Source organism: Anarhichas minor, unplaced genomic scaffold (assembly GCF_050575085.1).
Source record: "Anarhichas minor isolate MPS153535 unplaced genomic scaffold, ASM5057508v1 ptg000087l, whole genome shotgun sequence".
In the NCBI taxonomy this organism is placed as follows: domain Eukaryota; kingdom Metazoa; phylum Chordata; class Actinopteri; order Perciformes; family Anarhichadidae; genus Anarhichas; species Anarhichas minor.
In genome coordinates, this window is record NW_027466533.1 from 644,779 (window position 1) to 788,957 (window position 144,179).

A 144,179-nucleotide genomic window follows, 5' to 3' on the forward strand; every position below is an offset into this window, starting at 1 on the left:
AATAAACTGTTCTGAGTTACTTTCTTGAAGAAAATCTTTGAAACTATGTTTTTTCACAAAATCAACTTTTGGCCTCCTCTCTGCCTGAAACGTCTTTTCAGAGCATAAAAAGTGAAAATGCATCTGTAGCCAGTAGAGTGCTGAAAGCTGCAGATATTCATGAAAATTACATCAGACTGTGAAATCAACTGTCCTGAGTCACTTCTTTGAAGAAAATCTTTGAAACCATGTTTACTTTCACAAAATCAACTTTTGGCCTCCTCTCTGCCTGAAACGTCTTTTCAGAGCATAAAAAGTGAAAATGCATCTGTAGCCAGTAGAGTGCTGAAAGCTGCAGATATTCATGAAAATGACATCAGACTGTGAAATCAACCGTCCTGAGAACCTTTTCTTGAAGAAAATCTTTGAAACTATGTTTACTTTCATAAAATCAACTTTTGGCCTCCTCTCTGCCTGAAACGTCTTTTCAGAGCATAAACAATTGTAAATGCATCTCTAGCCAGTAAAGTGCTGAAAGCTGTAGATATTCATGAAAATGACATCAGACTGTGAAATCAACTGTCCTGAGTCACTTCTTTGAAGAAAATCTTTGAAACCATGTTTACTTTCACAAAATCAACTTTTGGCCTCCTCTGTGCCTGAAACGTCTTTTCAGAGCATAAAAAGAGAAAATGCATCTCTAGGCAGTAAAGTGTTGAAAGCTGCAGATATTCATGAAAATGACATCAGACTGTGAAATCAACTGTCCTGAGTTACTTTCTTGAAGAAAATCTTTGAAACTATGTTTTTTCACAAAATCAACTTTTGGCCTCCTCTCTGCCTGAAACGTCTTTTCAGAGCATAAAAAGTGAAAATGCATCTGTAGCCAGTAGAGTGCTGAAAGCTGCAGATATTCATGAAAATGACATCAGACTGTGAAATCAACTGTCCTGAGTTACTTTCTTGAAGAAAATCTTTGAAACTATGTTTTTTCACCAAATCAACCTTTGGCCTCCTCTCTGCCTGAAACGTCTTTTCAGAGCATAAAAAGAGAAAATGCATCTCTAGGCAGTAAAGTGTTGAAAGCTGCAGATATTCATGAAAATGACATCAGACTGTGAAATAAACTGTTCTGAGTTACTTTCTTGAAGAAAATCTTTGAAACTATGTTTTTTCACAAAATCAACTTTTGGCCTCCTCTCTGCCTGAAACGTCTTTTCAGAGCATAAAAAGTGAAAATGCATCTGTAGCCAGTAGAGTGCTGAAAGCTGCAGATATTCATGAAAATTACATCAGACTGTGAAATCAACTGTCCTGAGTCACTTCTTTGAAGAAAATCTTTGAAACCATGTTTACTTTCACAAAATCAACTTTTGGCCTCCTCTCTGCCTGAAACGTCTTTTCAGAGCATAAAAAGTGAAAATGCATCTGTAGCCAGTAGAGTGCTGAAAGCTGCAGATATTCATGAAAATGACATCAGACTGTGAAATCAACCGTCCTGAGAACCTTTTCTTGAAGAAAATCTTTGAAACTATGTTTACTTTCATAAAATCAACTTTTGGCCTCCTCTCTGCCTGAAACGTCTTTTCAGAGCATAAACAATTGTAAATGCATCTCTAGCCAGTAAAGTGCTGAAAGCTGTAGATATTCATGAAAATGACATCAGACTGTGAAATCAACTGTCCTGAGTCACTTCTTTGAAGAAAATCTTTGAAACCATGTTTACTTTCACAAAATCAACTTTTGGCCTCCTCTGTGCCTGAAACGTCTTTTCAGAGCATAAAAAGAGAAAATGCATCTCTAGGCAGTAAAGTGTTGAAAGCTGCAGATATTCATGAAAATGACATCAGACTGTGAAATCAACTGTCCTGAGTTACTTTCTTGAAGAAAATCTTTGAAACTATGTTTTTTCACAAAATCAACTTTTGGCCTCCTCTCTGCCTGAAACGTCTTTTCAGAGCATAAAAAATTGTAAATGCATCTCTAGGCAGTAAAGTGTTGAAAGCTGCAGATATTCATGAAAATGACATCAGACTGTGAAATCAACTGTCCTGAGTTACTTTCTTGAAGAAAATCTTTGAAACTATGTTTTTTCACAAAATCAACTTTTGGCCTCCTCTCTGCCTGAAACGTCTTTTCAGAGCATAAACAATTGTAAATGCATCTCTAGCCAGTAAAGTGCTGAAAGCTGTAGATATTCATGAAAATGACATCAGACTGTGAAATCAACTGTCCTGAGTCACTTCTTTGAAGAAAATCTTTGAAACCATGTTTACTTTCACAAAATCAACTTTTGGCCTCCTCTGTGCCTGAAACGTCTTTTCAGAGCATAAAAAGTGAAAATGCATCTGTAGCCAGTAGAGTGCTGAAAGCTGCAGATATTCATGAAAATGACATCAGACTGTGAAATCAACTGTCCTGAGTTACTTTCTTGAAGAAAATCTTTGAAACTATGTTTTTTCACAAAATCAACTTTTGGCCTCCTCTCTGACTGAAACGTCTTTTCAGAGCATAAAAAATTGTAAATGCATCTCTAGGCAGTAAAGTGCTGAAAGCTGCAGATATTCATGAAAATGACATCAGACTGTGAAATCAACTGTCCTGAGAACCTTTTCTTGAAGAAAATCTTTGAAACCATGTTTTTTCACCAAATCAACCTTTGGCCTCCTCTCTGCCTGAAACGTCTTTTCAGAGCATAAAAAGAGAAAATGCATCTCTAGGCAGTAAAGTGTTGAAAGCTGCAGATATTCATGAAAATGACATCAGACTGTGAAATAAACTGTCCTGAGTTACTTTCTTGAAGAAAATCTTTGAAACTATGTTTTTTCACAAAATCAACTTTTGGCCTCCTCTCTGCCTGAAACGTCTTTTCAGAGCATAAAAAGTGAAAATGCATCTGTAGCCAGTAGAGTGCTGAAAGCTGCAGATATTCATGAAAATTACATCAGACTGTGAAATCAACTGTCCTGAGTCACTTCTTTGAAGAAAATCTTTGAAACCATGTTTACTTTCACAAAATCAACTTTTGGCCTCCTCTCTGCCTGAAACGTCTTTTCAGAGCATAAAAAGTGAAAATGCATCTGTAGCCAGTAGAGTGCTGAAAGCTGCAGATATTCATGAAAATGACATCAGACTGTGAAATCAACTGTCCTGAGAACCTTTTCTTGAAGAAAATATTTGAAACTATGTTTTTTCACAAAATCAACCTTTGGCCTCCTCTCTACCTGAAACGTCTTTTCAGAGCATAAAAAGTGAAAATGCATCTGTAGCCAGTAGAGTGCTGAAAGCTGCAGATATTCATGAAAATTACATCAGACTGTGAAATCAACTGTCCTGAGAACCTTTTCTTGAAGAAAATCTTTGAAACCATGTTTACTTTCACAAAATCAACTTTTGGCCTCCTCTCTGCCTGAAACGTCTTTTCAGAGCATAAAAAATTGTAAATGCATCTCTAGGCAGTAAAGTGTTGAAAGCTGCAGATATTCATGAAAATGACATCAGACTGTGAAATCAACTGTCCTGAGTTACTTTCTTGAAGAAAATCTTTGAAACTATGTTTTTTCACAAAATCAACTTTTGGCCTCCTCTCTGCCTGAAACGTATTTTCAGAGCATAAAAAGTGAAAATGCATCTGTAGCCAGTAGAGTGCTGAAAGCTGCAGATATTCATGAAAATTACATCAGACTGTGAAATCAACTGTCCTGAGAAACTTTTCTTGAAGAAAATCTTTGAAACTATGTATTTTCACAAAATCAACTTTTGGCCTCCTCTCTGCCTGAAACGTCTTTTCAGAGCATAAAAAGAGAAAATGCATCTGTAGCCAGTAGAGTGCTGAAAGCTGCAGATATTCATGAAAATGACATCAGATTGTGAAATCAACTGTCCTGAGTTACTTTCTTGAAGAAAATCTTTGAAACTATGTTTTTTCACAAAATCAACTTTTGGCCTCCTCTCTGCCTGAAACGTCTTTTCAGAGCATAAAAAATTGTAAATGCATCTCTAGGCAGTAAAGTGTTGAAAGCTGCAGATATTCATGAAAATGACATCAGACTGTGAAATCAACTGTCCTGAGTTACTTTCTTGAAGAAAATCTTTGAAACTATGTTTTTTCACAAAATCAACTTTTGGCCTCCTCTCTGCCTGAAACGTCTTTTCAGAGCATAAAAAGTGAAAATGCATCTGTAGCCAGTAGAGTGCTGAAAGCTGCAGATATTCATGAAAATGACATCAGACTGTGAAATCAACTGTCCTGAGTTACTTTCTTGAAGAAAATCTTTGAAACTATGTTTTTTCACAAAATCAACTTTTGGCCTCCTCTCTGCCTGAAACGTCTTTTCAGAGCATAACAAATTGTAAATGCATCTCTAGGCAGTAAAGTGTTGAAAGCTGCAGATATTCATGAAAATGACATCAGACTGTGAAATCAACTGTCCTGAGTTACTTTCTTGAAGAAAATCTTTGAAACTATGTTTTTTCACAAAATCAACTTTTGGCCTCCTCTCTGCCTGAAACGTCTTTTCAGAGCATAAAAAGTGAAAATGCATCTGTAGCCAGTAGAGTGCTGAAAGCTGCAGATATTCATGAAAATGACATCAGACTGTGAAATCAACTGTCCTGAGTTACTTTCTTGAAGAAAATCTTTGAAACTATGTTTTTTCACAAAATCAACTTTTGGCCTCCTCTCTGCCTGAAACGTCTTTTCAGAGCATAAAAAATTGTAAATGCATCTCTAGGCAGTAAAGTGTTGAAAGCTGCAGATATTCATGAAAATGACATCAGACTGTGAAATCAACTGTCCTGAGTTACTTTCTTGAAGAAAATCTTTGAAACTATGTTTTTTCACAAAATCAACTTTTGGCCTCCTCTCTGCCTGAAACGTATTTTCAGAGCATAAAAAGTGAAAATGCATCTGTAGCCAGTAGAGTGCTGAAAGCTGCAGATATTCATGAAAATTACATCAGACTGTGAAATCAACTGTCCTGAGTCACTTCTTTGAAGAAAATCTTTGAAACTATATTTACTTTCACAAAATCAACTTTTGGCCTCCTCTGTGCCTGAAACGTCTTTTCAGAGCATACAAATTAAAATGCATCTCTAGCCAGTAGAGTGCTGAAAGCTGCAGATATTCATGAAAATGACATCAGACTGTGAAATCAACTGTCCTGAGTTACTTTCTTGAAGAAAATCTTTGAAACTATGTTTTTTCACAAAATCAACTTTTGGCCTCCTCTCTGCCTGAAACGTCTTTTCAGAGCATAACAAATTGTAAATGCATCTCTAGGCAGTAAAGTGTTGAAAGCTGCAGATATTCATGAAAATGACATCAGACTGTGAAATCAACTGTCCTGAGTTACTTTCTTGAAGAAAATCTTTGAAACTATGTTTTTTCACAAAATCAACTTTTGGCCTCCTCTCTGCCTGAAACGTCTTTTCAGAGCATAAAAAGTGAAAATGCATCTGTAGCCAGTAGAGTGCTGAAAGCTGCAGATATTCATGAAAATGACATCAGACTGTGAAATCAACTGTCCTGAGTCACTTCTTTGAAGAAAATCTTTGAAACCATGTTTACTTTCACAAAATCAACTTTTGGCCTCCTCTGTGCCTGAAACGTCTTTTCAGAGCATAAAAAGAGAAAATGCATCTCTAGGCAGTAAAGTGTTGAAAGCTGCAGATATTCATGAAAATGACATCAGACTGTGAAATCAACTGTCCTGAGTTACTTTCTTGAAGAAAATCTTTGAAACTATGTTTTTTCACAAAATCAACTTTTGGCCTCCTCTCTGCCTGAAACGTCTTTTCAGAGCATAAAAAATTGTAAATGCATCTCTAGGCAGTAAAGTGTTGAAAGCTGCAGATATTCATGAAAATGACATCAGACTGTGAAATCAACTGTCCTGAGTTACTTTCTTGAAGAAAATCTTTGAAACTATGTTTTTTCACAAAATCAACTTTTGGCCTCCTCTCTGCCTGAAACGTATTTTCAGAGCATAAAAAGTGAAAATGCATCTGTAGCCAGTAGAGTGCTGAAAGCTGCAGATATTCATGAAAATTACATCAGACTGTGAAATCAACTGTCCTGAGTCACTTCTTTGAAGAAAATCTTTGAAACTATATTTACTTTCACAAAATCAACTTTTGGCCTCCTCTGTGCCTGAAACGTCTTTTCAGAGCATACAAATTAAAATGCATCTCTAGCCAGTAAAGTGCTGAAAGCTGTAGATATTCATGAAAATGACATCAGACTGTGAAATCAACTGTCCTGAGAAACTTTTCTTGAAGAAAATCTTTGAAACTATGTATTTTCACAAAATCAACTTTTGGCCTCCTCTCTGCCTGAAACGTCTTTTCAGAGCATAAAAAGAGAAAATGCATCTGTAGCCAGTAGAGTGCTGAAAGCTGCAGATATTCATGAAAATGACATCAGACTGTGAAATCAACTGTCCTGAGTTACTTTCTTGAAGAAAATCTTTGAAACTATGTTTTTTCACAAAATCAACTTTTGGCCTCCTCTCTGCCTGAAACGTCTTTTCAGAGCATAAAAAATTGTAAATGCATCTCTAGGCAGTAAAGTGTTGAAAGCTGCAGATATTCATGAAAATGACATCAGACTGTGAAATCAACTGTCCTGAGTTACTTTCTTGAAGAAAATCTTTGAAACTATGTTTTTTCACAAAATCAACTTTTGGCCTCCTCTCTGCCTGAAACGTCTTTTCAGAGCATAAAAAGTGAAAATGCATCTGTAGCCAGTAGAGTGCTGAAAGCTGCAGATATTCATGAAAATGACATCAGACTGTGAAATCAACTGTCCTGAGTTACTTTCTTGAAGAAAATCTTTGAAACTATGTTTTTTCACAAAATCAACTTTTGGCCTCCTCTCTGCCTGAAACGTCTTTTCAGAGCATAAAAAATTGTAAATGCATCTCTAGGCAGTAAAGTGTTGAAAGCTGCAGATATTCATGAAAATGACATCAGACTGTGAAATCAACTGTCCTGAGTTACTTTCTTGAAGAAAATCTTTGAAACTATGTTTTTTCACAAAATCAACTTTTGGCCTCCTCTCTGCCTGAAACGTATTTTCAGAGCATAAAAAGTGAAAATGCATCTGTAGCCAGTAGAGTGCTGAAAGCTGCAGATATTCATGAAAATTACATCAGACTGTGAAATCAACTGTCCTGAGTCACTTCTTTGAAGAAAATCTTTGAAACTATATTTACTTTCACAAAATCAACTTTTGGCCTCCTCTGTGCCTGAAACGTCTTTTCAGAGCATACAAATTAAAATGCATCTCTAGCCAGTAGAGTGCTGAAAGCTGCAGATATTCATGAAAATGACATCAGACTGTGAAATCAACTGTCCTGAGTTACTTTCTTGAAGAAAATCTTTGAAACTATGTTTTTTCACAAAATCAACTTTTGGCCTCCTCTCTGCCTGAAACGTCTTTTCAGAGCATAACAAATTGTAAATGCATCTCTAGGCAGTAAAGTGTTGAAAGCTGCAGATATTCATGAAAATGACATCAGACTGTGAAATCAACTGTCCTGAGTTACTTTCTTGAAGAAAATCTTTGAAACTATGTTTTTTCACAAAATCAACTTTTGGCCTCCTCTCTGCCTGAAACGTCTTTTCAGAGCATAAAAAGTGAAAATGCATCTGTAGCCAGTAGAGTGCTGAAAGCTGCAGATATTCATGAAAATGACATCAGACTGTGAAATCAACTGTCCTGAGTCACTTCTTTGAAGAAAATCTTTGAAACCATGTTTACTTTCACAAAATCAACTTTTGGCCTCCTCTGTGCCTGAAACGTCTTTTCAGAGCATAAAAAGAGAAAATGCATCTCTAGGCAGTAAAGTGTTGAAAGCTGCAGATATTCATGAAAATGACATCAGACTGTGAAATCAACTGTCCTGAGTTACTTTCTTGAAGAAAATCTTTGAAACTATGTTTTTTCACAAAATCAACTTTTGGCCTCCTCTCTGCCTGAAACGTCTTTTCAGAGCATAAAAAATTGTAAATGCATCTCTAGGCAGTAAAGTGTTGAAAGCTGCAGATATTCATGAAAATGACATCAGACTGTGAAATCAACTGTCCTGAGTTACTTTCTTGAAGAAAATCTTTGAAACTATGTTTTTTCACAAAATCAACTTTTGGCCTCCTCTCTGCCTGAAACGTATTTTCAGAGCATAAAAAGTGAAAATGCATCTGTAGCCAGTAGAGTGCTGAAAGCTGCAGATATTCATGAAAATTACATCAGACTGTGAAATCAACTGTCCTGAGTCACTTCTTTGAAGAAAATCTTTGAAACTATATTTACTTTCACAAAATCAACTTTTGGCCTCCTCTGTGCCTGAAACGTCTTTTCAGAGCATACAAATTAAAATGCATCTCTAGCCAGTAAAGTGCTGAAAGCTGTAGATATTCATGAAAATGACATCAGACTGTGAAATCAACTGTCCTGAGAAACTTTTCTTGAAGAAAATCTTTGAAACTATGTATTTTCACAAAATCAACTTTTGGCCTCCTCTCTGCCTGAAACGTCTTTTCAGAGCATAAAAAGAGAAAATGCATCTGTAGCCAGTAGAGTGCTGAAAGCTGCAGATATTCATGAAAATGACATCAGACTGTGAAATCAACTGTCCTGAGTTACTTTCTTGAAGAAAATCTTTGAAACTATGTTTTTTCACAAAATCAACTTTTGGCCTCCTCTCTGCCTGAAACGTCTTTTCAGAGCATAAAAAATTGTAAATGCATCTCTAGGCAGTAAAGTGTTGAAAGCTGCAGATATTCATGAAAATGACATCAGACTGTGAAATCAACTGTCCTGAGTTACTTTCTTGAAGAAAATCTTTGCAACTATGTTTTTTCACAAAATCAACTTTTGGCCTCCTCTCTGCCTGAAACGTCTTTTCAGAGCATAAAAAGTGAAAATGCATCTGTAGCCAGTAGAGTGCTGAAAGCTGCAGATATTCATGAAAATGACATCAGACTGTGAAATCAACTGTCCTGAGTTACTTTCTTGAAGAAAATCTTTGAAACTATGTTTTTTCACAAAATCAACTTTTGGCCTCCTCTCTGCCTGAAACGTCTTTTCAGAGCATAAAAAGTGAAAATGCATCTGTAGCCAGTAGAGTGCTGAAAGCTGCAGATATTCATGAAAATGACATCAGACTGTGAAATCAACTGTCCTGAGTCACTTCTTTGAAGAAAATCTTTGAAACCATGTTTACTTTCACAAAATCAACTTTTGGCCTCCTCTGTGCCTGAAACGTCTTTTCAGAGCATAAAAAGAGAAAATGCATCTCTAGGCAGTAAAGTGTTGAAAGCTGCAGATATTCATGAAAATGACATCAGACTGTGAAATCAACTGTCCTGAGTTACTTTCTTGAAGAAAATCTTTGAAACTATGTTTTTTCACAAAATCAACTTTTGGCCTCCTCTCTGCCTGAAACGTCTTTTCAGAGCATAAAAAATTGTAAATGCATCTCTAGGCAGTAAAGTGTTGAAAGCTGCAGATATTCATGAAAATGACATCAGACTGTGAAATCAACTGTCCTGAGTTACTTTCTTGAAGAAAATCTTTGAAACTATGTTTTTTCACAAAATCAACTTTTGGCCTCCTCTCTGCCTGAAACGTATTTTCAGAGCATAAAAAGTGAAAATGCATCTGTAGCCAGTAGAGTGCTGAAAGCTGCAGATATTCATGAAAATTACATCAGACTGTGAAATCAACTGTCCTGAGTCACTTCTTTGAAGAAAATCTTTGAAACTATATTTACTTTCACAAAATCAACTTTTGGCCTCCTCTGTGCCTGAAACGTCTTTTCAGAGCATACAAATTAAAATGCATCTCTAGCCAGTAAAGTGCTGAAAGCTGTAGATATTCATGAAAATGACATCAGACTGTGAAATCACCTGTCCTGAGAAACTTTTCTTGAAGAAAATCTTTGAAATTATGTATTTTCACAAAATCAACTTTTGGCCTCCTCTCTGCCTGAAACGTCTTTTCAGAGCATAAAAAGAGAAAATGCATCTGTAGCCAGTAGAGTGCTGAAAGCTGCAGATATTCATGAAAATGACATCAGACTGTGAAATCAACTGTCCTGAGTTACTTTCTTGAAGAAAATCTTTGCAACTATGTTTTTTCACAAAATCAACTTTTGGCCTCCTCTCTGCCTGAAACGTCTTTTCAGAGCATAAAAAGTGAAAATGCATCTGTAGCCAGTAGAGTGCTGAAAGCTGCAGATATTCATGAAAATGACATCAGACTGTGAAATCAACTGTCCTGAGTTACTTTCTTGAAGAAAATCTTTGAAACTATGTTTTTTCACAAAATCAACTTTTGGCCTCCTCTCTGCCTGAAACGTCTTTTCAGAGCATAACAAATTGTAAATGCATCTCTAGGCAGTAAAGTGTTGAAAGCTGCAGATATTCATGAAAATGACATCAGACTGTGAAATCAACTGTCCTGAGTTACTTTCTTGAAGAAAATCTTTGAAACTATGTTTTTTCACAAAATCAACTTTTGGCCTCCTCTCTGCCTGAAACGTCTTTTCAGAGCATAAAAAGTGAAAATGCATCTGTAGCCAGTAGAGTGCTGAAAGCTGCAGATATTCATGAAAATGACATCAGACTGTGAAATCAACTGTCCTGAGTTACTTTCTTGAAGAAAATCTTTGAAACTATGTTTTTTCACAAAATCAACTTTTGGCCTCCTCTCTGCCTGAAACGTATTTTCAGAGCATAAAAAGTGAAAATGCATCTGTAGCCAGTAGAGTGCTGAAAGCTGCAGATATTCATGAAAATTACATCAGACTGTGAAATCAACTGTCCTGAGTCACTTCTTTGAAGAAAATCTTTGAAACTATATTTACTTTCACAAAATCAACTTTTGGCCTCCTCTGTGCCTGAAACGTCTTTTCAGAGCATACAAATTAAAATGCATCTCTAGCCAGTAAAGTGCTGAAAGCTGTAGATATTCATGAAAATGACATCAGACTGTGAAATCAACTGTCCTGAGAAACTTTTCTTGAAGAAAATCTTTGAAACTATGTATTTTCACAAAATCAACTTTTGGCCTCCTCTCTGCCTGAAACGTCTTTTCAGAGCATAAAAAGTGAAAATGCATCTGTAGCCAGTAGAGTGCTGAAAGCTGCAGATATTCATGAAAATGACATCAGACTGTGAAATCAACTGTCCTGAGTTACTTTCTTGAAGAAAATCTTTGAAACTATGTTTTTTCACAAAATCAACTTTTGGCCTCCTCTCTGCCTGAAACGTCTTTTCAGAGCATAAAAAGTGAAAATGCATCTGTAGCCAGTAGAGTGCTGAAAGCTGCAGATATTCATGAAAATGACATCAGACTGTGAAATCAACTGTCCTGAGTTACTTTCTTGAAGAAAATCTTTGAAACTATGTTTTTTCACAAAATCAACTTTTGGCCTCCTCTCTGCCTGAAACGTCTTTTCAGAGCATAAAAAATTGTAAATGCATCTCTAGGCAGTAAAGTGTTGAAAGCTGCAGATATTCATGAAAATGACATCAGACTGTGAAATCAACTGTCCTGAGTTACTTTCTTGAAGAAAATCTTTGAAACTATGTTTTTTCACAAAATCAACTTTTGACCTCCTCTGTGCCTAAAACGTCTTTTCAGAGCATACAAATTAATATGCATCTCTAGCCAGTAAAGTGCTGAAAGCTGTAGATATTCATGAAAATGACATCAGACTGTGAAATCAACTGTCCTGAGAAACTTTTCTTGAAGAAAATCTTTGAAACTATGTATTTTCACAAAATCAACTTTTGGCCTCCTCTCTGCCTGAAACGTCTTTTCAGAGCATAAAAAGAGAAAATGCATCTGTAGCCAGTAGAGTGCTGAAAGCTGCAGATATTCATGAAAATGACATCAGACTGTGAAATCAACTGTCCTGAGTTACTTTCTTGAAGAAAATCTTTGAAACTATGTTTTTTCACAAAATCAACTTTTGGCCTCCTCTCTGCCTGAAACGTCTTTTCAGAGCATAAAAAATTGTAAATGCATCTCTAGCCAGTAAAGTGCTGAAAGCTGTAGATATTCATGAAAATGACATCAGACTGTGAAATCAACTGTCCTGAGAACCTTTTCTTGAAGAAAATATTTGAAACTATGTTTTTTCACAAAATCAACCTTTGGCCTCCTCTCTGCCTGAAACGTCTTTTAAGAGCATAAAAAGTGAAAATGCATCTGTAGCCAGTAGAGTGCTGAAAGCTGCAGATATTCATGAAAATTACATCAGACTGTGAAATCAACCGTCCTGAGAACCTTTTCTTGAAGAAAATCTTTGAAACCATGTTTACTTTCACAAAATCAACTTTTGGCCTCCTCTCTGCCTGAAACGTCTTTTCAGAGCATAAAAAGTGAAAATGCATCTGTAGCCAGTAGAGTGCTGAAAGCTGCAGATATTCATGAAAATGACATCAGACTGTGAAATCAACTGTCCTGAGTTACTATCTTGAAGAAAATCTTTGAAACTATGTTTTTTCACAAAATCAACTTTTGGCCTCCTCTCTGCCTGAAACGTCTTTTCAGAGCATAAAAAATTGTAAATGCATCTCTAGGCAGTAAAGTGCTGAAAGCTGTAGATATTCATGAAAATGACATCAGACTGTGAAATCAATTGTCCTGAGAAACTTTTCTTGAAGAAAATCTTTGAAACTATGTATTTTCACAAAATCAACTTTTGGCCTCCTCTCTGCCTGAAACGTCTTTTCAGAGCATAAAAAGAGAAAATGCATCTGTAGCCAGTAGAGTGCTGAAAGCTGCAGATATTCATGAAAATGACATCAGACTGTGAAATCAACTGTCCTGAGTTACTTTCTTGAAGAAAATCTTTGAAACTATGTTTTTTCACAAAATCAACTTTTGGCCTCCTCTCTGCCTGAAACGTCTTTTCAGAGCATAAAAAATTGTAAATGCATCTCTAGGCAGTAAAGTGTTGAAAGCTGCAGATATTCATGAAAATGACATCAGACTGTGAAATCAACTGTCCTGAGTTACTTTCTTGAAGAAAATCTTTGAAACTATGTTTTTTCACAAAATCAACTTTTGGCCTCCTCTCTGCCTGAAACGTCTTTTCAGAGCATAAAAAAATTGTAAATGCATCTCTAGGCAGTAAAGTGTTGAAAGCTGCAGATATTCATGAAAATGACATCAGACTGTGAAATCAACTGTCCTGAGTTACTTTCTTGAAGAAAATCTTTGAAACTATGTTTTTTCACAAAATCAACTTTTGGCCTCCTCTCTGCCTGAAACGTCTTTTCAGAGCATAAAAAGTGAAAATGCATCTGTAGCCAGTAGAGTGCTGAAAGCTGCAGATATTCATGAAAATTACATCAGACTGTGAAATCAACTGTCCTGAGTCACTTCTTTGAAGAAAATCTTTGAAACTATATTTACTTTCACAAAATCAACTTTTGGCCTCCTCTGTGCCTGAAACGTCTTTTCAGAGCATACAAATTAAAATGCATCTCTAGCCAGTAAAGTGCTGAAAGCTGTAGATATTCATGAAAATGACATCAGACTGTGAAATCAACTGTCCTGAGAAACTTTTCTTGAAGAAAATCTTTGAAACTATGTATTTTCACAAAATCAACTTTTGGCCTCCTCTCTGCCTGAAACGTCTTTTCAGAGCATAAAAAGAGAAAATGCATCTGTAGCCAGTAGAGTGCTGAAAGCTGCAGATATTCATGAAAATGACATCAGACTGTGAAATCAACTGTCCTGAGTTACTTTCTTGAAGAAAATCTTTGAAACTATGTTTTTTCACAAAATCAACTTTTGGCCTCCTCTCTGCCTGAAACGTCTTTTCAGAGCATAAAAAATTGTAAATGCATCTCTAGCCAGTAAAGTGCTGAAAGCTGTAGATATTCATGAAAATGACATCAGACTGTGAAATCAACTGTCCTGAGAACCTGTTCTTGAAGAAAATATTTGAAACTATGTTTTTTCACAAAATCAACCTTTGGCCTCCTCTCTGCCTGAAACGTCTTTTAAGAGCATAAAAAGTGAAAATGCATCTGTAGCCAGTAGAGTGCTGAAAGCTGCAGATATTCATGAAAATGACATCAGACTGTGAAATCAACCGTCCTGAGAACCTTTTCTTGAAGAAAATCTTTGAAACCATGTTTACTTTCACAAAATCAACTTTTGGCCTCCTCTCTGCCTGAAACGTCTTTTCAGAGCATAAAAAGTGAAAATGCATCTGTAGCCAGTAGAGTGCTGAAAGCTGTAGATATTCATGAAAATGACATCAGACTGTGAAATCAACTGTCCTGAGTTACTATCTTGAAGAAAATCTTTGAAACTATGTTTTTTCACAAAATCAACTTTTGGCCTCCTCTCTGCCTGAAACGTCTTTTCAGAGCATAAAAAATTGTAAATGCATCTCTAGCCAGTAAAGTGCTGAAAGCTGTAGATATTCATGAAAATGACATCAGACTGTGAAATCAACTGTCCTGAGAACCTTTTCTTGAAGAAAATATTTGAAACTATGTTTTTTCACAAAATCAACCTTTGGCCTCCTCTCTGCCTGAAACGTATTTTAAGAGCATACAAATTAAAATGCATCTCTAGCCAGTAAAGTGCTGAAAGCTGTAGATATTCATGAAAATGACATCAGACTGTGAAATCAACTGTCCTGAGAAACTTTTCTTGAAGAAAATCTTTGAAACTATGTATTTTCACAAAATCAACTTTTGGCCTCCTCTCTGCCTGAAACGTCTTTTCAGAGCATAAAAAGAGAAAATGCATCTCTAGGCAGTAAAGTGTTGAAAGCTGCAGATATTCATGAAAATGACATCAGACTGTGAAATCAACTGTCCTGAGTTACTTTCTTGAAGAAAATCTTTGAAACTATGTTTTTTCACAAAATCAACTTTTGGCCTCCTCTCTGCCTGAAACGTCTTTTCAGAGCATAAAAAGTGAAAATGCATCTGTAGCCAGTAGAGTGCTGAAAGCTGCAGATATTCATGAAAATGACATCAGACTGTGAAATCAACTGTCCTGAGTTACTTTCTTGAAGAAAATATTTGAAACTATGTTTTTTCACAAAATCAACCTTTGGCCTCCTCTCTGCCTGAAACGTCTTTTAAGAGCATAAAAAGTGAAAATGCATCTGTAGCCAGTAGAGTGCTGAAAGCTGCAGATATTCATGAAAATGACATCAGACTGTGAAATCAACTGTCCTGAGTCACTTCTTTGAAGAAAATCTTTGAAACTATGTTTTTTCACAAAATCAACCTTTGGCCTCCTCTCTGCCTGAAACGTCTTTTCAGAGCATAAAAAGAGAAAATGCATCTCTAGGCAGTAAAGTGCTGAAAGCTGCAGATATTCATGAAAATGACATCAGACTGTGAAATCAACTGTCCTGAGTCACTTCTTTGAAGAAAATCTTTGAAACTATGTTTTTTCACAAAATCAACCTTTGGCCTCCTCTCTGCCTGAAACGTCTTTTAAGAGCATACAAAATTGTAAATGCATCTCTAGCCAGTAAAGTGCTGAAAGCTGTAGATATTCATGAAAATGACATCAGACTGTGAAATCAACTGTCCTGAGAACCTTTTCTTGAAGAAAATCTTTGAAACTATGTACTTTCACAAAATCAACTTTTGGCCTCCTCTCTGCCTGAAACGTCTTTTCAGAGCATAAAAAATTGTAAATGCATCTCTAGGCAGTAAAGTGCTGAAAGCTGCAGATATTCATGAAAATGACATCAGACTGTGAAATCAACTGTCCTGAGTCACTTCTTTGAAGAAAATCTTTGAAACTATGTTTTTTCACAAAATCAACCTTTGGCCTCCTCTCTGCCTGAAACGTCTTTTCAGAGCATAAAAAGAGAAAATGCATCTCTAGGCAGTAAAGTGCTGAAAGCTGCAGATATTCATGAAAATGACATCAGACTGTGAAATCAACTGTCCTGAGTCACTTCTTTGAAGAAAATCTTTGAAACTATGTTTTTTCACAAAATCAACCTTTGGCCTCTTCTCTGCCTGAAACGTCTTTTCAGAGCATAAAAAGAGAAAATGCATCTCTAGGCAGTAAAGTGTTGAAAGCTGCAGATATTCATGAAAATGACATCAGACTGTGAAATCAACTGTCCTGAGTTACTTTCTTGAAGAAAATCTTTGAAACTATGTTTTTTCACAAAATCAACTTTTGGCCTCCTCTCTGCCTGAAACGTCTTTTCAGAGCATAAAAAATTGTAACTGCATCTCTAGCCAGTAAAGTGCTGAAAGCTGTAGATATTCATGAAAATGACATCAGACTGTGAAATCAACTGTCCTGAGAACCTTTTCTTGAAGAAAATATTTGAAACTATGTTTTTTCACAAAATCAACCTTTGGCCTCCTCTCTGCCTGAAACGTCTTTTAAGAGCATAAAAAGTGAAAATGCATCTGTAGCCAGTAGAGTGCTGAAAGCTGCAGATATTCATGAAAATTACATCAGACTGTGAAATCAACCGTCCTGAGAACCATTTCTTGAAGAAAATCTTTGAAACTATGTTTACTTTCACAAAATCAACTTTTGGCCTCCTCTCTGCCTGAAACGTCTTTTCAGAGCATAAAAAGTGAAAATGCATCTGTAGCCAGTAGAGTGCTGAAAGCTGCAGATATTCATGAAAATTACATCAGACTGTGAAATCAACTGTCCTGAGAAACTTTTCTTGAAGAAAATCTTTGAAACTATGTATTTTCACAAAATCAACTTTTGGCCTCCTCTCTGCCTGAAACGTCTTTTCAGAGCATAAAAAGAGAAAATGCATCTCTAGGCAGTAAAGTGTTGAAAGCTGCAGATATTCATGAAAATGACATCAGACTGTGAAATCAACTGTCCTGAGAACCTTTTCTTGAAGAAAATATTTGAAACTATGTTTTTTCACAAAATCAACCTTTGGCCTCCTCTCTGCCTGAAACGTCTTTTAAGAGCATAAAAAGTGAAAATGCATCTGTAGCCAGTAGAGTGCTGAAAGCTGTAGATATTCATGAAAATTACATCAGACTGTGAAATCAACTGTCCTGAGTCACTTCTTTGAAGAAAATCTTTGAAACCATGTTTACTTTCACAAAATCAACTTTTGGCCTCCTCTGTGCCTGAAACGTCTTTTCAGAGCATAAAAAGAGAAAATGCATCTCTAGGCAGTAAAGTGTTGAAAGCTGCAGATATTCATGAAAATGACATCAGACTGTGAAATCAACTGTCCTGAGTCACTTCTGTGAAGAAAATCTTTGAAACTATGTTTTTTCACAAAATCAACCTTTGGCCTCCTCTCTGCCTGAAACGTCTTTTAAGAGCATAAAAAGTGAAAATGCATCTGTAGCCAGTAGAGTGCTGAAAGCTGCAGATATTCATGAAAATTACATCAGACTGTGAAATCAACTGTCCTGAGTCACTTCTTTGAAGAAAATCTTTGAAACCATGTTTACTTTCACAAAATCAACTTTTGGCCTCCTCTCTGCCTGAAAAGTCTTTTCAGAGCATAAAAAGAGAAAATGCATCTCTAGGCAGTAAAGTGCTGAAAGCTGCAGATATTCATGAAAATGACATCAGACTGTGAAATCAACTGTTCTGAGAACCTTTTCTTGAAGAAAATCTTTGAAACCATGTTTACTTTCACAAAATCAACTTTTGGCCTCCTCTCTGCCTGAAACGTCTTTTCAGAGCATAAAAAGAGAAAATGCATCTCGAGGCAGTAAAGTGTTGAAAGCTGCAGATATTCATGAAAATGACATCAGACTGTGAAATCAACTGTCCTGAGTCACTTCTTTGAAGAAAATCTTTGAAACTATGTTTTTTCACAAAATCAACCTTTGGCCTCCTCTCTGCCTGAAACGTCTTTTAAGAGCATACAAAATTGTAAATGCATCTCTAGCCAGTAAAGTGCTGAAAGCTGTAGATATTCATGAAAATGACATCAGACTGTGAAATCAACTGTTCTGAGAACCTTTTCTTGAAGAAAATCTTTGAAACCATGTTTACTTTCACAAAATCAACTTTTGGCCTCCTCTCTGCCTGAAACGTCTTTTCAGAGAATAAAAAGAGAAAATGCATCTCTAGGCAGTAAAGTGCTGAAAGCTGCAGATATTCATGAAAATGACATCAGACTGTGAAATCAACTGTCCTGACAACCTTGTCTTGAAGAAAATCTTTGAAACTATGTACTTTCACAAAATCAACTTTTGGCCTCCTCTCTGCCTGAAACGTCTTTTCAGAGTATAACAAATTGTAAATGCATCTCTAGGCAGTAAAGTGCTGAAAGCTGCAGATATTCATGAAAATGACATCAGACTGTGAAATCAACTGTCCTGACAACCTTGTCTTGAAGAAAATCTTTGAAACTATGTTTACTTTCACAAAATCAACTTTTGGCCTCCTCTCTGCCTGAAACGTCTTTTCAGAGCATAAAAAGAGAAAATGCATCTCTAGGCAATAAAGTGTTGAAAGCTGCAGATATTCATGAAAATGACATCAGACTGTGAAATCAACTGTCCTGAGAACCTTTTCTTGAAGAAAATCTTTGAAACTATGTTTTTTCACAAAATCAACCTTTGGCCTCCTCTCTGCCTGAAACGTCTTTTAAGAGCATAAAAAGTGAAAATGCATCTGTAGCCAGTAGAGTGCTGAAAGCTGCAGATATTCATGAAAATTACATCAGACTGTGAAATCAACTGTCCTGAGTCACTTCTTTGAAGAAAATCTTTGAAACCATGTTTACTTTCACAAAATCAACTTTTGGCCTCCTCTCTGCCTGAAACGTCTTTTCAGAGCATAAAAAGAGAAAATGCATCTCTAGGCAGTAAAGTGCTGAAAGCTGCAGATATTCATGAAAATGACATCAGACTGTGAAATCAACTGTCCTGAGTCACTTCTTTGAAGAAAATCTTTGAAACTATGTACTTTCACAAAATCAACTTTTGGCCTCCTCTCTGCCTGAAACGTCTTTTCAGAGCATAACAAATTGTAAATGCATCTCTAGGCAGTAAAGTGCTGAAAGCTGCAGATATTCATGAAAATGACATCAGACTGTGAAATCAACTGTCCTGACAACCTTGTCTTGAAGAAAATCTTTGAAACTATGTTTACTTTCACAAAATCAACTTTTGGCCTCCTCTCTGCCTGAAACGTCTTTTCAGAGCATAAAAAGAGAAAATGCATCTCTAGGCAATAAAGTGTTGAAAGCTGCAGATATTCATGAAAATGACATCAGACTGTGAAATCAACTGTCCTGAGAACCTTTTCTTGAAGAAAATCTTTGAAACTATGTTTTTTCACAAAATCAACCTTTGGCCTCCTCTCTGCCTGAAACGTCTTTTAAGAGCATAAAAAGTGAAAATGCATCTGTAGCCAGTAGAGTGCTGAAAGCTGCAGATATTCATGAAAATTACATCAGACTGTGAAATCAACTGTCCTGAGTCACTTCTTTGAAGAAAATCTTTGAAACCATGTTTACTTTCACAAAATCAACTTTTGGCCTCCTCTCTGCCTGAAACGTCTTTTCAGAGCATAAAAAGAGAAAATGCATCTCTAGGCAGTAAAGTGCTGAAAGCTGCAGATATTCATGAAAATGACATCAGACTGTGAAATCAACTGTCCTGAGTCACTTCTTTGAAGAAAATCTTTGAAACCATGTTTACTTTCACAAAATCAACCTTTGGCCTCCTCTCTGCCTGAAACGTCTTTTAAGAGCATAGAAAATTGTAAATGCATCTCTAGGCAGTAAAGTGCTGAAAGCTGCAGATATTCATGAAAATGACATCAGACTGTGAAATCAACTGTCCTGAGTCACTTCTTTGAAGAAAATCTTTGAAACCATGTTTACTTTCACAAAATCAACTTTTGGCCTCCTCTCTGCCTGAAACGTCTTTTCAGAGCATAAAAAATTGTAAATGCATCTCTAGGCAGTAAAGTGCTGAAAGCTGCAGATATTCATGAAAATGACATCAGACTGTGAAATCAACTGTCCTGACAACCTTGTCTTGAAGAAAATCTTTGAAACTATGTTTACTTTCACAAAATCAACTTTTGGCCTCCTCTCTGCCTGAAACGTCTTTTCAGAGCATAAAAAGAGAAAATGCATCTCTAGGCAGTAAAGTGCTGAAAGCTGCAGATATTCATGAAAATGACATCAGACTGTGAAATCAACTGTCCTGAGTCACTTCTTTGAAGAAAATCTTTGAAACCATGTTTACTTTCACAAAATCAACCTTTGGCCTCCTCTCTGCCTGAAACGTCTTTTAAGAGCATAGAAAATTGTAAATGCATCTCTAGGCAGTAAAGTGCTGAAAGCTGCAGATATTCATGAAAATGACATCAGACTGTGAAATCAACTGTCCTGAGTCACTTCTTTGAAGAAAATCTTTGAAACCATGTTTACTTTCACAAAATCAACTTTTGGCCTCCTCTCTGCCTGAAACGTCTTTTCAGAGCATAAAAAATTGTAAATGCATCTCTAGGCAGTAAAGTGCTGAAAGCTGCAGATATTCATGAAAATGACATCAGACTGTGAAATCAACTGTCCTGAGAACCTTTTCTTGAAGAAAATCTTTGAAACCATGTTTACTTTCACAAAATCAACTTTTGGCCTCCTCTCTGCCTGAAACGTCTTTTCAGAGCATAAAAAGAGAAAATGCATCTCTAGGCAGTAAAGTGCTGAAAGCTGCAGATATTCATGAAAATGACATCAGACTGTGAAATCAACTGTCCTGAGTCACTTCTTTGAAGAAAATCTTTGAAACCATGTTTACTTTCACAAAATCAACTTTTGGCCTCCTCTCTGCCTGAAACGTCTTTTCAGAGAATAAAAAGAGAAAATGCATCTCTAGCCAGTAAAGTGCTGAAAGCTGCAGATATTCATGAAAATGACATCAGACTGTGAAATCAACTGTCCTGACAACCTTGTCTTGAAGAAAATCTTTGAAACTATGTTTACTTTCACAAAATCAACTTTTGGCCTCCTCTCTGCCTGAAACGTCTTTTCAGAGCATAAAAAATTGTAAATGCATCTCTAGGCAGTAAAGTGCTGAAAGCTGCAGATATTCATGAAAATGACATCAGACTGTGAAATCAACTGTCCTGAGTCACTTCTTTGAAGAAAATCTTTGAAACTATGTTTTTTCACAAAATCAACCTTTGGCCTCCTCTCTGCCTGAAACGTCTTTTCAGAGCATAAAAAGAGAAAATGCATCTCTAGGCAGTAAAGTGCTGAAAGCTGCAGATATTCATGAAAATGACATCAGACTGTGAAATCAACTGTCCTGAGTCACTTCTTTGAAGAAAATCTTTGAAACTATGTTTTTTCACAAAATCAACCTTTGGCCTCCTCTCTGCCTGAAACGTCTTTTCAGAGCATAAAAAGAGAAAATGCATCTCTAGGCAGTAAAGTGCTGAAAGCTGCAGATATTCATGAAAATGACATCAGACTGTGAAATCAACTGTCCTGAGTCACTTCTTTGAAGAAATTCTTTGAAACTATGTTTTTTCACAAAATCAACCTTTGGCCTCCTCTCTGCCTGAAACGTCTTTTCAGAGCATAAAAAGAGAAAATGCATCTCTAGGCAGTAAAGTGCTGAAAGCTGCAGATATTCATGAAATGACATCAGACTGTGAAATCAACTGTCCTGAGTCACTTCTTTGAAGAAAATCTTTGAAACTATGTTTTTTCACAAAATCAACCTTTGGCCTCCTCTCTGCCTGAAACGTCTTTTCAGAGCATAAAAAGAGAAAATGCATCTCTAGGCAGTAAAGTGCTGAAAGCTGCAGATATTCATGAAAATGACATCAGACTGTGAAATCAACTGTCCTGAGTCACTTCTTTGAAGAAAATCTTTGAAACTATGTTTTTTCACAAAATCAACCTTTGGCCTCCTCTCTGCCTGAAACGTCTTTTCAGAGCATAAAAAGAGAAAATGCATCTCTAGGCAGTAAAGTGCTGAAAGCTGCAGATATTCATGAAAATGACATCAGACTGTGAAATCAACTGTCCTGAGTCACTTCTTTGAAGAAATTCTTTGAAACTATGTTTTTTCACAAAATCAACCTTTGGCCTCCTCTCTGCCTGAAACGTCTTTTCAGAGCATAAAAAGAGAAAATGCATCTCTAGGCAGTAAAGTGCTGAAAGCTGCAGATATTCATGAAATGACATCAGACTGTGAAATCAACTGTCCTGAGTCACTTCTTTGAAGAAAATCTTTGAAACTATGTTTTTTCACAAAATCAACCTTTGGCCTCCTCTCTGCCTGAAACGTCTTTTCAGAGCATAAAAAGAGAAAATGCATCTCTAGGCAGTAAAGTGCTGAAAGCTGCAGATATTCATGAAAATGACATCAGACTGTGAAATCAACTGTCCTGAGTCACTTCTTTGAAGAAAATCTTTGAAACTATGTTTTTTCACAAAATCAACCTTTGGCCTCCTCTCTGCCTGAAACGTCTTTTCAGAGCATAAAAAATTGTAAATGCATCTCTAGGCAGTCTTTTAAGAGCATAAAAAGAGAAAGGACACATCGACATGCGACTTGCAGAGCCAGAGCCGGGGTTTGAACCACCGACCCTCTGATTGAAAGACGGCCCTGCTATCCACTTAGCTACAGTCGTCCACAAAAGTAAATGGAAAATCCTGCACTGCTCTCCTTGATAGTAGATCACAAGTGACAATAATCTTTGACAGCTGGTTTTCTAAGCACCTGTCACAGACCCTTACATCCAGTCAGCGGTTTGGACGTTTGGGGTCTTAGTGAATCAGAGAGCAGCTATCCCTACAGAGGAATACCTCCATGTGGAATTAGAGCTCCCCGAAAAGACACCCGGCAAAACCAAATCAGTCCCTGTTCTTGCCTTGGTGTGCCCAGATCCCCGTTGTTCAGACAACATTCCTATCCTGGTTGGCACCAATGTTCACAAGGTCAGAACTTTCACGTCAAGCGAGAAAGTGACAGAGCCAGGTATTATCCGGTCAGCGAGAGTTTGTGTTTGTGTTTGTGGTGTATGCTCTGGTAGAGCATACACCATTAATTGGAGCCAAACCTGATTATATAGCTGTCTGTAAAGTCAAAGAGAAACGAGAAATGAGTCATTAAAGGCCACCTCCATTCCTCAGGATACAGTGATTGCACACCTGTATGTAGCTGATATGGTGAGATCCTATGGTGAGATCCCAAGTCCAACGTCAGACACGCCCCCGAAGATTGATGCTTCACTGTTTGATTTTGGAGATTCTCCCATTCCAAAGGAGTGGGAAGACCGACTAAGACAGAAACTCTCTGAGAGGTCCAATGTGTTCTCCACTGACGAATGGGACATTGGAGAAGCTAAGGGAGTGGAACACCATATACAGCCGTATATGGTGTTCCACTCCCTTAGCTTAAATGATGATACCCCATTCAGAGAAAGGTCTATCGCTTGCTGATTTGAACGACCTTCGATGCCACCTTCAAGGACTTCTGGCAGCAGGGATAATAAAGGAATCGAGAAGCCCCTATGCTTAAAACCTACTCAAAAGAATAGGAAAGTGGCCAAGGTACCAGATAAGACATACTACAAAGCGAGGGAACCCTTTGGGGACAGGTGGGATCAGTCATGCACAGAGGCCGTCAAGAAGATCATTTACTGCCTCACCAACGCACCTGTCCTAGCTTTCGCTGACCCAGCAAAGCCCTATGTGTTACACATAGATGCCAGTTTTAAAGGTTTAGGGGCTGTGCTAAACCAAGAACACCCAGAAGGATTGAGACCAGTCGCTTTTGCTAGCAGAAAGCTGAGTTCCTCGGAGAAGAACTATCCAGTGCATCAGCTTGAATTCCTGGAACTTAAATGGGCTGTGGTAGATACATTTCATGACTGGAAGCAAGTCATGCACTTTGTGCACAAGTATGGAGCAAGTTTTACTGTGAGGACAGATAACCCTGAACGTATATCCTCACGACAGGCAAACTAAATGCAACCGGTCATCGTTGGCTTGCTGCGCTCTCGACATACAACTTCACCCTCCAGTACCGACCAGGAAGTAGCAACATTGACGCTGACGCATTGTCGCGCAATCCCTTTCCAAACAATGATGTTGAGTGGCAAAACATCCTACCTGAAAGTGTCAAAGCTCTCTGTAAACAGATCAGATGTGGGAAACCAGCTGGAGAGTCCGTCAACTGTGCAGAGCCATTAGGGGTTTCCCCTGATGCCGTATTATGTGTTTCCTACACGTTTGGATGTTGGTTGCCTGACTCGGATAAGTCGGGAAAACCTTATTGAAGCCAAAGATATTGACTCCGTAAACTCTCCGGTGAAGAAAGCAGTGATAGTAGGGCACTCATTCCACTCAGTTAAGGGCGAGGATCCCAGAGTCACGTTGTTGCAAAGAGAGGCAAACAAGTTGCTGGTAGCTGATGACCTGCTTTACAGAGTAACTGAGAGACCCCTTGGTACAGAAGTACACCAGCTTGTCCTCCCCAATGGTTTCCATGGTACTCAGATCCCTCCACGATGAGTCTGGGCATCTTGGAGTGGAAAAGACAGTTCAACTCATTAGAGACCGGTTTTACTGGCCTAAGATGGGAGTAGAGGTGGAGCATTATGTCACAAATTGTGGCAGATGTGTTGCACGAAAGACACTCCCTCAGAGAGCTGCACATTTAAACCAGATTACCAGTAAAGGCCCACTCGATCTGGTGTGTATTGATTTTTTGTCACTTGAGATTCCCAGGGAGTTGCAAATGTCCTTGTTGTGACCGATCATTTTAACAGATACGCCCAAGCTTTCCCTGCAAAAGACCAAAAAGCGGCAACAGTAGCAAAGATTCTCTGTGAGCGGTACTTTGTGCACTATGGACTCCCTGCACGGATACATTCGGATCAGGGATTATTTTGAAAGTAAACTAATCCGAGATCTCCTGAAAATGTTGGGACCCCGTAAATCCAGAACATCACCGTACCATCCTCAGGGGGATCCACAACCTGAAAGGCTCAACCACGCCCTTCTATCCATGCTCGGAACTCTGGATCCAAAGCAAAAGCAGAAGTGGAGTCAGCACATAAGTCATTTGGTGCATGCCTACAACCCAGAAACGAGGCAACTGGTTACTCACCTTATCTGCTGATGTTCGGAAGAGAAGCCCACCTACCTGTGGATATATGTTTTGGAGTGTTGAGGAGAGTGAAAGAGTGTAACGTACCAGCAGTATATTACTAAGCTGAAAACAGATCTCCACAAAGCCTACCAACTCGCCACAGAAGCTGCTGACAAGAATCACAAGAGGAACAAGAGAGCACGTGATAAGCTGGTAAAAGAACAAGTCTTGGAAGAGGGAGACCGTGTGCTGCTGAGAAACTTTGGTGTCACTGGAAAGCACAAGCTGAAGGATAAGTGGAGGTCAGGGCCCTACATCGTTGTTGGAAAGATGCCAAACCTTCCAGTCTACCAAGTGAAACCAGAAAGGGGAACAGGAGTTGTAAAAACATTGCACCGCAATCATCTGTTACCCATTGGCTATTTAGTGAGACTGCCTGCACAGAGTGATGAGCCAGAGCTGCCACCGAGGCCTGTGACAAGGACACAGCAGAGACGAGCTCAAAGCTCAACACAGATTGTCCATGACGAAGATGTGTTGCACGAATGGTGAGGATGGGGACCCACTAATACCACTAGCAGTGGAGTGGAGAGATTTTTTGTCACAGCCAGAGTTTTTCACAAGACTGCAAGGTCAAGTCACGGATGAAGTCCAAGTTGTTTCACCAGTCAGAAACCTGGCAGCAGACAACATAAATGAAGAGACTTTTACTGTTCCAGATGTTGATCTGCCTCCCACCACTGACGCAGAAGCAGACAGAGATCTAGAAGGGGGAGCAGATGTAAATGAGGATGAAGTAACTGAAGAAGATAAGCTTCCAGTTGAACGCTCGAAGAGGATAAAGAAACCAGTGGTTAGACTGAGTTATGATGAGTTGGGAAAACCCTCCAACCAGCCTTTACCTGTCCTAAGCCATGGTGTGCTTGTTGGAAGCGGAACCTTCAGAGCTTCAAGACGCTTCCCATGCCAAACAGCCTGTCACCATTTGTTAGATACTTAGTTATCCGATTCTGGAGTTGGACACAACAGTACAGTTTTTGGTGAAACTATGGTGACTATGGCATTGTGTCCAGAGTGTTTTAGTTTCAATCCCTGTAGTCCGTACAAACAGATTATGTTTCTCTAAACCTTGTAGTTTCATGAGGACATCAAATATTTTAGAAGAGGGAGAGTGTAGCCCTGGGGTTAATAAGTTAGGTTTTGAAGAAAACAACTTAAAACAATATTAACGGCAAACCATGGGTTAAACCAGAGTTAAAAAGGAAAAACCCACTGATAGTGTTTTCAGTTTGAGCAATGTGTTTTGATTGGTTGCTCTGGGTGTCATTCAGCCCCACCTACGTTAATTGATCGTAGGTGAAAGAGAGGGCGGGGTTAAAGAGAAAGAACGGAAAAGAAGCGGGAAGAAAGGGGAACCGCGAAGAAGGGATGAGAGAGAAGAGGGGATATATAAAGAATGCCAGAGAAATGTGAGGGTCGATAGTTTTGTTTTAAATGTTTAGGTTACAGAATAAAACTGTTTAGCTGTTAGACAGCACGGTACATTTGTTTGTTAGTCTCAATAGACTGTTCGGAGAGTTTTTGTACAAGTTTTGCTGGATAAACTACAAGTTGCTGAGTCACTGGACGGGAGGACGCGATCGTGGACCGAGACAGACTGTTGGTGTGTTCCTGGTGAGGATTTCACCGCTGTGGCCGTCACCTCCGCTGTCGGCGTGGGTTTGTTTTTGGACGATACTGTTTTTTTCTCAAGGACTGACATTGAAAGGTGGAGTTTTTGGATTTTGCTGTGTAATTGGTTGAGGACGAGGATTCGGGAGGCAGCACCGCACCCGATCTACACAGGCCTGCAACGGTTTCTTAGTTTAATGTGAGTGTGTGGGCCCATGAGTGTTTTAAATTCAATTTGAGTATTCTGTCAGTATGCTGTAAGGTGTTATTGTTGTTTTGTTTTCTTGTCCCTCAAAAGGGTAATTATTATTTAAACATTCTCAAAAGCTGTCAGTAAACTTTTCTTTTTTCTTTTCATCCGAGTCTGTGGTCAGCTATTTAATTATTGCTAAGTTTAACAGTTTCTTTATTATTCGGAGGGTAATATAAATTCACCAAAAACAGGTAAACCTTCTTGGTAAGAACCTTAAGAGTTCAGAACCCAAACACCCCATCATTCCAGTGTAGGTCTACTCTCTAGCTGGTCAGGATCAGTGTGGTTGGTCGGGTGCCATCCACTGTACCCTTAGAGCAGGGGTGGGTAACTTTTTGGCTCGGGGGCCACATTGAGTTTTAAAATTTGACAGACGGGCCGGGCCAGTAGCAGATGAATGGAGAGTGTTTGTGTGAACAAATATAAATTACAAGTAAAAGCCATGACCTAAAAAGTAAAGAAAACTTACATTTAATTTCAGTGGGAACAGCGTTGTTGGTCACCCTTTTTAGCCAGTGCATCAACTTTTTGTGTCAGATTGGTTGTGGCAATTCTCAGAACAGATCTGAGGTGTTGATCAGTTAACTGGGATCTTACACGGCATATTTTTTATCACATTAATGCATATTTTATCATGCACTTACTTGTTCGTTCGCAGCAGACATTTGACGTGATTTACAGCGCATTGGTCGGTGTTTTTCCTGCACCGCTGAACAAGTGCCGTACATGCTGGAAAGGAGCGCGAATAACTCCGCTGCATAAAGCAAAGGCCCGCGACCAACTGAAAACGGGTCCGCGACGAACCACCAGTTGAGAATCACTGGTCTACAGGATCGTGACGAGCGGTGAACAGCTGTTTGTGTGGCGTGTCTTCCGTCTCTTCCTGTTTCCATCACCTACATTCCCCTGGGTCCTAAGCCCCTCCAAGTACAGCTTATTATCACCCTCTATGTACCAACGTACATTTATAACAAATACCACACATATTACACGGTAATCAGCGTTGCATATGTGTCAAACTCTATCTGTGCATCGCCGGTCTGTCTTTGTTCATCCTGCATCGCTCTGTTCTGTTCTTTAATCTTAAACCCGACGCCCCCAAATTTGGGGGCACTCGGGCTCAGAACCCCTCAAACTCAAATGCGGAAAATAGCATGATTATTAGCCAGTAGTGTGGACGTGGCTACTTTTTTTTTTGGATGAAACAGCAACGTATGGGCAACAACATCATATAAGTCACTTCTTACACACTCCAAAGACAACTATAGGCTACTCATATAAGCATAAAAAAATCGTGGCATAAAAGCACCAAATCCTGGCCAGAAATCGGCATTATGAGTACCGCAAATCAATGTTTGTACCCTAATGCTAACGGCTACCAAGTCATGCAATGCATTTAATAGCATTAGCACACGTGGCCAAACACGTAACTAACTTCTGTTTTCTGATCCGTATAAACACTGGACAGTTGTGAGTGGTCAAACGTACCTTCGTGCTGCCCTCCGCCGAAAAAAATCGTAGGTATGCGCCCAAGTTTTATGAAAAATATGGATAATAACGTCACAGAATTTCCGTTCCAAAGCTGTAGTCATTGTTGCCAACTGCATACTGTTGACTTCCGACTTGTTTTCAGAATAAGAGCGGTCAAGCAGGCTTGGGCGAGTGGTCAGACTGCCTGCGACCAGAAATTTACGCCGGGGTACACGCGTCACTTCTGGCAACTTTATTGCTTGAAACTTTTGCCGATCACCACCAAATTCGACACAGGTCTTCCTGAGACTCTGACGCGTCGAAGGAGGGGTTATTTTTTGAAATCGACGAGGATAGGCTGAGATCCAGCCACATACACACACATGAACTGAGAAAATCCTACAGATGACAGCCAAAACTGGCTCTGATGATGTTATGAATATGAATATGATTCCTATTATCTGTATTTGGATGTATTGAATCATATGAGTGATGAAGAAAGTGAAATATATAGTTATATAGTGTATAAAAGTACAATGTAAGAGCTGCAACAGCTGGTTCGAAAATGATGACCTCGCTTGACCGCTTTGTACTAAAGCCTCTTATTCTTCATTTTATTCCACTTTATTCCACTTTAACCTTTATTTAATAACTACTGATCAGTTATGCTATGACTTGGGAAAGTTTTAGGGAGCTAGCTGCATTATTTCAATAACCTTTTATCAATGAAAGTGCATTTTTTCCAGGCGAACCTGAATATTTTCAATTTGAGCTGTGTAATGTCTTATTTTACTATATTAACCAGCAACATATACACAATATTATCTATCGATACTATCTCACAGGTGTTGTGATCTGATTATATCAACAAAAATTATTAAAATCGACCTTGTAGTTACAGAACTATGGTCAGTTTTGTAGGGCTATGCCATTTTCGAGCAGAGACCTACAAATTAATCCGAGATTATTAAGAGGTTTTAATGTAACGTTACTGGAGCGACGGAGCCTCTCCAAGCTGTTAGCAGACTGTTGTGCTAGCAAGCAGGCTCGCTCGCGAGCTGTACCCAGCATGCAGTTCGGCGGTGAAATTTTATAAATGTACAATTATTAGTGTTACAAATTGTTTATGTGTCACAGACTGTTGTGTCGTGGCGTTTTGCTCTGTTAAAGAGCGTTAGTTGTGGGTTGTTAATTGTTGTGGTATAAAGTTATGACCATGACTAGGGGTCTCTCTCAATACATATAAGAGAAGTAGCTCCGACTGTAGCCCTCATAGCGGCAAAAGAAACATTCACATGCCCATGCCTGCCTTAGAGTCAAGTAGAGCACGGAGCCTGTGAGTTGGAACAAAGGTTTTGATATTGCAACCCTAGTTACTCTCTAGTCATTGGGGCCTGGTGCGTCTACACTGCACACTGAAGAGGGTGTAAAATAGATACTTTCTATCCTTTCTCAGATTATTGAGAGTATTTTTGAAGGATTTATTGCATTGAATTTGTATTTAAAATGTGTAATTGTTTTTAAACAGCACACAACTTTAATAAAAATGGATTAAAGGATGATAATATCTCTAAAACTAAGTATAAACCAGCACTTTGATTTTTCGCACCAAAAACATCTTCAATTAGTAATTATATTATTGTAGATATCTATGTTTACACTATACATCTATGAATGGTTTTCATCAGTGGTGTAGGTTTTGGCTAAACCCTGTAAACTCAAACTATTGTGCCATCTGGCTGAAGTTGCCCTTCTCTTGTTTCAGCTCTGTATGCGATAGAGGTTGGTCTTTGAGAGAGATGGCTGCCAGGTAAACATTGCTCCACTGAATTGGTTGAGAGAGGCTCATGTCAGACCCATTCAAAAGCAGGATGTGACCAGGGGGGTGTTTGTTTATGAGAGCATTAGATGAAGGGATGAAACTGTATTACTCTCTCCACTGCACGAGCAGAAGTTGAATAGTGTGGTGCTAGATTATGCCATTTGGTGTTTGAAGTGAAAACAGAGAGGATGTGCTGGACATTTGTTCACCTGCTGATCCTGACAACACTCAGCTGTCTGTCTTCCGCTGAGGTTAAGACAAAGGGTCCAGTTTCCTGCCCAGACTACCAGAGGGCCTTTGGAGGCGCCTGCTACGAGTTTGTGGATCTCCAGCACAGTTTTATCAGTGCACAGGCTTGGTGCGAGCAGCGCGGTGGACACCTTGCATTTATCCCAGATGAAGAAACACAATATTTCCTTCAGAGACTCTCGGACCCTGAGAAGGATTTGTGGCTTGGACTGGCACCCTCTGCCACTCCAAACCTGCAATATTCTGCGACCCTTGAAGGTAAGAATATGGAATGTCGCTGTGCTAAATTATAAAATGTGAAAATCTGCTCTCATGCAGCCAAGAGAGAGCATCTTTACCTTTGACGGATGAGTTTAGTTCTGCTTGTAACAAAACGGTCATGAGCAAATTACTGGCAGAGTCTAGTCGATTTTAAGTTTTTTTTTGTTGGTGATTTATGGCAAAAATCTTGTAAATTATGGTACATTTGGTACAATTGTCTCCAACTTCTTCTCTGTTTGGACTGTGTCTGATAACAACTATTCTATTGAGATGACATTCTCACTTTCCTCTGTACAATAATTACATAATTTGAACATAATTTATTTTCAACTTAATTTCTGTCCTCTTAGCGGGATATGAACATGACTTAACACAGATATTTTTGCCAGAAGTGAAAAACAAACATTTCCACAAAAGAAAAGCTTCTATTTACAACAGAGGTGTTCGCTCTGTGCATATGTTGTCATCCAAAAATTAAGCAAACAATTAACAAAGTCATGGACCGATAAAAAGAGGTCAAATAACTAAACCCAAGTCATGCTAACTTGACATGAACTGTGCATTGTTGTGGAATATTTCTTATGACTAGTCGGGAGAAGAAAGTGAAGGTTTTCAATCAATATAAAGTAAACAGAGTTTTGATGAACGATCAAGGTTTGTAAAGTCAATTTATTTGCTTGCAAGCAAAGAGAACAGTCTCACAGACACATTGCAGTGATCTGGAAGAGTGCTCTACCTAACAGTCACAATGCATGGACATTTATGCTCAGACAGCTTCCTGTTATCTGCTTAGCTAACAAGAATACACAAAGAACACAATAAAAGGCAGGTCATCCTTCGAGCCTTAGTATACTTCATTTAAGACAGTCAGGAAGATGCTTTATCTCGTGTTTGCAAATCCCTTTGTTCACAGTTTGCCTTACAATAAACAGTTTAAACTCACAGCAGATGCTTCCTTTGAAGCCACTGTGACACTGTTAAAATGACCATTGCAGAGACAGAATAGACATTCTTTACCCTCACACATCATATGTGCATGCAAAGGTTGACGCCTTTACAACTTCAGATAACGCGTCAGCAAAGGAAGTTAAAGGTATTTCAAACAGAGGATCTCTGTTAGTCAAGGCCTCTCTGTGTCTCTGTCTTACGAAGAAGAAAGAAACAGTGCACAATGATAACAGATAACAAGACACCTGGATACTAAACGAATTAAAGTCATCTACTGAAACTACAGTTTGGTGTCTGCACTTTTAGGACTTACATTCGTTAAACCTTCACATGAGACTATGACATATTTTCCCATTACAGCATTTATATATATAAATGCACTGTATATATACTGTATATATTCAGCAGTGGTTTGTTCTATCCTCAGATGCTCTCTATTGGCTGGATGGTTCACATATCACCTATTCAAACTGGGTGAGCAGCCCACAGCCAGGAGCAGCTTGTGGACACACACTAAGAGACTCAGGCTTCCAATGGGAAGCCACAAGAGACTGCAACAAAAAACTGCACTTTATCTGTCAGTTTGGTATGTATTTTGACTCACACTTTAAAAAAACAACAACAACAGCATACTGAAAAAACTTGATGAATTACCACTTGGCATTGCTTTTGTACCTTTCCCAGAGTCTGGGAGATCCATTTTGTGTTTAGGTCGAAACACCTCTCTGCAGTGCGGTTCTGGTCAAGTCTTAATGATAGATGGTGGCTTATATGGTCGTAAGAACATTCATTACTGTCGATCCACGCTCGCCCCACCAACAACACCCACAGGACACCAGTGCGGCTGGGTGGATGTTGTAGAATCATTAACAGGTAAAACATCAAATTTAGAATTATTTCCATATCATGTAGTTGTTAATTGTGTTTTCATAATTGATGCATGATAGCTATTCCAGACATGTTAAAGGATCTGATCTACACAATAACCACTATCAGCTTCATAATAGTTCCTCTCATTTTATCTGCTGAGCTCAATAGGAAAAAGAAATCTGAATAGGAAAACAAACACTCATGCCTTATGAAAAGGTTCTGCTTGGATGAAAACTGTGATGAAACTCAATCCACGTTTGAGGGAAGTGATTGCCAGATGTCACAAAGTACATATTGTCGCATTGTACAGACCGGTATTTGCCAAGAATGATTGCCCATTAGGAAATATGGAAGAAAAAAACCCCACATAACAATAGCTTAAAAGCCATAACGATATATCAATGATATCCATCCAGTAAATATTGACTCATGCATTTAACTGACGGCAGAAGCAGTCTTTCCATCCATTCATTGTCCAAACTAGCTCATTCTGTTCAGGTTATTGGGGCACGGCAGCCTTTCCAATCATGCATCGGGTCAGAGGGAGTGTACATGCTCAGAACTCTATTTGAATTTTGAATTCACCTGACTTTCCTGTACTTGAACAAGCAGGAACCAAGTTCAGACTTGCACATTTAATTACAATGGTCACATGTGCTAAACATTTGTATGACAATAAAACAACACTGTTCATAGCATTGGCTGGCGCTAACGCAACTTACTTCAGTTTTACTTTTGCTCTCAGTATCGTTTCACACTCCAGTCCAGTTGGTTTGCCAAGAAGAAGAAGAAGATGAAGATAACATAAAGAGATAAAGAAGAAACGCATTCTTACTCCAAACTCGTCAAATACTGCCGATTGGTCAGTGCCCCTTGGCATCGACACACTAGGTAGCTTTCTAGCATTAGTTTTCAACGTGTGGCGTGTTTCCTGCTCCATACATGCATGTCCTTTCAAAAAAAATGTCCTTCTTCACAGGAAGTTAGGTAGGCAACAAAACCACTTAGTTGCATTTAGGAAAAGAACGCGTGCAAAGTTAACTTTACTTTCTAGCAACTCAAGTCACTACCGAGTGACTGACGACTCATGTCCCTCATTACTGAGTGGATACAAAATGTCAACTTTTACTTTTAGTTTCCCACGGGACACAAACACCAGTCTCCTAGACGAAAGTCATGCGTTTGTTTGGGATCCAATGGCAGAATTTGAATGTAGTATTTGTATGTTTTATGTATTCTATAACGACCTGAAACTAAGAATCATCGTTTTTTCGTAGAATGAGCCGTTCATATCTACAAAGGGAGCAGGTCCTCTTCACTGAGTCCGCCCTGTTGCACGGCCATGTTTCTACAGTATAGCCCAGAAAGGACAAACCAAGCACTGGCTCTAGAGAGGGTCTTTTTTTTGCGTTTTTACGTTATCTAAAACGGCCACCGTAGTTCTCCAACACGCTTGGGAGGGCTGAGCTGAGGGGATTTCAGTTGGATTCAATCTGCAACCTCACTAAATCCTACACACTGCTCATTTAAATGCAGGCCAGTGCACAGACACACAACCACTGCAGACAATTGCTGAGGACCAGCCTTTGATCAGCACCATGGAAAGAGATCGTTAGTTGAGGAACTCATATTGTTGTTAGAGTTCTCACAGCACCACTAAAACTGCTTAATATCAAGTAGTTATTTGTAAGACTTTCCATGATGCTATCATCATTGCTGTGTGTTAACAGTAGCTGATAATGCTCTCTGTTTTTACCCAGCCCACTGCCACGGCCGTCAGGTGTGCCAGATTGCTGAAGTTGTGGGCTCCTTTGGTGAACCCTGTCCTCAGCTGGGGAGCTACCTGTCTGTGGACCACCACTGCAAAGATGGTAAGTGACAGTAATTTTAAGCAATTATAAATGTTCCAAAGGGGAATCACACATTCCATATCTATTAGAAACAGATCTGATTGTTTCCCATCTCACCCTTAATTCACTTTTTTCCAAGTGGACAAAAGCTGAAATCAATAAATGAACCAACAAAGAGGTACACCTATATATTCCAAAAACCGCCTATGGCTTCAGAGAGATCTTTACAATATGTGGCAACCTCTCTCTAAAAACATACCAAAAGACAGCATGAGACCATGATGTCTAGCCATGCTAGCTAACGTCACCTTTAACACATGGTTGAGTTTAAAAGATATTAAGGCTAAATATATACGTTTTGGACCTTGTTTATTTGTTTGACTGGAGTCTGGCTCACCACGCTCAGCCATGGGGAGAGCTATCTTGAGTCACTCCACAGACCCAGAGGAAAAATCACAGGTGTAAATAAGTTATTGAATGCTGGCTGAATTCCATTTCAGTTTCAGGGTCCTGGTATTGTGCATGCTGGTTTACTGTCACACTGTCTTGTCTTATTGGGAAACTTTAATAGCACAGTACCATTGTTAATGTAACCCCTGTGCTAGTCAAAATGTTTGCGGTGAAAAAGGCTGATTTTGCCTAAAAAAATAGGCAAGAGGGAACAAACTTATGAAGCAGCACTGAGAAGGAGAAAAACATTTAGGAACTTTGATGGTCTCTGATGTTGCCTTGTTGCTGCTGTATAAATATTACATATTTGTAAAAATGGTTGGTTACAGGGACTTTGCTATACATTTCTGGACATTATCTCCTTCCAGGGCTCACACTGTCAGTGAGCACTGCGGCTGCTGTTTTCGATGATGTCACCATCAGCGTGAAGTGGCTCTTACGTGATCCACATGGAAACCCTAGCTGCAAGATGAGTACAGGAGACGGCCATGTTATTTACCTGCATAGTCCAGAGGGGTGAGTAGTAACATCTATTGAGTGACTGACTACGACTAAGACTCAGCCCGTGAAAACAGTTGTATAATATCTGGCCCCATATGGATGCTTTAGGACAGTGGTTCTCAAACTTTTTCTGTTTGGAGGAAGAAAAAAATGTTCATGCCCCACCGTCCCAACAAAATTGTAACAAAATGGTCCATGTTGAATTTTTATTGAAATAACATATTGTGACTCCTCCGTCTGTGCTTTTTCAAATAATAGAATAAAGAAAATTGCAATCACTTTTAAGTAAACCAGATTGCTCCATTAGACAAAAACAAATAAAATGTGCAATCACTTTGTTAGAACAATGCAAATAAAGCAAAAAATAGCTTATTGCAATTGGCTGCAATTAACCTGTTTTGCACTAAACATAACACATAACAATAAAGTGCAACCTGTGAAAAACTAAACAAAACAAGTTCAAATATTTGGCTATAAAGAGTTTTATACTGCATATGTTTTCAACAATAACGTCCAACCTGTGCATATCTCATAAAAATTAGATAGTATCTCATAATAATGAGATACTATCTCATAATAATGAGATACATATCTCATAATTATGAGATAGTAAGTCATAATTATGAGATGCTAAGTCATGCTATGTCATTATTTTGAGATAGTATCTCATTATAATGACTTACAGGATCTGTAATTTTTCCTCACAGTGGCGGAAACGGGCTTCCATACATTTCGCCATGTATTTATTAATTACTTAAAAAAAAAAAAAAAGAAAAAAAAAAAAAGAAGATTTTCTGCATTTCCCCCTGCGCCCCACCTGTAATACCACCGCGCCCCACTAGAGGGGCGCGCCCCACAGTTTGAGAACCACTGCTTTAGGAGATGGACATATTTACACAAACAGTCCATAAAGAACTTGAAAAGAAAAGGAAACTTAACCCTTCTCAAATGTTGCCTCAAAGCTTTACGTTATATTACAAGTTTTGTCAACCTTCTCCACGATACTTCCTGTATAAGTCCATCATATCCTTACTTACTTAGTTACTTACATTAATAAGGTTAAAATGTAGGCATTTACATCAACAGTGTCATGATGTAGAACTGCAAATGTATGCAGATGATACTGTTGTATATACACATGCAAAAACAGCTGAGTTAGCAGCTGCCAAGCTAACAATTGCGTTGGAAAGGATCACACACTGGCTCGATCAATCATGTCTGACTCTAAATGTAAATAAGACAAAAGGGATGTTTTTTTCTAAAACCATCAGTCAACCTCCTGATGCGAACATTCTTATCAACGGAGAAAGGCTAGAAATAGTCACTGATTTAAAATATCTTGGTGTGATACTCGATCAAAATTTGACATTGAAGAAACGTAAAAAAAATGGTTAAAACTATAAAATACATGCAAAATTTTAGACACATCAGAAACTGTCTCTCCAAATGCAGCAAAGATATTTATGCATGCCATGATCCTTTCACATATGCTGCATTACATGTTGGGGGCAGGCTGGTGAAACAGCCATAAGACCTCTCGAGTCTTTATATAAGCAAACAATAAAAATTCTGGACAAAAGGCCGTTGCACTTTCACCATTGGAGAAGCATAATCTACTGAGTTTTAACAATTTTAGATTGTTCTCAAATTTGTGCCTTTTAAATGGTTTGGCCCCTCCTCCACTCCGTGACTTTGTATATACTCGCTCAGCAACTTCTATCAGATCAGCGAGAATATCCTCTACACGAGACTGTACAATACCATTTCGCCGCACTACTTTTGGTCAATCAGCCTTCTCTGTAAAAGCAACACACCAGTGGAACGCCCTGCCTGAAGTTGTGAGGAGCTGCCAACTTAAAAAGTCTTTTAAAAACTGCACAACACTGCCCACACTGACCTCAATTCTTGTGGTCTTTTCTGACTTGATTTTATTGACACACATACATTTTTGATGTGCTATTTGTGTGTAGCGTTGTATTGGGTGTCTTGTATGTTTTTTGTGGTATATCTCTGTATTAAGTATTTTCCTTTTACTGTGTTATTGTCTTGTCCTTGTTTGACCTGCCAAGGGACTGCAGATGCAAATTAGCTTAAGCTACAATCTGGTACAGTGCATAGAATGGAGACATTTATGTTTAAACTGTACATGGTCCCTTTTAAATAAATTAAATAAATAAATAAATTACAGCCCTAGCCAGAGGTCTTGTGAACTGCAAATTCACACATGCGTTTGTGCCTATTAATTACATAGAAAAGTCCAAATATGCCAAGCAAACTGTAAAGTACTAAAGCCTAACAGATGTGCTCTAAATAAGTTGAATTCTTTTTTATTTTCAGCACTTGGTCATAGTGTTACCAGATTGCACATTGGTTTTGTTTTTTCATGCAGTTCTGCTGAACAATCTAATACATCTCCTCGCAGCTTTCATTAAAGGAATACTTCACCCACAGAATGACCATTTGTATATGAAATACTCAACCTGTGGGCTGCACGGTGATGTAGTGGCTAGCACTGTCACCTCACAGCAAGAGAGGCCCGGGTTCGATCCCCGATCCGGGTGGTCCTTCTGTGTGGAGTTTGCATGTTCTCCCCGTAGCAGCGTGGGTTCCCTCTGGGATCTCTGGCTTCCTCCCACAGTCCAAAGACATGCAGCTTAGGTTATTTGGAGACACAAAATTGCCCATAGGTGTGAATGTGAGCGTGAATGTTTGTCTGTTGGTGTACCCTGCCTTCGGTCAGCTGGGATCGGCTACAGCGCCCCGCGACCCTGAATAGGATAATCGGTTTGGAGAATGGATACTCACCCTGTATAAGGGATTCTTGAAGAAAACTTGAGTTTAGTCTCCACAAGGAAAAGTCTCGATGAAATAAATTAAATGGGGGCCGCAACAAGGGCAAAACTATATCAAAATATTAATTTTTTTATCTTTGATTAGCTCATATCGTCAACCCATACTTCTATGAAATTAGACCAAGTCTTTAAGTATTAATGTGGATATATCTCCACTTATAATAAGAAAATGACTAATTAAACAGGTTTGTGAGTGATATGCAACCTGTATTACTTCTTTTTTTTCCAGGAAGCAAGAGGAACATACTGTGATCACTGCTATCTGTTATGTATACTTTTTCTCAGGTTTGAAAGCAGCGAGGTGCACAAATATACTCATCCAAGCATATTTGTTGTGGCAATTGAATGCACCAGCACGGACATACACATTACAGCTCAGAGCACAATTACCATTCAAGAACCCATCACAGTGTTTGGTGTCATCAGGTGCTATGCTGGGAAACTGACTTTTAATGCAAACAACTGTAAAACCCTTTACAGAGAGCCACTTCAAATTCAAATGGTGGTAAAAGCAGGTAGGTGCCAAATTGACCTGAATATACCATCATTTATCCTGTCCAATTTGATATCCCTGCATCATGTTTTGGTGTTCGTATTTCATTTTCTTATGTTTTTTTGTTTATGTAAATTTTTAAAAGGACAGTTTAGAGCCATATCAGAATTACATATTTTTCCTCTTACCTGTAGTGTTATTTATCGATCTTAATTGTTTTGGTGTGAGTTACATAGTTTTGGAGATGTTGGTTGGAGAGATGCCTGCCTTCTCTTCAATATAATGTGACTATATGGTTTGTAGTGCTCAAACACCAGGAAAACTCAAATGCAATGTGGCTTTCCAGAAATCATGAACAGGTTACTCAAGATAATACACAGACTTTGCTGTGAGCAGTTTTGTGTAAGGACAATAGTTGAAATAGTTCCTAGTTTTTCAATTGTATTTTTTTGGCGCTTTGAGCACCACAAGCAGAGTGCCATATAGTCCCATTATATTGGAGAGAAGGCAGACATCTCTGCAACCGAAATCTACAAAACTAGGCAACTCACACCAAAACAATCCAGATTAATGAATAGCACTACAGGTAAGAGGAAAAAATATATACATGTTTTTGATTTAGGCGTGAATTATCCCTGTCAATGTATTCCTTTTTCTCTCTTTTCTTTCTGAAGGTACAAATGTGACTTACAGAATCCAGTGTGATGAAACTTTGTTGCTGGGTTTGTCAGTATTTAGAGGAAATGTTCCCCAGAACATCACAGTGACTCCAGAAATGATGAGGCAGCTTGGGCCTGGCTGCCACCAGCTGACACTTTATGCATCTAACATGGTCACGTACCATGAAGTGTCCACAGACCTGCAGGTGAATTAACATCAATCAAGTAGACATGCCATTTTCTATCAAGAAAGCAATAAGTAACATGATGCAACAACCCTTTATGTTTATGCTCTGATTTGAATAGTGGGGTATGAAGTGTAAGAGTTGAAGTTGACATTTTGATTATTTGATTAAGGAGTTGATTAAGTCGTAAAGGCCTCTCTCAATTAGAAATTTAAATGAACCTTTAATTATAGCATCACCTAATTATTGGATCACCCACTTGTAAAAAACATCGCTCTATAGTGCTACAAGTGGTCAAAAACTCCAAAAGGTTAAACATTTCTCTAACAACTGAGCAACAGGCTAGCAGAGCAGCAGCATCAGTGTGCCATGCGTTCAGGTGCAGGTGCAGCATTAAGTTGTAGATCACCCGCTTTTTGGCAGCAGTCAGTGCTCGACGCACAAATGCTGTGAATGGAGAGTTAATGTGTTTCTCCGTTTTGTAATTCTTCATGTATTGCAGATGTGCGTGTTGGAGAAAGTAGCCAGGCTTCAGGCCTCTGTGTTGACAGAGGGGGATGATTATCTATACTCTCCAGATATTACTGTTGGTGTTTCTCTGGAACGGGGAGCGCCTGTGCTGCTCCTCTTCTCTCTGACTGGAGACAACAGCTCATACTCTGAGGTCCGAGAAATGAATACAAGCAAGGACATTTTTCGTATTGCACATCCGATTCAAGGTATGGAAGGCATATTCAAAAGTGGGGGCCACATATGATTTGTGAAACACAATCTGAAAAAACACCATTATGGCACCATTATTATGCCTGTATTTGATATGAGCTGATTATTTGAATGTATGCTTTTCTACAGGACCTTTACATGTGAAACTCAGAGCATGGAACATCTTCTCCTCTTTGGAAGTGAATGTGGATATGTTTGCTTTCTGTGGCAAAGATTCAGTCGCTAAACAAAATATCCATGACTACTTGAGACCGGTCATTATCTTTTTTCTTTTTATATTCAAATTATTTTATATATAAGGGGAAATAATACTTACTCCTCCAACTCTCAAAATTGTGCTCATAATTAAGTTGATGCCTTTCTTATACTGTATAATTTATAAACCCTTTTGGTAATTTTCTTTTTCAGAGAAAGAAACAAATTAGAGTGGTCAGATCTCCAAAGGACATCATTGCAACACCTTCAAAATCAGTAGCTTCCAAAAATATACCTTTCACTCTTTCAACATCCAAACTACCTACCAAGAAGAAACGATACGAGTGGGAATGCAGTAAGAATTGTGCTTTTTCAACTCTTTTTCAACTCAAAGATTAAGTATTAAATGTTTTGTAAGTTTCATATGTATTCATGATAAGTTTCATAGAGTAACGTATTTTGATGTTTTGTTCATGTGTTGATTGTCTGAGCCACAGATTAAGCCCCAACATTATATGTAAATGTCTTTGCTAAACCCCACTACCCTTGTTAGTGTTGCTACATACACTTTTCAAGCTTTCCATTAATGATGGCAAATTTAAACTTTTTAAACAATGGGTCTTTGATTGCAGACGAACGTAAACTAAAGCAGCTTCCCATTTTTAGACAGCTAGTTGAGCTAACTTTACTACATGAGTTGGTGAAAAACTGGTTCAGGGTGACTTGTTAACAGAGACTCATTAAAACAAGAATCATGTAAAAAAAAAGAAAAAGGGACTTGATGGCCAAAAGCACGATTGTGTGCTAAAACTGGGGCTAAAGCTGCATGTCCCAGGCAAAAAATCACCATCCTCACCATATTGATGTAGATTACATGGAAATAAACTGCTTTGTTCATGCATTTTAGTGTTATATTAGTATTAAGTATTGTATTATTGATTGATTTATTGTTCAGTCCTAGTAGCAAGTATGATAAGGATACATATAATGTAATGTCCAAACCGGGATGCTTAAGTGTACCCCACGTTAATGCACGCACACTTGTACCTGCTTATACACGCACCACCAGGATGGGCGACAGTTGTTTCAGCGCTTAGCACACTTGAAATCTCAGCAGATGAAAAATTATATTTTGTCTCTCATAATCCACCAAGACATTTGTAGATTGTGACACAGTATTTGTCAATGTGCACACAGGCTGCTGGCTAAATGGTCAACTGTGACACGTTCTCTGCCAACTATTGTATGTTGCTACCTGACCATCTTAATATATTTCATATCGCTACCGAAAAAGTAGGCTACCCTTGCAGTGCGTGCATGACGGCTTAGCGTTAGCGCACTGAGAGGTTCTGTCAGAAACAGCAGCAAGCGTCATAGCAACAGCCTTGTCAATGATTTTTGTTGTTGACAAAGTATCTTAACACGTTCACATGAGAGGTATGTAATATATTTCGATTATGCCAAAAAAGGGAACACATTCTCACGCAAAGCTTGTCAAGAACGGACACTAACAACTGACAAAATGTACTTTTAGTTTTACCTGGGACACGAACACCAGTCTCCTTGACTAAAGTCCCGTGTTTGTGTGACCCATACACCTCAACTTCCACCGTCCTTGTGTGCACTCTTTACACTACATCAGTTGCTCTGAGAGCATCTGGAATTGATGGTTGTGGGTGTTTACATTGGAGTTAGTTGAAAGCGCAGTGTGTCTGTATCAGACGCCAAGGGGCACTTACCCTACGTCTGTATTCGACGAGTTGGGATTGAGACCGGGTTGAATAAGGAAGGAAGTGTATATTGCCTCAGGCCAAGCAATACGGTTCATATTTTCCTTTATGTTCCAAATCTGATGCAAGTCATTAATCACAATAAATGTATACAGTAAAAATACACACATAGCTATCGGAATTAGTCTTAAATGTTTTATATCAGCATATCAATTGTTATTGCAGTAGAATAATGACTTTCCTTTTTGATTTACAGAGAATCCATGTAAATGCCAAGGACATTTCAAGGGACTGACTTGCACCATCAATAAAACCTGCCTACCAGATCCATTTCATTTTAATAAATATTATTTTAATGTGATAAATCAACAGAAAAAAACAGAGGGGAAAAGTGAATCTATATGCATCACCGTTACCCCTGAGAAGAATTTGCATTGGCTTAGGTAATAGAAACTGATCTGCTGTGATCACTAAGAGCACTAAACCTGTCATTCTCTATACTGTTTGAGGTTTTCTTTTTCTAACATTGTGAACACACCCTTCCGTAAATTATGAGATTAAGCAGTGTGCAGAAATTAAATGATTGAATACGGAGTTTAATTAGGTTGTTTTGCATTATTCGCCTATGTTTCACCAGACAGCTTTTGTTTTTAGATGTAAACATTCTAGTTATGTGTTAACCAACTTATCTATGTATTTGTTTCAAACACAGGTTCACTTTTACTGTAGGCTGTGAACCAATAAAGAAGAAGGCTGCAAAAATTAAAATGGGTTGTCTAGAAAAGTGTCCAAAAATTGTATGGAACATTGAGGACCCAAGTGATAAGGACTGGCAAGTAGGTCTGATAAATGAATTGTAAATAGTTTAGGACTGAAAGATTGGCTAATTGTAAATGGTAAAAATTTGAATTGACTTCATGAATTTGCATGTCAATTTAGTTACAGGATGATAAGATGAAAGACTGCTACAAAAAGGCAGATACAAGGCCAATTGTACAGAAACAGGATGGTGGAGATCAATACACGGTGGATTATAACACTCTTGCAACTGCCAAATCTAAGCACCGCAATATCATTGTGGTGATAACGTCTGGTAGGTATACATAAGTCAGTGAAATAATGTCAACGCTGCTCAGTGAATTATCTTGCATTGGTCTGTGAACCATTTTTGCATTTATAATACAGAGGTAAATTATTTCTGCTTTCTGATGTATATCCAAGGTGACCTGAGGGATGAAGTTTAATTCATGCAATATAATTAATTCCACATCATGGAAGAACTACCAGTAATATTTTGATTATAAAGGATTTAAATATTGTTGGTCTTAAACTGTTTTTGACTATTTAATCAACTCTAGCGAACCTGTTTTTGCAATAGAGCCCCTTTATTTCTTGATTGCAATACACTACACATTGTCCTTTTCTTTTTATACCAAAGCGGATGTCGAACCTCTTTATAAAAGATACACCATATATACATCATCATCATCTGAAAGTGGAGAAGAAAACACAGCAACCACCACTGGTCCTGCCTCGACATCACCTGCCACTAGTGACACCACTACCACCCCCACCACTGCTGGTCCCGCCTCAACATCATCTGCCAACAGTGACACTACTACCACGCCTACCACCCCCATCACTGCTGGTCCTGCCTCCATACCAACTGGCCCTAGTGACACCACCACCATGCCTACTACCCCCACCACTGCTGGTCCAGCCTCAACATCACCTGCCAACAGTGACACTACTACCACGCCTACCACCCCCATCACTGCTGGTCCTGCCTCCATACCAACTGGCCCTAGTGACACCACCACCACGCCTACCACCCCCACCACTGCTGGTTCTGTCTCCATAACTGGCCCTAGTGACACCACTACCACACCTACCACCCCCACCACTGCTGGTCCCGCCTCAACATCACCTGCCAACAGTGACACCCCCACCACTGCTGGTTCTGTCTCCATAACTGGCCCCAGTGACACCACTACCACACCTACTACTGCTAACACCATTGATGTGTCTCCACCATCAACCACCAACAACTTTGACAGCCTTAAGTGTAGCATATCACCCGAGAGTGGAACAATCCTTAATTTTTTCACTATAACGTGCAATACTGAAATTCCTTGCTCTAACTGTCAGTATTGCTTTAAGACTGATAAGGGTAAGTAATCCAGATTAGCAACCACATCTGTGAAAAGAGAACAGATTTATCTAGTTTTCAATTATCACATAACCTCTCCCAGTACTCTCCCAGAAATCTATAAATCTAACTTATTGTTTTGTTTTAAAATTGCCAGGTATCCATCTGCGTTGCAGTAATAGCAATGAAGTGAAGTCTGTCTTCCTTCCTCTTGGAGACAGCAGTTCCAACTTCAACATGATTATCACAGCAACTGCAAAAAGTGGCAGCTTTGTATGTAGCACCACTATAACTGCAAAGGTTTGTCAAAAATATGATGATTAAAAAAAGTAACAGAACAATAAATGGAAATATGGAAATGCTCAACTTTCCTTTACACTGTAGTAAGAAAACGGATTTTCTTTCCCCAGGTGATAGATTCCACAGCATCCTCAAGCTCTTCACTAGATGATGTTAAGGCTTCTGTGGAGGATGCTGTGGCTCAGCTGAAGAAAGAAGGTCTACTGTCAGGAGAAACTGTGGGACAACTCATCAATTCTGTGTCCAATGAACTGAACAGTCAATCTGATGAATCAAACAAAGCTGACAGGCAAAAGGTAAATGCGTATTCGACTGTGGATACAGATTTCTAAAAATGGTTAGACAGTGTCTGACTGCAGAGGTTGAACAGAATTGTACCCACAAAGGATTTAGCGCAGTTACTCCTAAAGCCAGCCCTAGTTCTCAGGGTAGATGCAAGTGAGAACTCAAACTTAGACAATCAGGCAGACAGCAACAGTTCAGGGATACCACAGGCCAAGCATTCAGCCAAATTTGAACCGGCATGTTTGAAATATATTTTAAAAAATTGATAATTTGGGAAGTCAAAGTTGGCTATAACCATCTGCTACCCGGGTGCTAAAGACTCAAACCTAGTGTCATCCCTTGCTGCTTAGAGAACATCCCTCTATTGAGAAGGTTGTTGTTCATGTTGTCCACTGGAGTTTTTTGAACTTTTAAAAGCAAGTGGAGAGAATGTTTTTTATTTCAGTCCGCATCCCAATGCTGTCTAGGGGGGCTGGACATTTTTGTAGGCTCCTGAGTCTACATGAGTCAATGTAGAGCTCAACACTTTGGCTGAAAACCTATTTATTTAATTTGCTGTCAACTAATATCATTCTTATCATTATTACTATTATTATAAATATACTTATTGTTATTATTATTATTTTTTTTACTGATTCTCTTATTTTAGTTATCCTTATGGATCTCTGTATTTTTAATTCCCTTTACACTTTTTATTTTCAACTTTTATGAATGTATGAAAAGTCGTAGTATCACTATTATTATTATAAATCGTACATGTTTTAATGCTTTTGTCTGTTGAAGCTTCGTGAGAAGATGCTGGACATAATGATTGACACAGTAAAAGAGGCTCCGACCAACACTCCAGAAGAAGTTCAGGTGATAGCCAGAGGACTCGCTGCTGTCGTCCAGAAAGGCACTGAGCTCAGCTCCTCTGCTCAGGTACTGTCAAGTGATCCCCACACTGAGTAAAAAAATGACACCATAGGAGGGAGGGAAAAAAACGTCAAGTGCTGCTTTCATTACGGTTTACTGCTTTTTGTTAATGAATTGGAAGGGCAAGGCTGCCTTAGCTCAGCCTTGTACTTTGAATGTGTATTTGAGGCAGGATATTAGAGGTGAGATATCTAATGGTTACGTCTGTCATATGTCTCCCAAACATATGTTTGTGATTGCAAGAATTGATTCCTATCTTCAGGAAGAGGCTTCATTACTGCTTGCAAACTTAAGCTCATATCTCCTCCACATGGATGTGAACACAAGTGAAGTCAACATGAATGAAATCAACGCCGCAGCCAGCACCATTGTGGAGGGAGCAAGCAATATCCTGGACTATTCTTCCAATGTGAGTGTTTAACCATAGAGCCCATGTTGATGGGATTTACTTCTCCCCCTTTTAAGAGCACTCACAGCATGTAAGTGCAAAAACCGGGGCTGGAGTTCACTGATTAATCTGTAGCCTCTAATAGTAAAAATGGACCACATTCCTGTGAAATATGATGTCTATTGCCAACAACTTGGGCTAAAATGTCATCAGGAACATTGAGTTTAGAGACCAGGAGGATGGCCAGTGATTCATCACTTGTCCTGGAATATCCATCTTGTCTAAATGGCAGTCTTAATTAGCAGATGACTGAAAGGAATTGAAACAACCTCTCCCTTGTCATAAATGCTTTGTGTTATCCTTTGCAGAAAAACGTTTCTGATGCCCTTCTCCTTTCTCTGAGCAATACAATGAGTGCACTGTTAGCATTTAAAGATGTCAACAAAGCGCCAACTATCATCCAACAAGCTCATATTGGTGTGTTTGTCAATAGGTAAGTTCTTCTTCAGCCACAAGCTGTGACAGAGATAGATGTAAAGCTATAGTTCAAAATTTTAATTAAAAAATGCTTTGAATTGCTTTCTGGTGGAGAGTTAAATTACTAGATATCCCTTTAATGTCTAAAAGGTAAATATAAGACTACAGCCAGCAGCAGGTTGTCGTAGCTTAGCCTGGCTCTACATGAAAGTAGCAACAGCTGCCTGCCAGCACCTCTAAAGCACTAACTAACAGTTTATTATCAAATAATGGGGGTTTATGTGCCGACCTATAGTTTTTGGCCTGTAGCAGTAACTCCCTGGAATCTCTGCTGGTTGCTAACAGTGATGACAAGACTAATGGAAAGTTACTTCACCCAGCCAAAAAAAGTCAGACATTAAAACTTGTTGGTGTTACAAATAGGCTGTTAATTATTGAGTTTTGAAGGTAATGGCAGGCAGATTTTTTACTTTTCTCTAGTTTCCTTTCTTTATACTAAGCTAACCGTTTGTAACCGCTGCCTAAATGTACTTCCCTGGGAAAGAAAAAAAGAAAAAAAAAAACGTATTATGGGGTGATTTGAATGTAGTCTGTCAGTTGGTTAGTTGCTTTTACCCCCCCCCCAAAAATGAATTGATAAAAAAAAAATAGAAACGCAGAGACGCGTTTCTGCGTGATTGGGGCCTATACTTCTGGCCTGAACATCCACAATTGAAATCATTTGGGTCTGTGCTCAAAACATGTAGGGCTAAAGATTGATTGAAAAACACCAGGGATACTAGAGAAGAACACAAACAAACCCTAACCCTTAAAACAAAAAGCACAACTGACTAATAACTAACTAAATAGCCAACTAACTTATATGAGTCTCTTTATATCTTCTCCCTCAGAGTGACACTTGGAAGATTAAAGACAGAGGTTATACAAATTTCCAACAGTTCCAGCCCATCATTTTCGCTCCCAACATTACCCTCCAATATATCCCCTTCAGATGAACCAGTGGATGTACGAGTAAGTCAAGAGTGCTGTTGTGTTTATGTGTGTGTATTGTGTGTGCTACGGCTGTCCCCAAATCAGGATTTTCAGTGTCTGTACTTCAAAGTGATGCAATGACTCACTCGTCGTCTTTGGTATATTAGTATATTAATTTGTTTTAATTTGTTCTTTTTATATATCAATTTGCCTTAAGGGGCTTCATTGGTTCATGCTTTTTTTAATCTATATTTTTTTGTGTTTATAAACACTCAATTTTATTATTGATGGATTTTCTTGTTGGCAATGCACCCTACCTACGGATAAATAAAATATGTTCTCCACTGCCTGCCCAGTCAGCTACTTAACTGTAGCCAACATTATACAAATGTTTTACATTTAAGATCAATCTTTTAAGGCCTTTGTCATTAAAACATGGGTCATCTATGATGTGCAAATGCCAATACCTGGTCACAATTGAAGCTTGTTGGATGCATGTTAGATACCATGTTTTTCTAATTTTTTTAAAGTGTCTACCTGCTTATGGTGATTGAACTTTGGTCTTTGAATACATTTATAGATGCTGAGTTTAGATAAAAACCCTTTTTCCTGGAATGAGAGAGGGAACATCAGTGGCCAAATAGGTGCTCTCTCCCTTACAAGAAAAGATGGCGCCAGTATCCTTGTGGAAAACCTGAGCGAGGATATTAAGGTCAGTGCAGGTTACAAGGTTAGTTTATTGTTATTGTACAACACAGGGTTGGGCAACAAAATGCATTTTGTAGTTCCATACATTATATATGAAACAAATATAAAAGCAAAGCTATATTATACAGTATGGTGGAGGATGAATTAAGGAATATCACAGTGTGAGGAAAGAAGTTCCTCTAAAGTCTGGTGGTACGGCAGCTAATATTTCTGTATCACTTGCCAGATGGCAGCAGTGATCAAGCTGTGGCGGCAGTGGCAATTGTCTTTTAATATTATTTGAGTTCTTCGCAGGCAGCTCTTCTCACCAATATCACTGATGCTCAGTAGATTGGTACCAATGATGTTTTGGGCTGTTTTAATCACCCGCTGTAGAGTGTTTTCAGTTCTATACCATGCTCGCCTGTTGAGAACATGTTTACTGTGGGCACAAATATATACCTTCTTTTAAGAAAAACAGACTTCAAAGGATCATCCATCCATTCGCGATGGCAGCAGTCTTAACGGGGTATTCCAAGTGTCCCTCTCAACAGCAATGTTTTCCAGCTTTTCCTAGGGTACCGTGAGACATTCTCAGGCCAGAAAAAATATATAATCCCCCTAGCATGTCTTGGGTCTACCAGGAGGACCAGGAGGCATCCTGATCAGAAGCCCAAACCATATCAGCTCCATACTAAGGAAGATCAATTTGGCCATCTGTATCCGTGATCTCACTCTTTCGGTCACTAAAACCAATTATTTTATGCAGAGATTATTTTTCTGCTGCACATTTCACACGAGGAGCTTGAGATGCTCAAAAACCCCAGACAACTGATACACACTTTGGTACTCAAACTTAACAAAATTTGGTTCCAAATTTCCTCTCATCCTTACAGACATATTTCACGTTAGCTTTTTCATGTATTTTATGGCAACTTTTTTGAACTCCATCTAGAGTGTTTATCAGATTTGTTTCAAATTTGGTTGCTATAATCCTCCGACTAATTTGATGATACATTGCAGGCAGTAGACGAACAATGATGTCATAGGTCATATTACAATACGCCATTTTAGGCACAACTTTTTTTAAACTCCTCCTAGAGGATTCAACAGATCCATCTCAAATTTGGTCAGCAGAATCTCAAGACCCTCACAATGCCAAATTGTCAAGCTTTTGACTTTACATTGTCCACTCTGCCCTAAATTCCACAGGCTGTGGAATTCTGTGTTCCATATAGTGGACACAGAAAGTGGTAAAACATTTGCAATGGAATATTTCCAGTTCCACACACCCCAAAAATGAAATAACATCAAACTTGTGCACGCAATAACCTATGGTCATGGAAATGCACCATGACCAATGTCCAGCCAGTACCCCCCACGTGCATGAATGTGCGAAGGTCTGTTCATTGCTGCCTGCAGCTTAAATGCTAACTGTAACTGGTACCATGGCAACAACTGTGTAGATGTTATTGGGATTTCAATCAGGAGAGACTTGTTTTATAATTTAACAATGATTTATTATACATGGATCAAATATGAAAAGTGCAAAGTCTTTGGAGATTGGACTCCATCCTGAAGTACTATCACCGAGAGTAGGGATACTGAGGTCCAATAGGTCTAATCCCCCCTGGAGTCCAGACACTGGTGGTGGTGGTGAAAGGAGTTGCTGCAATCTGATGATGATCTGCTTTGCTGAAATGACAACTGACAGCAGCAGAGAGGAGAACATTATTTAAAGTTTGAAAGCAACAATATTCAGGAACCGGTGTGCAGAATCTGGTTGGTTACTTAAAAGTGAAGAGAGACTTTACAAGGAGAGGAGAGACAGAGATTATGAGTGAGTGTCTTCCTGACTGAACTTGCGGTTGAGCTACATATATCTTCTGGCCTGTTGCTTGGTCCACAGATTCTTATACCAAGGCCTGTAGGAGAGCAGGTGAACACCTCTTTTCTGGACCTGGGGAACTACAGCACAACGGTCATAAACGTTCCTTCAGCCGATACTACGCTGGTGTTAAAGGTCCAGTAAGATGTTTTAATTTCCACTTCTGAGATGTATAATGAGCACTTTAAAAACACATTTCATATCCCCTTTGGTCTACTTTGACACTATGAATAGTTTTGTCAAATTGGCTGTTTTACTAGCAAGACAGTCTTAGTACAGCCATCACAATTGCTAATGCCATAAATGATTCTACCGTTAATAATTATATTTTTGTTAATTATGCCATTTTTTCTTAAGATTTGTTACTTATCTTAATATCATGATGCTAAATATCAGAACATTTTCGAAATACTGTAAATAAATCCAGAATATAATTGCTGTTCTACTTTGTTTAAAATTATGATTGTTGTATTTCTTTTTCTGGATGATCCAACATTTGCAAAGAGAATTTTACTGCAACTATGTTGCTATTATGTTTAAAGATGGTGCCTTCAAGTGATCCATTACCCTTCAAACTGTTTCTTGGTCATATGGACTACCCCACTGAAACAAATAATGTTGCGATGACAGAGATGCCTCACCAGGGAGCAACACAAGGTAATATATGTTTTTGCTTAGTGATGGAGAGTTTTAAACTTGCATGCCTTTTAAATTATTGAAACATTACTTGAGTACTTGTGTGTTTAACTTATACAGAGGAGAGATACACTTGGCTAATAGACCCTAAGGATTTAAAGGGAAACAATGGAGTGCACTATCTTGTAGTGAGGCCCATTGTAGGTCCGGGAATAAAATCCATCAATGCCAGTTTGTCCATTACCTCCTTCACTGCCGCATGTAAATTTTGGGATGAATCAATATTGGAGTGGAGCCCTTTTGGATGTAGGGTAAGTACAGTAATTCAATCAGCCTGTCATGTGTAACATGTTTCCCAGACAATAATGACAGTTAATATTGTCTCCACCTGAACAAGGTTGGTGTTCAGACCTCACATTCAGTCACCCAGTGCCTCTGCAACCACCTCTCCTTCTTTGGCGGCTCTTTCTTCGTCACTCCCAACCTTGTCGACGCGTCACGCACCGCTGAGCTGTTTGGGACTTTTGCTGAAAATCCTGTGGTCGTCTGCTTTGTGGGGTCACTCTTTGCGGCCTATCTATTGGTGGTCGTGTGGGCACGACGAAAAGACATTCAAGATACTGCCAAGGTACTGTATATGTCCAGCACCAGAGTATAATTCATTTATCCTAAATGTAATCCCACTTACAAAAAAGTATCGTAAAAAAACCAATGCCTTATGTTGTTGGCTGGTTGGCAGGTGAAGGTAACTGTGCTGGAGGATAACGACCCCATAGACGAGTACCGCTACCTGTTGAGTGTCAGCACTGGGCATCGGAGAGGAGCCTTCACTTCCTCCCAGGTTAATATATTATCAGTTCATAGCAAATAGTTGAATGGTTACATTTGGCAGAAAAGGCACTGCTCTTGCATTCTTGTTGGCATTTGTCATACTTGTCATACTTGAAAGAAGAGAGAGATCGTCTGCATAGTCTAGATCTTCAAGTGATGAAAAGAGTGTCCATCGAATGCCTCTATTTTGGTCTTCAGTTGTTTGTCTCATTACCCAGTCAATAGTAATATTGAAGAGCAAAGCTGACATCACACATCCTTGTCTCACACCTGTTTTTACTTGGAATTTTGGGAGACTGTTGGAGACAACCCTGCATGTGAAGTTGGTATAAAAACTTTGGATCACATGAACTATATTTTCAGGGATCCCATAATGCCACAATATACGCCAAAGGCTTTCACGATGAATGGAGTCAAATGCTTTTTCAAAGTCAACAAAGTTTATATACAGTTCCCTCTGCCACTCTGTGCACTGCTCTATGATGTTACGTAACGTGAATATGTGATCGTTGCAACCTCTACCCTTTCTGAAACCTGCCTGTTCTTTTCGGAGATGTTGGTCTACAGCATCTGTTATTCGATTAATAATAATCTTTGCCATGATCTTACTCGGTATTGACAGAAGTGTAATTCCACGCCAGTTACAATTTCTTAGAGAACTTTTCTTTGGTAATTTGATGATGATCCCCTCTGACTAGTCATCCGGTATTTTCTTATTCTCCCATATAGACATAAAAAGTGGTTGAAGAATTGTAGCTGCCAGATTCGGGTCTGCTTTGAAGAGCTCTGCTGATTGATGGATGGATGTTATGATACTTTTGATTGAAATTGGTTGGTACTGGCTTACATAAGCATATGTCCAATTTTGTATAGTAGTAAGAAAAATATTTATATAAAATTCAAAACTATTGATTTTTTTGTTTGCATAAAATTGTTAAATAGGTGACTGAGGGTGTGATCTAAAAGGGTTAAAAGAGCATTTTTCATTTGTAATCTCAAATTTAACAGCTAATGAGCTAGATATTTCCATTAGGGGCAAATTCAGAGAGCTAAATAATAGTAAATATTGGAATTTTTGTAAAATGGTGAAAGGTAATGTAAACAAATATATGTTAATGTTGCTAACATGTTAGCCATAACAATGCCATTGATATTATCTCTTGTGTTGTGTTTTCAGCTTGGCCAAAAAAACAACAACACATTTATAACAGCTCTGTTCAATAAGACATTCCAGTTTTAACTCACGGGTTGTTTTATTTATTTTTTTCATCAGCAGATCATTGAAGCCTTTTAACTTTCTATTTTGCTTTGGTTTTGGTTCTCTTATAATCAATTTGAAAGAATATCTTGAATGTCATCCATTCATTTTGAGAAAATGTTTTTGTAACATTGTATGTTGCATCACTCATTTTCATCAAATTAACAAAATTTTACTCTTAATGGCCTATTGAAGGCAAGATATAATTTTCATTTGTGTGTACACCACACAAATTCTCCTAAACTTTGCCGATGACATTTCCTGCCACTTAATGAAATAATTATCCTTATTTGTCATTTCCTTGATTTTTTATTTAATCGCACTAAATGATTGTGTTTCAATATTTGTTAAATCTTCCTGTTCTTTATTAGTTAAAGTGGACATCTTACTGATTGCAACACTAGCCCCACCCCTCCATTACCGTACATCAGTGGCGGGCCATGCATTTTATACCTGGGCCTTCACTTGCTGTCCTGCAGCTGAAATACCACCTTATAACCACATGATGGCGCCACAGCTATTATTCGTATCAAAGGCTGTGACTATGTACGTAATCATATTAAACCGTTCGGTACGAGGTTAACAAACCGAACAATACGTTTGAAAAAAGCTAGTGCATGTGAGAATACAGAAGCTTAAATTGAGGGTAATATAATGTTTTCTGCCCTCATGTAGGACAGTGGTTCTCAACTGGTTTGGCTGTGGGACCCACCATCGTCCCTTAAAGACAAGCTGCAACCCATTCATTTATTTAGGAGAACATCATATGGTTTACTTTCACAACATACATATTACATGTACTGCTCTGCTATCTCTTTCCTCATCTCAGCCCCCTGTGTCACGGTGTGTGTACATCTCACTCGAGTCAGGAAACTTGTCAGAATGCCCATATTTGATTGGCTGAGCTGCATCACGTGATGTGATTCACAACACATTGGTCGGTGTTTTTCCTGCACCGCTGAACAAGTGCCGTAAATGCTGGAATAACTTCGCTGCATAAAAAATAACCTCCATGATAAAAGCACAATTTTTTTAATTTTTTTTTGTCAGTCAAAGGTCTGCGACCCACTGAAAACGGGTCCGTGACCCACTGAAAACGGGTCCGCGACCCATCAGTTGAGAATCATTGATGTAGGAGACAATGTGTGTGACCTCTGAACCGGAAGAAAAGAAACCCACAACAAAAAACAGCTGGGGCTCAGCAAGTGTTCTGGGAGGCTACGCTAACTAGCTTAACGGGAAAGCAACACGCATTCTGCTACACACTCAAGGGCACGGGCCACTCAGATATTAGATGTAAAAAAACAAACGCAGTTGATTTACCATGCTCCATGCTCCTTTCTTTGTTGACAAAGAGTTTCATCCCAGTTAAATCCCAACTCACAAATCCGTTTCTCCTCCTCCTTCAGCCATTGACTGTTAAAAAAAACAAAGCTAGGTAAAAATAATAATAATCTACACCAGAGGTAGCCAACACGGTGCCCGCGGGCACCCTGTCGCCCGCAGGGACCACGTGAGTCGCCCACAAGGCATGTTCTAAAAATAGCACTAGTCACCATGGAGCTCCGTCTAAAATTGTAGTTACTGTTCTTTTTTAATCAAAAAACGCTTGCATTAGTGTAGATTTTAAAATGACAATATTTCTTGTCATAAGAGAGTTGGGTACCCGGAGGCACACGGCGGACAGCCAGGACGAGGCCGCCGCACTAGGTTTTCAGGTTCCGAATGGCGGGCGCTTCACGTTGGAGCCAGACGCGCACCGCGAGCGCACCCCATCGTCAGGTCCGTAAATCCTTGGAACAGGCCTCGGGGCAACAACTCAGGGGTGGCGGGGGTAGAGGCGAGGCAACGCAATCCAACCGAAAAGGCCAAGACTAGAGGTTTGAACGCGGGCGCCCGAAGACGCTCGCGCGCCTCGGAGTATTGGATCCCCCGTTCGGCTATAGACGAGACTTTTTACTAGTTTCTTCGTGGAGAAAAAGGTACCATTGGAAAAGCTGGTGTCGGTGATAACAGACGGGGCTCCCACGATGACGGGCCGGCATGCAGGCTTCATTGCGCAATGCAAAGGTGACCCAGACTTCGCAAAATTTCTACATTACCACTGGATCATTCACCAGCAGGCGCTATGTGCAAAAGTAACCGGCTTTGATCATGTGATGATACAAAAATATCAGAGATATACCTCTGACTTTCAAATGTTGAAACAGATTAACAGAAATAAAAGTTGCATGTTTAAATATATATGCGTAGCTATACCATCATTGTTGTGGAAATCATTATTAATAATTATTGTGAGGAATAATTAACTGACGTGATCAAACAGTCTCTTCACATATATTATTATTATTAAAAGGTGATCTGTGCAACTTTGTTATTCAGGAAGTTTGTATCAAATAAGTAGCCCTTCGTACTACTCGACACCCTTGAAGTAGCTCTGTTTAAAAAAGGTTGGTGACCCCTGATCTACACCAAGCAAAATGCAAAAAACTAATTTCTTCCATATATTTCAATTTGAACTCTCACTACTGCGACTAAGCCTCTACTGTTAAGTTTTGTTTCACGATAGTCACGTGCTCGCCCACGGACCAATCACAGCACACGCTGCACCTCAATGCAGAGCTGCACATGGAAATTGAGCTTCACGTAATGATGACGTAGCTGTAGGCCAGCTAGCAGGCTATGACACGTCAAAGAATACGCCCAACATGTCAAACTAAAGATCTGATTGGTTGAACACTTGACAATCAACAATATCTTCCCCATTCACTTAAACTGCAAAGAGATTCACTTGTGAGTCTGCAGGCCTCGGGCCTCTCTTCTTACCTGGAGACACAGGGGTGAAATCTGATTGGATAAAAGCTCTACTTAAAACAAGCTGTGCTGGATGCAGAGCAACTGAGGGAGATAGTAGCTGTGCAATGAGAAAATAAGATAATGGGAAAAATATTTTTATAAATTACAATACATGTAGTGTATTTAAGAAAAAATATAAAATTATAAAATAGCTATAACGTTGTGATTCTGTTTAGGCCAGCAGAGAAGGCCTTGCAGGCCCTGACGGCCCACCACTGCCGTACATACATGTCGGCAAAGTGGTTATATATCTTTTTGGAATTGTCAGTTTTGAAATACAGAGTACTAAACTGTTTCAGGTGACGATCACTCTGCTGGGTGCAGAGGGAAACAGTGAACCGCATCACCTGGCTGATGCAAAGAAATGTGTGTTTGAGAGAGGTGCGGTGGATGTCTTCCTGCTAACTACACCCTTATCCCTGGGAGACCTGCAGGGCATCAGACTGTGGCACAACAACTCAGGAAGCCATCCTGCTTGGTAAGCAATTACAGAAATGTAACCCCAAATAATCATCCTCAAAATGTATGTATCTTGTATCTCATTACAGGCTATTAAACATGAGCCATGGCTTTTCCTCTAGTGTAGTCAATATGATCTAGAACACTGTGAACACACAATACAATAAATACAATATGGCTTGTTTTACTATTACCCTGATGTTGCAGATGATTACTTGCTCTTCTTTTCAGTTGTAATTTTCTCATATTTCTGTTCAGCAAACAATGTTGTAATTTTAGAGTACTATCTCAAGGCTACCTTATATGTAATTTAAAAGTTGTAACAGCCCTTCCATTTTCACAATTTTTCTTTTTTTTCTCAGGTATGTTGGCAATGTCATGGTTCATGATATACAGACAGAGCAGAAATGGCATTTTTTATGCAACTCCTGGCTGGCCATAGACATAGGTGATTGTTCCCTCGATAAAGTTGTACCTGTTTCAACAGAGATGGATTTGAAGAGGTTCAGGTAAGGTAAAATAGGGAGCAAAATTGTACTCACAAACACACCATTGAAGTCTGAATGTGATACCCAAACAGAGATAATAATAATGATGAGATGATGATCAAATAGAGACAAGTAAAGTACGGCAATATTTTTAAAAAGCAACCGTAACCCGGTTTGTCCAGGAATTTAAATTCTTTTTTTCTTACAGTTATTGCTAAGTACAAAATAAACCGTAAATGAGCCATTGAAGGCTCATTTGTAGTATACTTGTTCACATCAGTGAACAGCTACACTCACTGAGCTAAGTAGGCCACAGTACAGTATGTTTTGTATTTATTATATGGTTGCAGAATGAATAATTATTTTGAATTAAACAAAAGTAAACTGCGTGGGCAGCGAAGAAATGACTGAAAAGAGATTAAAATCCTAATTCCTCACTAATTGGTTGCTCATGAAGGTTTGACTTTCTTTTGTTCCCCCTCTTTGCTTTTGTTTTTCAGTAACTTGTTCTTCATGAAGACTACAAAGGATTTCAATGACGGACACCTCTGGTACTCTGTGATCAATCGACCTCCGAGCAGCAACTTCACTTGTGTTCAGAGAGTTTCCTGCTGTTTTACACTGCTGCTCTGCACCATGCTGACCAGCATGATGTTTTATGGCATCCCAACAGATCCCTCGGAGCAGACCATGGACCTCGGTACAACACATATCCATAACGAGGAAATTTATAAAAAAAAATACTTTTTAGAATTTTTAATTCTTATATTCATTAAAGCAATTTGACAAAATTAAAACAATACTAACTCATTTAATTCAATGAAACACTTAATTCAAATTTAACATTTTGTAAAAGACAAATTTTTGTTCGGATGATGAAGTGATAATACACATAACACTTTCAAAGTTTCATTCAAAAACTTCAAAATAAACTTTAAATGTTAAAGTAATTGGCATTGGGAACAGCCCTGATTTTAAGACAAAATACATATTCATGAATTTGTGGATGACAAAAAAAGTGTCTTATCTCTGTCTCTCGCTATGTGTTTTTTTCAGGTCATTTTGAGTTTAGCTGGCAACAGTTCATGATCGGAGTTCAGAGTTCCCTCATCATGTTTCCCATAAATATCCTTATTGTTAGCATCTTCAGAAACACTCGTCCTCGGGAGACGTCTTGTTGCAAGCGAAAAACCAAAAACCCAGATGCCCTCGAGCAGAATTCGTTCTCACAGACTACCACCACCAACACAAATGTCAATGTCACTTTAGACACCGTCATCAAGGTAGGTGCTTAATGTTTTTCATGCGGTGGGTAGCTATTTAAACCTCTTAAGCTCGGAGCCGATTTGTAGGTCTCTGAGCGAAAATGGCATAACCCTACAAAACTGACCATAGTTCTGTAACTACAAGGTCGATTTTAATAATTTTTGTTGATATAATCAGATCACAACACCTGTGAGATAGTTTAGATAAGGTAATATTGTGTATATGTTGCTGGTTAATATAGTAAAATAAGACATTACACAGCTCAAATTGAAAATATTCAGGTTCGCCTGGAAAAAATGCACTTTCATTGATAAAAGGTTATTGAAATAATGCAGCTAGCTCCCTAAAACTTTCCCAAGTCATAGCATAACTGATCAGTAGTTATTGAATAAAGGTTAAAGTGGAATAAAGTGGAATAAAGTGAAGAATAAGAGGCTTTAGTAGAAAGCGGTCAAGCGAGGTCATCATTTTCGAACCAGCTGTTGCAGCTCTTACATTGTACTTTTATATACTATATAACTATATATTTCACTTTCTTTATCACTCATATGATTCAATACATCCAAATACAGATAATAGGAATCATATTCATATTCATAACATCATCAGAGCCTGTTTTGGCTGTCATCTGTAGGATTTTCTCAGTTCATGTGTGTGTATGTGGCTGGATCTCAGCCTATCCTCGGTCGATTTCAGAAAATAACCCCTCCTTCGACGCGTCAGAGTCTCAGGAAGGCCTCTGTCGAATTTGGTGGTGATCGGCAAAAGTTTCAAGCAATAAAGTTGCCAGAAGTGACGTGTGTACCCTGGCGTAAATTTCCGCTCGCAGGAAGTCTGACCACTCGCCCAAGCCTGCTTGACCGCTCTTATTCTGGAAACAGGTCGGAAGTCAACAGTATGCAGTTGGCAACAATGACTACAGCTTTGAAACGGAAATTCTGCGACGTTATTATCCATATTTTTCATAAAACTTGGGCGCATACCTACGATTTTTTTGCGGCGGAGGGCAGCACGAAGGTACGTTTGACCACTCACAACTGTCCAGTGTTCACACGGATCGGAAAACAGAAGTTAGTTACGTGTTTGGCCACGTGTGCTAATGCTATTAAATGCATTGCATGACTTGGTAGCCGCTAGCATCAGGGTACAAACATTGATTTGCGGTACTCATAACGCCGATTTCTGGCCAGGATTTGGTGCTTTTATGCCATGATTTTTTTATGCTTATATGAGTAGCCTATAGTTGTGTTTGGAGTGTGTAAGAAGTGACTTATATGATGGTGTTGCCCATACGTTGCTGTTTCATCCAAAAAAAAAAGTAGCCACGTCCACACTACTGGCTAATAATCATGCTATTTTCCGCATTTGAGTTTGAGGGATTCTGAGCCCGAGAGCCCCCAAATTTGGGGGCGTCGGGCTTAAGAGGTTTTAAAGTGTTTGCCTTGAATATTTAAGCACACAAATTATATATAAATCTTTTTTGACACCCCTTGTGCATGTTCCAAAAAAGTGATGGATACATAAATAATTTAAAATTATTATATTTGCATATATATTGTATTACTGTATATTGTATACTGTATTACATACAGTACGTATGTAATCATACATATATAAAAAAGAAAAACCTTGGCATTTGAAAATTTTCTTTCTCAGGATATCTCAAGAATTGCCCATTCTCTGTCAAAGACTGTTAAAAGCAACATACCGAGCACAGAGTCTGAGTTTGGGCCTGGACAACAAGTTGATATCAATGCTGTTCTCTCCATGGTGGAGGACTTCATCAAACCGAATAACAAAACCCCTGACGCCGCCCAGCCCAAAACGCAGAGCTTTGGCAACCTTGTTCAGCCTCAGCTACCAGGTGTGTACCTGCTGTGGATGGTAGATACTGTGACATTGTATCGACTTTATTTGGTACAGTGCACTTCATTAAGATACAATGTCGAGAGAAAAAAGGAGAGAGATTGAAGGGAAGTAACAAAAGGAACCAAAGTTTATGGTGAGTTCAGAAACTTCGGTCATAAGTTTAGCTCATCACAAACACACAGGCACACTCCCATACATAGGGTTGGGGCATCTGTTGCTAGTTAGCATAGAGCTAACATGCAGTTAGCTAGTAACCTCTTAGTAACCTCTAACCTCTACATTAACTGTGTATATAATTTATTAAAAAAACGTTTATACGTACATGCAACATGCCTACAGTTTTTATAACTGACGCCAATAAAAAGTTATACACAGTTTAACAAAATTCTGCACATTTCCAGAGGGCAGTCCTGGGTCAAGAGTGGATGGGATTCAAAAGAAGAGCAACAAAACCCAGTATCTGTACCGGCAGCTGTGTCACATTGACAAAGAGCTTAGTCTGCTGGGACCCTCCGGCTTCCCCAACCCACACAGCTACAGCCAGGCTCTGCAACAGGTCCAGGGCATCAAGGGCTTTCTTGAAAATCAGCTCTTCACAGTCAGCTGTGTCAACCCAGATGAACTCACCGAGAAGAAGTACAGAAGAGACTAATAAAAAAACACACGGGTGGATTTGCATGTGTTATGCCGTGTTCACACCAAACGCGCATCGTATTTGCATCATTCGCCCTGGGCACTATTTGTGTTCATTCGCGTGAATCGCGCTGGAGAGGGGGCGTGGCTTATCGCCCTGAAAGCCGTTCAACTGTCCGCCATCAACCATGGAAAAAATAACCTCAATTTCTGCTTAGTACGTGTTGTGGAAGTCACAGATATACATATATATACGCCGTCAAGTCTGGGTTCATAACATAGTCCAGAGGAGCTCCGTGGATTTTATCGAGGTGTATTCACTGTGTCTAGCAAAGCCACACGTCGCTGTTTACTACAGCTGTATGAACACAAAATAAACTGATTTGGCTGTGATTTAACGGCAATAAACCGACAAAAAGGGACTCTGAAATAACTACGTAATGATGCCGATTTGTACTTGTCTTCTCAATGGAGCTCGGATCGATCGGTGTTAGGCTATGCTAACGTTGTAGCAGCTCCACAAACACAGAATAACGTCATCTAGACATAAATACGGCAGCGTCTATTCATTGTTTGTACCATATGGTTTACACACACACATTTATACACATAGTTTGGTCTGGTCTTGATATGAGGTATCGTAGAGCTCTGGGTGAACACAGACGGCTACAGTATTTATTTCCTGATTCAACAACGGCAGGACGTCAGTGATGACAGGAGAAACATCTCAATGCTGATAGGCTATCGTGCCACAGCGTCACGCCATTTTTTCGCCGAAGTTGAAATATTTCAACTCACGCGTTTGGGACTATTTGGCGTTTGACGCGAATTCGCGTCAATCGCGCCATCGCAAATTCGCGTCACTCCAGTCTCATCGCGTCTGTGCATAGACTTTGTATGTAATCTACTCGCGCGAATAATTCGCGCCGCGTTTGGTGTGAACGCACCATTAGCCCGTTATCTACAAGTTGTATATTTATTTTTGAATTGCTTGCCTTTTTGTTTATTTCATGTTCATCTTTTTTCTTATTCCATCATAGTTATTTATTAAACAAACAAAAAAATGCAGTTGCTAATCGTAACCACTTTGGAGTAAGCTGCTGATAAGTATTGTATTTACAAATAATGAATAAAATGGTCCCTGCCCACAACTGTGACAACATTTGAGATTAATAGAACATTTTCAAAAGTCTTAAATTCTGGCTTGTACTACCTATTATTCATGTCACTGCAAATTGATTTTCTTTCTGTCAAAATGACAGGAATCCAATTGCAGATTGGGCAGTGATTTTGGAAAATGACTGGCAGTAATTTTTAAAGGAAACGGTCAACATTTTGGGAAATTGGCTTATTCACTTTCTTGCCAAGAGTTTGATGAGAGTATCAATACCACTTCAAAGTCTTTAAGCTAGAGTTAGGAGATGGTTAGCTTAGCTTGGCAATGGAAAAAAAAACTTGCCTGGCTATGTCAAAAGTTTTAACAATTTGCCTACCAACACTATTAACCAAGACACCCTACGTAAAACCACAACTTTATATTTGTTTTTGCAACGATTACACAAACAAAGTGAAAGGTGGATTTTGTTATGCAAGCTATTTCTGCCCGTTTACAGTCTTTATGCTAAGCTAAGCTAACCAGCTACAGCTTCATACTGAGTATACAAACATGAGAGCGAGAGACTGATCTCAGTAGCATCAAGAAAGTGATTAGGCCTATTTTCCAAAATGTCGAAGTATTCATTAAGGAATACACATCTGTAGATAACGGGCTGAAACTTACAAAACCATAATGTGGTATGGTGTAATCATTTTAAGAAGTATTTTATTCTGTCAGTTACTCATGTAAAATGCAGTACTTGCACTTCAAAAGAAAGCTGTATTTGAGTGAATCGTATTCTTTCAATTGCAGGTTGAGCCCTGCAGACAGCACTGATGGCGATGGTAGTCAGAAGAAAAGGGTGTGCTGTCATGGAGGGCTACCCTGGTGGTTTCTGTTTGTGGGCTGGCTGCTAGTGATCGCAAGCAGTTTTGTATCGGGATATTACACGATGCTTTATGGGTTGAAATTCGGGAAGGAACGCTCTGTGAGCTGGTTGGTGTCCATGATTGTTTCCTTTTTTCAGAGTGTCCTCGTCATTCAGCCATTGAAGGTGAGAATAAGTTGGCTTTCTCTCTTCATACATCACTCGTAGCTCAGTATTTCCAATATAAGTAATTCTTTGTTTTAGAAAACTTAATTTCATAATATTTTCATATATATTCATACAGAGATCATTCTTTATGAGCACATGCCAGATATTCGAATTGGAAAAAAACTAAAACAAATTAGTCACCATTCACTGTGATTCATGCCTTTTACCACAGGTGCTATGTCTTGCAGTCTTCTTTGCACTTGTAATAAAGAAAGTTGATGAGGAAGATTTCCAAAATGTGGAGTTTGAAGGAAATCTAGGTAAAAAACACTCCCAAATTACACTTCATTGGTCTCAAATGTTGACTCATTCATTATCAGAACAAAAAAATTCACCCACAGGTAAGGACAAACAAATGGTCAGACGGGATCGCAGTCTCTATGAGCCTCCTCCTGCTGCAGACATTGAGAAGATGAGAAGGAAACAGATTATGGAACAGAAAGCCTTTGCCCTCCTCAAAGAGATCTTGAGTAAGTATAAAACACTGTTCAATGGCCATAAATCAAAGTATATGAATCATTTATTGTATTAATGCAATCCAAATAAATCTTTCACAGTCATTCATAGGCTATAGCAGTGGTTCCCAAAGTGGGGGTCGCGACCCCTAGGGGGGGCGCGGTGGTACTACAGGGGGGTCGCGGCTTCATCACCAACCCACACACACAGACGCACACATACACTGGTAAAACAATATAAAATAACCGACGTGACATGCACTGTGTTCCAACCACGCCACCAGAGCGGCTCATGTCACAGACCGACTGTGGCAAAACCAGCGAGAGCGAGAGCGAGCGCGCGCGAGCGAGAGAGCGAGCGCGCGCCCGAGCGAGAGAGCGCGAACGAGCGAGGGAGAGAGAGAGTGAGGGAGCGCGAACGAGAGAGAGACACACAGCGACACAGAGCGAGAAAGATACGGAGCGACAGAGAAAGATAAAGATTGGAGTGGAGAAAGACTACCCACTACTAGGCCAAAGAGCTATGGGCATACTGTTGCCTTTTGCCACATCCTATTTATGTGAAACAGGGTTTTCTGCAGTTGCTGCAATGAAGACCAAATACAGATCAAAGTTGAACATTGAGAATGAACTGAGAGTAGCTATCTCCAACCAGCAACCCCGCTTTGACAAAATCTGTAAAGCAAAGCAAGCCCACACCAGTCACTGATTGATATATATGAATAGGAATATACATAGGAATATGATCACAAAATAATATGGTCCATGTAGACCTGCACACCTTGTTCATAATTGTGTTATTTTATTGTTTGAGAAAACCTGATGTTCAATGTGAGGAAATACAGTATATGTTGTTTGCACTTTGTTTGAAATTAAGTTAATTGTATTTACAAATTATTTTATATATTTTTTATTTTATATATATTTTATTATTGCTATTTTTTTTTCCAGTTAAACAAACTGAAGAATAAACTGTGAAGTGATATGTACTTATTTTAGAAAGAAATACAAATATTTTATACAGTTCATGCATTATAATGCAATTCATTAAAAACCAAGAAAAATTTGGGGTCGGGTTGCGGGGGGGGGGGGGGGGGGGGGGGGTCGTCCAATGTTCCTATATCATCAAAGGGGGTCTTGACAGAAAAAGTTTGGGTACCACTGGGCTATAGTATATGAAGCAAACAGAATCCACACTATTTTAACTTTTCCTTCAGTGTGCAAATTCACACTTCACAAGAGCTAGCTCAAAGTTCGGTTCACACAGATTAAAATATTATTTAAAATAATGCTTAATGATGAATGAATTCCATTTAGCTGGGTCCAGTTCAAGGTCATCAAGCAAATTCTTCATATTTGGGGTCATGTATTCATTGTTCTTGAACCCCAAATACTAAACCAAATACAGTATTTTTATCTTTATTTTAAAGTTATAGACAATAGTATACAACAAAATATTTACTTTGACTTAATTTGGAGTCATTGTCTTGAAAATAGTTTCACTCTTTCTATTGCATGCTCAATATGCATTGTTCTGTAGAGGTGAATATCACAGCAAAAAAAAAATCCTCAAAAGTTTCAACATCTGCTTTGATGAACTCTAATGCGCCCTTTTGTTGCAGCCTACATGGGGTTTATGTGGATGTTGCTGCTGGTGGCGTACGGCCAGAAAGATCCCAATGCTTTTTTCCTGAACCGTCACATCCGGGATAGCTTCAGCGGCAAGATCTCAGACAGCATGAGTCTTGGAGATGTGTTCACTTGGGCCAACACATCGCTATTAAGTAACCTTTTTGGAGTTTATCCAGGTAAGACTGTATCCCTCATGAAGAGGAAAAACCCTGTTGTGGCAATCTTAGTAACCAAATGACTCTGTGTCAGAGCTGCAAAGAAAGATGTGTGGTTTTAGCAGAGTTTTTCTGAATTATTATTACATTACATTACAGTCATTTAGCAGATGCTTTTATCCAACGCGACTTACAATAAGTGTATTCAACATCGGTTTTCGAGAGAACAACTAGTCACCAGAAGTCATAAGTGCATCTCCTTTCTTCAAACAAGCATCTAAGAGCATAAACCAGAGCCAACGTACAGTGCAGAAACAAACGAATGCAATAAGTGCCACAAACTAATATGAATACAATAAGTGCAATAAGCTAGTATGAATACAATAGATGCTAAGTAAGTGCTAAGTGGAAGGCTAAGGGTAGGCCTTCTTGAAGAGGTGAGTTTTCAGCCTGCGCCGAAAGATGGGCAGCGACTCCGCTGTCCTGACGTCAGTGGGGAGTTCATTTCACCACTGAGTGGCCAGGACAGAAAACAGCCGCGACCGGGTCGATCGGCCGTAGGGACCACTGAGCGACGGGGCAACCAATCGCCCCGAGGCAGCAGAGCGAAGAGGTCGGGCGGGGGTGTAAGGCTTGACCATGGCCTGGAGATAGGAAGGAGCTGTTCCTTTCACTGCCCTGTAGGCTAGCACCAGAGTCTTAAACTGGATGCGAGCTCTTACAGGTAGCCAGTGTAGAGAACGGAGAAGGGAAGTTGTGTGGGAGAACTTGGGACGATTGAACACCAGGCGAGCTGCAGCTTTCTGGACAAGTTCCAAAGGTCTGGTGGCCGACGCCACTAGACCTTTGCGGCTGTCTCAGTCGAGTGACCCACTTTGAACCCGGACTGGTTGGGGTCCAAGAGGTTGTTTTGGTGGAGATAGGAAGACAGTTGAGTACAGACAGCACGTTCAAGTGTTTTGGAAAGAAAGGGTAGAAGAGAAACCAGTCTGAAGTTCTTGACATCAGAGGGGTCAAGTGATGGTTTTTTTCAGAAGGGGGGTGACTCTGGCAGTCTTGAAAGCCGTGGGAAAGCATCCTGAAACAAGGGATTTGTTGATGAGGTGGGTGAGGAAAGGAAGGAGTTCAATCGCAATACACTGAAGAAGAGGGGAGGGGATCGGGTCAAGGGAGCACGTGGTGGGGCGATTAGATGTAACAAGGTCGAGGACCTTGTTATGGGAGAGGGGAGCAAGATAGGGTAAGATGGGGCATGGAGAGGGTCGAGCTGGAGATGGTGGACAGGGACACAGAGAGTGAGGGAGAGGATGGACAGGGACCGGGGGGCTGAGAGAAGGAGGACCTGATATCGTTTACCTTCTTGTCAAAGAAGTTGGCGAAATCGTCAGGGAGAAGGGAGGAAGTATGAGGAGGGGGTTGGAGGAGTGAAGAGAAAGTTTCGAAGAGTTTTTTAGGATTGGAAGCAGAGGTTAGGATTTTGGAGCGGAAGAACGCTGCTTTAGCAGTAGAAAGAGTGGTGGAAAAAGTGGAAAGAAGAGCTTGGAAGTTAAGAAGGTCCCCTGGGAGTTTTTCTCCATTTTTGCTCAGCCTCTCTTAGGCTCCGTCTGTCAGTACGCACTGAGTCCGATAGCCATGGGGCAGGTGGAGTTGGCTGTGCAGGCCTGGAGGTGAAGGGACAGAGGTTGTCCAGAGAAGAGGAAAGGGTGGAGAGAAGGTCAGTAGCAGTATCAGGGGATAGGAGAGAGAAGGATTCTGGGTCAGGGAGAGCAGAGGTAACAGAAGAGGAAAGATCAGCCGGGAAGAGTGATCGAAGATGACTACGGGTAGAAACCATGTGGGTAGGTGCAGGAAGTATGGGGGGAGAGGAGAGGGAAAGGGAGTAAGACATGAAATAGTGGTCAGAGAGCTGGAGGGGAGTGACAGAGAGGTTAGCAGTAGAACAGTGTCTAGTGAAGATAAGCTGGTTGCCGGCCTTGTGGGTAGGAGGAGAAGAGGAGTGGTAAAGGTCGAAGCAGGAGTGGAAGGAAAGAAGAGGTTCTTATTTATCAGTCTGGATGTTAAAGTCGCCGAGCAGGATGAGTGCTGAGCCATCATCATGGAAGTGCGAGACTAATGTGTCGAGATCTTCCAAGAACTCACCAAGTGTTGGGCGATACACAGCAGCAATGGTGAGCTTGACCGGATAAGTGACAGTAACCGCATGAAATTCGAAAGAGGACGGGGAGAACTGAGGAACCGAGACAAGAGTGTATTTCCATTTTGGGGAGAGTAGCAGGCCAGTACCACCACCCCGCTTCGCAGCTCTAGGAGTGTGAGAGAAAGAGTACACTTCTGACAGAGCTGCAGGTGTGGTGGTATTTTCTGGCGTGATCCAGGTCTCAGTTAGAGCAAGACAGCTGAGGGAGAGCAAGGAAGCGTAGCCCAAGATGAACTCAGCTTTCGGCACTGCCGACTGGCAATTCCAGAGCACCCCTGCCACCACTCGCTCAACATGGGCTGAGACAGTAGGATAAATGAGGTTGTTGGGGACACGGCACCTGGGAGGGGCCCAACGTCTATCTGACCACCGAGCAGAGGAGCGGACCGAAATCGGATGCAAACACATGGTTTGACAAATAAAAACGTGGTAACTATACGTTCGAGAAGTCTTAGCTTAACGAAGTCGGGCTTGAAAAAGTCGCCCTGTTGCCTTTGTTTGCCCTAGCCTTTGTTCGCCCCAGCCAAGAATAAAATACTTATCAAATCCTGGGTGAGTCAGAAGTTCAGTTGTTGCTCCAGAAGATGAATACAGTCTGAAGCAAAAGTAACAAATCATGCTAATTATATTATGTATTATTACAATTATGTATAATTATATTACAAAAGCAGTGATTCAACAATTTACACTGCCTTGTGTCAAAGCAGTTTTTGTTTTTTTTGTAAGACCAAGGTTGTTTCTGTTGCAGTACGATTTTATTGTCTCGTTTTTTTATGGTACGGCATGTATCTTTTCAGTAGTAAGTACTGTTTTAGGGTCAGGGCTATATTAGACAGTTGGATTGTGTAAAGTCCTTTGGTAGAGTAACTCCAGAGAGAGCATTTAACAATTTGAGCCCAGACATAATTAATTTGCATACAAAAAAACACTGTTACTTTTACACAATACCAAATGGACAGGAAGCCACCCAACTCAATGAGTTATTTTGACAGAGTGTTATCTTTTTGATTATTGTTGGGTTATGGTATATTTGTGAATGGTAAAAATCTACTCTGCTCTTTTTAAACTTACACGTCATGATTTGTTACTGATTGTTAACAGTATGTGTATCATTTGCAGTTTTGAAAAGACTGCAAATTTGCTACAGCTAGAAGTCCTGCTGTACATACATTGCATCGGTTGCACTATATTTCAACATAACATGCAGACAGTATATGGATCCAGCCTGATCCATAGCCCATGATTCATTTTAGATTCAAACCAATTTTCTGCCAGATAGGTTGTTGTTTTAAGTGACGTCTGATCAATTGCCTGAATGATCCAATTTCCCACATGGCTGTTGTGTCTGTAGTGAGCTTGTTTGATAATTAGTGAAGTAGTATTTTTCTATTTTTACTAATAATAATTATGTGAGTTTTATGCTTAAACTGGAGCTTGTTAGAAAATAACCATATTTTAGTTTGGCTAAATAAGCCAACATTAATATAAAAAAACACTGGATCAAAACGTTGGTCAATCCATTGGTACTGGGTAATGTTAGCCCAGAATTTCACAAGAGCTATAATGACCCAAATTGACTCAGTGGTGTTTTTCTTTGTTCTGAACTGCAATCATCTACATTCAACTTTATCTCAAAGAAATGTGTGAAATGATCACAACCAGTCCACCATGACAAAGGATTGGCGTCATTTCAGAGTTTGACGTGTCATTTTTAAAACTTTCTGTGCACCAGTACCTGGTAAAAAAATGAGCTGTTAACAGATGGTGGTCATTCCAAGTGTTACTGTGAGATCAGGCTGTCCACAATACAATCACAAGTGACAAATAGTCTCCAGAGTTGTGAATATGTTGCACACAAATGCAAACAGACCCTTGCTGAAAATCATTTTCCAGTTGAAACACCCCTTAAATGAACTTTGGCTCAGACCCGGCTAACTGGTCAAAATAGTTAAACGTACAGAGAGCCCACACAAAATGCCTGAGAAAAACACTAACAGATAAAATGCTTTTTTCCAGGATACATCACGGATGGAAACTCCAAGCTAGTGGGTAATGCTCGTCTTCGTCAATTGAGAGTGCATAGGAACTCCTGTGAGATTGCAGGCCCTATGCTCCAGTTGGCACCAGACTGTAACGCTCCATTTTCCTGGGAGGTGGAGGACATGGGCTCCTATGACACTGGCTGGAATCACTCTGTGAGGGATAATATATCTACGAGCGCATCCAGCCCGTGGACCTACCAGACACAGTCTCAGCTCAGGGCTTATCCCATCTGGGGCAAAATGGTGCTCTACAGGGGAGGTGGCTATGTAGCAGAGCTTGGCCCGGATTCACAAAATGCCAGCAGGTATGCACATTAGCAAAATGGAATGCATCTTTCCTTTTTCATATTGGACTGTGGGTTTAAAGTATCCTCAATGGACTAAGGTTAGGTGACCTATTTATCAATCAATATACATGTATTTACATTGAAAAGATAGAGATGTAAAAAGCTTGAGTAGAATACGATTATAAGAAAAGTGCAACACAGATGGAGGCCGTCAGTAAAAATATCTTGTCTACTTCTTCTGCAGCACCCTTGAGTACCTGTTCAGGAATACATGGCTGGACGTTTACACGAGGGCGGTCTTTGTAGAGTTCACCGTTTATAATACTAATGTGAACCTCTTCTGTATCGTCACACTCTTGCTGGAGACCACAGTTGTGGGTAAGTTTGAGTGTTTCCTTTGCAATCACGGCAGATGTGGTGCAGATTTGTCAAAGGTGCAATGAGTAAGATCTGACCACGTGCTCCAAACGAACAGCAGCGGCATTTGACCCAGCAAATGCAAGATAACTGCTAAATGGAGGTATGTCTGTCTCCTGGGGTGGCGGATAGGAGGAAACGAAAAGCTCGCGTGTTAGCATGCTCATTTGAGCAGATATCTCTGCAACACAATAAAGAACATAAGGTACATTAGTAACAGTTGTAGCGTGAACGGATCCCGCCCCGGGGAAAGCGGGACAGGCTTGCGCACCTAACACGGTGGTTACTCCTGAGGGTTGTCTTTCCCGCGTCAGTTAGTTTCCTCACGGAGGTATCAGAACAATACCGTAGGCCTTTTATCTCACACCGTAGCTGAATCGTTAGGATTTCGGAATTAATTGTCTTCCTGAGAGTCTTGTACGGCTACGCCCTAGGCGCTCTCAGTAGGATGTAACCCTAACACCCAGTATGAATTTCTCACCATTTTATGACTAACACTGCCAAGTCTTCACCCAGGGTACTCACCTTTAAGTTCCTCTGGTAGAGTCGGTCGTCACCTCTGTATCACACTGATGAGGGACAGGGGAAGAGAGTCAAATTGTTCTAAAAACCAGAGTCTCTAGTTTGGGTCCAGTCACTTGCAAATTGAAAGGCTGTGGTTTTATTAAAGTTTTTCCAAAGCAATCACATCAAACAATTTAAATTCAATGAAACAATCTCAGTGGTATAAAAACTAATGCTGACATCCCTGCTTGTTTTCAGGGTCTCTCAATCAGCTCTCACTGTGAGTTTTTTCTTTTTTCTTCTTTTTCATGCTGTCTTCTCTCCCATCTCTGAATGGGACAGCAGAAGGGTGTTCTACTCCCCGCTCAGGGGGCAAGACCCCTAAGGGTCTATTAAGTAAGTCTCTCCCAGTATCTACGCTGGGGAAAAAGGAAGGGGCAAAAAGGGCTAAAAGGCGTATCTCAGTTTTTCTGCTTCTTTATGCTACTCTGATTCTAGTACCTCCCCTAATCACATGCGTCACAAATACAGGAGGCATATTGTACCAGAGTTAGCAACAGAATGTAACTGGTTGTAACTGGTTTGGTCCGGATAGAACCAAAGCACCATTCAAGGCTAAAGTGACTATGTTAGATAAAGTGCCTAAGCAGGCTATATGTTTCTATCACTTCTATCATGAAAGAAAACAGTTTATATTTTAAATCAGATCTAATGTGAAATAAAACATTTTATGTTAAATCACATCTAATATGAAATAAAACAATTTATGTTAAATCACACTTATCATGAGATAAAACAGTTTATATTTTACGATGGTTATAAAAAGTGTAAACAAGTTATATATTATGATGATTATAAAGACAAACAAGCTATATGTTGTGATGGTTATAAAATGTCCATCCATCCATTTTCCTCCGCTTATCCGGGGTCGGGTCGCGGTGGCAGCAGGCCAAGCAGGCTGACCCAGACTTCCCTCTCCCCCGCAATATTTTCCAGCTCATTCTGAGGGATCCCGAGGCGTTCCCAGGCCAGCTGGGAGATATAATCCCTCCAGCGTGTTCTGGGTCTTCCCCTGGGTCTCTTCCCAGTTGGACGTGCCTGGAAAACCTCCAATGGGAGGCGTCCAGGAGGCATCCTAATTAGATACCACCTCAGCTGACTCCTTTCGACGCGAAGGAGTAGCGGCTCGACTCCAAGTTCCCTCCTGATGTCCGAGCTCCTTACCCTATCTCTAAGGCTGAGCCCGGCCACCGTACGGAGGAAACTCATTTCGGCCGCTTGTCGCCGCGACCTTGTTCTTTCGGTCACGACCCAGTTTGTGACCATAGGTGAGGGTAGGAACGTAGACGGACCAGTAAATTGAGAGCTTTGCCTTCCGGCTCAGCTCCCTCTTCACCAAGGCGGTCGGGTGCAGCACCTGCTTTACTGCTGCAGCCGCACCGCTCTGCCTGCCGATCTCACGCTCCATCTTACCCTCATTCGTGAACAAGCACCGAGATACTTGAACTCCTTCGCTTGCACTCGTAGGCACTCCATCCCCACCTGGAGGGAACAGTCCACCGGTTTCCGGCAGAGCACCATGGCCTCAGATTTGGAGGTGCTAACTCGACCGTGGCTCACTGGGTTAAGAGGGTTGTCTGGCAACCGCAAGGTCAACGGTTTCGATCCTCGACTGGGACGTGTCACAAGCAATACACTGAACCCCCAGCTCCCCTTGGCAGCCCACTGCTCCCTATATACAGGGATGGGTCAAATGCAGAGACATTTCCCCCTTAAAAAATTAAAAATCCCCGCCGCTTCACACTCGGCTGCAAACCGCCCCAGTGAATGCTGGAGGTCACAATCCGAGGAGGACCACATCATCTGCAAACTGCAGAGAGGAGATCCCGAGACCCCAAAACCTGATGCTGCGCCTAGATATCCTGTCCATGAAAGTCACGAACAGGACCGGTGACAAAGGGCAGCCCTGACGGAGGCCAACACCCACCAGGTGTCTGACTTATTGCAGAGAATGCGGACACAGCTCCTACTGCAGTCTTACAGAGATCGGATGGCCCGTTGTAACGGATCCAGCACCCCCACAAGAACCCCCGAGGGACCCGATCGAAAGCCTTCTCCAAGTCCACAAAGCACATGTAGACTGGTTGGGCAAACTCCCAGAACCCCTCCAGTAGTCTTGCGAGGGTAAAGAGCTGGTCCACGGCCGGGACGGAATCCGCACTGCTCCTCTTGAATCTGAGGTTCCACAAACGATCGGAGCCTCCTTTCCAGCACCCTGGCATAAGCCTTCTCCGGGAGGCTGAGTAGTGTGATACCACGGTAATTCGAGCACACTCTCCGGTCCCCCTTTTTGAAGATGGGAACCACCACCCCGGTCTGCCAGTCCCCGACCCCCATGCGACATTGAAGAGGTGTGTCAGCCAAGACATCCCAACCATGTCCAGCGCCTTCAGCATCTCAGGGCGGATCTCATCCACCCCCGGCGCCTTGCCGCCAAGGAGCTTTTTAACTACCTTAGCGGGTGAGCCCCCCCAGGTCTTCAGGTGCTGCAGAGGACATGTTGGTCGGGTTTAGGAGTTCCTCAAAGCGCTCTTTCCACCGCCCGACGATGTCCCCCGTCCAGATCAGCAGTCCCCCACCCCCCGGCTGAGAACAGCCTGGGGTAGGCCCTGCTTTCCCTTCCTGAGCCGTCGGATGGTTTGCCAGAACCTCCTTGAGGCCAACCGAAAGTCCTTCTCCATGGCCTCCCCGAACTCCTCCCATGCCCGAGTTTTAGCATCCGCGAGCATCGCAGCTGCAGCCCTTCTGGCCTGCCGGTACCTCTCAGCTGCTTCAGGAGACCCCTGGGCCAACCAGGCCTTGAAAGTCTCCTTCTTCAGCTTGACGGCTTCCCTCACCTCCGGTATCCACCACCAGGTTCTCGGGTTACCACCACGACAGGCACCGATGACCTTCCGGCCACAGCTCCTAGCGGCCGCGTCCACAATAGAGGCTTTGAACATGGTCCATTCGGATTCCATGTCCCCAACCTCCCTAGGGATGTGTGAGAAGTTCTTCCGGAGGTGGGTGTTAAAGACCTCCCGGACAGGGTCCTCCGCCAGACGTTCCCAGTCCACCCTCACTATATGTTTGGGCTTGCCGGGTCTTTCCAACCGGTTCCCCCGCCATCTGATCCAACTCACCACCAGGTGGTGATCAGTTGACCAAGACATACGGCCGCAGATCAGATGATACGATTACAAAGTCGATCATTGATCTCCGGCCTAAGGTGTTCTGGTACCAGGTACACTTATGAGCCACCTTATGTTCAAACATGGTGTTCGTTGTGGCCAAACCGTGGCAAGCACAGAAGTCCAATAACGAGACACCACTCGGGTTCAGATCGGGCAAGCCGTTCCTCCCAATCACCCCCCGCCAGGTTTCCTCCGCCATTGCCCACGTGAGCGTTGAAGTCCCCCAGGAGAACTATGGAGTCGGCAGGCGGCGCCCTTTCCAGGACCCCTCCCACCGACTCCAAGAAGGCCGAATACTCCGAACTGCTGTTTGGTGCATAAGCACAAACCACAGTCAGAGCCTTGCTCCCCGCAACCCGTAGGCGCATGGAGGCGACCCTCTCGTTCTCCGGGGAGAACTCCAACACAGTGGCGCTCAGCCAGGGGCTCGTGAGTATCCCCACTCCCGCCCGGCGCCTCTCACCTTGGGCAACTCCGGAAAAGGACAAAGTCCAACCCCTCTCCAGGAGCTTGGTTCCAGAGCCAGTGCTGTGTGTGGAGGTGAGTCCAATTATATCTAGCTGGTATCGCTCCACCTCCTGCACCAGCTCCGGCTCTTTCCCCGCTAGTGAGGTGATGTTCCACGTCCCTAGAGCTAGTCTATGCTGCCGGCGATCGGCTCGCCCAGGCCTCCGGCCTGACCCGCCGCCCGGTCTGCATTGCACCCGACCCCGATGCTTGTCCCTGTGGCTAGTGGGTCCACAGGGTGGCTGCTCCATGTTGTTTCTTCGGGCTGAGCCCGACCGGGCCCCATGGGTGAAGGCCCGGCCACCAGACGGTCGCCGACGAGCTCCCCTCCTGGGTCTGGCTCCAGGAGGGTGCCCCGGTTTCCCTGGTCCGGGCGAGGTGGCTGAAGACCGTGGGCTGCTTATCATCAGGGTCATTTTTAACCGCTCTTAGTCTGGGCTCTCCCCTGAGACCCATTTGCCTTGGGAGATCCTACCAGGGGCTACTGCCCCGGACAACATAGCTCCCAGGATCACTGAGCCACTCCACCACGTTTAGGTGGCGATTCGCGGAGGTTATAAAAAGTAAACAACTTATATGTTGTGACAGTCATAAAAAGTGAACAAAATATATGTTTGTGATGGTTATACTTTTATGTTTTCATATTTTTCTACAATCTCTCAACACAGTTCACCGCAAGATCAAAAATACAATTTTTTCTTCTTACCTGTTGTTTTGGTGTGAATGGGACGATAGGGAACTTGCTCAACTCGCCGAAGGAATACATTTGACAAAACTCTCTTTCCAGAAATCATGACGCGGTTACTCAAGATAATCCACAGACCTTGTTGTGAGCTTCATGTTCCGACATGAAAACTGCTCATTCAACATGTACTTTTGACTATGGGGTGAACTGGCCCTTTAAACTAAAATTCTTGCCAGATCTTACACATTGCAGCTTTAAAGAATCCTCTTTAAAGCTGCAATGTGTAAGATCTGGCAAGAATGTCATTGTAATGCCAATCTGTGCTTCTCATACCAATCTGATTGGATTTTGTTGCTTCATACAATTTAACTGTATTTTTCCGCCTTCACATTGATATACAGTACCCTATGTAAATGAAATCATGCTAGTCTGCATGTGTTTAAACAATGTTGTTCCTGTTGATTTTATAGGAGCATTTCAGTTGCACAGTGAGCTGCAGAGTGTTCGTCTTTACCAATCAACTGGGGGTCTTCACATCTTCGTTATGGCTGCTGAGATCATATACTTGCTTTTCATCCTCTATTACATGTTCATGCAGGTACACACTAACATAGCTATTAGAACATATGCAGACAGGGCTCATTATTCTGTTCACTTAAACCCTGTCACCCTTTTTGGATTGAAGATGTTTGAAGAGATCTTCTTTTGTTTGTTTTACTACAGTTTTTTCTCCCTTATGGAACTAATGGAAATAAACAATTGTCACGCACACAAACTGGCTCCATTACATTTGACAATCCTCTCTCCTCTCTGTTTCTGGCAGGGCAAATTGATGAAGCAGCAGCGCTGGGCTTACTTCAGGAGCAAGTGGAACCTTCTCGAGCTGACTATCATCTCACTGAGCTGGAGTGCCGTGGCTGTCTTCATGAAGAGGACCCTGCTCGGGGACCGCGATATGACCTACTACCAGAACCACAAGGACCAGTGAGACCAACATACACTGTGCTATACCGTAGCTTTGATTTTGAAGGGCGACAAGTGTCAAGCCAACACCTTCACAAGTGTAGAAGATGTGCAGTGGGCTTCATATTGTGGTTAGGTGTTTGCTTTTAGCCATGCTAGTAGCTATGGCCATGCAATTTTGTACAGACATTCATGGTCCCCAGAGGATTAATCCAGATAAACCAACAACTCACAGATACATAGATAGATCGACGTTAGGATGGTTTAGTGATAATTAGCAAATATGCTAACATGCCTGAACATGGTTTTCTTGGTAAACATTGTCTACGCAACAGCATTTTAGCATTTCACTGTGGGTATGTTAGCATGCTAATGTTATCGTTTAGCTCAAAGCACTGATGTGCCTAAGCAGGGTATAGTCTATGAGAGCTGCTGGTATAGCTGTAGACTCTTTGTTCACTCTAAAGTCTGTTTGCGTAATCTATTGCTGTATATCTCCTACTGTAAACTACAGTGGTCTTTGACAGTGCTCCATTTCTCCTGTTTGTGATAGTTTAAATCTTTCCTGTGTGCGTAGATTTGCCAGTTTTTACGAGACAGCCACAGCAGACTCAGTGCTCCAGTATCTGATCGCCTTCCTGGTCCTTCTCGCCACCTTTAAACTGTGGCACCTGCTCAGACTGAATCCCAAGATGAACCTGATCACTGCAGCACTGCAGCGGGCTTGGAATGATATATCTAGCTTTCTTGTGGTCATTGTGATCATGTTTGTGGCGTATTCCATTGCCGTGAGTGTCTTGCCCATTTACCAAGACCTTCCCCTTTTTCAAAGATCTAGGTCATTGGGGCTTGATTTTGAGATTTGTTTTTTCAAAAAACTTTAATTATATTGTATTTTAAAGTTGTCTTGTATCTTGCGGGATATGTTGCTCAATTAAGGCACTTTTAGAAAAGTGAGTAAATTTCACTAAAACTTTAAATTAAATTTAACAGGGAGAATAGAGTAACAGGTACAGTAAAATACATTTTACGTTCCACCCTGCTAGAGGGTATATAGGGATTCAGATATTTTAAATGTGTGTGTGGTGTGTGTGTGTGTGTATATTGGAGTTATTGTGTAGTGATGTGGTGGTGCCTCAGTTAGGATGTATTAAATATATCTACAAATTTTAATGTTGTAATTTACAGTATTTGTTGTCTATAGTTAAAATGGCAATATATGATTAGTGAATGAAAAACGAATGACCTAATCTCAATCCATTATCTCCAAAATGATCTATTTATTACTGTAAAGCTGAAGGCTTTATCGAGAGAAAATATGTTAGTGGTTCCTCTGATATAATGATTGATCTCTTTCTAGTGCAATGTGATTTATGGCTGGAAGATGTCCTCATACAGAACTTTAACAGATGCTCTCGTGACTGTCATCAGTTTGCAGATAGGCATCTTCAACTATGACGAAGTAAGTGAGCTCTTCCCCAACTCACATATTATATGTAAAATACTTTATGGAGTAATAATAGGGTTATAATGCAGAATCTCTAACCAATATCCATGTGCATGGAGAGGGTTCCTCATCAGCTCAAACTGATATTGATGTCTCACTTGTTTGCCAGGTCATGGACTACAACCCCGTGCTTGGTGGATTACTATTTGGTTCCTGTATTGTGTTTATGACGTTCGTGGTGCTCAATCTTTTCCTCTCAGTGATCCTGGTGGCATTCAAACAGGAACAAATACATCACAAGGTAACATTCATCACAAGTCATTTTGAGCAACTAATCCAGGGTTTTAGAACAAATTTTAAGTCTAATTGAAATTATTTTGATGCAGATACAGCATATCGTTTCAGACATACAGTATACTGTACAATGTTTCGGGTAATACGCCAGTGAGGGGTTTCCCAAGAACCCTGTTTGCAAGATTAATATCAGAGTTGATCAAATCATTTTAATGGAAGTAACATCAATCTCAATTCTAGCATTGTGGCTAAGTGGAGAGCAGGGCCGTCCTTCAATCAGAGGATCGGTGGTTCGTTCCCCGGCTCCGCTAGTCGCATGCCGATGTGTCCTTGAGCAAGACACTTAACCCCAAAATTGCTCCCGTAGCTATGCCTACGTGTATGAATGTGATAGAATCTGAATTGTAAGTCGCTTTGGATAAAAGCGTCTGCTAAATGACTGTAATGTAATGTAATGTAATGTAGCAAAAAAAAACGTTTCAGCATAGAAGCATACTGGGTGTGTAAGGAGGCAACTGTTAGCATCTTTAAAAGGTGACGATATATCAGAGTCAAGTTTAAAGCTTTGTTCGCTGCTACCAAGTGGCAGAAGCTTGCGTTATTAATTGTTAATAGGTAATATACAGTGCAGCTCAAAAGCAAAGACGGCGCGTAAACAAAATCCGAACAAGCCACTACCACAGACCTTATTAGACTACCTGAGCAACAACAATGCCAAAGTAGTTCTGGATCAATCATATTGTTGCTGCTGCAAATAAACAAAAAGCCTTTTATTTAGCTCAACACCGACAGAAGGTAGCTGGCAGTTGTTGAGCCTTCCGTAATCAGACAGATCAACTCAAGAAAACTGTGAGGGTTTCAGGGCTTTTGATAATCTAATAGTGATTTGCCGGTGGCACTGAGATCAATAACACCACTTCCCTATTGCAGCTGCATAGTAACTGCCTCTCTTCACTCTCAAGTGTCACATTTTTACACAAACAATGGCACACCTGCAAGTTGTCACTGCGATAAAGGAAACGCTTTTGTTTCATTGTTATTCTAGGTTGGGCTTTTGTGTTCCCCAGTAACTTTCCCATAACTGAATTGCACTCCCATTTTGAGTTTTTCACATCGCCTCAAAAGAAAAAAAAAAAGATGAAGGAACAAATTGAGATCATGGGTCAAAAGCACATATGCCTTCAGCAGTGGGTAGCGTCGAGAGCATCTCTCCAATATGTCTTATCACTCTAACATGATTTTGTCATCTATCCTCTCTTACCCAGCCCTCAGACGAAGAGGAGATTGTCGACCTGATGCTTAAAAATATCTTCGGTGTTTTTGGGATCAGATATGAAGATACAAAAGACACCCGGGGGCCTGATGAGAACGAGGACGGTGACTTGACCCTGAATAACAGCAAAAATACCCTTAACGGTAGCTAAATTTATGTAAACATTTTTCAGACATCTGACAACTCACTAAACACACTAATATTCACATTTGTTGTTGCTTGTTATTCTTTGCTTGACTGGGAGATCATCCTGAATTGGGTCCAGTCAGATGGCTGAGAGGACTTTTTCAGAATGCTCTTTCATATTTTTAGGTTGTAGAAAGTCCTCCCTAAAGAGATGCTATTTTTTATGAAGGGTTTGTAAAACAATATAAAAATGTTGGTTTATACATGGATAACAAAATGCTGAACAATGGTTCAGTCAGAATAACAGATAAAAGGGTAGAAAGAGAGCAACAGTTCAAAAAGAACAGCAATCATTCGTCATTAGTAAAATAAATTGTTAGCTTAGCATCAAAATGTGCGCGGATTGAAATAGGAACAGCTTCTTGTTTTACAATAATGCTTCCTATAGAACAAGCTAGAATTAACAGACATGTTGCTTTAGCAAAGCTCTTCTTCTATCCTCACAACAGAAATAGAAGGTCTAGGTTTAGCACTATTGGAATATCAGCCAAACTTGAACTTACAAATCTAAGTTTAAACCTGCTTAATTGAGTAGACGACCAAAAGAATGACAAAAATAAATATGTAAATATTTAAAGCCCAATTGCACCATTGTAGTTTAATAATGATCTCGAGTCAATTACACTTTTCTGGACTGAAATACAAATTTAAAGACAAAGGGTATTTGGAGAAAAAAAAAAGTTTGTGAACGTATTCTCCCCTGTCATACAACACTGTGGGCTCATCAATTAAGTTGGAAGTTTTAACTATTTAATTCTTCTTCTTTTGGGTCCAAAACAAATGCAAATAATACATTTAATGTCTGAACTGATCTGTTTTCATCAATTTATTTGAGCAATTATTGAAGGAAAGAAGAAAATAACAATAAAACAAGTGATTCCAAACCTTTAAGGCAGTGTACCCATCGGTTTGTTTAACTGTAATGCATGTTGAAAAGTATGATTAAAATGTGTTTTGTTGTATGAGCATTTAATGTGTTATGTTAATTAAAGAGCACCATGGTTTGTTACTTTTTCAAGTGTGGTTTAATATTAGAGGAAACACTCATCGAGCAGCTACCTTGTCATTACAGCGGAAGATCAACTGCTCTGTTTACAATGCAGTCCAACAGACTTGCATTATTTAAATAAAAAAAATAAAAAGTCTGTAAAAAGATTATTATAGCACGATCTGATTTCATGCAGGGCATCGCGTGATAACAGAAGGGCACAGTAAAGTTGGTTACCTTGCACAGTAGTTAGAAGTTTATGCCTGCAGCTCTTCATCTAACTTAGCCTTCCCTTTTCTATCAGTCCATTGAAATTTACCATTTTTTGTGTCTGCTTCACGATGAAGGCAACCTGAACAGGGGTGTACATGTAGACAGTGCAGGCTGTGCTGTTGCACTGGGGCCCATGCAGGATTTGGGGGCCTATAGAGACAGCAGGTCCTCCAACAACGCATGGGGTGGAGAACACGCTGTTTCAGATAACCAACCCCAAAAATACACCAGTACACACAAACAAGTACACACAAATAATTAAGAGACAGCGCCCTTTGCTTTTAATGCCCTGAAAAATGCAAACCCATCTCTGTCATAATTTATTACTTTTCTGTGTGCTTTACATACACTATAACATTCTTATTTTCAAACTATTTGTAGCCCACCTACTCAATTCAAATTTAGTTCAGGATCTTGAGATTATACTCCTGTTGCATGGGAGGTGAATTGGAGAGGGTCTACGAAAATATAGAATTTAGGAATGTGCCTACAATAGCTCAATTTAAACGAATATACTCTGTCTAAGGTGCAGAGAGGCCTGGTTAGCTTATGATACAGCTATACTGTTCTATGAGTTCAAACTCCCATGCATTCCTATGTATCCCTGTTTAACCCTTACTTGCTATGTTGACATACATCACTTTAACACATGAATATTTAACAGTCAACATTTATTTCTCTTCAACATTGTGACCCACATAAACATACAATATAACACACAATAATAATACCCAAAAAGGTGATAGTCAGTGTGACGGTACCAGGACGTTGGCGCGCTTGTTGGAGCTCATTTGAAAACCTTGGGGAACATCTGTGTTGTACTCACTGCTCCTCGGTTACTCAGAGAGCAGCAGGTCTTGTCTCCACAGATCCAACACCTTTGCTAGTAGCCTCAACAAATCCGTCAGTTGAAATCACGGGCAGAAAGTAGCCTGAGAACAGCCCACTTTATTTCTCTTCTGATCCGCACCGTTATGCTGCGTTCACACCAAACGCGTCGCGAATTAGATTACATACAAAGTCTATGCACAGACGCGATGAGACTGTCGCGGCGCGAATCTGCGATGGCGCGTCGCGATGGACACGAATCCGCGTCAAACGCCAAATCGCCCCGACGCGCGAGTTGAAATTTTTCAACTTCTGCGAAATATTCGCGTTACACCCCGGCGCGATAGCCTATCAGTGTTGAGTTGCTCCCCCTGTCATCAGCGACGTCCTGCCGTTGCTGAATCAGAAACAATGGAGGAGAAATTAATAGTGGCGCGTCCAGCGCGATTGGCGCGATTCACGCGAATGAACACATTGTCCCCGGCGTTTTGACCGGTGGCGCGATGGACGTGAATATGCGGCGCGACGAATTCGCGACGCGTTTGGTGTGAACGCAGCATTACTCCACGAACATCCGTGTTGATCCTCGACGGACTGTCCTGTCAGCCTTTTCGTCTCCCCGAAAAGGAAACCTCACCTCTGAAGTTAGAGCTTCCTGTTAAACACTTTTAAACTATCCTTTCAGTTCTCTTCTATGTATTAACATTGTCCAGTGTCTGTGTTTCTGAAGTTAAAAACAACAGTACACTCTGTCATTCCTCTCAGCTCTTTCTTTGTTTACTTCGCGCGTCCCGGTCATTAGTCCCGCCCCCTTGAGAACCCGGTAGGTTACCCGAGAGTCTAATCAGATTCTTCTGATTGGCATATACAGATATTCATTGATGATCGCTGGTCATATTGTCCAAAGTCAAATCTCTATTTGATCATTTGATGAGACAATACAATGATGTGTGTGTGTGGGTGTATGCTTCATAACTAACTAGTGTGCACTGGAGCCCGTCATAAGTACCTTACACCACTGCAGCTGAATCCTTCTGATGTGTGACAGTAGGACGTGACGTTAACATTAACAAAACTTAATACAGCTCTGAAACAGTGAGATTGTGGATTGTGAGCAGTGAGGCTGTTATAAACAGGAAGGATATCCAGGCACTCCAAAATAAAAATACAAGTAACAATGAGGAAGGAAATACTAAAAAGTCTTTATTGTAGTGGTTTATAGTTTAACAAACCTCACCGATGTAGCGGCAGCACATGACCTGGATAAATAACATGACGGGTGAATTGAAAATAATGGAATAACTCCAAATAGTATCAAATGAAATTACATTGAAAACATGTTTTCATTAAAGAAGATAGGTACCCAGATAAAGGTATTTTTTTGTTTGTTTTGTTTTTCACAGGCAACAGGAAGTCTATATCCTTATTGAGACCAGGATACTATAACAAAACACACTAACTACAACTTTAACACTTTGGACCCTTGGGCAGTCCTTCTAGTATAACCAAATGAACACAGTGTGTATAGTGGCAGTATCTCTCAGATGCAAATCATCGGCACACAGGACAGCTCCTGATACTCCTGCTTAAGCCCCCCCAATAAAACCAGTTTACCGACCAGTTGCTTTGCATAACTACAGTGTCTCTCTTGGTAATTAGCATGTCTATGCAGCCTTGAAATACTGTACTTATAGTTTTCTTTCCCCAAAGTAAGCACTAGATGGCAGTCTAATATAAGCACCGTTTAGTCATCCAAGGATATAATGCAGTGCGAATGCACCTGTTTTGAAGGCCAGTTTCTTATGACTGGAGAATCTCTGGAGAGTACTTGTGTAACGCAAACATTTAAACAATATTCCATTTCAAGATCAATTTACCATTGTAAAAATAAATACTTCCATAAATATGTTCATTATTTAAAATGTACCCATTGTTTGGCAGATCTTTTTAATAAAAATAAATGTGGTGGTGTTGGCTAATTGCTGATATAAATGAACTGGGAAACTTTAAAAGCATGAATAATGAAGGTAAAATTGCTTAAAGCAATTGTGAAGAATTTTTAAAATTAGATTTAATTGAGTTATATAAATAAATGCATCAGTGAGGTGAGGAAAAAGTGCACCCCATTGACAATGTTGTGATCCAAAACTCATTACATCTGCACCCTCTTCTCACAGAGTCTAATGTGTCAAGTCCTGCACCTTTTCTTATGGCAAAGGCAAAGAAGAAGGCTCCAAGCTTCACTTCATCAGCATCACGTTAATCCTTTTAAGATTTGTCTCAGCCTATCTATTCTACTGCTTATAGGTATTTTCCTAAGTAGGTGCCACAGCAGAAGAAGACATGAGTATGTGATAGGACCGTAAGAATGGAAGGTAGTAAACTCCTTTTTTAAACTTGTTAACTTTGTTCGGTTTTTACTTGTCATCACTAAGTGATTCACAGCCTTAAAATAAAAGGCTACCAAATTGGTATTCTCTTAATTAATGTGTTGATAAAACAAAGAGATTTCACTACCTAAAGGTAATTTTGTCTTGAGCAGGATCAAATTAATTCAATTAATCAAGAAAAGTCAGGTGCAGTGACAATGTGTCTGTTTCTCAGCATAAAAGGCAACAGACTAATATTTAAATTAGAATAAACAAGGAAGTAAATCAGCCAGTGGTGGGCCCTCAGGGCCTACAAGCCTCTGCTGGCCTAGACAGAATCACAAAGTTATAGCTATTTTATAATTTAATAATTTTTCATAAATACACTACATGAATTGTAATTTATAAAAATATTTTTCCCATTATCTTATTTTCTCATTGCACAGCTACTGTCTTTCTCAGTTGCTCTGCTTCCAGTGCAGCTTGTTTTAAGTAGAACTTTTATCCAATCAGATTTCACCCCTGTGTCTCTAGAAGAGAGGCCCGAGGCCTGCAGACTCACAAGTGAATCCCTTTGCAGTTTAAGTGAATGGGGACGATATTGTTGATTGTCATAGTCTTCAACCAATCAGATCTTTAGTTTGACATGTTGGGCGTATTCTTTGACATGTCAGAGCCTGCTAGCTGGCCTAGCCATACGTGATTGGTCAGTGGGCTAGCCTGACATGTTGGGCGGTGACAATCCCAATATCTGCTGCCTCTGTCAAGCGGACATTTTCAGCCCTCAAACGCATTTAAACGTATTCAAGAAATACAACTGGGGAGGCTCGATTGTCTTCACTGGCGTCCATGAATCGAGAAGGTCTTCTTACTGGAACTAAAACGCACGGATGTACTGAACAACCGTGAGATTAAACTCTTTGTTAACAAAGAAAGAAGGATTGACTTTGTCTTTAAGTGAACAACAGCTCTGGCAAGTTAACTGCTCTTGTTTTTACATCTGCAGTGGCTTTAATATGCTTGTTTGTATATTAATATTTGTACAACTTGTTTTTATGAAGATGGATTTTTGTTTGGTTATATATGTGATAGGAACTATTGTTACGTACAATGTTGCTCTGGGGACATATTTAGCCTGTGTCAGTGTTGCCAACTTGGCGACTTTCTCGCTAAATCTGGCGACTTTCCAAACCTTCATGGCGACTTTTTTTGTCAAAAGCTACTAGCGACAAATCTAGCGACTTTTTATGGTGTTGTTAGAGACTTTTCTGGTGTTTTGACTCTGACGTGAAAGCACGTACCATTCTGCACTGTCGTGAACGAGCAGCAGGAGCTGCCGTGAGCCGCCCCAAAGCAATCACAGGTGGCTACTCCCAGCTGCAGTCAGAGAAGAGAGGAGACGCACTCTCTGCGTATTCATGTATCTGCACTCTGCAGTTAGTGCATTTATAGGTATTGAGCTTCATTTTTACACTAAAAAATAATAACCGTAGCTGTGTTTCAGCTCCAGGACAGCAGTGAAGGCCCAGGTATGAAATGCACGGCCCGCCACTGAAATCAGCCAATATGTTAAATGTATTTCTTTACTACCAGAGTGAATCAAAGACAGCCGTCTCCCTTAAGCAGCCATTGACCATCGTCTTTTTTTGTGCCTACCATAAAGGCTACATGTTTTGCCACCTGAACAGGGGTGTAAATGTAGACAGTGCAGGCAGTGCTGTTGCACTGGGGCCTATGGAGTTAGGTCTTCTTCATAGAGAGAGAGCAGGCCCTCTAACAACACATAGGGTGGAGAGAGGGTGGCTCATTTTCTGACCAGAACAGATTATTTGTTCTGTTCCCATGAGTCGCGCTCCTTGGAGGGGGCATTCCCCCTGCTGCCCTCAAGCCCTCTCCAGCAGGCCAGTAGAGCTAGACAAACAAGACCAGTCCAAGACCAGGTCCAGTCAATTTGTCTGGACAAATCTGGGGATTTGGGGCCACGGCAAAGCTATGCGGGGACGAGTGCTAATTGTTTGTGTGCCAAGCAACTCCCCTCAATCCCCTGGTCTCTCAAGTCACTCTATTCACCCCGTGCCTTTGTCTAGGAAGTAACTTGAACCTGACACATCGGACCAGGGAAAGTGGAATTCAGTTGTTTTTATCCCCCATTGTCCAGGCATACAAGATAATAACATGACTGTTTTTCTTTTTTCTCAATGTACACTTTCATCACCCTCAGTCATTGTTTCTGTCGCATGCTCTCAGCCGGGAGGACGGATGGAGAGCAGATGGGTGGGTGGGTGGGGGGGATATAGTCCTCTTATGCCTACACCCCCTGGTCACCAATATGCTGCGGTACATGTGGCTGAGACAATCTGAGAAAGTGGCTGGAGCCAGGCGTCACCCCGGGCCCCTGTCATCCATCAGTTCAGTCGGGCCCCTCGGTGCACCCCTCGGCATGCTGATCAGAGGATTAGGCCCCCGGAGACGGCATCGAGTCAAGAGCACGCTGGAGAAAGGGGAAAGGCATGCGGGCAAGATGAGGTGCATGCCGGGTTTCACACGCACCCACGCAAGGAGGGGAAAGCGGACGAGTGTCGAGGACCACACACTCCCCTACACTAGTGGTAGCTTGTCAGAGGGTACCACAGTGTTTGCTTAAACACTGTGCTTACTCACTCAATGTTTGCTTATGGGAAAAAATTATTCAAAAAAATATCAAAGAATAATTGAAATACACTTTTCATTTATTCATGCGAGTTAATGGGGGAATATAAAATGCAACATATTTTATCTCTTCTCATCTTCCCCCATTGCTCCATCCTGGGAAACTTAATTTTCAGCAGCCATTAAAAATACAACCTTTTATTCCTGCCTGTGAAAGATCCTTGTGTGATCCGATGTTTCAATTAAATGTAAAATGGGCCTCAAGTGAGATCCCCTCATATGAAAGGATTCGTCCATTAGTGACGCATATGAGTAATGTTTAAGAACATGTACCAACCGTCTTCTCTTAGCTTGGATCGAGTGGTCGAGTGGTGCCGTTCAGACAGTTTGCTTTTCTCCTTCTCCCGTTGTCCCTTGACTGAAGAATCATCATGCCTTAATCTGAACGATTATAGAGCTCAAATGTGATACTGTTTATTATATTTGAATGACATGAGTATTTTGGCATGGCAACTTGTTGCTCTGTCCAAGAGAACATCCTTCTTTGCACTCGACAGTGAAACATTGTGTATTTTATTCTGTCATCCATCTCTGTGAGTGTCACATTCCCTTGAACACTGCAAACCTAATTCATGGACCGCTTTGCTTTAGCTTTTGTTTTTTGGCATCTGATAAAACCTTCCCTTTTTTCCTTTTTTCAGGTATGACACTGCAATTACTCTCCAAGTGTAGTACTATTTCCTAATATTTGGGGTATCTCAACACTATTAGGGACACTGCTAACTTAGTTGTGTTTAATTTGTCAGCTGATGTCTGACAGATACTATAGAAAGTGTTCTTTTTCTGCACGTGTGACCTTTTATTTTGGGATTGAAACTGGAGCCTTTTGGTAATTTGGGTGCATTATTTATGCTTATGGTCGTGTTTTACTAATCGCACCTAGTCATGAACTGAACGGGTGGCATTCAACAGGGTGAAACAAGATACATTTACACACTCAGGAGGGTTTGGTGAATCTGATTCGGTAGAGTTGTACAAGCAAACATAATGAGAAGCGTACGAGGATGAGAAAGCTCTAGGTTTAAGGGTTTCTTATTTATTTTCATATTTTTCAGTATAAATGGACTTAAGTAAAATTAAATATACTGATTTTGAAAAAATACCTGCAATAATTACAACTGTAAGTAACACCTGGTTGCAGTGTTAGAATGATTGTAAATGGTTCCTTTCACTCTTTCAATAATGGCAGCAACCACTTTTAGCCTGCACTCACACACTGCGATGTTTTGTTCCAACCATTTGTTCCTGATCAACATTGTTGTATGGCTGGATTCCAAACAGTTCCCTCCCAGTACATAAAGGTCTCATTATGACATTAACAACCTCTGCAAAAGCAGAAACACAATTCAGGTGGAAAGATGAAAACCGAAGCGAGCATTAAGGTTGTTAGCCCAGGTTTAACAGCTCCAGAACTCTAGTGCCAACAGTCCAGATGCAGTGAGGTATTTAGCCTTCATGGACCATCCAACTCCTCCAGAATGCTGCCATGATATTTTTTTAACAATGTTACAGTGCCCCAAAATGATTTCCACCAGGCAAAAGCCTGGGGGGGGGGGGGGGATCATTTGTTGTGTGTGTGCTTCTGTATCTCCGCAGCTAATCGTACATTCTACGGTTCAGTCTAATGATCTAACAAGTACATCAGGACACAAAATGAATTGTCTTCATTAGTTAATATGCCCTCGCTTTCTTAAAATGTTCTCACAATTCTCTCACATTCTAAAAATATCCTCACTATGTCCCCACTTTCCAAAAATGTTGTGACCTAATAAGTGTCCTCACTTTCTAGGAATGTTCTCACTTCCTCAAAATCTCTTCCCTTTCTAGAAATGTCCTTGCTTTTAAAAAAAAAATCCTCACATTCCAGTGTCCTGACTTTTTCTAAATGTTCTGACTTTCTAAAAATGCCCCCACTTTCCAAAGCAATTGTTACTCAGGTTAAAATTTAAATTAGCACAAGAGCACACGTAAACCAAATTACTTTCCAAAATGTCCTTACTTTATTGACATTTCCTCGCAATGTCCTCACCTCTTAAAAAAGTTCTGACCATCTTAAAATGTCCTCACTCTCAGGCTGAAACTTAAATTAGTCCTTACAAGTAAATTAGCACACTTTGACAAAATGACTATCCGAAATCTTGCATTTCAGAAATGTCCTCCCTTTCCAAAATGTCCTCAAATTTTTAACAGGGTCATTAGAAATGCTCCCTCCCACAAATCGCAGCCCATTCAGGCCTCTTATGTTTTGTGTGTTTTTGGTTCTGCCCAGCGATCAGGAGGCAGGTGGTCAGCACAGCTCAGACTGTTCTTCCTCAACGTGAAGCCAAGAAAGGGTGGCCTCTTCCTGAGTATACCACAGCAGTGACCCTTTTTCTGATTATCCTCACCCCGGACACACACACACACACACACACACACACACACACACACACACACACACACACACACACACACACACACTCATTGGAAACCTTGTTAAACTCAGCACGGGGCTGCTGGCTGTTCTAGTGCTGGTCACGGGGGGGCTTCTATGTGAGTCATCGGGAAGAAGCAGGACAATAAGACATGAAACTGAGTCTGTGCTGTTGAAATCGGCGTACTCCCGTCCACGGAGGTAAATCCACGTCCACACAAATGTAGACACATTAAAATCTCTTCTTTTTATTCTTAACTTCGGTTGTTCCTTATGCAGTAAGCCAGCATTTCTAAAGGCCAACTTTGGATCACCTTTAACTTTCTCTGTGATTGCTCATACTGTATATGACTCTGATGAGGACAATGATGTTAGCCAAAACATTACTTAGACATTACTTGACATGTTTCCGGTTTCAAATGATGACTATCAGTCCTTTTCCATGAACTTAATAACATGCTAGGGCTTTCCATAACCGGAACATTGTAGTTTATAGCGCTACAAAGGCGACGGGAGGACCAACTGTGTCATTTTTACGTCATATTTTTTTGTTTTGCTTGTCCTGCTTCACACAGATTGAAAACTAAACTGTTGATTACTGTTTTTGTGTTTGTTAGAAGCAGCAGATATCTTTGTTGTTGTGGTGTGACGACAATAGACTGTAAATGAGAAATAGTCACAGTACAACCGAACGCTGACATTTTTAGGCGACCAAAACATTAACATTAACTTCCTATGAACTGAAAACGCACTGCGCTGAAAGGGTTAAAGTTCAAAGACTAAACCTGTGACACTGTTTACATGTTACATTATGATTTGTTACGTTCCTGCGGTGGAAATTGACTATATGTGACGCTAAAATAATGTCTTAGTTAATGAAAGAACTCGATACAGGAGCTCAAGAATAACTGTGAGCTGACATGCATTACTGAGCTACAATCACCCCACTAAAGTTGTCAGACAGAGGTATAACCTGCTGAGACTCTCGGCAGTACCACATTTTGACTTGTGTTACTCAAAACAACCCAAACAAGAGAAACAAGATGAGTTTTTTTTGCATTCCAGTGTGGCCAGAAAGCTTTCAGGAAATTATGTGAGGAAGCCGAATGTGGACAGAACCAGCCATTTTCAAGTTTACGTCAACTAATGTGTACGTAGCCAAAGATGTGGAAGGTGGCTCTGTGCTAGTTTAGCACTGTGCGCTGATTGTTCTGCGTGTGCTCCCGCATTTAGGAGTTGCATGTTGGGCACGGACGCCACAATATGGCCTTTAATTCCGACCAACAGCCTATGTGTCAAAAAGGAGGGGACAGAGCAATTAGCCCCGCGGAGGAGAGAGAAAGAAAGAGGGACGAACGAAGGGGGGGGATTGTGAATTTGACACATTAAATGGTGGCCGTCATTAGCATGTGGCTGTGTGCAGTTTGGAGCGCATTCACTGGATCCTTGAATGCATATTGCTTCACTACTCGGTCCCCCCCACACACACACCTCTCTTCTAATCAGTCTGTCCATCATCCCCACGGCCACCTTTCACTTGTGGGCCTAATCACCCTATTTAGCCTCCTTTTCATTCACTTTCTACGGCTTCTCTGTTGCCCTTCATCGTTTTATGCCGTCACGGTGACTGGAATAGATTCCCTGGAATCCCGAAATCAAAACAAATTAAGCTGGATAATTAGATTTTGGAACAAATGAAGCGTCAGACACTCGTTGGAAATTTAAACACCAATACAGGTTTGAGGTTATCTTCCTGTATTTGAACCAAAATATAAATTTGATGCTGCATTTAGAGAGTGACTGACCAAAAAATTGTGGCAGTTCCGGCGACACATTCAAAAATAATTTCGCCTCGGATCAGTCTGCTGAAGAACTTGACACATCTTCTGTCGGAGCTGACTTTCACTCAGCTGGTTGTCTCCGCTATATGAGCCTGGAAAAGAGCAAAGTAGCCGGCCCAGTGTGGTGCCTTTTTCCTCCATTGTGCTGAGATCACCTCATGCCAGCTTTCCGCTGTCACATTAGCGCACATCAAGACCGAGCAACACACCACCCATAGAAAGGAAGTTTGTCCTCTGGGTTGTCACACTTTCTAGTCAGTGTGGATCCATTTGGGAGTTTTGTTGGTGCTGCATGATTATTTAGCAGGTAATCCTCAATTAAAACTGAATACAATGTGTTTCAAGAGTGCTGAATCAACAAGAGTGGTGATTTTCACGTAGCTCGTATATATGTGCGTGATCATCTCGGGCAATGGGGGATCACATCTGGATGTTTTTCAGTGTAGCAGGCTGAAGGATGATCCAACTTTCATTCAATTATTGCGTTTTTCCACCAAAATTAGTGCTTTTATGAGTTTTTTTAACACAGGAAAACCTGCTAAAAAATATGACTTTTTGTTTTGTTTTTTTATGGTGCGTCACATTCAACGTCACAAACACGCCAGAAAACAAGGTTATTAAACAGTGAAGTTGTAACGGTATTTTACTTTTTACTTTTTTAGTCTCAAATTTTCAAACCAGAGTTGGTGATTGACGGAACAGTGGAAAGATCAACAAAGACGGTTTTGATGGGTTTTATTTTGTTTCTGTCTAGTTTGAATGAAGTGTAGGCCTACTTCCATGATAATTGAGGTAAAATTAGCAGATAAATTGTATGTTTTCTACGTTAATTTATAATAATTGTCCGAGTGCCTGCTGATTTTACGCTTCACACGCTTCACACGCACAGAAAAAGGGTTAGAAAATTTGCGTGTCCACCCGGGTGTCATGTCTTTGGACTATTTTCAACTAAATTTGGTGCTCAAGTGACTGTTTATAACAGAAGGACAACTTATGTTCACCTTGCACGATTCAAAGAGGCGAGGCACCCAAAGAGGTTGGTAAATGCTGCAATAGTATAAGTTTTATCAGAACTGGAGAGTACGTCTTCATTGAAGGAAGAGCAAAGAACAACATCGAAGACTTTTTTTCCGATGGAAAATGTGTTTTTTTGCTCTTCTACCGACTGGATTCGGTTAGAGTTTGATTGACAGATGGTTCATCCAATCACCTGCCAAATATTTTTGGCTCTCTGCCAAAAGCAGGTGGCAGCTTCTCAGATGGTTCTGTGTAACGAACCATCTGGCGGGTCAGGTTAGACGTATGTGGAACTATAAACAGTGTTGATGCAACAGTGTGGCTCGTTGATGTGTTTTAATAATTTTTAGGCAACAACAAATCTCACAGGAATACGATACATCAGAATTTGGATACACATACAAATACTCGTTAGTAGGACCAGTTCATTGTTGGTTTTGGTCTTTATTGATGGCATTGGTTGAAAATAAGAAAAACTAAGGATACTGCCAGCCTCATCCATTAAAGTGATCTTTGCACTTTTCACTCTTTCCCCTCTCTTGTTCCCTCTCTTCCAGTGTGGTCTCTCTCTCTCTCTCTCTCTCTCTCTCTCTCTCTCTCTCTCTCTCTCTCTCTCTCTCTCTCTCTCTCTCTCTCTCTCTCTCTCTCTCTCTCTCTCTCTCTCTCTCTCTCTCTCTCTCTCCCCCCGCCTGTTAGGGCCGTGCAGCCCGAGCTGTCAGAGCAGCAACAATCCCAGTCCATTAGTATGGTAATGAGGCTGCGGGCCGACAGGTGGCCCGCTAGACAGCTCAATTAAACTGCTCATTAAAGAGGGAAGTTAACGAAGCTGCAGCCCGGTGCCAGTGCGGCTTTAACACACAATGTGATGTCACCGGCAACAAATTGCTGGTGAGTAGGGGAGTGTGTCAGCCTGCGTGTGTGCAAGAGTGTGTGTGTGTGTCAGCGTGTGTTTCCCCTTGTCTGCGTGTGGCCAGAGATTGAAATACCAGGTCAGAGAGAACTAGATGGACATTGCTAATAAGGCAGAAATGCAGCTCAGTTATCAGACGAGATGAGAGACGTGGGAGGAGATGGGGCGGAGACAAAAACCAAGTCACTCAAATCTGGCCTTTCGCCGTCCCATCAGGCTGCCAGCGGCCAAGCTCTCTGCATCATTAACTGGACAAGAACATAGTAATGCTCTAATTGCGATTAAAAAAACAGCCCAAAACACACAAAGTCACAAGTTTACTGCACATTATTTAAATATTCTCCACATCCCAGCTAAGTGTGTGAGACAACATTTTAAATAGTCCAACTTGAGCCCAACTAAAGCGACTACGAGAAGGTCTAACCATGTCGTTACACCAATAATGCATTACAAAAGGGTTTAGCATGTACTTAACGGTTCGCCCTGTAGGTCGACCTCGATGTGGTTCACGTACGTTACTATCACAGTAAGGTTATATATCATGATTCAAGGAATTTTTGTTTAGTTCACTTGTAAAACTATAAATAAAAAAACCTGACTGCAACACTGTTTGTGCTTTCTCATCTAGATTTAATGAATGATAAATGCAAAAAAATGCTGTAAATTAAATAATGCCATAAAGCAGACTCGAAGATGGCTTGCAGAAACCCACAATGATGTTATGAAACGTTTGGTTAGGTTTGGGCAACAAAACCAATTGGTTATGGTTAGGAAAAAAGATCATGGTTAAAATAATAACATAACAACGTTCTGTTAGGATTAGGCAACTTAAAGGAAAATTAAAGATCAGTGTTTTTGCATTTTTTACATTTCAAGTGGTTATGATTGATTCTTACTCTAAAGTAAAGCATAGGTTCATATTATTTGTAGTCTTTCTTAAGACTACACTAACATCCAATACTGGACTCATGTTGAAAGAGTTATCACTGTAATTATTCCCCCTCATTAAACTGACTGTGAATTGATCTCTTCCTTCCTGTTAATCTGAGTCCTGGTAATACATTAACATATTCTGTAGGTTTATTTTCTCTTTTGTCCCAGTACTACCTTGAGTGGACTGGAAACAATGTCCCTCACTCTATATTGTGGTATATATTTTCAAAATTCTACATTTTATCGATTGTGGATTACAACATGTATTATAAACATCGAACAAAAAGTTCGGAAATTCGTGTTTGGTAGATTATTTCTCTGTTGTAACAATGCTTCTTGGCAATAAATGTTATACCGTTGGAAAGCCTGTTTAGTTACCTTTCAAACGGTGCCCCATTTGTAAGGAACATGCATTTCTGGGATGAGCAGCACAGCTGAGTATATGGGTTGTGGCCATGAAAAATTTGCCAAATCTTCTCTGCCAATGCCAAACAGCGTATTCTGCCATCGACTCTTGTTTGGTGTTGTTTGGTGGATTGGATGATTGAAGTCTATCAGTAACAAGGAAGAAACAAGACATATTGGCAATTTTACAATTTATTCATTTAACAAACAGGAGCCTCAGTAGCGTGTGGATGAACCATACACAGCCACAACAGCCTGGCACCTCCTCCTCATGCTGGTCACCAGCCTGGTCACACACTGCTGTAGGATGGCATTCCACTCCTCAAGCAGGATTTGTCGCAAGTCAGCCAACGTGGTTGTGTTGGTCACTCTGGCACGAACAGCTGGTCCCACAAGTGTTCACTTGGGTTGAGGTCAGGACTGTTGGCAAGCCATTCCATCCTCTCTACTCCCAAATTCTGGAGGTAGTCTCTGATAAACCCCGCTCTGTGGGGGCGAGCGTTGTCATCTTAGAGACTTAGAGGATGGAGTTCAGTCCCAGACTGTGGAGAAATGGGATTGCCACTGGTTGCAGAATCTCATCTCGATATCTCTCTGCATTGAGATTGCCTCCAATGAAGACAAGCCTCGTTTTTCCAGTGATGGAGATGCCGCCCCACACCATCACAGTGCCTCCACCAAAAGGTGTTACTCTATCGGTGCAGCAATCAGCATAGCGTTCTCCCCGTCTTCTCCACACTTTGACCCTACGATTCAACTTCCTTAGGCAGAATCTGGACTCATCGCTGAACATAACATTCCTCCACATGTTCAGGTTCCAGTGCAGGTGTTGCCGACACCGGCAGAGAAGATTTGGCAAATTGTTCATGGGCGCAACCCACATACTCAGCTGTGCTGCTCATCCCAGAAATGCATGTTCCTTACAAATGGGGCACCATTTGAAAGGTAACTAAACAGGCTTTCCAACGGTATAAAATTCATTGCCAATAAGCATTGTTACAACAGAGAAATAATCTACCAAACACTAATTTCCGAACTTTTTGTTCGATGTTTATATACTATCTGTATGTGATTGCCCGGTGTTGATGTCAAATTGATGTAAAAAGCTAAAATGATGCCGATGAATAGACATTATAAATATGGTCGCTTAGCGAATATTATCATTATTGAAATGCCAAATTAAACTTTTCATAAGCAATTATTTCAACAACTTTAAAGCGGCAGTCAAATTAGATAGAAACATTGAGGGCATTTGTTTTCCGCCTACCTCCATTAACAGGCCACAAAGGAAATTTGACCCATTTAAGGGTCCCTATGAAGTAAATAAATATCATATAATGAAAACATTACACATGTTGTTGCATTCACTGTTTGAAAATTCATTACCTTTTCACAGTATGTGATTGCAGTTTTTTTTAATTCAGTTTTCATTTTGATCTGATTGGTCTGGTTGGGATGGAGGCCGGGGGGCATTGAATGCAACATGTTTTAATAGTCGCTCACTGTTTATTATGTATGAGAATTAAGATGTAACACGACATGGTAATCAGTTTATAACCCTGACCAATTTAGTCTGTAATCCGGGGGGCATGCTCTCTCAAGTGTGAAAATGTGGCCATATGCGTCTTGCTTCTCTCTCTCTCTCTTGTGTTTCGATCGCTGCGTCTGTGACATGGAGGATCATGGGAGTTAATGGGGTAGGACTCCGGTCAACAAACGGGGTTATGTATGGGCACAAACAAGAACACAGTGTGAAAACAGGCCCGCCAGATTCGCTCAAAGCTGTCTGAAAGATGTCGTCCCTTATGAATATGCTAATCCAAGTTTACCATGGACAAAAAAATGCTCATTAATTAATCAGCAACAATGGCCTCCTTTAATGACACACTGCCGTTGGAGACGGAGACTAATGTTTGTGTGCGTGTGAAAGTAATAACAATATCCATCCAAACCTTTTGGCAGTTAGTTAGCTGGCAAATATTTTTTGATTACCCGGCGGGGTGCAGTTTTCAATTGAAAAGAATAAGGAAATGTAAACTGGCGTATGAAAACCAAATAGAAAAGGATTGGAAAAAAAGAGAATTCTCAAATACACCGAACTCATTCAAAGGATTGGGGACTTCCCTGAGTTTAACAAACATAATTACAGTTATCATTTCGACAGACTGACTGACCGTGATTGACAGGCTTGCAGCCAGACACACAGCCAGAGGTGTATTGTGTCTGAATGAGCTGTTTCACTGCATTGGGAATTAACCTACATAACACAGATCTCCTCAGCTCAGAGATGATCTGAACCAAACTGGATGGATGTAGGCCGGTTTTTAAAACTAGATCAAACTTAACAATAACACAGAAAGCCTTATACTTTGTGTGAGAGTGTAATAGTGTACTTGCTAGGGACATGCAAATGCACCTGGATACTGGGTGCAGGAGGAGAAAAAAAAATCATCAAATACATTATTCTGCTTCTTTTATCCTCTTGACAAGCAGAGCTCCCTGATTTATATGCATAAGAGAGAAAATGTCTAGGTAAAAAAGGTACTTAATAAGGTACATCCGCGGCGCAAGAGAGGAACGCGGTACCATAGGAAAACACTGTTTTTTCTAGCAACGCGTCTCCGTGATATCAGGCCTTAAAGGTTCTAAAAGGTTCTGGCCATTGCATAGGACGTGGACAGCCCGGATTACATGCTCTGCTGCTTTATCCTGGAACTTTTGTCATGCTTTGGTTTGTAGTTTAGTGTTGACTTCTGAAATCTCCGTAAAAATTCTCCCTGCTTCATGATGTTTTCCAAATGAAAGGGAAATTGGTTAAAAACAGAGCAAAGACATTTTTTGGGGACTATCTGACCACACCCTTTCCTTTCCTCTGCTCCTGCCACTTCAAAACACCTCTCTCTCTTGCCTTGTGCAGCACGTGGATCACTGAGGTCCAAGCAGTCAGCAGGCAGCAGCCCGCTGGTCTATTATGTCACTAATTGGTGGCATGAGTGAGATGGCTACCATATCAAAAGGCAGGAAGCGAAGGGTTGGAGGGACTGTGGGGGGCGAGGAGATGGAGAGAATGAAGGCAGGAAAAGGAAAGTGAGAGACAGAGGGAGAAAGGGAGAGATTTGTTCTAATTAGCGTAGGGCGTGTCCATCCTCCATGCAAATCCTCGAGGCAAATTAGGTTGACAGGGGAGTGACAAGTTTTGTGTCCATGTGTGTGTGTCTGTTTGGGGCATGTCCGTCCAAAGGGGCTCTGGTAAGAAGGTGTTGTGTACGAGTCAGACAATGGAGTTACCAGGTTTGGGTATAAGGCTTCCTGGCAAGCTGCTCTCATAATACCAGCTCTGTTGGTGGGAAACAGGAAATGGATGTGGGAACCCAAAAAGTAAAGGAGAGATGGAAATACTTTGGGGAGTAGCTGGGATTTTAACTTCACCTAAGAAGGAGCAACCGAGCTGTAATTTTGGTATGTCAGTAAAAATTAGGTAAGTCCCAAGATGAACCAGAAGACTTCTTTTTTGACATGACCGATTGGATTAGTACTGGCCATTTCTGGTCCAAAGTAAAAGAAAAAAAATCACTCCATCACATTAGGTCAGTGGTGGGCCGTCAGGGCCTGCAAGGCCTTCTCTGCTGGCCTAAACAGAATCACAAAGCTATATCTATTTTATAATTTTTCTTAAATACACTACATGTATTATAATTTATAAACATATTTTCCCCATTATCTTATTTTCTCATTGCACAGCTACTGTGTTCCTCAGTTGCTCTGCTTCCAGTGCAGCTTGTTTTAAGTAGAGCTTTTATCCAATCAGATTTCACCTCTGTGTCTCTAGGTAAGAACAGAGACCCAGGCCTGCAGACTCTCAAGTGCATCCAGTGCAGTTTAAGTGAATGGGGATGATATTGTTGATTGTCATAATGTTCAACCAATCAGATCTTTAGTTTGACATGTTGGGCGTATTCTTTGACATGTCAGAGCCTGCTCGCCGGCCTATAATGACGTCAGCATTACGTGCAGCTCAGTGTCCATGTAGAGCTCTTGCCGCGAGGTGCAGAGTGTGCTGTGATTGGTCAGTGGGCGAGCATGTGACTATCGTGAAACGAAACTTAACAGCAGAGGCTTAGTCGGGTAGTGAATCACATCACGTGATGCAGCTCAGCCAATCAAATATGGGCATTCTGACTGAGTGAGTTGTACCACACACCGTGACACACGGGGCTGAGACGAGGAAAGACATTGCAGAGCAGTATGTACAATGCTCAAGTTGTGAAAGTAAAATCATAAGACGATCTCTGTGGGCTGCGACTTGTCATTAAGGAATGATGGCGGGTCCCACAGCCAGACCAGCTGAGAACCACTGTCCTCCATGAGCGCAGAAAACATTGTTTTCCTGAATATAAGCTTCTGCATTTTCCAAATGCTCTAGTATGCTCTATTCAAACATATTGTAAGTCTCCTACCGGTACATTTAATACATACATAGTTACAGCCTTAGAAACTAATAATAACTGTGGCGCCATCATGTGGTTATAAGGTGGTATTTCACCTGCAGGACAACAGTGAAGGCCTAGGTATAAAATGCACGGCCCGCCACTGCATTAGGGTATATTTACTTGTCGTGAGGAGTAATACTTGCAAAAACAGTTGTATGACAGTTGGCTCTGGATGGAGCACTCCAAAGTTTGGAAAGAAATAACCCTGACGGAGCTCAGTGGTAGTTCCATAGGGAAGACTCTCTTTACACTCTTATCACTCACAAATCTCTCCTGCTTCCACTCTATCAGCTATGGGTTGAACCAACCAGATTTTGTCATGACCTGCTTTAGCCAATCATATCGTTGCTGTTGAATTTTAGAACTGCTCTCATCTCTGCTGCTTTTAGTTTTCAAAATGATTGCTCACACTAAATTAAGTATCTAGAGGTTATCTCAGTTTCAGCCTCAGATGTAAATATTAGGGACGACCTGTGTGATGAATGATGCTTCTGAGTTGCACTATGGGAAGTGTAGGACCCAGAGATTTTTGGCAGTTACGTTTGGATCATACCAGGGGACTAAAAGTAGGGTATCGTCGACCTCACTGGGTAATTTTGAACATTTTTATTTTAATCTGTCTCTTGTAAGGCTCCTTAGCTTTATGAAAGTCAGGATAAATTGCGGAATGAATCCCCTAAAACATTGGCATTGTTTTCTAACACACCGCATATGAAGCTTTGACCAGGACAAACAAATAAACAACTGCTAGCTTCAATGGGTCTTGTGGTGAAGTGTATTCTATGATTTGTACTATCTCCTGCTGTTTTCAGAGAACAAGCTCTTAAAACCCTCAGTACAACTGCTCAGTGGCAAATGTCAGACAGAATGAGGAATTGGTAGAGGCAAAAACAGAGCCAAAAGAGAGAGAATATTTGATTAACATTCATCAGGTAGTTTGAACCACAAAATTAATGATAATGTTGCTCCATAACTGTTGGATGTGAAAATAAGCAACTGTTTGGTCACAACTTAAAAATAACAACTTAAAAGGTGACATTATTATTACTGCAGGTTTTCCTAGAGCTTTTGGTAGGTAGGCTTTTCCCAAGGGACAGTTGGTGTGAATGTAAAAAAACAACAACTTTTAAACAGTTTAGTTCATGTTTGGTTCAACATTTGTTCTTGAATTTCCAGCTGTCTATGGCCAAGAAAATACCAAAAAAATAATCATTTTAATTGCTGCATCCACTATTTAAACCCCTCTCACACACACTCACTGCCAGATCGTTGTCCGCTTCCATGCAAAACCTTCCAGCGTATTCCCTTGGACTGATTCCCCGTTACCGACCCTGCCTGTCTTGGACTACCCCGCCTTGCCTCTGCCCCGGCAATTCACCCAGCCTTCTATTCCCGACTACGAGATCCTGCCGCTTTTTCCCTGTGATTCTTCTGCCTGTTGTGTGTCCAGAGGAAAATAAAGCTCTGATTCAAACTATCCCTGGTGTCTGTCGTACTGCTCCTGGGTCCTTAACTAACCCGTTACAGTAATATGTAATATTAAAATATAATTATCATTCTTTGTGTTGTGAGAAACGGCACTAACACCATCGTGCCAAACATCCCCTCTGGCCTCGCTCTCGTTTGCCCCGAGGGCATTTTCTGCAGGCTCATGCGTCCTAATCGTCCCCCTCTACCCGTCACTTCCACTGACCCCCCTGTTGTGGAGAGAGAGCGACATTAAATCTTAATCTCGCCCGCTTGATGGAGAATGCAGGTCCCTGAAAGGCAGCATTTTCTGGTTACATGAACCCATTGGGAGTGGATCAACCATATGCCAATTGACATGGCTGGGTCTGAATGGCCCAACGTGGATTGTAACAGTGGTCCTCGGACAAAAAGGCCCCCCGCGGGCTCCCACACCTCCACCAGAACTGAACAGACGTTCAGGCTGCTGCTGACACAAGGCCAGATTCCCCCCCACCCACACTGATACACACACAGACACACACACACAATATTGTTTCCCCACTGGCCCCTGACATTTAGGTTTTTGATATGATGTTGGGAGGATGGGACACAAATGACACAAGTGTCAAAACTGCTGTTAAGCAACATAAATTATTACAACCGTAGGAATTATTATTAAAAACTTGTGTATACCTGCCAACTCATGTGGTCTTGCAAGACCCTACCCCACATATATACATATACCCACGTGTGCACACATAAGAGCAAGAAAACATTATTACTTTGACTTTTACACCACTTTCATAGGTTTCCACATTTTCTGCCTTTGCCCCATGTTGTTTTTGGCTGTGCTTTGTTTTAAAATATATGTCAAACCATTAAAATATCTATTCAATGTCTCAATCTATTGGCTGTACGGGTATACTTTACCGGGGACTGGAGCCAATCCCAGCAGAGTAGCCCTTGGACAGGGCTGACACGTAGAGATAAACAACTAGTCACTCTCACATTTACACCTGCAGTACTCGCACATCAACAATTAACCTAACCTGCATGTCTTTGAGAAAGATCCCAGCCGCCTAATCATTTTACTACCCAGGTCTCACAGATCTGCTCTTCATTGTTATCATCGATTCTCTTCATTGTATATCCATGACAGATACAGCAAATTATTATTATTTAGAACTAGGATTTTGCTTGGTTTTGAGCTCCACGTGTCCTCTTTTCTATTGTGAAAACTTCCAAAATCTCAAGTTATTTGTGAAAATCAGCACTTATTTATCCCTCCATTTCTCTCTTGGTTTGATAATAAAAATAAAATGTGTATCTACGATACTTTTCTTGACAAAGTGTCATGATTTACATGAAGAAAAAAAAGGACAAATAGCAACTGCAAAGTAAAAACAACGAACTCAATCAAAAAGAAAATGTTAAAAGTGAATGAAGACTTAAAATGGTAAAATGAAAGTTTTAAAATGATCATTTATTAACATCTTTTACGGGCAACCTGATTACAACCTCTCAAAAGAGAGACAATTTACTCAATAGAACACGTGAAGAAATATTTATCCAAGTGGTAAACTTGGATAAATATGGATCAATCACAGTGACATTTAGAATAAATGCTTTACATTACAATTGCATTCTCTAAAATTCACTGGATTTAGTATTATTACTGCACACTCAGTAGTGTGATAAAACCAAAAGTATATTACAGGTGGTGTCAATATTTCAACTATAACCGTTACAAATGTTGATCGTGACTGATTCTACGAGTATTGTAATCAGATTGCAGTGAACAATCCTCGTCTTTCAATTCTACACCGGTGATCCCACATGAGAGCAGGAGACGTTGAGCTTTAAAGAAAATGTGCCCTGATTGGAGAGGCAAGCTGGCCCTGCCACTCCACTGACTGTACCACTGGAGAGGCCAGTGCGTTCACCATATGGGACAGAGATGGTCAATGGGATTACGTCGTGCACCTCTCCTTCTCCCTCTTCTCTCCACTGCACATAATCAACCAGGGGATGAAGTCCTGGCCCACCAATCCTCCGCTGAAGTATCCCAGATCCCCTTTTGCCTACTTGGGAAGGGAGAGTGGGGCAGTGGGGGTCTTGTGGGCCAAGAGAAAGAGCAGGGGGACCACCAGATGGATTAACATATTCAACAGAGGCAGAGATCAAGCCTTTATAGAGTGAGGACAGAGGGAGGCTTTCTCTCACATAGAGTCTGAGAGAAAACAGAAATGAGTGTAAGCTGGATTTGTTTTCATTGTCATGGAAAAACAGCGATGGGCCAAGTGATAACTCAGCTACTCACATGTAGCTTATTTTTTCTTTTCTCACAAATGTGGGCAGGACGTGGACATGTGCACAAACCCTCGTCCTGAAGGGAAACTAAATACATTAACTCAAGGGGCTTGAACATGAGTACAATACTTGAGTTAACGTGATACTACTTTACACTGCTACATATTTGTAGAGAGAAATATTATACTTTTGAATTGAGAATTTTATTTCACTTAATTACTTAACACTAATCCTGTTCATGTTGTCTGTTTACTGTTCTGGAGACGGTGTTGTGATATGGACAAAAAAAGCTGCAGTAGCAAAAAAAATATATATATATTTAGGATACAACATAAACAGTTACAAAAATCTATATATTGTATATTTTACTGATAAATCTAATCTTTAATGGGCAAAATATGCTAGAAATTTGCTGTTTCCAGCCTCTAAAACGTGAGGATTTCCTGCTCTTCGAAAGGCCACTAAATTAAACTAAAGAGCAACCTAGTGTTCGGCTAGAAAACGTGCTGGCATTGTATGTTTCAGGAAAAGTAACAACGTAACATAACAACATAATGTAACATAACACTTTGCCTTTGTTTTGCTAATTTAAGTTATATCACTAAATTAACTAAGTTCTCGTCCATGCTTGTCGCCATTCATGTCACATTTTTTCTTTCAACATTTAGCTGGCTCTGGTGCAGGAAGCTGGCGCTTTCATCCTCAGTAAAATCTACAAACCTCTGATTACCTTAGTTATATTTCCACCTGTAGAACCAACCATAAACAAGCTAGACACCTGACTTATTGGAATAACTGAGAAAAAAATGTGTCTGTCAATTCAAGTCATCTGGAACCACGCTAGTGTTTTTTACACGTCTACAATCCTTTGACAACTGCGCTTATTAAATACTTTGCAAATTTATATTTTACAAAGCTCAACAGCTCAAAAAAAGCTCATGTATTATAACATATTAACCTAGTGTATAAAAGGTCCACCATGATGAACTACAACATTAAAATTAGATACACATTTTTCCTAAGAAACACTGATCCAGTAATAAAATATATAACTCTGGAAGTGGCTATTTTGCATGATGAATACTTTTACTTTTACTACTAAAGAATGTTTTATTTTCTAATACTTTGGTACAAAAGTAAAGTTTACAATGCAGGGATTTAACTTGTAAGATAAATGGTGTTACTGTTTGTTGTTGCTAATTTTACTTGAGTAAAGGATCTGAATTTGTCTTCCATCCCTGACAAACACCACACACACGCACGCACACAGCATTACCACTGTGTTGTGGGCCAACTCTTAGCCCTGTCCCAGCATGGGCACCAGATTAGGGACCCTGCTTTTTTGCTGGTTTGCTGTTCTCATGACATGTGAATGGCCAGTGAGATGGTGGACCAACATTATCCTAACATTCATCTCCACACAAAGATATGCACAACAGCCGGAGGAATACCACCCTGAAAGAAAGCAAAGACCCTGATCTACTAATGTTGGATCAGAGATCCAAAAGCAGAATAGCTTGTATAGTGTTTATGAGTGACTGTTGATATCTGGTCAGGGTAATTTCTCTTTTCTCTTACTTACAATCTTGCGTAAACCAAGACTTTGTTGAACTGGCTTGCATTATGTCTCCCTCTGTGAATGTGAAGAATTTGAGCTTATCCGCTTCAGACAAGGAAGAAAAAGACATGAGAATATAACATTAAATCCATTTATTTGTACTCGTTAACCCTTCTGTTGTGTCACCATCAACCGTCACTGATCACTTTTTTGTTTTGTTTTAACATTGTGGAACACAAAATGTATGTATGTGGGCAAGTATTACACCCATATCATGACGTACATGTCATTCAAAAGCTTTGAGCCTTAATCTGATGCTATAACAGCCTCCACTCTTCTGGTTTCAGGCTTTCAACCAGATTTTGGAGCCTGTCTGCAAGGATTTGCTCCCATTCAGCAACAAGAGCATTAGTGAGGTCCAACACTGATGTTGGTTGATGAGGTCTGGCTCCCAGTCAGCATTCCAGTTCCTCTCAAATGTGCTGAATGAGGTTGAGGTCAAGCATCTGTGCAGACCAGTACGAATTACGATCATATTGCACTCCACTTCTAACATTTTTTTACTTTCATGCAGGAGATAGAACATTGTGTAGCCCACTGTTGTGCAATTCGCCTTTTTACTAATCTTTCCCTAACCGTAACCCGACAGTGTTACCATACATACAGATAATGTAGAAGAGAGAATTCAAAAACTTCTAATCGGGTGATAGAGTTTTTACCCCAAACTGAAAACATTTTATGGACCTGGCTTTGTGACAATTGTCATGTTAAAACAGGAAAGGGACAAACACAAACTGTGAAGACAAAGTTGGAAGCATATTATTATCTAATATATCATTGTAGTATTAAGATTTCTCCAAATTATGACGAAGGTGCCAAAAAACAAAATAAGGCACTAGACCTTTGGTCAGGTTTTTTTGCGACCAGAATTGACACGAGATGGTAAGCTAAATACAACCGAACTCTGTATGAGACATTTTTGGGGCGATCTGAAAACACACTGTGAAAGGGTTAAAGACAAAAACACGGACAACTCCCAGACCTGACCCGACCTGTCCCTGCTTTATGGTCTATTTTATTCTAAATGGACCATAATTTACTAATGCTGCATTGAAGAAGACTTGAAACTAGCGATTGAGACCATAAACTCATCTTTACAATGTTTACTGAAGTAATAAATCAAGTTGTCATAGACTTCCATACAATCACACTTCTTTTTGCAACCGGAGGAGTCGCCTCCTGCTGACCATTAGAAATAATGCATGTCTAAGGCACTCCCGCATTTGCTTCACTTTTCTAAACTGGAGGTTCCTGCCTGGGCAGAACAAATATAAAGATGGAGATTGTCAGTGATAACACCATATGTATTGTATCAACTGTTCTAAAAACAAGCAACATAAGTCTACCGATTTCTGTTTGTACAAGAATTTAGGAGAGAGAGAGAAGATGAGAAGAGAACATGGAGACCTTTGAAGAAGACAATGTGGAAGGAGTTGTGGGAAGGCGAGGGGTTGAGCAAGTGAATGCAAGGCAGTGATAAAGGAGCAGATATCAATCTGTTGAGCAGCAACACGAAAGGACACTGTGTAATTCGTCAAACTTGGCAGCCGTGTACTCATCAAGATCACAGTGAGCTTTGAGGGCGCGATGAGAGTGGAGCAAGAGAATGAGAGCGGCGTATCGATGAAGAGATGGACACAGAAAGAAGACAATGCAGCGGCAAGTTGAAAAAGAGGGTGAACCTGCTGCCTGGCTGCTGGTGTTCTGATTGATGAGGTCACAGAGAGGGCTCCCCCAAAATGCAGAGTGCATTCTGAGGGTCAGTCAGAGGCTGGGTAGAGGTCAGAGTGCAACGAAAGGGGAGACGTGGAGACTGAGAACAGCACAACAAATGTCAGAAAATGAATTCTCAGAAAATTCCGTCCTCCACGGTTCCTGATTGACAGCGTGTGCTGTCGCTGTCCGTATCAGCTGATAATCAGAACATTATTTGACGTCAAAGTAGCGGCACGGTGCTTCTCATGAGATCGCACTGTACATCTAAACTTCTGTCGTGTCAAAACTTTGTTGCGGTTATGTCTTGGACCAATAATATGCGACATCAATGGCAGCTGAGGCCATGGCACAGTCATGATCATTATTCACACAAATTTGAATGCTGGAGTGTTTTAGCAGCCTTTGTTTTTATTGTTTTGCCACAAAGAGCCAGAGCACAGACTGTTTTGATCTGATCTTCATATTGACCAGGACCTCGACTGCTTGTGTGATTTTCCACCCGATTCGAAAGTTATTAGAGGATTGAATGGGCGCCATTAGCATAGATGTGGGTCAGAAGGGGCCTGTCACATGTGCTAGTAGGTTCAGGAGGTCGTTCGTGACAACAAAAGTAAACTAGAAGTAAACTGCCTGTCTCACTCTCCCACTCACTCACTCACTCAGTCCATCTAACTGTCTGTCTGCCTGTCTCACTCACTCTGTCTCTCTCTCCTCTCTGTGTCTCTCTCTATCATACAGTCATTCAGGTCTTAGATATTTTTAGAGGACTTTTCCCCTCCCCCCATTTCAAATTAAAAGCCCCACAGAATGAATTCTAACTGGAATGCTTGTGATGAAGCCTCTCATTTTAGTGTCAAACATTATGATTCTGTCTCCTCTCCCCCTCTCTCACCCACCCAGTCCCACCCTTTCAAAATAAAAGCCCCACAAATACGAGATTCAATCCAAGAGTATGAATCTAAAATGTAGAAAATAGAGTAGCGCTATCTCAATTGAACCTGAACGACACTACCGGTAACATTGGCGTGTGTATATATTGTGATTTCTTCGGGCAGTAGAAGCCATACTGTCAAAATTTGTTTAGGAATTTTCTAGTATCATTATTATTATTAAACCCGCAGGATTACAATCAGTGTGCTTTGGCACAGGCAGTTTTACTGCCTTTGTGCCACAAAGCCACACTGAATAACTTATTTTACTGTAGTTTTGTTACCTAATCTACGTAGTACTCATTTGTACTTAAACCACGATCCTTTCCTAAACCTAACCAAGTTCAATTGTTGCCTAAACCTAAAGTTGTTGTGCTTAAATTAACATCTTTGAGTTTCCCTTTCACAACGTGGGAGGTGCAGGTTTGCCCGACTGAAGTATTAAAATGGTAATGATAATCGCTGATAAAGCCCATTCAGTTGGCTTTTAACATTGAATTGGTGCACTCTCTAACAGTTTCTCCTCTTCTTTCTTATTGTCTTCCTGCACTTATGAAGTGGAGTCAAAAAGCTTAAGGATGTGCAGATTTTTCACTTTTTAACTCTTTTCTAAAAATATTTTCTACAGCTTATATGCACTCGCCTCTTTGACTTCTAATGCAATTACACCACCTATAGAATTTGCTTATTCAGTCTGGGGGGGGGGGGGGGGGTTGGTAAATATAGAATGCTTATAAAATAATAATTGGTTTATCTTTATGTGGTCAAAATCCTATAAAGCATAATATTTGGAATTAATTTATCATATATGGATTGAAAATTGCAGAATCATATTTCAGCTTGTCACAAAGAATAACGAAAAATACACTGAATCTCTTACGCTTTGCATATGAAACTAAAATACATGACAATGAAAAAAAACTGGCTGTAAAACACCAGAAACACCAACAAGAATAATTCCTCCAACCCCAAAACGATATACCTGCTAATTCCAACACACATACAGTACACACAAAGCACCTTCCTCTGTGTTCACTTAGTGTCCCCAGGTGGGAGGGCCAACAGTGGAGTAGCTATGTGTGCAGGTAACCTTTTCAACTGTGTTGGAGCCACTTGGTAAACACACACTATAATTACTGCTTATTAGAGGCTATATAGGGGCCCATTAGTAGCACTGGCCCTACCCCTCACTGTCTGCCACCTCATTATAGGAGCCAGCACAGCACAGTCTGCCTCATTACCACCTGCCTCTTAAACTCACACACATGCATCCACACAGGGACACACACATTCACAAACAAGTAAACACACACTTGTGAGCACACTGCAGGTGCTGCCAGATTGAAGTCAGGTATTGACTTGTTAAGTGTTTGACAGTGCTAAAGTGTGTATAGGTGTCTGTGTGTGTGTGTGTAAGGATGTTCATTGCATCATGTGGCATTAGTCCAAAGTCATCAACAGACATTGTTTATGACTGTTTGCCTCATTATTTGAACTCTGCATTTAGACCAATGCATGATGCATTCGCTTGAATTTTCAAATCTACTTGTTGCTTGAAACTGAAACTTTTTAAAGTTTTAGATGTACTGTGTCTACAGGCCGAGATGGACTTTTTGTGTATTTATTATTCATGTCAATAATTCAAACAAAAGTAGCTTGTAAACGATTGTTAAATTATTTATTTCAGATAAATATATACTACGTATCATATGTTAGCTAGTGTACATGTGATTGCATACATAACTTTTTTAAGAATGATATCTTCCGAAAAGTTGTTCGTCATTTTTTGTGTCGCTTCGAATGTCCAGCAGTATGTGTCAATTTCCGCTAGCTAGCTTTTAGTCTTCACGGGAGACAACTTGGTTAGGTTTAGGCAATAAAACTGCTTGGTTACGTTCAGGAAAAGATCGTGGTTTGGGTTTAAATAACTTCAGAAGTTGCATAACCTAAATACAGAAGTTAGGTGACAAATATATTGACTTCTCGACTTCTGGTTTCACACAGGACACAAACTGCACCCTTCTTCATGAAAGTCCGGTCCAACTTCCTCTCTACACAGAGTTTGTCGCTTTTTATACTTCCTGGTTCACAATACAATGATTGCATACGAATCACCCCACATTACTTTTCTTAAGCATAGCTACTAACAGTGTGTGAGAACAGTCTGCTTAGTAACAACATTTCCTCTCATATTATATGAAAGATTCACACATTTTGATTTAGTTACAGTGCAAGTAAAAAGTGGTGAAACTGAAAGAGGTAGAGTATAAAGTGTGAAACTAGCTAGTTACAACATAGTTAGTGTTTACTTTACACTTACACTTACACTGTAACCTACATTTTGCTAAACCATGCTCCTCGGCTGTAGGTCAGCAACGGCTACAACCGCCACACACGCCTCATGAGGCGCACAAACGTAAACACAAACAAAATGTTCTCTCTTAGTTGCTCCCTTAGTGTGCCCCATTTTGAGCCGCTCTCTATTAAAGAAAAAAACAAAACAATAACGTCACATTCCAGACCATGCCACCCTTCGCTGTTCACTGTGCCGCCTGTGCAGCAGACAAAAGCCTCCTCTCTGTCAGCAGGCACTGAACTGAGTGCAGCTGCCACTGCCAAGGCCCGGGCTTCTCAACAACACTGATTTACTGGGGACACAGACACTATTTTCTTCCCCTTTCCCTTCCATTACTCCCATCCCTCTCTGCCCTCCCCGTGCCCCCTGTTAGGTTTATAATTTCTTAGCTGAGCCTGTTTGACTCGGCCATGGCAGCAGACGAAGAGTGGAGCTGCCAGCACACTCTCCTTCTCTTTGATTCTTTAAGTCTTTCACTCCCAATCCCCTTGTCAAGCTACAGTTGTTGAGTGAACGGCACCATGGTAGCACTGGCAGTTAGAGACTTGTATCTGTCTCAGTTGCACGCTTTCTGTGTGATTTTTTTTGTTCTGTTCCTCCAGGTGAATGCAATGCAGGCAAGGGTGCCAGGGAGGCAGATGGCTTCAATGCAGAGAAAGAAAGCACAAGTGCAGAAGAAGAAAGACTAAAACAATGTGGAGGGACCATGTGAAGAATACTAAGCACAACAATTATACCATTTGCCTTTCATTTTCACTAAATAAGTTTGTCCAACTTGGAGTTTGTTGACCTTTCTGGCTTATTTTTAGCAATGACAAGTTCCTTGATCTCCTGAGGCCTACAATGACAAGATCCAAGTTGTAGTACTCTGGAATGATCCTTTAGGTTTAGAGAAAAAATCTGGTATTGATTTTAAAAAACAACGTTGGCTCTTAGGAGGAGACGCTTTTGATGGCCATCGTTCCACAGTTTTGCCGATTCTGATTCTGATTAAGATTTTGGAGAGAATACATGTGTTTGGGAAGTAGTGAGCATACGACTGGATAATGTGACTTGGACTTGAAGTTGTGTGCGAGTTTGTAAACGGATGTTTTGACATAGCTTTGCTGCTGCTAAACCTTGACCCCATTTACTTCAATCATTCAGAGATTTGCTGTTTTTATTCTTCGTTCATCGGGAAGGCACGACAGAGAGCTAAGTTTTGTCTAAGCTAAGTTACACACGGTAAGTGATTAATATACAGATGATCATTTTACATTCATTTTACATGATCCATTAAATAAACAACGCATTCTGAATGGTGGCTCCCTGCATGCGTACATGCCATTCATACTTTTAAGGCTTATTTTGATAAAAATATGACCAAAAAGCTCCTTGGTGTTATGAAAGCGTCACAAAATATATCTACTAAATAGATTACATAAAAATTAAAACATACAGAGAAACAATTAATTCAAATCATAAATCATGAGTTCAAAAACATCCAACATTAAAGTATGTCATATTTTCAGCATACGCGGTTGATTGAACAAATCAACGCAGGAGAATTAAGCCAACACATGAACTTGTCTGCCGTGGACTCCGATCTAGAGTTAAGAATGATCAACCTGAAGCACCTGTTTGTCCAGTTAGCCTGTTAGTTTAATTAGGAAAGAAAGGAGTTGGCTCTCGTTGCCTGAGTCGAACAACAGGTTTCTCCCATAAGAATCCCTCAAATTCTTGCCATGTGGTTAGCGTTGTAGAAGTGGCTGATAAAGGAGCATGTGTGGCATTCAACATATGCATGTGTGTGTGTGTGCGTGTGAATGTGCGTGTGTGTGTGTGTACGGGTGTGTGTGTGTGTGTCCACTCCAGGGTGCTCCAAAATTTGAGGACAGCCCCTCCAGAAAACACAGGCCTGGCCCTCCAATCTCAAAGGACGAGCTCCATTCACCTCCTGGCAACGGCGCTGAGAAATGGAGAAGAGATTGGCAGAACGGAATGGCTGGGCAGTAAATTATCAACTTTCAGAGGAGAGGACACGATATTTATTTATAGGATTCAGCTTGGGCACTCGGGGAGGGTTGGAAGGGAGTGGGGGTGCGCGTCTTTTGCAAGGGACATCCTAGGTGGTCAGCATTGACCTGCACTAACCCCTTGTATCCTGTCTCATTCTCCCACCCTTCACACTTGTCTTGTACCCGGAGATCCCGAGACCTCCCTGGTAATTAGGGAACAAGTCACGCCCACTCCCTGCCCCCAAACGCGGTAAATTTTCCTCCTTCTCCCGGCCCCTGTGACACGCACACTCACACATCCTCCGAATTGGGGGCTTCAAGACGCCATTCAGCCCGATCCCTGCTTACTCTATCCCCCACTCTACATTTTATCACCACCCCTTGTTTTGTTTCGCTGTCTCAATCCATCAATCTTCCCATTAGCCCTCCATATTACGGAAGCCGCGGGGAACGCCCCCTTTACACCGGCCCTTCAAATCTGTCTTCCTTTCTGCACCTCCCTCAGCCTCCTCCATCTCGGCGCCGACTCCCCCTTTCCCTCCATCCTTCAGCCCGGCCTTGTTACCTGCCGCTCTCAAAATGGCCTTTTCCTTCGCCCTCCGTTTCTTTTCTGCCAACTTACTGCCAACTCGAAGTTAGCATAAGACTCACCTGGGGCAAAAGGAGGGAAAAGATGGGAATGGACAGAGGGAGACGTGCTGGGGATGCTGTGGCGGTGGGGGTAGCATCACTTTGGGTGGTATGTTTCCTGCGAGGGTGGGACACAATGCCCCCAGTGTTCAGGCAGGCCCACAGGAGCTTGTTTTACAACAGGGGAGGGGCGGCCATCAATGGCCATATGATGTGAACCACCCTGAGCCGATTCCCAGTGACAAACAGCCCCCTCCGAGCAGACCCCCACCTCCTCTGCCTCCTCCTCTTTTCTGCCTTCTCCCATCGCATTCTGTTCTGTTGGACCAAAACCAGGGCAAGCGGAGAGCAGGCAACAGCACTGCCGCTCAATGGACTGGAAATGAGGGGACACATGCCCACACACGCACACACACACACACGGACCCACACACTCAAAATTTCTCACAGACATAATAGGCATACATGCATACACTCACACCCACGCGCACCGACACGCACAGGAGCAGACCCTTTCTGTCCTTCTCCTAATGACATCACAAGCATCTTGCTGGAAAATGAATTGGTATTGGTTTAATTGAACCCTTATTTGTGTTCCTCTCTTCGTTCTCGAAAAGAAAAGAAAAAAATATGGCTTGATGACAGCATAATTGCTGAAGAATTGAAGGAGAGCTAGTGTGTCGAGTTACCCAGTGAGCCTAAAAGTCCAGCTCCCCCTCTTTTCTCCGGTTCCATGGGCCCCCGTGGCACTGCCCTAGAGACCTGTCCGTTCTCTCGGCCCCAAAGTCTTTTGAGTCTGCTCTGTCCTTGCCATTCAAACAGGACTTCCCTGCCTGTGCAACAAGTCCAGATTCCCAAAAGGTTTGTTAGTGCCTTTGACCTGCCACCTCTATGGTTGAGCTCTGGTCAGGTTTAAAACTAAACTACTTGGTCAAATTTAAGTTTAACAATAAACTGCCAATTGGTAGGAGAGGGACACCTGGGATGCCTGATGATGGCCAAAACATTCTCTCTCCAATCGGTGCTCACACTGAGAGGAAATTCAACCCTTTCTGTCAGGAGACGGGACATAGAAATTAAGTCTGTGATGTTCAAGGCACCAAGCATGCCAACCACCCACCCCAACAAGTTTTTGTGCCAATACGAGCAACGTTACATGCTACCGTATGACTTTATTGTTGGCATATAGCTGCAATAGGTCACCTGCCTGGAAAATGTCAACAAAGGTAATTACAAGCAAAAGAGCCAATGCTATCATTTTTTTCTGTGAGCAGATTTTAAGTTAAGACCCAATTTCTTTTACAATCTAGGTAATTTTTCCATATTTTTGGTTATTATAACAACATTTGTCTTGATGTGATCTCTGGCACAGAAGTGGTTCGAAAATCAAACGCGAATTCAGTTTACAGTATCTATCAATCAGTTTGTCCATTTTTCCATCCATCCATCCGTCCATCCATCCATCCATCCATGCATCCATCCATACATCCATCCGGTCTGGAGCCCATTACAGCACACATCGGGGTCGTTGCCACAATTGAAATGCACTCATTTGGAAGTAAACCTGAAAGGTAAGGTTAAAGTTAATACCCAACGTGTTCATTTTAGATCCAGAGAGCTACTCATTGGTTCGGCTTTTGACCTACTGTTTCTATTGTTGTGTGTTCACAGATTTTATCATGACAGTGTATGACAAACATTAGAATGCAATTCCACGAAGGAGGTTTGGAAAAAAGTTGGTTCACAACCAAGTGCTCATCTCTCAACAAATACTTTAATGAGTAATACGTTTTCATAAAATGAGTTACAGCATAGAGGGCAACAGAGAGCTGGCTTCTCAACATTGTTGCTTCACAGAAATCTCTGACCATGATTGTTAAGGTGACATTTTACCAGTATGCCACCTTTTCATATTTGTTTCAATCTAGAGTTACTAAAAAAAAAATCAATTTTCAGATCTGGGATGGGAAACACCAGCTGACCTCACCATAACCACGCAAGACAAAAACACCTACAACCCAAAAGGTGTGAAAACATCACTTTAGGGGTATACGTTTGAGTGTTTTTGGGAGTGGAGGGTGGGGGGTGACAGCTGGTTAGCATGGGGGTGGTAATAAAGTAGTCAAGATATTTTGTTAAGGTAGATGAGCTTGTGTGTCATGGGATCAGGAGGCTGGTAGTGAGAGTAAAGGAATGTAACCCAGCCTCTCGGTCCCTCCATATGACGCTAATTGCAGCAGAGCGGGGATGGCCTGGGCTGCTTGTGTACAGCATTGTTCTTCCTCGGCCTATTGTCTCCAGCCTTCTGACAATGTCCATTTGAATGAAAGCCTGTTAAGCCAGGCGCATCCCCATCATTAGACCCCGTTACACCCATTGTGATGCAGCGCTGAGGATACTGTAGGGGGTTGCCAATTGGGGTCGCCAATTGGCGGACCGCGGTCCGGATCCGGACCCAGACGCCGTTGTATCCGGACCCAGGACCTAAAATCTATTTTATTTTGACAGAGCGCTTCTATTTTAACCGGCGCAGCTTTTTCAGCCTTTACGGCACTTGTTCAGCGGTGCAGGAAACGCTCCGACCAATGCGTTGTAAATCACATCACGTGATGCAGCTCAGCCAATCAAATATGGGTATTCTGACATGTTTCCTGAATCGAGTGAGATGTACACACACTGTGGTCCGTGACACACGGGGGAGAGACGAGGAAAGAGAAGGAAGAGCAGGAGAATTACGTGAGTCAGAGAAGTTATTTCACATGACGTTCTCCAAAAAGAGAAAAGTGGTCAGATAGACCAGAGAGACCAGAGTCTTTAACCAAGAATGAACAGACTCTTATAGGTTAATTCTTCACACGGACAGTTTATAACCAGTGTGTCTCATATGTTTAGAGACCGTGACGATTATTAAAAGCGGTAAATGAAGCGCCATTACGAGACAAAGCACAACTCTTTTGAGCAAACGTACCCACTCACATCTGAATGAAGACACAGAAAATAAACCTAAGAGCCCAATATGATCAGAATCCTAACGCATGAATTCACTTCACAACAATGATGTTACCAGAGAGAATAGAACTGAAACAAGTGGTTTAATAACCACAGATAAAGTCCATGCTTACACATTTCTCTTGTTAGAAGATGAGAAACATATAATATCATGGCTTTTTTGATTGACATCACTTCACACCTGAATGAACTGAATTTAAAGCTGCAGGACAATTCAGTGAAATTAATTTTTCTAAAATGAAGTACTTTATTTTAAGATGCACATTTTTGAAAAACTTTCTGTTGTATTAGTTATTCTTTACTCCAGCCCTTATTGTACTTGAAATGAGAAGAACATTTATTTATGTATTTCTATGTATTATTTATAATCTATCCAGTTAAATTTGAAAAGTGAGGATAATAATTGTTAAAATATAATATGTGTACTTTCTTTATTTGATTTGACAGTTGTTGACTACACAGCGACGTTACTACTACGAGGCTTCTTGAATATATATATATATATATATATATATATATATATATGGCACTAAATAGCGCAAGTTAGATATTATTGTAATGTTCCGGACCTTTGCCCGAGGACATTTTCTCAATCTCGACCTTTTTGAATTTTAATATTTTTTTATTGAAAGACAAGAGACAATATTAGACAATACATAGACATAACAACAAGAGGATGACAACAACAGTGGGATAAAAGCTAGCAAACATCATATAGTCAGTGTGTGTATATGTGTGTGTGTGTGTGTGTGTGTGTGTGTGTGTGTGTGTGTGTGTGTGTGTGTGTGTGTGTGTGAGAATGTCCTTGAGCCTTAAGGTGGAAGGAGAAAAAAAAATAAAAATTATAATAATAATAATAATTTAAAAACAACAAAGTATGTGTGCATATGGATGTTCATGTATGCATGTACGTGGGTTTCAATTGGTTGTCAGGCAAGAAAAACAACAAAACAAAAATCAATAATAGCAATAAATACATAAACAAAATAGATATATACTATACAAATTTTAATATTAATAGGATGGGTGATGTCACATTTGCAGAAACATAGTGAGGGATGACCAGGTGGAGTGGTGTTCTGTTGTATTGTATATGATGGACGAGGTTAGATTGTCCATTGAAATATATTCTATCATTAAGTTTCTCCAGTGTGTGATGTGTGTGTTATTTCTTGATTTCCAGTTCATGAGGATAGTTTTCTTGGCGATAGTTAGGGCCACGAGGAGTAATTTGCGATTTGTTTTACTCAGATTTATTGTTGAGATGTCTCCTAGTAAGCACAGTGAAGGGGATAATGGGACGAGGCAGCCCAGGAAGACAGACAGTGACTCAGTTATTTCTTTCCAAAAGTGATTAACTGGTGTGCAGTGCCAGGTGGCGTGAACATAGCTATCCGGGCTGTTTTGAGTGCAATGTGGACAGATATCTGACGTGAATCCCATTTTAAACATTTTTTGCCCAGTGTAATGAATTCTGTTAAGTATTTTATACTGTATTAGTTGTAAATTGGCATTTTTAGTCATGAAGTAGATGTTATTGCAGATTTGGTTCCAGAAATCAGCATCAGGAGTGATGGACAGGTCTGATTCCCATTTTCTTGATGGTATGGATGATGTTTTGTCAGACTGTGATATTACTCTACATATTTTTGAGATTAACTTTTTTGAGGAGGGGATATTAATTAATTCTGAGGTTGAGGGGGGTAGTTCTAGGTTAGTGGCCTTAGTGTTAAGTTTGGATTGAACGGATGATTTGAGTTGCAGATATTCCAAAAATTGGTTGCTCCTGATGCCATACTTCTGAACCAAGTGGGGGAATGAAACCATGGTGTTATTATTGAAGATATGTTTCAGATGAGTGATGCCTTTAGCGGACCATGTGTGGAGATTAAGAGGTGTCTTGTGACTTAGAAAATCAGGATTGTTCCATATGGGAGTAAAATTTGAAGGTGCAAAAGTGATGTTAGTGATTTTGTGGAATTTCCACCAGGCTGTCAGAGTTTCTGCTATTGTTAGTGTTTTGAAACAAGGATGGCATTTGATAGATTGGCTTAAAAATGGTAGGTCAGAAATCTGAATGTCCTTACAAACTGTCTGTTCTATATCTAACCATGTGTTGTCTGATTGGTTGGGGTGGATCCATTTAAGAATGTATTGAAGTTTATTTGCTAGAGAGTAGTGAAAAAAATGTGGAGCTTCAAGTCCTCCTTGTGTTTTTGGTTTTTGTAGAGTGGCCAGTTTAATTATTGGTGTTTTATTTTTCCAGTAGAATTGAGTAATGATTGAGTCAAGTGATTTGAACCAGGAGTGAGTGGGTTGAGATGGTATCATTGTGAATAGGTAATTTATTTTAGGAAGTATTGTCATTTTAACTGTAGCTATTCTGCCCATGAGTGATAATGGTAGGTTCATCCAGCGGAGGAGGTCGTCATTTATTGTTTTAAGTAATGGAGTGAAGTTGAGTGTGAACAGCTCTGACAGCCTGGGGGAAATATGTATTCCCAAATACGTGATGGCACCTGTGCAAAAAGGGATAGGTGGTGTATGGGCTGCCCCATCCCAACTGTTACTATCTAATGGAAGGATGGATGATTTACTCCAGTTAATGGAGTAGTCGGAGATATTGGAGAATGATTCCATGACTTTAATAGTTTCCTGTAATGATGAGTAGGGGTTTTGTAGGAAGAGCAATATATCATCTGCATAGAGACTAATCTTGTGATGGGTGTTGAGTGTTTGAATTCCTTTTATGTAGATATTCTGACGAATGGCTGCAGCTAACGGTTCAATGAAAATGGTGAAAAGTGAGGGAGAGAGTGGGCATCCTTGCCTAGTCCCCCTGTGCAGTGTGAAACATTGTGAAGTTTGTCCATTGGTGATGACAGTGGCTGAAGGTGAAGTGTACAGAATTTTAACCCAGTTAATAAATGATTCCCCAAAGCCAAATCTCTTTAATGTGCTTGTGAGAAATGTCCAGTTTACTCTGTCGAAAGCTTTTTCTGCATCTAGGGAGGCTATGATGGTACCAGTTTGTTGTAATGACGAGTAATTGACTAAATTAAACAGTCTGCGTGTGTTAGTGGATGAATGTCTACCTTTGATAAAGCCGGGACCTTTTGGAATTTTAATTGAATACCCCTGCTGTAGGGTATCAGTGACTTTCAGCTGGGCCGAGGCCCTTGTCCACAAAAAACGTGAACAAAATATATTTTTGTTTAGGTCGTCCATCCACACAAAGACTCAACCTTTGGAGAACTTTATGGAGAAGCTCTCCAGTATGAATACATTTGAAAATGCCTCTCATAGACTGGAGATTAGAGATTTCTAGCCGCTTACATACAGTTCTCTCCACACAACCCAACCCTCATGGACTGCCAGTGTTATTAAAACATAGGTTAGACTCTTTTCTTTGGTCATTACAGTCGTTTTTTAAAGACTTGTTGTGTACCCTACCTTCAAAGCTGTTGTCCAATTCAACAATGTTACAAATTCTTGAGAACTGTCAACAAAATTGTATATTTTGCCGCCGGGGCTCAGAGACAGTTGGAGGTGACGGAGCAGAGTTTTAACCTGAAATCACTGTGTCCATTCAACCCCACTGCACACCAGATGGTGGCGCTAAAGCTATTTCATTGTGTGCTTTGCAAAATGGGAGGAAAAAGAAGATTTTGCCATTTTCATATGTTCATTGTGGACCGCAAGCTTTTAAAGCAACCTGAAATTTCAGGTTTGGATGGAACCTCATCCTACACATGATTGGATTTTTCAAATTCAAGAGTATTAAGACAAAGATACATACTTTGTTTATTAGGTACAACTAGCTAAAACTAATGCAACAGTCAGGATGTCATAAAGATTTTTGTTGTCAGAACTGTTTTAGAGAGGTGTTGATTCAACTTAATTTTGGTGGATGCAGTTTGTGCTGCTGTTGAAGTGTATTGCAGTATAAAGAGATGTGTTTAATTTAGCCTACTCAAATTGATATAAATGGGGTGGACAAAATACTCGAAACACCTGTCAGTACACAAATGTGGCTCCTCACATGTCATATCACTTTCATCTATGAGGTCTTAACTGATTTCTAAAAATCCTTAAAACACTTTTGACAGCCTTAAAATAATTTGACCATCATTGACAATCGACAGCATCACTCCAGAGAACGTGACACTTTTTTATCTACACAAGTTCGGTCACGGACGTACTAAAGACACAAACTGCCAGCTGGCCTGCTTTGAGTAACGTGCTGCTCAGTCTAGTCTTCCGTCTCCCTAAAACAAGCATCTGGTGGCCCGGGAAGTGAATACAAGTGTGAATATATTCATCCCCATGCTGCTTTGTTAAGTCTCTGGGCGTAAAGCCGTTGTACCCCCCGTGCCCTCCTGGGTGACCCCAGAGGATCAGAGACCAGGTTGTCGAAACATTTGTAACATTTGGCCAAAGCAAATCTCAGGCTGCCTGTTGAATTGAAGCTCAGACCAAAGAGAAGAAAAAAATCCCCCAGGAACCCTCAAAACACTCCTTACTCTGGACCGGGAACCCCCCCCCCCCCCCCCCCCACCCCTCTCGTTCCTTATCCTTCACACACACATACACACACACACACACACATCGAGGCTCAACCCCTCACAACCTCCAGCAAATCCCCTTTATCTTTTCTCAGCCAGATGGGGCCGCTGGAATAATAGTCGAAGCCCAATGAGTTCCATTCAATTTGTCATGCCGTCTAAAGGAGCTTGTAAGCTTCCCATTTGCAGTTATGTTATAGTAACCATGGGAGGCTCTGCAGTGTTAGGACTTAATTACCTCCTAATAGCTGTTGTAGAGATAAAGCCCCAGGCCAGCATAACCTAACACTGTCCAGCCCCTTTAGACACAGAGGCCTGAAGACTCCCTCGATCCGTTGCCAGGAGGAACCACATCATGTGTCAGGTGGCCAGCGGCCTGCCTACATTAGGACCTCTTCACTCCACATGCACTTGTACAGATCTGCAGAGGTAGCAGATCAGACACCAAGTTGATCAGATTGTTGCTGTCAGAGACTTTGGACGAACATCCCTAGTGATATCTGGTTTGGTAGAGCTGTAACTAACTAATATATCTCAAGGATTTTGTAAGAATTATTTTAACCACCAAGCTTTCTGTTGGTCAGTGAACAACTTTGGTCCAGACGGAATTATCTTTACAATTATTGGATGGATGCTTGTTAAATGTCGTACAGACATTGATGGACCTCATATGATAAAACCTACTTACTTTGGGGAACCTAAGACTCCTCCTCTAGCGCCACCACGAGGTTTATGTTTGCGGTTTTGGGTGAAATGTAAATGGTTTGCCAGAAAATTTTGTAGAGACATTCATGGTCCCCTCATGATGGATTGTAATAACTGTGGTGATCCCTTAACGTTCCCCCTAGTGCCATCATCAGATCAAAATGTAATAACTTTTTAGGGCGAAACCAGTTCTGGATCGGCCAAGTCCGTCAAATGACCTCAATCCAGTTGGTCGTGTTGTTCACTATATGAAGACCAGACAGAGGGCAAGAGGCCCGAAATAAACAGAACAGAACTGAATTTCTTTTCTGTGCACTTTTTCATTTTTTGCACTTTTACATATCCTCTCTTTAGAACCTTTCCTCTTCATATTGTGGGGGTTCTCTGTGTCTTATATTTCAACTTGAAATCTGAGGCGTCTGAGTTATTTGAATTTGTGGACTTAAAAAAAATAAATAAAGAAAAGCATGCATTGTGACGTAGCAAAACTCTTTGTTTCTCCCACAAATGATATGCTTGTTCGACTAGTTTGCATTTTCAAAATATGTTTTGTGGAAAACATATTGCCTTTTTTCTTCTTCAAAGGAGCAACACTTCCTGTGCTGGCACTTAACTTTGCCATTTAATGTACAGTGAATCACTTGTGCAGGAGAGCCGCATGTGAGTCTAACCGGGAGACAGCATTACACACACAGTAACAGCAGTGGTGGTGGCAGGCAGCATCTCACGTTCCTCACCACAGATTTCAACAAAAGCGAGAATTTTGCTTCATTTCGTTCCAAGATTTGGCAGAGAAAGGGATGGAGGGGGAGAGCCAGGACATTATTCACGTCTTTCAGTTCATTTGGCCTCAGCCGGTCAGCTCCTCAGACAGAAAGAGAAACCTTCTCTCGTGTTTTTTCCACCCTCTTCTCTTTTCTGCTTCTTTTTTTTTTTGTTTCCTTTCTTTTTTTTATTTTGGAGCCAGATTAGCAGGATTAAGTATGGCTCACATATGCTCCTCCTCACTATTGGTATTCACCACGGCACCGGGCCTACCGCCACCCAGACTCATGGACAGAGAGAGAGAAAGAGGGAGAGAGGGAGAGGATGGTGGTGAGGAGTGTAGTTGGTAAGAGTCAAAGTTGGAACATGAAATGTTACAAAAAAACCTCTCCACAAACCTTACACTGTTGTATTTTTTTTTTATACCCATTTTGGTTAGTTCTAATTAAACTCTAATATTACAGCAAACAATATTTTCACAACACTGCTTCAAACAATCTTTGTCTGGCTCTTTTCTGTTTCAGCACGTCAATGCCGAGCCAGGTCCGTTAAGAAACGGTTCTCCCAGTTTGGTGTGGAGGAACTTGACGGGTCTGCACTGAGAGCCAGACCCAATCACCAACACCAGTGGTCTCTTGTGGCTGAATGGGAGCAAATCCCGGCAGCGATGGTTTCAGAATGTGGAGGAAAGCCTGAAACCAGAAGAAGAAAAACTGTTTAAGCAGCAGAATAACGCTCCTAGTGTCATTCATTCCTTATAACACATGGGTGTAACTGTTAAAATAACATTATCGAAATTAATTTTAGGCTGGAAATACTCGACAAATTACACACTGATTTAGTACGATATAACTGAAGGCTCTCTGCTTTTTTATTATTCCCCATATTGTATTTTATTTATTTATTTAATTGTTTATGTCCAGAGCAGAGCTGTTGTCTAGCAATCTAGGAGATAATTTTGACCGAACGCGTTTCATACTGCTTGCTTGATGGAGGGATGTAATGCACTTTCTTTAGCGTGTGAGACATACAGAAAATTTGGTTTTCTCTGATCCACATCAGTAAGAAAAATAAAAGAGCAAAAGGTGGAGCACAAAGGCATTCATCTTTCAATTTTAACATCAGCTGTCAACTCGCTTCTTTGAATTTTGGAATTCTGGAAATTTGAGGAAATTCCCCCAAAAATGGCCGTTTGTGTTATAATACAATGGGTAAAAGTAAGTCTGCATACATTATGGTTATCACAGGTTCATTTCACAACCTAGAGTTTCTCAACCTTGGTTTGGGACCCTAATGTGGGCTTACAGGACATTTATAAAGCAGCATACTTATATAAATTTGACAGGTTTACAGAACAATTAAGATGAATAATATTTAATTTTGGAGTTCTTTTCAGGCTTTAAAGGCCATATTAAGGCCATTAAAGGTTGAGAAAGTCTTCGTTTAAGATTAGTAGATGAATAGATATTTCTGAAACACCCTGTGAGGGTTCAGACTAATACAACGCCTCCATAATTCCTGATAGATGTCAATCATTTCACAAACTATAGACTTATAAAACATTGGTTTATAACAACATGTGAAAGGAGCCCAATTGAACAGGAGAGCAAGCCTGCTAGTCAGTGTGTCTCATTGTGAATCCAGTGCAACAGTGAGAGTGTGGGAATGTCTAATGAAGCAAGAGGTGGCACAGATACAAACCTCCTGATTTAAAACGCCACTTACACCGCCTTCATTACCATAATCTTATTTCACGGGAGTAAACACGGAACGCAATGGACTGGGGAAACAAGCAGATATAACTGTGAGAAAAAAGGGGGAGGAGGGGTGTGTGTGTGTGTGCGTGGGTGCGTTAACGACCTTGATTTTGTGACATCATTGGTGGACCGATGTGACACCTGACTCACGGTTACGGAAAGATATTCGTTTGTGATTGGCTGGCAGGTGCCCGTTGAAATCTAATGAGAGTCCCAACTCAAACATTAGTTCCGGTCAACTGTTCTAAATGAGTGCATAAGATCACACAACGGCACAAAGTCTCAATTCAGGAAACTACCAGGACCTAAAACTGACCACAGACCGACAGACAGACAGATACAGACACGGATACAGACATATACTAACAGACAGATAGAATATTTTAACTTTAAAAAATAAAATTTAAAAAAATGTAATAGGCCTATGTGTAAAATATAAACTAATTTAAAAAAAAAAACATAGGCCGGAGTTAATATATATATTTTTGTATGGTTTCATTTGGATTTCTTTGTGTTTTCAAATAGAAAATCGGACATTTTCTGAAAACAAACTCAATTCAAAATGTAATCCCACGGTTTAAATTCATCCTATAGAGAATAAGCCATTAATTTAACTTTATTCAAATTAGTTTTTATATTTTATATTTTTGATCAATATTCGAATACAGAGAGGACATCCCGAGCGCAGTCCTGTGAAAACAGATACACTCGTCGAGGCAATTAGCGCTGATCGCGTCTGACCGCACAGCACAGCTCATATTTGGGGACAATGCCGCTGTCAGTTTGAGTTACGTCCGAGGGCAAATCACCGGTTTGGGCCCTTATGTCTGCCGGAGGCCGCCTGAGCGCCAGCAGCAGGCCACACCGCTATCGCTCACTGTGGACTAATTGAAACGTTACGGATCATAACCGTTAGACACAATTTTGCACACTTCATTAATTAACGTTAAAGATGCACTTTAACGGCAGCTGCTGCGACAGCGGGTAACAACGGCAAAACAGCACATTAACACCAAAACTGCAAACAGGAAACATATTGTGCTGTTGGGCTTTGACCCCGTTATTACTGTTCATTTGGAGAGGCGGCGTGGTGTTATGGTGGTAGAAAAACAAAACAAAAAATAAGAGCTGAGGAACGAATTTTCGATCAAAAATAATGACAAAAATATCGTGTAGATTTATAATTAAAAAAAAGTAGGATATCAAATATAGAAAAAAAACATGTTTTTTCTACAAAGGTTTTCTTTTTTTTAAGTCACAGTTTCAATACAAAACGAAATAAATCCAATTAATGTAAATGTTTTTTAAAAAAGAGGACTGAATTATTTTATTACCGTTTCCGGATACTGGATAATACAGACACATTAGTATTCACTTCTAAGAGGCAAAAACATCTGTGTTAGCCTAATACAATAAAAATCCTTCCACACGCGGGCCAGCATTTTCACAAGAAGGAGCCATATGTAGGAGGGAGTGTGTCTGATTTCACTTAATGCTGTGTGTTGGTATGATTACATCAGGCTGGAGGACCCTCCCCACACACACTCCTACTCCTCCTCCCTGCACGGAGCTGATTGGTGGCATGGAGGCAGTCGGGACAGCAACTGCGTTGTCCTGGTGACCCGGCCTCTGTGCAGCTCCAGCCCCGGCTATAAAACCCGGCGGTCGCACGCAGGCGTGCCAAATGGGCTGTCAGATGCAATTTCGGAGTAACAAGTGGATTTGATGTTTATAGGTTTTCTCATCCTTCGCGCTTGGAAAACACTCGTGGTAAGTGTTTGATTATTTGTTGTTTTAGACATGATGAGAATATTTGTGTATTTCCTTCTGCTTTACTTACGTCGAGGCAGATGCAAGTAGAGACACAGCGTGGGAAAGAGATGGACACTCACTGATTTTTTTTTATTCTCATGTGATGATCAAATATCAATACCAAGATTTAAAAAAAAGAAAGTCAAGCAAAGAAGTGTATGTTTAAATATTAGGATTCAGGATACATTTCCGCTTTAAAGCTATGCCAATTTATACAAGAATATGATTTTGTTTTCATATCCCACTTCTACGTATCAATACCAACAGTCGCTGTGAAAAGTTAATACTATCTTGTGTACTGATCCTACTGCTGGCATGAGATGTGGATTTTTGCGGTTCAGTAAATTAACTAGAACACTTTTCTCTCTTCAGCTCACCGTGCTGGACCTAGACCATGGACTCAGATACAAGCCGCGTGTCGAGCAGACCCTCATCTCCGGAGGTGGACGACATCTTCCTGGCCACCCTGAAGAAATCGGTGCACAGCTATTCCAGCGCCGTGACCTCCACACAGTGCGACCATCTGTCAGAGCTCCACGGCCTGCGCACCCTCACCGCGGAAGACGAGGAGTCCCTCGCCCTCCGGCTGGCCAAGAAGGACCACAAGCTGCTGTCTGAGAACGAGCTGCAGACCATCCGCCTCAAGATCAACAGCCGCGAGAGGAAAAGGATGCACGACCTCAACGTGGCCATGGATGGGCTCAGGGAGGTCATGCCCTACGCGCACGGGCCGTCGGTGCGGAAGCTCTCCAAAATCGCCACCCTGCTGCTAGCGAGAAACTACATCCTGATGCTGAGCAACTCGCTGGAGGAGATGAAGCGTCTGGTGAGCGAGATCTACGGCAGCGGGGCGCACCACGGCGGCTTCCACCCGGCGGCCTGCGGGACTATGACGCACGCAGGGCCCGTGCCGGGACACCCGGTGGTTTCCCACGCCTCGCACCCGGCGGTGCACCACCCGCTCCTGCCGCCGGCCGTCTCCACTGCTTCCCTGTCCGCGCCCGGCATATCCGCCGTCACCTCAGTCAGAGCCCACCATGGACTCCTCAAAGCGCCCGGAGCCGGCGCGGGCCCGCTGGGCAGCAGTTTCCACCACTGGGGCGTTGGCACCGGGATGCCCTGCCCGTGCAGCATGTGCCAAGTCCCGCCTCCGCATGTGACCAGCATGAGCGCCGTCCCCATGCCGAGGCTGACCAGCGACTCCAAGTGACTTCAGACTTAAAAGTGGAGACGAACTTGTTTTGGGGTTGTTACTGACTCTCTCCTCCCCACATTATTACTCTTTTTTTATTTATCTCTGTCGCTGAATCCGATGCGTCGACGGAGCCATTAAAGAATCCATCGGGTTTTCCTCACTGGGACTTTGGGGTTTTGCAACTAATTTAGCGTTTTATGGTCATTAACCTCAATTGTAACAGGTGTGTCTTCAGAGCCCCTTTATTACTGGACATCTTTGACGGCCCGGGCATGTGTGTGTGTCTCTGCAGTTATTTAAAGATCAAATTGATTTTTTTCTTCTGTGGGCCTGGGGGTGGGGGGTCACAAATCCAACCACAAATATAGAGTGTAAATATGTAGATGGATTATTCATATATTAGAGTCTTGTTACTGTGCAGGAAGACTCTCCAGCCCCTCATGTGTTGCACCTGCTTTATTTTATCCGTCTTATTCAACGCTTTTCTCTTTATTCTCTCCCTGTCATTCTCTGTCCCGACGCGAACAATGACCACTTGTTTATTTTTTTATAAAAAAAAAAATGAAAAATATGAAAATGATATTTATTTACTTGTTTTGGACGGGAATTTCAAATGAATCTCTGATCGTATTGAGTTTTTGAAATGTAAAATAAAGATGATTAATTGAAAAGTGAAAAAGGTCTTTGGTGATGTTTTGTTTGTTTGTTTAAAAAACATCTGTAGTTTACACAATAGAGGGAGAAACATGTCTAACGGAGCTTTACAACGGCACTGATACATCCAACAGGCCAACAATCGCTGAAACACCAACAGTATTTAACAGACACTTCAACGCACAACTCTTTTTTTGTACTCTCTAAGTCAGACATTTGATTTACTTTAGGCTTTTAAAAAGAGAAACAAATTCACAATTTTACCTGAAATTGACCTTTTATCATAATTACTATAATTTTGAAGTACTTATTACTCTATTATTACACTTATTATTAAAAAATATATAGGCGATAGAGGAACAATTTAACAGTTAAGCAATGACATATCCTTTACATTGGCATCCATTAAGCTTTGCTCACCATATAATCAAATTTGAAACAGCTTTATTTCAGGATTCTGAGCTGATTGAGACCATTTTGTGATTTTTGAGCTTTATAAATAAAGTTGTGTTCATTGACTTCATAAAAACTCATTCTATCCGTGTTTGTATAGTTCAAAAATTCAGACAGAAACAAAAAATTGAAAAATATATCCACGGGTTACAGAATCATTTGACTTTTCAATAACTTTAATCATAACCTCTTTAATAGTCCATCTAATAAAAACATAGATTTATTTAATTTTCAAAGAAAGAATTGAGTTGGAAAATGTACATTGTTATTTTAAAATTGTTTTTCATAATCTTAATATTTTCAGCTTTTTTTTTCAGCCCTCATGAAACAAGCTTGTATACCTTGTCTCTCCTTCTGGATGGATCACAACAAAGTTGATCAGCTTCGTTTCAAACACAAACCAATGACTTGGCCATACTTACACCTGCAGAACGCATCTGCAATGCGCCAAAAGATTGATATCTTACCCATTTGGTAACCTGTGTGACGAGAGGACGAAAAAAAAAAAACTGCATTTGGAATCGTGCAGCTTTGCAAAATAAAAGCACGTAAACAGCCGCTAAGAACGCGCACAAAAACCTCAGTGATGAGTAGAGGCCGGTGCACTTTAGGATAAAGGCAGCAGCTGCATAGCAGATTGCGCATGCTGTTGCAATGTTTTCCAAAGGCTTTTGAAGATGGAACGATATGAACTAAATCTTTGAATATTCATTCACGCATTTGTTTATTCATCTCATTACTGGGATTGAATTATTCAAAGTCCTTCAGCTTCTTGTAGGACGTTTCAGAGAGGGAGAGGTCATTTGGTGCAATACGGCAAAAAGAAACAGCTTTTTTACAGATAGGGACAAAAGTCTCAGCATGTGGATACTTCCTTTCCTCCCAAATTCATTACATGTTGAGTTCATCTGAACAGCACACAAAACAGTATCCTCTCTGACATCTTCCTCTCCTGCAGAGTCAGATGGATCCATATTATGGTGACACACTAAACAGGTCAACAACCACAAAAAAAGAGCAATTTATGTGGCTATTTCATTCATTTGTTCTAGATGTGACTGAGATCCTGTAGAGGAATGCTGTTGAGTTGTGTTAGAGACTCTATAGGGCTGAAAGAAGATAAATGCTTGAACAGTTGTGATGATGGAGGCTCACATCAGTTCACTCATTCAAAAACGTTCACCTTTTTTTGGTCAAAGAGGCCATTGGCAATTGGCTGAAAATACTTTGCCAAGAGTGCCATTGAGGTTCGGTTCTCGTAAAAAACAGAAATATATTTTAAAATGTATATCAGTTTTATCTTGGTTTAAAAAAGAGCCTAAAATGCTCACTTAATTCAATTTTAACCTCTGCACAGGTTGAAGCAAAGTGAAAAAGGTTTGTGCTTGTGTCAATGACAGCAATAGTCCTGTGGTCTAATAAACATTTCCTTTATTTCACACTTTATATATGTAATAAATTGATCCTTTTTGTGAATCTGAAGAGCCTCTTCAAGTGTTTTGTCACGTCAGTGTGGTAATTAGTTCCTATGATAACTCAGTGTACTAATACAAACGTAAAAGTGCCAGTTGTCCCACTATTAAAATTGCCACAAAGTTGATGGGAGAGTGAAGCCCCTTTCCCACTGGACAAAAAAACAACTAACACCCACAAACATCTGGCTTTCATCTTCAGTGGGAAAGGTCACAATCAGTGTTCACTACTGGAACATGTGACTTTGCAGTATTCACAAATATTTATCGGCTCCAACTCCAATCGGCAGTGATGGAAACATGACACCCGAGTGGAGGCGCTAATCTTCGCCCCATTTCCGGTGCAATGCTATGTGATGCGTGTTAAAGAGAATATATATTAAAAAACAACAACAACAGGGATTTGAACAATTATTATAATGATTTACATAACAAACAAGTGATATGTTCCCCTAAAAAAAGCCTCAAGAGTCAGACAACGACCATTTTACGTTGCTGATCGTGGTAAAACTCACTTCGTTTAAACTCGACAGAATCAATATGAAACTCAGTTAGTGTTTCCACTGTTCCAACAATCACCAGCTATGCTTTGGTCGAAATAAACTACAGAGTTACCTGTGAAGAGAAACAGACATTATATGCGCTCCTCAAAACAACCAGACTCCATTGACAAAATCTGTAATTTTACCTTGTAAAATAAATTTCATACAAACTTGATAGAAACAAAATAAAATTGATCAAAACCGTCTTCGTTACTTTTTTCATTGTTCCAAAAATCATCAACTCTGATTAGAGATTTTGAATGAGAAAACATTTGAATACAATCCAAAGAGGTGAAATAAAAGTGAAATGCACTGTATAAATTTGCACAGACTTTATTGTCCATTAAAACACGTTTTTATCATCATTCAAGTCGTTCCCTGATGTATAGGCCACAGCAGACATTTGAACTTGGCAACCCACAAAAATCTCAAAAGGTGTTACTAATAACATTAACAGTCGCTCTGTTCTTATTGGCGTGTCCTGGTAAACCATGACAGTGTGACACTGATCCAGCACGAACCAAGCCAGGACCCTGAAAATAGAGCAATTCATTTTATCTTGTTTTTCGTACTGTAACATGTCACAGTAGTCGTTTTTCCATTCAATTGTCAAGCGAATTGTAAACAAACTTTTGAAATGTACCAAAAAAAGAAATGATAATGTTCCGCATGTCAATCAACTTGTTTGGATCGCATACTCGGCTACAGGGTAGTTTCGTTCATAGTTTCGTAGAAGAAGAATTATTTGTTAAACCATAAACAAAACACTGGGTTTGTCTATCTAGCCGATGTACGAGAGAAAAATGGAGTGGTCTTCAGGAATTTATTTCAATTGGGCAGGTTTTTATTGTTTCTTTCAGCTACTTTTGGCCATGTTTCATGTTGTCCACAGGAAGACAAGGATTTGCACGTAATGAGAATATCCGAGAAAACGTCGACATATGCGTTGAATGTTCTCTATATCAGCATTTACAGTATTTGGCAAAGGTATTTCCATATGCCATTTAGTGCATCAACTCTGTTTCGACAATGGCCGAAAAACACAAACTTCAAGATAAGTTTTTTTTCGCCATTGAGGAACTTTTATGAAGTTTTATGAAATTCCATACAGTGTTTCTGATGTGTTACTTCAAAATACGCATGCAAATATTTGAATGGAAACACGACTAATGTCTTCTGGAGAAAAAGGCCCACGATAAGCCCTATGACAGTTTCAGATTTGAATACATCTGCTGCCAATCGGTTAATATTATACTTTACCCACCATCCAGCCCCACTCCTGACAACTGTTATGTTTCTGCTAACATTCACCAAATGTCTTCTTATTTATTGTATTCAGTGCATTTTTTTTATATATTTTGTCTTCTTATGTTGGAGACATTTGAGAATTAAGTTGATGCAAGAGCACGACTCTCATGACAGAGTTTTCTATTATAAACCCAGATAAACACTCTGTTAAAGTTAAAAAAGAAACTGCATTCTTTCAGTCTCAACACTCCGGCCAATAGCAGCTGGCCTTCACATCCCAGTGACTGGATTTGAATAAACAGCTCCTTATCCACTGTTGGTGGCAGGCTGACTTATCCATTGATGCCGGGAGTGCGCGGTTGATTCTGTGACAGTTTAAATATTCATAACTTCGAACAGAAGGGGAGCATCAGTCGTACACTGTTGCAAACTGGACTTAAAACACGGCACAGATGTACACCCTTTCAGCTCAGCGCATCGTGTTGTGTTAGCTGAAAGGATTAGAGATTGGTGGGATGCATCAAAGGTGGCGGAATAACAGAAAGAGAAACGGAGTCTATGATGCAGCAAAGGAGGAATACGAGAGAGAAGATAAACAAACAGAGAAGCTGTCAGAGACAAAGGCAGGATTTAACACTTACAAGGGAATAGATGGAGCTCTGAGGTGAATATGAGACCTCAGAGGTCACTCTTTCCCATGGGACTTATGTTTACTCCGGATCAGTCTCATCTGCTCATCCTAAACCACCATTGCACACTGTGATGGACTCTGACACACCGGCAACATCGGGAGGGATGGGCTAGCAGGGTCTTAATCTACCTCTGTAAAAGGGCCTTCCCCACAATTTCAATCCAAATTGCAAGACGATACAATTTTGCCAATGGTCCCTCAACGTTTAATTCAGAGATGTACCTACGAACAAAATTGCTCCGTAATTCGTATGTATATGTATATAGGTATATATATATGGGGCGACTGTGGCTAAGTGGATAGCAGGGCCGTCTTTCAATCAGAGGGTCAGCGGTTCAATCCCCGGCTCCGCTAGTCGCATGTCGATGTGTCCTTGAGCAAGACACTTAACCCCAAAATTGCTCCCGTAGCTGTGCCTACGGTGTAGAAATGTGATAGACTCTGAATTGTAAGTCGCTTTGGATAAAAGCGTCTGCTAAATGAGTGTAATGTGTACTACAAAATAATTTTGTATATGATGCACGGAATCATGAACCGCGAACACCGCAAAAGCCCACACAGGGCAGGAGAAACTGGAGGTGGATGAGTCCAACTGTTCGTTTCCCGTGTGAAAAGAGAAGTCAACGTTAATTTATTTTTCACGTAAACTGCGTACTTCAGTAACGTCACTTATGTAGTTCTTTTAACCCAAAAAACAATCTTTTCCTAACCTAACTGAGTCGTTTTGTTGCCTAAACCTAACTGACACGTTTCCTGTGAAGACAGAAGTTTATTTTGAAATGACTATGCATTTAACAAAAAGTGAGGAGTAACTTTTCTCAAGATATTATATATGAGGATATATTGTACTGGTAGCACGTTTGTTATATCCAGTAACTCCACATTGGAGCCTGCTGTAACAACAACATAAGGCAATTGTTTTTAAATCAGAGGATCACGAGAAGAATATGAATATCTTTTTTGAATTGATCAACGATTCTCTGTCAAAATCAGCAGAGGGAGACGCATAGCAACGTGACGTTTTGGATAAGCTAGCACAACCATAACCTAAAAAGTATAACTATTATTATACTAATCTTGACTCGAATATTGAACCTTACAGGAGCTTCCAAGCCTAGTTGTAACTTCAAATAAAGATGTTCATTCTTTTTTTCTCCAGAATCTTCAAGATACAAACATACACTTTTAGCTCCATGTAACGGTAACATTACTGCGGGCAAGGCTGAAAACACGACTAGACTTCTCTGCAGATTCTCAAATGACTTCTACCTGACTGCTGATGAATTCTTAAATACACCATTATAACATTATACTTGAAATTATACTACATGATAAAGATGAAGGCATCCGAAGATAAACGTCACTGTTCAATCACATTTTACTGCACTCACTCTCTCGCACGTATAACTCAACTCACACGCGTTAATTTGCTGCTTGTAAATTGAACAGCTAGCTTAAACGATAAGGTGAGTTTCACTTTAAATTTGTTAACAAACTGGTAACGTTAGGGTTATATCATTTGACATTAGGGTTCACCAATTTAATGTTAACAATAGACTGGGGTGACTTCATTCTTTATAGAAACGTTAATGTTACATGAGGCCTTTTTTCTTTTACAAAGGTAACAATTCATTTAAAGTTAGCTTGGTATCAGTTAGCTAATTTGCTAGCCAGTAAATTTGATCTTACATGACATTCTAATATTAGCTTGACTGGATAGAGCACATTAAAAGTAGTAGTAAACGACATTATTCATTTACAACTAACAATTATAAATGTTCACTCGTCGTATGCTGAAAGTGGTTTGTACTAGATTTTGAGGAGACACAAATTGACATAATTCTTTGACAAATGTTTTCTTAGAAAAAAGATCATAATCACATAGCAATGTAACATTACCATAAATAAACAACAACCGCCCGAAAAGGACTTTCTTAAATAATGTCATGTAAAGTCAACATTTACTTTTGGTATGAAAGTTGTGTGGTTATTCGACCCATCCACTACGCCTCCCATTTATCTGGACTGTCTCTCTTGTTATACTCGTTTATTTTCATACCTTGTAGCTTGCGTTAACGGTCGCTCGATATAAGTGAGTCGCACTTTGTACTATGTTCTGACCGAATACAAAACCTATCCGTGGTTTGCAGAAACGTACAATGCCAACATTTTATCCAGGTGACTGTATGAAGGCAAATCACTGTCAAAATCCGAGAGCGCAAATGAGATCCATACGCGCGCGAAAATCAAACAGACGCGCGCGTATTTTACTTTGACGAGCGCTTTTACGTCACTCCGCGAGCAGAATTCACTCTCGCGCGGGCAAAAGTCGCTCGCGAAGCTTAAATCCGCTCGCTCGCGAAACTTCTACCCGCTCGCGAGCGAGTCTTTTTCCTGCTCGCTCGTGAGTAGTTTTTCTTTTTGACAGTAAGTGGGCGGACCCTGTCGCCATTGTATCTCTACATCTACATCTAATTGGTTACAATCCTCGTCTTGGGATAAACCGGATTTCACTCTGACACAGACGCTCGGGGGAGATTTTCAGATTGCACTACAGGTCAGGGGCAAATAATGTACATTTTACTGCACGGGTACTTTTACTTTCTGCACTTAAAGTAGATTTTACTGATAATAACATTGACTAAGGTTTTGAATGCAGGTATTTTACTCATAGTGGATTATTGTTTCATCAGTATGGTATTAGTACGTTTACTGCAGTGAAGGATCTGAATACTTTTTCATCCACTTATTACTTGTCAGTGATTTAACAGTTAATATACAAACAGTGGTCCCTAATCTTGGCTCCAGATCTTTGAGCAGGTCCAAATTGTTGCTCATATTATATACAACTATACTATATCTCTTCTGTAAACACAACAGCATGATTAAATATGATCACATCGTGTTTTAATCAATTAAGATCAAAGAGTTACTTTGAGCTGTTTGTCACAAGAGGTTTGAGTATCAAACACACATTGTCTGTAATAGAATGGAGTGAATTTAAACCAATCTGAGCAACTTGACTTGAACACATTTTTAATTATTGTATTTAACAACTCTATTAACATCATTTCTATTTCATCAGCCTCTACAGTCTGAAAAGTTTACAAACCTGTCAGACAAATGTAGAACATCCTGAGATGTAGTGGAGTAGTGTTTAGTGGCGGATTGTAAAATACGCGCGCAGCTGTTTGATTTTCGCGCGCGCATGGATCTCATTTGCGCTCTCGGATTTTGACAGTGATTTGCCTTCATATGACTGGGCCGATCCTTTTTTCTATACAGCAGCCAGCTCTAATCCTGATTGATTATAGGTCTGGGTCAATACTGTTGGTGTGACATTAACAGGTTGGGTTGATTTAGAGATCATTGGTGATAATGGCTCAGTTATGGATTTGCAAGCTGGACCCATGAACCTGCAGCCTTGGTGTGATCTGCAATGCAGCTCGCAACCAAAGTTTGCAATGGAGCATTGGCATCAGGAGCTGAATTTCTTTCGCTGAGTCTCCTGGCATTCTGAATCTATTTCAATAAAGAATTGTTTTTGGTTTTTCTGCCCAACTTCACTATGTGATGTCTTATTCACGATTAAAAACTCTGAGGAGGTGGTACTTCATTCCATTTATACATTCATCTGAATATTTCTGGAACGCTACATACTTAAGAATTTAACAATACGTGTGTGTGTGTGTGTGTCTGTGTGTGTCTGTTCAATAATCTATGAACAGCAGCAGATGAACTCCTTGATCGGGTAGATCAATGTGTTTAAGAAAAAGCCCAGAGGGACATAGACAGAAGGGAGTGAGAGTAAAGGAAAGTGAGAGAAACAAAGCGAGTGAGCAGAAGATCCATTGAGTGTGTTTTTTTGTGGCTGAAGAATCGTCCCCAGTGGCTTTGAAAAGAGGGATAATCCTGTCAAGTAAGCAGACCTTTGGATATTCATGACTGGCCAAGCGGCTCCGCGGACTGAAGGAGGACACAGTCAGGATGGGATTAAACATCAAAGTAAATGTGAGGAGTGCAGGACTGGGACATGAATCAGCCAATGCAGAAGCACAGAGGTCTCAGAGGGGTGTGCTGGGGGCCAGTTGGGACCAGTTGTCTGATGGGTGGACAGCACTTTGAATGACTCCAGGATGAGGGCCTTCTAAAGGCCTTTCAGGAGAGTGATATGGTGTGGTGTGTGCATAGGATGTAGTCACAAAATAAGTTCTCATTACTGTCATCCTTCAGTCTGGAGAGCTGCTTGAATGAGAGATGCCATGACAGAAATAATCAAGTGCTGCAATGCTGCACCTCGCACAGCAGCTGGATTCTCGCAATGTCAGCAAGATCACGCAAGAAATCCTTGTTGCCAGGCTTCAAATAATGCGCTTGTGTCCGGTAAGCCAGAGAACGGACCAATCAGCATCGTGTGAGGAGCTACTGGCGTGGCTTAGGTGTATGTGATGCAACACGGAGAGGCGACTGTTTGTTCAAAACAAACAATGTTGGCTCCAGAAGATGGTAAGTGTAGATGCTGCAGTGGCATCAGTTATTTCAGAACAGGAGGGTAGAGCAAAGAACGGCACTGATGGCTTTTCTCGAGTGGAAAAGATGTTATTCTCCCAACTGGCTTCGCTAACAGTTTGATTGACAGATGCTTCATCCAATCACCTAAGTATTTTTTTTAAGTGCCTACACTTTAAAAAAATTTCCCAATGAAGGCTTCTCAGATGGTTCTGTGTAAACTAACCATCTGGCGGGTCAGGTTATGTAACGGTGCACACATGTACAAAATCCAGGCTCATAAAGAAATTGTTTTCCCAGTTTGGTGTGGAAGAACTTGACTGACCTGCACAGAGCCCTGACATCAACTCCCATCTAATACCAGACTGTGGGCCAGACCTTATCACTGAACATCAGTGTTGGACCTCATTAATGCTCTTGAATGGGATCAAATCCCTGCAGACAGGTGCAAAATGTGGTGGAAGGCCTGAAAGTGGATGCTGATATAGCAGCAGATTATTGCTCATGTTTAACAACGCATATGGATGTAATGTTAAGGCTTCAGCATACTTTTGGCCAAGTTTTCCATGTAGCCATGTCATTTGATGTTTCTTTTGTCCAAATTTAGAGAAATCAGCCTCCACGATTTCATTTTCCATCGCGATACATTGGGGGTGACTACTTTACTATGTGGTGCTCAAAGCATTGATGAATGGCAATTTGATAATAGGCAACAGCAACATAGATTTTGGTTATTATATTTTGGAACTGCATTTTTTTCAAACAGTTAACATGTTCTTTACAGGCAAAAGAAAAAGAGACAATTTGAACTATTCAGAATCAGAATCAGAAACCATTTTTATTGTCATATACACAAAATTTGCCTTCTGCATTTGACCCATCCTTGTATGTAGGGAGCAGTGGGCTGCCAATGATAGGCGCCTGGGGAGCCGGGGGTTCAGTGTCTTGCTCAGGGACACTACGACACGTCCCAGTTAAGGATCAAACCGTTGACCCTGCGGTTACCAGACAACCCTCTTAACCCAGTGAGCCACGGTCGTCCCTTTATAGACAACCGTGGCGTATAGAACCATTTATTGCCATGGTATGTTGAACATACAAGGAATTTGACATGACGGGAGGTGCATAACATTTAACAACAATCAACAGTGCAAAGTAGAAACATATTAAAATTTACAGAAAAATATAAAATAAAGTAAAATACAGTAGGTATTTGACAAGTTGACAGTGAGACTGGGTTGTTGTCTTTGGTGCTTAAAGCCAGTCCTGTGAGATTATTTCAGCCTCCACAGCAGCCATGCCACCACGAGATGTTTTAATGACGACAACCCCAATTTGTCAAGTTAGTGAAGCCTGCTATCACATTGCAGTGCAACATATGTCAGCTCTCTGTTGTTGCCTCCCCCGAGGTCCCCCGTTTCATAAATCAAATTAGCGCCACAGTCCACATGGCTGTCATCTCATTTACAAGTAAGCTGGACAGAAGTAAATCTAAATTATGTTCCCTTTTTTAAAATGATTTTTACATCTGTATTTAAGCATTTAATTAATAAAAAAATAATATGCCAGTCACCTGTTATCACACCCTCGGTAGTTAGCAGTCCTCAGTGGGAGGCCTGTCACGAGTTGGGACATCTGTGACAAACCTGCTGCAGTTTAATCAGAGTGGAGGCTGAATAGAAAGGGAGAGTGGTGGCTGCTTCAGTCTGATCTCTCAGGTCTTAGTGGGGATTTAATGTGCTGTGAGGAGCACGAGCACAGTGGGAGGTGAATGAGCTGCTGTAGGAGGTACAACGTGGAGAAATTCTGGGCTGTCTCGAGGGGAGGAAGGGGGGAGTTGTGTGAGTGTGTGTGTTTGTGTGTGTGTGATACAGAGTGTATAGGCTGACAGATGTGTCCATCAACGCCTGAAAGAATCATCTTACATCCACTTGCATCCATCTGCCAGCCTGGCGTAGCCAGGTTTTATGAAATCAGAACAATGTCTTAAAATGCAAAATTACGTTCCCCATTCACGAAACAAGGGGGAGAAAAGGTTTCCCAACATCAACAGATTACTTTAACCTTTTAAACTCTGAAAGGGTGCTAACTCTGGTTGTGCAACAAAGCACAGAATGTGTTAACGTCTTTAAAATAAAAACATCTTGCCTTTTAATTTAGCATCACTAGGGGGGGGGACATATATTTGTCATTAGCCATTCACCTATTTTTATGCACCCTTTGAAGCATCGCATTATAAAGCTGTACGAAAACGGCAAACTTCGTTAAAACGTCCTTCATTGTGCAAAAAAGTTGTATACTCGCTTGAGGTGGTTTTTGCCTTTGAGAAGAAAAAAGTTGATGCGTTAAATCTGTTCACTGTCAGATTACAGCCATGTGTAAAGCCTACACCACCAACCTCTGACAAAACTACAAAGTATCCTAATTTATTCAATCCAAACCAATTTTGGAAATGTGACTTATTTGCATGTATTTTTTTGTAACATTTCAAAAGTTCTGTCAAAATTTGCAAAATTTGACAATTGAATGGAAACAAGGGTATTGACTAAAAGATAAGGTGACATTTATGGTGAAAATGGGTGTTTAAGAGGTTGAAGATACATAGAAACAGTATGTAGTTTACCATAAAAAAACACAACTTCAAAGTTTTCCACCTTGTGCAAAGTCTTCATTCATCCATTGATCCCATTAGCATCCACAGCGTATCAAATTAGAGAAATTAGCATCAGAGATACCTTTTCTTCCCAGCAGCATCTTTCCCTCAGTGCTCCCCGGTCAGCTGGGAGGTGTGATCCCTGCAGCATATCATGGTTCTGCCTCGTGGAGTCCTCCCAGCTGGCCGAGCGTGAAAGGTGTCTAAAGGGAGGCATCCGGGCCACGTCCGGAATCTGGCTAACAGGACAACTTTGCAATATATTTCACAGTGCAAAATTCAAAATGCACAAACTCTGAAGAGTGTTCTCAAAATGTATTAGGAAAATGCTACTTTTGTTTGGATGGACGGCCAGAGAAAAATATGCATTTTAAAATGTAGCCACATTGTGTAGATTAATTTGCAAAGACGGAAAAACACTACAACCATCTCAAATCTCTGAACCTCTCACTGTAATCTGCACTGGAAGTCCAGACATCCAATTACAATATGTTATCTTAGCTGCTCATTACCGCAGTCATATTCTTAAATGATAATTTCTGTTTGTTATAGCTTTGGTCATACGTTTTGGCCGTTGTCTCTAATGCTTTTCAAGGTCCTCTCCAAATTAATAGCTGAGATTTCGGATTGTATTATCGGGGAAAGAAAGAGCAGTACAATATAAATGAGTGAATGAATAAAACACTTACATCTTCAAACTGAAAATGAGTGCACTAGCTGCAAGTACAGCAGGTCAAAGTTAAAACTGTGATTGGTATTTGCAGACAGTTAATAATAATGTTAACGTTCGCCTTAGTTTTCTCTTGGAGGTTGGTTCCAACCGGTTTGATCATCTGACTGCTTGTGTTTCTTTGATCAGACTCCTTTTGCGTGATGTCACTGCATTCAACTTTAAATAATGTTTACTGATAGACATGAAAGTCGAAACTAAGAAAACAAAACCCATATTGAAATATACCAGATCTATCCTATAAAATGCAAAAGGAAACGGTTTGTCGGACTTTGTAGAGATGGTGCTGGGTGTTGTTGGAGTCAAAATTTTGATGCTTGATGAAACATTGAAAAAATACATTTCTGCAAATGGATCACGAAGATGAACCCAACATTTCCACCAGTGCCTTTGTTGTTGTTTTTTGTAGTCTCTTCATTTGGCGGTAACACATTCAAAGCCAGTTCCCCTTTTTGTCTCGCTGAACTGTTTCACTTTCAGAAGTCCAATTTCTGGGACGTGTATCCCCCATCCATCATACTGCTATCAGCTTTCACTTTAACAGTGACTTGGGTCTCTTGCTGCACCGCCCTCCATACAGATGGGGATAACCTCTGAAAACCCACCCTTGGCCTTGTACCGCAAATAAATCGCCAAAAAGAAACGTCTCAACCCGCCCCCCTTAACATTTCAAATTTTACTAGGGAAGCTCCTGACCTCGATCGCTTGGTGAGAAGAAGAAGAGGCTCTGTGTTTGACTTGGGACAAGGATTCCTGTGGAAATTTAGTGTCTGTGAATCCATCATTGTCACAGGATCGGGGGTTTGAAGGAGACTTTGTGGGGGACGGGTTAACTAACACTTTCCTATTAGCAGCCACCCTGCAAATCCCCAGTGGCATTGTTTCAGAGAGGAACATCTGCTATGAGAATAGACAATCATTGAGTTGGATTAGGTTTGGTATAATTCTAAATGACTGCAATGAAAGATTAAAGTGCTTTTGTTCGACAGTTGCAAAAAAATCTGTGTGAAACATTAGAAAACAATAAAGATTTTTTTCTTTAATTAACAGTCTGAGAATTTTCAGGCTTTTATTTTGAAAGTGACAACACATCTAGAGCTTGCAGAAATACATCAGATGCAACAAACCAAGCAAACAAATAAATAAATAAAGGTCAAGACAGGGAAAGTGTCAGCGGAGCAGTTAGCAACTCAAAATATGAATGTGGCAAACGTCCATCTGTATTTAAACAACCGCGACCAACTCAGCGTGTGCAGCTATTGAGAGTAAAGCATTTAGGCTCTCTTTCACAAAGGGCCCGCGGGCTGAAACCTTCCACCCCTTCCACCTTCATTATCCCCGCCACACTATGATCAGCAGCAAATGCCGACTATCCCAGAGCAGTGCTCACAAAGCATGCTGGGAAGGACAAAGGCAGACCTTCAGCCGATTGGTTCCACCTTATTAACAGCTTGTAATCTTCTCATGTCTTTGGCCAGGCCTCACAGAGCAGGAGTTAGGGCCAATAGAAGAGTGTGTCCTCCGTTCCTGCTTTGAAGCCGAGCAGCCTTTTTCCCTCTGAAGAAAAGTCCTGTTATGTTATATTTCCATTGTTGCTGCTGCACCTGTTTGCCCACAGGGACACATGGATAGAATCAGTCACTGGCAACTGTTAATTTCTCATTAGACTCTCTCAGCACATTGTAAACAGAAGAAAGTTTTCAATGTAACGGAGGTGCACCTCCTCATTTTAACTGTTCTGTCAAAAACCTTGTAAAGAAATAGTATCGTTTAGATTACAGTTCTTTTGATAAAAAAACAGGATTTTGTAGCGGCTTCTCTTTCTGAGGGGGTCTGGTGCAATTTTACATATTTTTAATGTTACTTTAAGGCTTGAATTGGGCTCTTAGCAGTGCATGGATTGTAGTTTTTCAATTTAAAAGGGGGCAATTTGTAAACCTTTTTTATCTAAAAAAAAACTTGCTCATATGGAAAACAAATTGGTTGAATTTCCATTCGAAGTTCACAAAATTGTGATTTAGGATTGTTTTTGTGCTCTGTTGTCAGTTTTGTGTGTTAACCATAACGCTGTCATCAGCTGAGGTGCAGCCTTGTCACTTCTGTGAGTTAGTATTTTTTTATTTCAAATTTGTGGTGTTATTTTCTGTTGGATTTTGCCACTAAAAAGATCGAAGTATTGGAGCCTAAGACACACTACTCCGTTTCTATTTGGAAACAGAGTTTTCAGATAGAAACGATCTCCCTCCACACGGGTGTTTCAGCATCGTTTTCAAATTGATCTGCATCCACATGGCAACCTTCGAAAACGGATATCACGTGACCATTAACGTACACTGGGCATGCGTGTGACGGTGTAAACAGGAAGTAGATTGGCTGCTTAGTTAAAAAAAATATGACAGAGTAATAAAGTAGTCTTTAATAATGAAAGGCTGCGTTTGATACTTAAGATCTTCCTCTAAAATAGTCCTCTATAAACTCAAAAAGACAGTTCGTGGAAAGTTTTAGAAGTTTTATTTTTCAGACTTATACAGCGCTGCGGGACTTTCTCTATCTCTCTCTCTCTCTCACACATATCAAATTTACTTTAAAATCAACACTTACACGTAAACGTTTACGAGATTATGGGTCCATAAATGTGGTCAACACACGTCTCTCACTCGTTTCCTCGTTGTTGTCTGTTCTCACACGTAGCTCTGCTGGTGGCTTAGCTATCTGTCCTACTGGATAGCATTTAATGCTAACCATGACTTCAGACAGCCGCTCCGTAGGGCTGATAACGCCGCTGGTCACGCTGGTCACTGATCGCTCCAATAACAGCTGCTTCCTCCACAGAAATTCAGACTTTAACTGAACAACAGCTGCTAGTAAAGACGACAAGGTCAGCAACGCCTGCAATCAGTTGTCCATGTTAAATTAACCTGGTAGTCGATCGGTAATCAATGTTGTTGTTTGTAAGCTTCCGGGTAAGGGTCACGTGATAGGCATGTGACGAATCAGGGAAGGATACGTCAAGACTGTATCCGTTTTCGACCGTCCACACGAAGAGGCAGCCCCGGAGTTTTCAAACTTATCCGACCTCGGGAGCGTTTTCAAACTCCTCTCGGTGCTCGACAACTCCGCGTAGTGTGGACGCTCAGCTAACGTAGCAAAACATATACGTTTTTAAATGGAAACGGAGTAATGTGGACATGGCTTAAATCAATAAGAACAGTTGCTAAGAAAGAAAACTTGAAATGCGTCAATGCAGGAACGAGCCAGGTAAGACTTACCTGGGTGATGCAAGACTGTGTTAACCAGCTACGAGGCCTTGTTGGTTCTATATTGTCCTCTCAAGCAACTGCAAGCCAATCAGACAAATGTATTTTTGTTTAAATCACGAGCTTTTGAGCAACAAGCGACACAGTCAGTGACAAACAGAGAAGGGCACAGAAAATAGCTGTGTAATCGTCCCAATTTGTCGAGCGTTCTTCAGACATTAACAACATAAGTCGAACCGCCGAGGCAGCGAACACATCGACGCACCATCAAGTGACACACAAAAGAGCTCAATCAGACACCTGATGTAAATTGACTCCATTAAGTCAAGCAGTCAGCAGCCAGCCTGTGGCTTGACTGTCTCTTTATATCCAGGGAGGTTGGTTTATAATTATGCCAATTTGTACTCAATTAAAGAGCCAGTAGAGGTTGTTTTGTGTGTTTCGGCGAGGAAACATCTGGTTGCTCTGGTGGTCTAAACTCAGGATTCCCTTTTTTATTTATTTATGAAATTAAAAATAAATTCACTGTCAATATTTTACAAATGGCATTTGTAATGCAGAAACACTATGGTTCAACAATTTAGTTTTGCTTTTTGTTTAGTTTTTATTAATGTATTCATTTAGAATGAATCTGGTGAATTGTCAGAAGCTCACAGTGGTGGGCCGTCAACGCCTTATCTGCTGGCCTAAACAGAATCACAAAGTTATAGCTATTTTATAATTTTATATTTTTTCTTAAATACACTACATGTATTGTAATTTCTAAAAATATTTTTCCCATTATGTTATTTTCTCATTGCACAGCAACTGTCTTCCTCAGTTGCTTTGCTTTCAGTGCAGCTTGTAGAGCTTTTATCCAATCAGATTTCACCCCTGTGTCTCTAGGTAAGAAGAGAGGCCCCAGGCCTGCAGACTCACAAGTGAATCCCTTTGCAGTTTAAGTAAATGGGGACGATATTGTTGATTGTCATAGTGTTCAACCAATCAGATCTTTAGTTTGACATGTTGGGCGTATTCTTTAACGTGCCAGAGCCTGCTAGCTCGTCTTACAAGTACGTCAGCATTACGTGGAGCTCGGTTTTCAGGTGCAGCGCTGCATTGAGGTGCAGCGTGTGCTGTGATTGGTCAGTGGGCGAGCACGTTACTATCGTGAAACGAAACTTAACAGCAGAGGCTTAGTCGGAGTAGTAAGAGTTCAAATTGAAAGATATGGAAGAAATTATGACATTTTTTGCATTTTGCTTGGTGTAGATTCTTTTTTTTTACCTAGCTTTGTTATTTTAACACTCAATGGCTGAAGGAGGAGGAGAAACAGATTTGTCAGTTGGGATTTAACCGTGGGATTAAACTCTGTCAACAAAGAAAGGAGCATGGAGTTTGTCTTTAAGTGATCAGCATTTGGTAAGTCAACTGCGTTTTTTTTTTTTACATCTAATATCTGAATGGCCCTTGAGTGTGTAGCAGAATGCGTGTTGCTGCTGTTGTTTTCCCGTTAAGCTAGTTAGCATAGCCTCCCAGAAGACTTGCGGAGCCCCAGCTGTTTTTTGTTCTGGTTCAGAGGTCACACAGACCGTTGTCTTCTACATGAGCGCAGAAAACATTATATTTCCGACAATTTAAGCTTCTGTATTATCACTAGTATTATTCAAAGGTATTGTTCGGTTTGTAAACCTCGTACCGAACGGTTTAATACGAATACGTATATTGTTACAGCCCTAGAAACGAATAATAACCGTAGCTGTAGCGCCATCATGAGGTTATAAGGTGGTATTTCAGCTGCAGGCCAGCAGTGAAGCCCCAGGTATAAAATGCACGGTCCGCCACTGGAAGCTCATTTTCATTTTCCCCAATTTTCGCTTTCCTTCCAACTCCAAGAATCAAATATTAAGCCAGAGGCAAAATATTGGTTAAAATCAGTTTGAATTTATCTTGGGTGCCTGTCCTAATGTCAATGTGTCCTTGGGCGAGACACTGAACCCCAAGTTGCTCTCTGTGAGCTTCAGAGCTTAGGACCCATCCAAAGTTTTAATGATGGGTTAAATGCTGCGGGTACATTTCATATAGGAACCTGTGTGAATGTATGGGACAATATAATGAAAGTACTTTTTCCGTTTTTAAATTTTTTTAAAAATCTTTTCCGTTCAAGAAATCCTGGGATTATCCAGTTAAAATAACATAAAAACCACAAGAAAATATATAGGCCTTATTTATATTGACAACACCTAGAAACCACACCAGGAAGTAAAAGAAATACACTTAACTAATGAATGAATAAAAGTGTGTTAAGTCCTTTTGACAAATGCCGAAAAAAAAGCTAAGAATTCATAACCATTATTTTCAGTGGTGTCACTTTGGGTGTATTTTTCATCCCGTATTGGGGAGTAGACTGACCCAGGAGTTTGGCCGAGGTGTCTTCCTGTCTGTCAGCCGCAGGAAATGGCTCCACACAGACGAGGCATTTAGCTCCCAGGTGCAGACCCGCCATTGGAGGGCCTTGCCCAGATGGATAGTACTCCTTCCACCATAAAGACACTAGTCTTCCCCCTGCCCTGAAGCCACCGGTGCTCCTGCCCTGGTCCAGGCTCATCAAAAGGAGCCTGGAAGCTGGGAGGCGGATATGCTGGGCTGCGGCGCCAAATCAAGCTCACTTTCTTTTCCCTTGTAAGTGGGGGATAAAAAAAAAAAAGTGGGGGAGGTGTGGTTTTCTGGTAGACACCAGCTTCTTTCTTTCTCCTCTTTTCTGACTTCTGCATGTGGGGCTCCTTGCAGGTGTCCTTCCCCCCCCCCCCCCCCCCTTTACACCCAAACCAGATCCCAAAACACAGTCAAAACCACCACAGCTTGTTTTCTTTCATTGCTCAGTTTATTACACCTCATTGTCAGACAGGCACTAGAAATCAAATTGAGCTCA

General features: G+C 40.7%; 2 protein-coding genes across 2 annotated transcripts; both read left to right on the forward strand.

The window, feature by feature from the left end:
• The first annotated feature begins 30,466 nt into the window (after window positions 1–30,466).
• LOC142938540 (polycystin-1-like protein 2) lies at window positions 30,467–79,035 on the forward strand. Its single transcript, XM_076081796.1, has 44 exons — window positions 30,467–30,785; window positions 32,164–32,322; window positions 32,421–32,609; window positions 34,367–34,477; window positions 35,275–35,422; window positions 38,545–38,774; window positions 39,427–39,617; window positions 40,099–40,315; window positions 40,449–40,573; window positions 40,728–40,869; window positions 42,501–42,687; window positions 42,957–43,080; window positions 43,190–43,337; window positions 43,683–44,414; window positions 44,551–44,697; window positions 44,820–44,989; window positions 45,762–45,899; window positions 46,156–46,302; window positions 46,650–46,774; window positions 47,649–47,769; window positions 48,311–48,442; window positions 50,327–50,440; window positions 50,848–50,962; window positions 51,062–51,252; window positions 51,339–51,569; window positions 51,681–51,782; window positions 56,186–56,364; window positions 56,708–56,854; window positions 57,334–57,533; window positions 57,890–58,116; window positions 59,756–59,963; window positions 60,370–60,604; window positions 62,511–62,751; window positions 62,966–63,053; window positions 63,135–63,263; window positions 64,871–65,056; window positions 69,249–69,579; window positions 69,806–69,939; window positions 75,378–75,505; window positions 75,731–75,891; window positions 76,448–76,658; window positions 77,231–77,332; window positions 77,487–77,618; window positions 78,877–79,035. The coding sequence occupies exons 1-44, from the start codon at window positions 30,467–30,469 to the stop codon at window positions 79,033–79,035; spliced, it is 7,953 nt and encodes a 2,650-aa protein (XP_075937911.1).
• A 45,223-nt stretch (window positions 79,036–124,258) lies between these two features.
• olig2 (oligodendrocyte lineage transcription factor 2) lies at window positions 124,259–125,074 on the forward strand. The gene has a single exon (XM_076081963.1). The coding sequence runs from the start codon at window positions 124,259–124,261 to the stop codon at window positions 125,072–125,074; it is 816 nt and encodes a 271-aa protein (XP_075938078.1).
• The last annotated feature ends 19,105 nt before the right edge of the window (window positions 125,075–144,179 follow it).

Excerpts from the sequence above, each read along its gene's own strand:
- LOC142938540 (XM_076081796.1), top strand. The coding sequence starts at position 30,467 with ATGTGCTGGACATTTGTTCACCTGCTGATCCTGACAACACTCAGCTGT. Across the intron at positions 50,441-50,847 it reads ATACTACGCTGGTGTTAAAG|ATGGTGCCTTCAAGTGATCC; the intron begins GTCCAGTAAGAT and ends TTATGTTTAAAG. Across the intron at positions 51,253-51,338 it reads GGAGCCCTTTTGGATGTAGG|GTTGGTGTTCAGACCTCACA; the intron begins GTAAGTACAGTA and ends CACCTGAACAAG.
- olig2 (XM_076081963.1), top strand. The coding sequence starts at position 124,259 with ATGGACTCAGATACAAGCCGCGTGTCGAGCAGACCCTCATCTCCGGAG.